Source organism: Sorex araneus, chromosome 4 (assembly GCF_027595985.1).
Source record: "Sorex araneus isolate mSorAra2 chromosome 4, mSorAra2.pri, whole genome shotgun sequence".
Lineage (NCBI taxonomy): Eukaryota > Metazoa > Chordata > Mammalia > Eulipotyphla > Soricidae > Sorex > Sorex araneus.
In genome coordinates this window covers 189,183,953-189,328,131 of record NC_073305.1, presented here as the reverse complement: position 1 = coordinate 189,328,131, position 144,179 = coordinate 189,183,953, and the positions used below count along the sequence as shown (strand labels likewise).

General features: G+C 41.9%; 1 protein-coding gene across 1 annotated transcript; it reads left to right on the top strand.

Annotated features, from left to right (window-relative positions):
• The first annotated feature begins 54,319 nt into the window (after window positions 1-54,319).
• On the top strand, window positions 54,320-100,238 carry LOC129404384 (uncharacterized). Its single transcript, XM_055136756.1, has 2 exons — window positions 54,320-54,792; window positions 99,791-100,238. Exons 1-2 carry the CDS (start codon window positions 54,611-54,613, stop codon window positions 100,236-100,238), a joined length of 630 nt encoding a protein of 209 aa, XP_054992731.1. The 5' UTR covers window positions 54,320-54,610.
• Window positions 100,239-144,179: the final 43,941 nt, after the last annotated feature.

Here is a 144,179-nt window from a genome sequence, read left to right as displayed (position 1 = left end):
ATTCCAGCATCTAATTTCTTCTTTATGTTTAGTTACGGCTGTAGCAACCAAAGCAGTTATAATAGTGTGTCTCAGGGTACAAATCAAATTCAATAACTTTTAAGTAAGACAAGGAGAAATGCTCTGTCCAACTTGACCACCGTGAACTTTCATAGACCCAACGTTAGCCGGGGAAAAAAGGCTGGTATTGATTATCCCTCCTTACTTGGGAGGCAATTGGTCTTTGTGTGGAGTGTACAGGCAGGAGCTAGTGAAAATCTAGCTAAAGTTCCTGACCAGTATTGGATTCTCGGCAACTAATAGGTTCTTTGGGGAAATACCGAGCTTCCTCACACACAGAGTGTATCTGTCTCACTTCTGAATGTCGTGAGCGGTGAGGAATCTTAGAGTTCGGTTCAATATATATTAATGTAAATATTAAAACTTACTTAACAGAACACAGAAAGCACGCATATGAGTCGTGTGAACATTAATAGGCTGACGTTGTGGGAAACTCATAGACCACCTGCTTGTGGGCAGCAACAACCTTCCACCCACTCCATCAGTAACAGGATTGATTGCTTATCTGCCTGCACCCCAGGCTGGGGGGTGGTGTGGAGAAAGGAATGAAAAGTTAAGTAAGTTATGGCCTCTGGAGCTCTGACACACGTTACTGACCTAAGCTGAAGGCAGGGAGTTATTTCTGCAGGTTTTGGACAATCACACCATCATTCAGATTTCCCCCTTCATGGTGGACCCACCTGCACACCCACCCCCCAACGCAGATGTGAAGTGTTTTGCCGTCCATCGAGTCACAGTTGCTGCTGCTCTTCTGGGAACTTCTTTACGTTTTTATTTAACAGGTTTCATATTCCTGACACCCCCCTTCTCCCGGTGCCCCACATCAGCTCCTTGCAGGCTGTGCCACAGCACCCGAGCAGGCCCACCCCTGCAGTTCCTGCTTCACGCGGTCCCCCCACACATCTGTGCTGCTGTCAGTCCTTCCCACCACTCGGAGGACACAGCCAGATGCATACTGGACCCTGCTGACTCGTCTCGCTTAGGAGCTTCTGGTGAGACCTCACAGCAGAAGCACAATAAAACTGTCTCTGCATACACATGCTTACTTGTGCAAGTGCTGTGGGAACCGACTTTTACTCTCTGCATAAATATTTGGTTGTGGTTCAAATACTTTGAATGTGGGCTATGCAATTTAGTCATCTTCAAGTACATGGTACTTTTAAACCAGTGGGTTGTAATCCATCTATCGCTATGTTAAATGTATTTAGATTATCTGCCATCATAGACTGGAGCGATAGCACAGCAGGTAGGGCGTTTGTCTTACACGCGGCCAACCCAGGTTCGATTCCTCCATCCCTCTCGGAGAGCCCTGCAAGCTACCGAGAGTATCCCACCCTCACAACAGAGCCTGGCAAGCTCCCTGTGGCGTATTCGATATGCCAAAAACAGTAACAACAAGTCTCACAATGGAGACGTTACTGGTGCCTGCTCGAGCAAATACTGATACCATCATTGGATATTTAATTTAATAATGAAACTAATAAATAGTGACTAATAAATATCATGGTGTTGAAAAAGAAATTGCACACACATATTACTTTAAATCTGAGAATGTATTAGTGTACAATCACTGAAAAGATAATTTATTATAACTTACCAGTGCACATATTCCTTAAGTTAAACATTTGCTTAAATCCTGATGCAAAAGTGTTTTGCAGATTTCACCTACAGATGAGTACCCCGTGGAGGGGTGATTTGGCAGCGGGCTGTCTGCATATGTGAGGGTTTAGCCTGGGCTCTCAGTTATATTGCATTGTTCTGAGTCACTGTTTTTATTCTTGTATTGCACTTTTACTTACTGAGCCTTTTAGTATGCTTTTAATTCGGGAAATAAAATGCCTACCATTTCTATTTCCTCAGAATTGCTCTGATTATTCACTAAATTTTGTGGTTGCATACAAGCTGTAATCATGTTAACTCTATGTCCTTAAAAATTTCCATTGTTGTTTTGAGAGAACAGTCAATTTGAATCTGTAGAACGCTTTGGCAGAGTGATTAAGTTAGCGCTATTCTGTCTCTCAATCTATGAACATTTATCCATTTCCATTTATTTCGTTTTGTTTTCTTGTGTTTCTGTTTATTTTTTAAATTATGGTTTGGGCAACAGGGTTCCAATACTGTAATCTCAACCCTGACAGCAAAGTGTTCAAGAGCGACCCCCACCCGGCCTGTCACGTCTGGCCTAGTATTCATTCCTTCCCACCCTCTGTCAATCACTTGTTAGTAGACAGTTATGGCTTAGAGAATGATGCTATACTCTCAAAACCCGTACGTCACTGCTGAAAGAGAAAGACCCTGCCGTGATTCTTTTCAGAGCTGCAGTTTAATTTTTAATTTTTATGTCTTTCCTCTCCTTTGTAAAATTGACTTTTAAGTATGTTTTTCATATGCAATGGTACATGGCATTGTTTTTGTTGCTCTCTCTTTTTTTGTTATAACAATATTTTTGTATAGCAATTTGTATCCTGTTACTTTTCTATGTTGGCTTAAATTTTCAATAGTGTCATTATTTATTTACTTATTTATTTTGCAGGGGAGTCTTGATGGTTTCTATGTTCATTATCATATCTTCTGCAAATAATGACTGTTTTCTTTTCCAACTTGAGCCACTTTTCCTTCTCTTTCTTGATTACTTGCAGTTGGTAGCACTTTCAATAATGTATTGAATAACACTGCTGGGGAGTGAACATCCAGTTTTGTGTCTGTTCTTGAGGCTCTTCCTTGAAGCCCAGTCCAAATCCTAGAGGGGCAAATAAATATAATAAATCATATCATGAGGTGGAACTAGTGATAAAATTTATACTTTTTATCCTGTTTGCATAAATGTTTTTTTATTTTATGTAAAGTTAATAAAATCTGGAGCTAAGTGCAAGAATTAATGCAACCTAGTACAGGTAGACTAAGCAGAGAATGCTTACTAAAGTTTATTGTTTCTCATATATTAATTGCACACCTGCACCTGTTTGGGGACCATGTTCTCCACCAAATAAATCATATTGAGAGCAAGCACCACTTTGGCTAGCTGGGGTCATGGATGTAAGGCTTCTTGGAAAAGAAAAATTAGGAACTGCCTGTTTGTCTGGTTAATTCTAGTTTTATGACAAGTGGGAGGTGGCCATGGCGTGGCAGCCACGCCCCCATAAGGTGTAGAATATCTGCGTCTTTGGAAACCGAATGTACCTCAATAAAAGCCAATTTGAAAAATAGTTTCAAGCAGAAACTATTGTGCAGGGAAAATGATTGCATGTGGGTTTCCCGATAATTAGAACACTTAAACATGGCATTGAACTTATTTTAGTAAGAGTTTTTTTACATTTAATATTAGTTATAAAATAAGAAAATGATTGGGTTGTAGAGAGAAAACAGGAGGTAAACTGGAATTGCACGTGCCTGACCCTGGTTGGACCCTCAGCCGCACTCGTGCCCCAGGGCACCCCCAGGAATGATCCCAGAGCAGAGTGGGGTGTGACCCAGAACCAAACCCAAAATAAAGAAGCACCTAGAATAAGAAAGATATTTCAATTTAAGTTATGTACATTACTTTTGTTTGCTTGCTACTATTATTTTGCTTTTACACACTGCATCTTCCTGGTTGCTTTTAGGGTACATGCAAAAATGCTCAGGGCTTATCCTGGCTCTGTACTCAGAAGTGACTGCTGACAGGCTCTGAGGACATTTGGAGGTGGTGGACGTCTAACCTGAGTCTGCTCCAAACAAGGCAAGAGTGCTACCTGCCTGCCATGCTATTGCTCCAGCCCATACATAATTGTATTCTTTTTCTTTTTTATTGTGGTGGGTTCACACCCGGAGTTGCACAGGGATTACTTCTGGCCCATGCACTCAGGAATTACTCCTGACGGTGCTTGGGGGACCAACTGGGATGCTGGGAATTGAACCCGGGTCAGCTGCGTGAAAGGCAAATGTCCTACCCACTATGCTATTGCTCCAGCCCCCATAATTGTATTTTTAATGCATTAAAATATTGTTTATTCTACTGGAAGACATAAATAAAATAGTAAGGGCATAAATTGCATTGTTATTCCATTCATCCATGGAAACAGGCCCCGTCCACGAGATAACTTTAATAAGAACTTTCTTAGTCACATACTTGTTCTCCACAACGTAAGGACTCAAAGATATCCTTTAATACAGATACCATTTTTCCTTTAATAAGGATGTCATTTTCTAAGCATGTTGCCGTGTATACCCACGAGGGAAAACTTTACCTGGCATTTTCACTACATGCATGCACCTGCACAATAACATATGTGTGGTCTAGGTGTAGAGCCTGGCCATCAATGTAAAACCATTACCTGGGGCTGTGTTTACAACTCCTTTTTCAACTAAGCCATCTGTTCTAAATGGAGCTGCCTTTAAAATCCTCGTTACTGACTGTCAATGAGGATTCAGGTGCTTGAGTTGAATGAGGAAGTAAACTAGACTTAAGTAAACACCCCGGTATTGACAAAGCCCAGGAAATGCTTTTACAGAGACCAGGAAAGAGCTCCAGGTATGAACTGTGATCCTGGTCCGAGAGTCTGAGTGGGGCCTTGGGCAAACCTGTCCACTGGTTGTGGCCCCAAGTGCTGCCCAGGGGTCACTGTCTGAGTAGTGGGTAGGAGGTGGCTCAGCCGCTGTCCCTCGCAGGACTCAGCGCCTATAACATTTGGGATGTGGTGCTACGCTTTCTTCTCCTGGAACCTAGCGTGGAGAGACGGGCTCCCTCATCGGTTCTGCACAGAATCTAACTTTCCCATCTCCTTTCATTGAACTCAGCCGTGATGCTGCATTACTTCCCACGAAAGATGCACGTATCTGTGTTTTGGATATAAAAGGTGTAAAAAAAATAGTCTCCTCAGAGCCAGGTTTTCACAATATTAGCTTTAGTGAAAATGCTTGCTGGAGGCCCAGGAGAGTGGAAAAGAGAAGAGGGTGGAAAGGAGGAGGGGAGAAAAGACAAACCAAGAGAAGGAGGGAGGGAAGAGAGAATGAGACAGACAGACAGAGAGGCAAAGACAGAGACAGAGAGACATAGAGATTCTCCAAATATGACATTCGAGTTGGGATGATTGTTGAATCAATGCTTGGCTAAGAAAAGTGTCCAGTGAAAAGGGACGGATGTCTAGAAAGAACCAACCTGCAATTGGCCAGCAGCTTCTGTGTCCCCTTAACCAGGAGGTCAGTCGAGTTCCACCAAACTCCATTTTACACAGCAATGGCCCAGGAGAAATAGTGATTTTTCCACTATTCCATTCCATAGTGTTAGTTGTTCCTGGATTTTACTGCTGCATTAATTCCTGTGAAAATTCAAAGGTACTATCTCCCACTTTCAAAAATATCTTTCAAATCCATTTTTCTTCCCCTGCCACAGTCCTATACCCCTTTCAGAATATGAAAATTAAGTGAAAATATTGTCTCTGATCTGTGTCATAATTCCAATAATCCCTATTTTCTCAACAATTACTGCTAGTTTAATATTTGTTTAATTTCACGGTCTAAAGTTTCCTTTAATAAAATAATGTTGGTTAATGAGAAATAGAAAGTGAGAAAAAAAAGAGGGGATGAGTACAGGGAAAGAGACCTTGGTTCTTTTTGAAGAACACTATTTTACAGAATCAAATTTTTGCTTCACATCCTCAGCATCATTGAGATCACATCATCCATCTTTTATATTCCAAACACATTGTCTCTTATCACTATCATCCTTTTTCTTGCTTATACCCTATTTCAAGTCTACCATTTAACATCCCGTCAGTCATATCTAAGAGTTTTGCTTTGATTTCATAATTTTTGTAGTTTTGGGCCACACCTGCTCAGGGATCACCCCTGGTGGGGCTCAGATACTCTACTCGGGGACCAAGCCTGGATCAACCCAGACCTTGTTCTAGGCAAGAACCCTGCGGCTCTACTGTCTCTCTGGGATCCTTGATTTTATAGTAATTATTTCCTATCCCAATGGCTATGTGGTGTTTTATATTCTGATATTAATTTGAACATCCATAATAACTAAACGTGGGCATTGTGTATGTATTTATTCGCCATCTATTCCTCATCTTTGTTGATGTATATGTTCAAACAGTGTGTGGAATGTTTTGAGTGGTTTGTTTTCATATTATTAATCTTAAGAATTCTCTCTACAAAAGCCCAATGTGCTGAAAGTTCCCAGTGCACCGGCTCTGTGGCGAAGTGGCCAGGCCTTCTCGGAGTGGGGCTGAGCAACCTCCCCTCAGAAGCCCCAGCCGCCACGCACACGTCCTAGCACAGCCGTCCCTGTGCAAGCCCGTCGACCTGCTTGTTCCAGACACCCCAAAGATATCTCCAAAGACATCAAAGAACCACGAAAATTCCTGGACGCCTGTTTCCAGCTAAGACCTGTGGAGCGGCCTCAAGGCAGGCAGGCCACTGCCCCCAGACAAAGCCTCTACACGGCTCCCACACCCAAAGCCGCCAGCGTGCCTCCAGCTAACCTGCCCGGTTAATGTTCTGGAGGTTCTGGACTGACATCTCCAAACTCTAGAACCTGGACAACAGACTCAGTGGGATGAAACATAGAAGCAACCAATATCACGGTCAAAAACATTCTCACGTAAGACTTATAACAGCCTAGTAAACCCTCAGGCAAGGACCCAGTGTCCCCATGGCAAGATATAAGAACGTTCACAAATTCTCTTCTACGGAAATGTATTTTCCATTTGCCTTTTAGTAGTAACAGGAAATACAAAATAAATTATTATGGGCCTGCCATAGGGACAGGTTTGCGGACTGATGGGAAAATGCAGATATTGGTGACAGTGGCTGTGGGATTTGGGTCAGAATATTGAAAGCCTGTGACATATCATTATGAGCGACTTTGTAAACCATGCTGTTTAAATAAAGTGTGTGTGGGGGAAGGAATTCTCCCTACATTTGGGATACAAGATTTTTAGCTAACAGGTGATATGCAAACACACTCATGGACAAATTTCTACTATCCATAACCTAACGTTCATTTCATAAGGATGTGTTTCAACAATAGGAGATTTTTATTTTGATAAATTTTGATTTAACAATGTTTTATTGATCATAATTTTATATGTTGCTTAAAACTTTTTTCCTGAATAAAAATCACAAATAACTTTTTTCCCATTTTTTCTTTAAAAGTTTGATAATCTTATATTTTGAGTAATTTTTATAGGATGCATAGTTTTGTTATAGATGTACAACTATTCTAGAACAATTTGAACAAATATTTCTAGTTCTTCATTTAATTGCCTTCACACTTGGGTGATACCTTCTCTGCCAGCGCACACGCATTTCCCTTCCCGGGTCTCTGTCTGAGCTGCGTCTGGGCACTCAGCCCCTTCCCTGCGCCTCCTGCTCCCCGTCCTTCCCAGGCAGCTGGCAGAAGCCTCCTTCCTCATGTCTCCCTTAGACGGTGGCTTCACCCCTTCCCCTCCCACAGGAGGCAGCCGGAAACACTCAGTTCTGAACGGCTGTACCGGGGGCACCATCCATTCTGCTGGAACCGCGAGGGCAGGCACAGGCCAGGTTTGGGAACCTTCACTCTGAAAACGTGGACATTCCCAGCAACCCAAGAGAGCTGGTCACTCTCGAGCCAGCTTTGCGGTCATCACTTCCTGGGCCTTGTACAGCTTCTCCTCCAGTCCCGGTTCCCCTGGGAGCCCATTTCCTCTCCTCTCAGGGTAAAACTGATGACCTGTTCATTCTGGCCTTCCGGGGGCTGCACGGACCCCACAAGCCTTCTCCGTGGCTAACCACTGATTTATATTTAATAATGCTGTGATTAAACTTAAGATGTAGTGAGAGTTTTTATCAACAAGCCTCCGACGAGCGACATGTGCTGGTACCATAACCGGGTTACCAAAGAATGGAATTAACAGACCCTAAACTGATCTTCCCCTTAGTGGGTTGCTCTCTGCATTTAATGCTGACTACTTAGAAAACACCTGAAATTCAGTCCTGGAGCAGGAACGCCTGGGGCGTGAGTCTCTATGAAGCATCTACGCGTTGCAGTGAGTGCTGGCGGCTCCTCCTTTTGCCCCTTGCAGGCTAGTATTTCCTCTGGAGAGGTAGAGGAACTGCCCGATTCTTAGAATTGGCAACGTTTGGATTAAATTTACTTTGCTTGTTCACCTAAACCCGCCGCTTTATTTTGATGCCTCAGTAAAATCAGAAAACATAGTACTCAGAAGTCCATTGTGACTGTCTCTACTGTGTCTCCTGACCCCACCTTAGTGGCATGTGGGTTGCTTTCCCAGACGACACGGCGGGGGGGGGGGTGCTACATCACTCGATGTGCTCACACTCTCTCATCTGAGCACTGTGGCGGTGTTTATGACAGCAGCAGGTCACAGGGAGGTGCCCGGTACTCACTCCGCAGGGTAAGTAAGGACTTAGCTGAATGCAGACGATTGGGAGTAATGGCAGAGGATGCACCTGGACTTATCAGCAACGTCCTTCGGTCACCGGGATAGAAGAGAATGTTCAGAAGGCGCATCAGTCCCTGCGTCCCCAGGCTGGAAACAATGCAGGTCACATCTGCTGAGTACCGGCCCCCTAGTCACAGTGGGCCTCGGGGGGAGCAGGGGGTGGTCCTCAAGGGGAAGCCTCCACGGACCGAGCAGCAGTTTTCGCACCTGGACCACAGCCAGAATCCACTGCGGGACGGTACCCCCGAGTCCATCCACCATCTCTGGCTACTGACCACTGCGAGGAGCAATCTCAGGGCCAGGGCGGGAACTCAGCAGCCCAGCCTCGCCTGGCTCGTGTGATGCCCCAGGTCACGGCCACCGGGATCCCCAGCAGCCGTCAACCCCACTCTGCTCGCCCTCTGGGCCTCACCAGCCCAGGCTCGGGGCTCTGGCCTTCTGTCTGGACTCCCGGTCTGAGACTGCTCACTGTTTCCTGGAGGATCCCTCTGCTTCCCTACCGAGAGGGACGCTTCTAAGCAGAGGCACTCGCGCTTATTCACTCACTACATAAAGAGCTCTGGAGGTTCCCGCTGCCCGTAGAGTCCCCTGAAGGTTTAGAGACCTACCCTGACACTCGCCGTCCCTGCCCCCTCCCTGGCCACAGACACAGACACACAGACACAGACACAGACACACAGACACAGACACACAGACACACACACAGACACACACACAGACACAGACACACACACAGCCACACACACACACACAGACACAGACACACACAGACACAGACACAGACACACAGACACACAGACACAAGACATAGACACACAGACACAGACACAGACACAGACACAGAGACACACAGCCACAGACACAGACACAGACACACACAGGCACACAGACACAGGCACACAGACACAGACACAGACACACAGACACACAGCCACAGACACACACAGAGACACAGACACAGACACAGACACACAGACACAGACACAGACACACACACACACACACACACACACACACACACACACTCCACTGCAGCCCTGAGCTTTGGCTCTGGGATTTGAGCGTTGAGCCCTGGGATTCCCCCTCCTGTGGAGTCTCCCCGCCTCCCCCTTTCTCCAGGTCTTACTCTTTTAAAAGTATTTCTGGGAAGGGGTTGCCAGGGGATGAGAGGAGGAGGGAAAGGGGAGTCTGTGTGTTGTTCCTGTTTCCTTTCCTTGTTTCTTGGTGCTCAGGATTCAGCCCGATGCCTCGTGCACGCAACACGTCTCTGTGCACCCGTCACCAAACTCAGTCCTGGCTGGTTCTCACGCACAGTCACCTCCTCGAGCACACGCTATCCTGATCCAATTTCCAGTTGAAAACGCTCTTATATGTATGCACAGTAGCTTCCCCTGCCTCACATCAGCCCTTCAAAACACGATTTATAATTTCTTGATCACCCTTCAGTATAGATTCTCCCCCAAACTGGGCATTTTTGTCTTTTGCTGATATTTTTGTCTCTAGCACCCTGTACCCTTTTGTACGTAATAGGAATGCTCAGGAGGTGTTTTCTGCATAGACTTAACTCATGTGACAGAGTGTGGGCACAGTAACAACTTATTTGCCAGTTATGAAGTGAATAAAATGGTAAAAGAAGGCTGTGTTGTGTGCATGCTTAAATTGAAGTTGCTAGGCTGAATTCCATATGAGAAATTTTTCAGTGACCCTATCAAAACAAATCAAACACTTTTACAAGAAAATGTAAACTGAAGAAAACCAGATAAATATATTTTGAGAGACATACATGCTTTACCATGGCGTCAGGAAATCTATCTGGTATAAATTGATAAGTCTATTGTCAAATATTTGGCTAATCACAATGATAACGTTTTAGATAAAAATTGGCATAGAGGTAAAGGGATTAGTATAAAAAGATCTCTCTTAAATATGGGACTTAGAGGCACGGTAGCAACAAAGACTCGAAGGGAACACAATGGGACAACTGATCCACAGCTGAGGTGGGGAGGGGTGAGAGGGAGGCTGCACTGGTGATGGCTGTGGTGTTGGGATCATGTCCAGAAGAAACCATCATAAACACCAGAAACCACAGAATCTCAATTAAAGATGAAATTTAAATTACAAATGCGGAAAAACCCTAATTGTTTTACCTTTTTTTAAACTTGAATCACCCTGATATAGACAGTTACAAAGTTGTTCATGATTGGGTTTCTGCTGGATAACATTGGGTGGTCCTTGCTCCTCCCGCAGGGAGCTTAGGTTTATTGAGTTGCTCCCACAACAGTGCCCCTGAGGCACACCCAATTCCATCAGGCACTAATAATCCTTTTCTCTCTCCTTCATGTCATTTGTATGGTTTATTTAGCAAGGTCCTTATTGTATAGACACAGGAAGACAGTTCATGCTATGCGTTGGAACATGGGAGTTAATTGAGTCCAAAATAATATTTACTCCTCCTGGGCATACTTGACTTAAGCCTCAGTTGCCCTTAACTCCTAGCACTCCAAAATCAGAGTCCCAGTGAAGGGACTGGATGGTCCCAGGGCAAGCTGTGACTACCTTGGCATCAAACGGAGACAAGCTAAGCTCCATAAGTATAATAAATGAAGAGCATGGTCATGGGACAAACTCTGTCATGGCCCCAAAACAAGTAACTGAATAAGGACCCTGTTGGGGTTAGGAAAGACTAACCTGGCCTGAGCACTGTGGTCTGGGAGCTATAGCAAGATGTCCCCAGGAAGAGCCAACCTTTAAGCTTAATATATCTCTTACTGTGTCCATGCAAAATGACTAGACATATCATAAGAGTAAACTTAATGTGATTATTTAAATGGATGACTAGCTGAGGAAAGGAGACAGCAATACACCCTGGATGGAATTCCACCTTTGAGCGGATCTCCTAGTAATCTGGAGTGCTGACCCCTCGGATGAGATTTTGTCCTTGAGTTAACCCCCTGAAGGGTGGCTTTGCATCTCTGTTGTTAGGATAATGTTCAACCCCACCTATGTGTACCCACCCTTCATGGTTTCCGTGAGGGCAAAGAGAGAACTGCAACTCTGAGAAAGAAACGGACTATGAGGACGGGGACTATGAGGAGGTTGATGAAGGTGAGGACAAGATGGGGACTTTAGGGTCTACGAGGAGTCTAGGATAATGGAACCACGATGGCTGGGACTAGGACCCAAACTATGACTACGGTTGTGCTGTGAGGGGAGAGATCAGACTGTGTTGGGAGGAGAGAGAAATAAACCAGCTACCGACAAGCCTGGGGCCCTGTTTCTCTGGTCCCCGTCCTTCGTCCGTCTGTCACTGTCGTCCAGCCTGGGGAGGCAGCTCTCGGCCACCGAATGCTCGAGTCCCTCGAGTGTCACCACGCTTTTCTTTGAATCTCACAGGTTTCAGTCATAAATGTGTCAACACCCATCCCTTCACCAGTGTACATTTCCCACCGCAATTGTTCCCAGTTTCCCTGACACCTGTCCCCCCACCCGGCCCCGTCCCTACAGCCTGTCTCCATGGCACACAGTCTTCTCTCCTTCACTCTCTCTCTCTCTCTCTCTCTCTCTCTCTCTCTCTCTCTATCTCTCCCTCTCTCTCTCCCTCCGTCCCTTTCCCTCTCTCCCTCTGTTCTAGGCACTGTGGTTTGCAATACTGTTACTGAAAGGGCATCATACAGAGTTTGATGATACCTTTCAGCACTTAGTTTTTGTCCAAAATGATCACTTTCAACTACCATGGTCATAGTGCTACCTTCTCTGCCCTTTCTTATTTGATATTTACCAAATCTACCCTCAATAAGTGGAAGTAAATCTAATAGACCTTGTTTAAAAAGACTAAAGAATGAGGTGAATTATACTTATTAACTAGAATTAGAATTTGGCTTGTATTAGATATTATCTTATTAGAAAATATTAATGGTTTATTACTTCCAGATGCTACATACATCTTCACAGTTTGAAAGATGACAAACTATTTTAAGAACAGACACTATGCCATTATATTGGTTTTATTCTACCTAGAGACTCTTTTTAGAGTAACACACACGTCAAACAATTAAAATCAATTAATTTTTTTATAAACAACTATTTAAAATTAAGAACATGAATTAATTCTAATTAAACAAAGATTTTTAGCTTCTAACATGCATTCAACAAGGTGATTGGGGAATATACGCTCCAAAGAGACACGTCTTTGCTGTCGGAGTTGATCAGAAAAGCAAAACGAAAACATTCACAGACAATCTACTTATAAGGTGGAAACCACAGCTTGAAGCGTTTTTGTGAATACAGTATGCAGTGTTAAGTTATCTGCTCCTGGCTGGCAAACACAAAATATCCTGCGTTTTGGGGAGGAGATTCTTAGCAGAGCTCAAGTGCTACTCCTGGCTCAGTGCTCCGGGGTGGAATGTAGGCCTCTGGCATGCAGACCATGCACTCAGCTTCTTCTGCAGTCCCATATGCATCAGTCATATATATTTAGGTTTGGGGGGGCATACCCATAGCCAAGGCTCAAGGACCAACCCTGGCGGTGCTCAGGGACCATTCCTTACTGGGGATCAAAGCCTGGGTAAGTTACTTTAGGGTAAGCGCCTTCCCACTAATTCTTTGGTCAAAGTCCCATTTTTTCTTTAACTGAATCACCACTAGATACGCAGTTGTAAGGTTGTTCACGGTTGGGTTTCAGCCACACAATGTTCCAACACCCATCCCTTCACTGGTGCATATTTCCCACCACCAATGTCCCCGGCGTCCCTCCCGCCACCCCTCCCCCGCCACTGCAGCCTCTCTCTCCTTCTGGATGTTGTGGTTTGCAATACTGATACTGAAAGGTGACCAAGAGCATCCCTTTCAGCACTCGGTTCTTGTCCAGAGTGATCATTTCTAACTCTCACGGTCACAGTGTCCCCTTCTCTGTCCTAATGGCATCCGCCCACCCCACCCACATTGTACCACGCTTCTGCCATGGACACGTTCTCCTGAGCATCCTTTCTATTGCTCCTGGGTATTATTTTCATACCATGTTGCTTTTTATATCCTGCAAATGGATGTTATTATTGTATGTCTGTCCCTCTCCCGCTGACCCAGTTCACTCAGCGTGTACTCTCCATGTCCATCCACGTGTAAGCAAATTTCATGATGTCATTTTCCCCAGTGGCTGCATAGTATTCCATTGTGTACATCTACCATAGTTTCTTTATTCACTCATCTCTTCTCCGGCAACTGGTTCCACATTCCGGCAATTGTGAACAGTGTTGCAATGAATGTAGGAGTGTGGATGGCTTTTCTGCATTACGTGTTTTGGGGCCCCTAGGGTATATTCCTAGGAACGATATTGCTGGACACTATGGAAGTTTAATTTCTAACTTTTCAAGGAATATCCATACCATTTCCCAGAAAAGCCTGGACCAGTCGGCATTCCCAACAATGAGTGTCCTTTTCCCTGCACGTGTGCCAGGACTGGTTGTTCTTGTTCATTTTGATGTGTATCATCCTTGTGCCACGCCCATGCTGTAATAGCTGTCTCACAGCTTAAGGATCTGGCCCAGGCAAGGAAGGATTCTGCCCAAGTCTCTTGTCAGAATTTGGCCCAAACGTCTGGTTCCCTGGTTTCGCCTTACCCAGAAAACAGGCAATAAAATGTTAACCGACTCCTATCCTGGTGTCACACTGAGACTCCGGAGGTGCCACCAAGGCCCTCGGCATCCTCACACAATGCTCATGACCGTCTTCTCCCCTCCTCTCCTGGGGTCTCTCTTTGCCCTCATCCCCGTCCAGTGTGTTACTTATCTGGTGATCCCTGTGGAAGAGTCACCTGCAGCCTCCAGAAGCCACACAGAGGGCCCTGGGCAAACACTGTCCCTCAGGGGATGCCCCAGCCCTGCAGGCAGCCTCCTGGTAGGACAGATGTGGAGACACAGGTGTCAGCACGGCTGTGGCGGCCCTGCCTGGCCTTAGCTGCACCAAGCAGACCTGCACGGGCACCCGTGCATCCTTTCCAGACTGAGACAGAGCAGACCTGCATGGGCGCCCATGCGTCCTTCCCTGACCCCCTGCCTGGTCTTAGGCAGAGCAGAACTCCCAGAGCCTCGGCCATGCCCTCCATGTCTGCCAGCAGGAGAAGAGGGCACTGAGGCCTCACCCTGCCCCTGAGGCCTTTGCGCTGAGTCCTGGCCAGCCCGGCTGCCTCAGCTTCCAGACCCCTCCCCTGGCGTCTGTTTGGGGCTGGCCAAGGAACAGAAGGTAAAAGGCAACGGAGCCTCACACGGTCCTCCTGAGACTCCTCCCTTCTCTCTCCGAGTGCTCCCCTGTGTGCCGCTGCCCAGTGCAGTGGCCTGAGGTCAGCCTCCAGTGCAGCCTGGGGATGCCGGGCAGGTGGCCACCCTGAGGCCACGTCTGGGTCAGGCCTCTCAGCCTCTCGCTCCTCGGCCTGGGCCAGCAGAACAGCCGCTTCACCTGGTCGGCCCCAGGTCACACTGGGTGGACACGGCCTTTTCGCCAGAGCCACCGTCATCTGGAGACAAGCCCCCTGCAATAGCCTCACTGGACGGTGGTTTCCTCCTTCAAGTTCCTCTGCTCGAGTCAGGCGGCTCCCAAGTCATCAGGGGTTAGGGCTGCAATATCGGAATCCTTGTGGATGCAATTCTGTCCTCAGTATGGGGTCTAAGGACAAATGTCCAGAATTAGGTTGATTTGAAGAATTTGTTTCAAATTCTCCACTAACCTACAGCCGCAAGAAATGATGGTGCGCCAGTTGGGAGCTAATCATTTTCTCTCTGCTTTTCCCTTTCTGCATAGAATCACTACTGTATGAGAGTGTTTTGGAATGATATACTGATTTAAGAAACATTTAAGAAGCATTTCAATAATGTAAATAAATTGTTGATACTAGAGGAAAGCCCTGTAGAGCCACTTCTCTCCGTCTCTCTGTTCCAGCACTATTCTCTGTTGGAGAAGAGATCTCAGAGGCAGAGAGACAGAATTCTGGAGCTATTTGCTCTGTCTCTGTTTATCTCTAGCTCTTCAGCTTCCTCGTCTTTGCATTTCATGGACTACTTGGAAAAGCATCATTGTCTGGTAATGGAGAAGGTGGAATCTAGTGTCATGTCACTATTCAAAAACTTGGCTTCAAGTGGAAGGAAGTGATTTGAGCATCTGCTTCAGAATTGTTCTTCGCAGAAGGTCACGGGAGAGCTTATCAGTGAAGTGGGAAACAACGTTATTTTTAACCGACCACCTCTGGAAAATCAGGTACATATACAAAATAATATACAATGGGTGATGTGAAAAATAGAAGTCAAGTGCCATGCTTAAAAAAGTGAAAGACAAACACAGATGAGTGAAGATGTCCATATGTGCATGTAACACGTGCACTAACACATGTGACTTTTTCCTTCTTTCTTTTCTTGGTGTGTTTTTGCTCAGTTCATGGGCTACAGGCACAGTGCTCAGGGATTCTCACCGCCAACACAGCTGGCTCCAAGCAGGCCACTTTGCGGGACACCTGCCTCGTCCCATCCAGGTGGGGTGGCTGAGCAGCACTGGCCGTAGCCCTGGGGCCTCCTGAGCACTGCTCTGGGAGCCCCTCACATTGAAAACGTGTCTATCTAAAACAGATCAAACACAGAATTACTTTCTATTGATCTTTCAAAATGTGCAAGACTAAGCCCTGAGCACCAGCAGGTGAGACCCGGAAAACCCCAAGCCCCAAAGCAGCAAGCATGAATTCCTGGGCCTTTCGTCATGCTCACTCCATCCCGGAAGTCTTTCCAAAGGTGCTGAGTCCATCCTGGTGTCTATCTAGACTTTATCCCCACCACCACTTCCTACAATGCAGGAATAGAAGTTAGGAAATAAGCTTGCTTTAGGACTGATGCTGCTTCCGTCACAGTCGGAGTAGGCTGGAGGGGTCAGCCGCGGGAGAGTCGCCACAGAGAGACAGCAGGCGTGGTTTGGCTTCTGTTTCGTTGCAAATGTTCACTCAATAACTGTGGCAGTGGGTTGGGAGGAGACAGGAGGAGCTGCAGGGTGAACTCACTCAAAACACAAAAGGCGCAGGGTCACAAGTAGTGTACAAAAAATATCTTGTTGGGGTTAGGGGATGTCTTGGAACTAAATTACATTGTTGAGTCTTTTAAAAAAATCTTTTCATTTAAGTAAGGATGAATAAATTCCTGTTGACAAGAGGTATTCCACACTTTTTAAAAATGAGAATTTACCACGCCAAGGTACAGCTATCTGCACGATGACCTTCCTGCATGAAGCTAGTGTGAGCTGAGAAACTGCTCTGAACAATTGCGCCTCAGAAAAAAAAAATAGCTCATTAGACAAGTTACGGATGTTGAGTGCAGCTATCTTTAAATAAATTGATGAAATGATTTGGGGTATTGGCTTAAGCTGTATTGAAGTCCCCCTAATGAGGTACACAACCAGGGGATACAAAGAGCTGGAGGATTTCAGGTGACTTCAGAATGCTGGTGTACGTCCCAGCAGTGACAGTGAATCCATCTGTTAAGGGCTCCCAGGACTCCATTGACTAGATCCATCAGTCTTCTCCAATGTTGAGAGGCCTTGAGGTTCACTAAGGTAAATGTGTGGCTGGCAGTCACCGGGGGAATAGCATTATGTTCTTATTAAGTGAATCATCTCTTGTGGACTCGGTGGAACCGAGAGGAATATAGCATAAGCCTCATTAAGCATAAAAGGTGAACAATCTTGTTAGCGTGGGCTTCATTACCCTTCATAGTTTGCCTCCACTTTCACAAGAGGGTGTATGTTATTAGGCACCTGTCAAGGAATACAGGACTTTCTAGGAAGAAGAATTGATTTGATCATGTCACTCCTAAGATCTGACTTTTATTAACTCAACTCACAACTATGCAAAGTGAAGCAGAAGAAAATTGAGCGGAGTACATAATTTGACACCATGGACAATACACTGACAAATTTCTTCTCAACTCTTCAAAAAAAATATTTTTGAAATATTTCTCCCTTCAAGCTAAAGCAAAAAAAATATATTTTTCTGTTGTTGTGCTGCTCAGAAGAATACCTGTAGAGCAAGGCAGTTTGATTGCCATGGCCACAGGATTTCTAAAAACACCAAATCCTGAAATATATTATTGATTGTACTTTTTGGTTTCTGGACCACTCCTAGCTGTGCTCTGGCTTACTCCTGGCTTGTGCTGGAGGGCCTTCACATAGTTCGAGGACTCAACCACGGCGGCCACGTGAAAGGCCCGTGCTGTGACCTCTGTGCCCTCTCTCCGGCCCCCAACTTCTCAGTCCATCCTCACTCACATCCACACAGCAGGCACTGGCCCTGCCGCCTGAGGCTGGATGCAGGATCTCCTCAAGGCAGTCACAGACATCGAGGGAGCATTGCACGATGCCTCTCCTCAAAGATTCACCTCTCTAAGGCCAGTAGAATCCACTACCCTCAAGAGAGGGACAAATTGTGTGCCACTTTTTCTTTGATCTAACATTACAAAATGAATTTTCAGCAGGTGTATTGTCTCGTTCACTTTAGTGGGCTTTAGTTTACATGTCTGTAGCACTGTAGTCCCGTTGTTCATCGATTTGCTCGAGCGGGCACCAGTAACGTCTCTACTGTGAGACTTGTTACTGTTTTTGGCATATTGAATGTGCCACAGGTAGCTTGCCGGACTCTGCAGTGTGGGTGGGATACTCTTGGTAGCTTGCCAGGCTCTCTGAGAGGGACGGAGGAATCGAATGCGGGTCAGCCGCATGCAAGGTAAATATCCTACCGGCTGTGCTATCGCTCCACAAGCCCACAGCAAACATAATATTCAATAAAACACATGTATGTGTGTCTTATTTCAAATTCTTAGACGACTTCTGAGGTGACAATAGCATCATTGACATCTGTGACAGAGAGAGATACCAGAGCACATCTGAGCATCCTGAAGAGGAGCGACAAGAACAAGAAGAAACACCCCATAATCTCTGGGGCAGAGACTTGTCCAGACCCACATGTGACGAGGCCATGAGTGTAAACTACTCCCCTCACTTACCAACAGGTGTGGATGAGAGCCAGTTCCCAGCCTGCACTCGCAGGGAATAGACTACAAGAAAACAAGGAGGAACGTTTGAAAGTGAAAGCCCCAGTGCAGAGATGACAGATAACTTAGATGGATTCAACAGTAGACTGGACCAAATGGGTAAAGAATCATAAAAGTGAAGAGTGGTTCAAGGAAATAATTCACAAAAGAGCACTGGGTAAGTAATCCAACAGAATGAAAACAAAACAATGAACTAAAACTATTTTGAGTTGCCTCATATTTGTGCAATTGAAATCCCCAAAGGTGAAGGCACTATTTGAACAGGTAAATTGGAATTTTTCAAAAATAATAAAAGATAAAAAACACAGATACAATAAATTTACTAATCCAAGGGAAACACAAGTAAAATATGCACATTAGATTTATACCACTAAAACTATAATAAAGAAGAAACCTTGAATGTAGCCAACAGAAAAATATGAAAGGTAATTTTTCACATACTAAAATGAACAAAGATAGGACATAATTTTATGCACTCCAAAACATAAAAATTTATTACCCTTAAGTTGTAGGTTAAAAAAATGCATTATTCTTAATTTTTATGCAACAAAATTTTCTTTCAAAGTAAATATGATCTATAGAAATTTTCAAATAAAAATTAAACTAATGACCCACTGCTAACAACATACTTTCACTAAACCAATGAAGATGAAAAGTTCTGATAGGATAAGTAATGACAACTTAGAAGGAATTTATAAAAATTTGTGATGAAAATATGAAATACAAATGTAAAAGCTGGGTCCAGAGAGGTAGAACACCAGGTTCAGGGCTTGCCTTCCCCACAGCCTACCAGATTTGTTTGCCAGCTCCCCATGTGGTCCTCGTCTTCTGAGAACTTACTTATTCCCAAGCACAGACAGATTACACCCTGAGTACAGTCAGATGTGGCCTCAAAACCAGTATAAATACACATTGGATATAATTATGTCCCAGGTGCTGCCCAGAGATGCAGGCAGGTGTGTGTTTGTCAGTGTGCAGATCGTTACAATATGTCAGTCAACCAAAAGCTTACATTCGGTAGACTGGGAACACCTGTAAAGGCGATTAGAGGCCTCCCCCAAATCCTCCGTCCCTTTTGAAGAGCCCGGCAAGCTCCCGAGAGTATCCTGCCCGCATGGCAGAGCCTGGCAAGCTAGCCATGGTGTACTCAATATGCCAAAAACACTAACAACAATGGTCCTCATTCCTCTGACCCTGAAAGAGCCCCCAATACGCCGTTGGGCTACACTAGCACTCGACAGGGACAAATGGAGATGTTACTGGTGCCCCCTCTAGCAAATCTTTGAACAATGGGATGACAGTGATACAGTGATATAATTATATATATATACATATATATATATAAATTCACTTCTTTGTCAAAATAATGAACGAACGATTTGAGACTCCTCATGTTCCTGGAGCAAGCAGATATCATTGGGCTACACTAGCATGTGACAGGGACGAATGGAGATGTTACTGGCACTTGCTCAAGCAAATTGAAGATCAATGGGATGACAAGTGATACAAGTGATATATAATTATATATAATGTAATATTGAGAGTAAAATCATCATTTGCAGAGATGAGAGAAAGATGACTTATATGGATTCAACAGTAGACTGTATATGAGTATATATATAATGTAGTATATATTTACATTATGTATCATATATGGAAATATAATATATTATATAATATACAATATGCAATTTATAATATATTACAATAATGCATAAACTATGGCTATCGCTGTATCACTGTATCATTGTCATCCTGTTGCTCATTGATTTCCTTGAACGGGCACCAGTAAATGTCTACATTGTGAGACTTGTTGTTGGTTTTGGCATATTGAATACACCACGGGTAGCTTGCCAGGCTCTGCTGTGCAGGTGAGATACTCTTGGTAGCTTGCCGGGCTCTCCGAGAGGGATGGAGGAATCGAACCCAGGTTGGCCATGTGGAAGGCAAATGCCCTACAAATAATAAACTCATTGTAGAGACAATGGAAATCAAAATTGCTCATCTATACAAATGCAAAAAATTCACCAAAATTTGTACATTATTTATTACTGTCTAAATAAAATAAGGGAACAGAAGGTCATAGGTTTAGATGAAACTATATTCATAATTGCACTCAAGCAGTCAAACCAAAACTGACCAGAAGGAACACGGGGCTGCTGTCACCCGCGGTAGGCCTGTCTGTGCTCACATCTCCTGCGCCTCACCCGAGGGGGCGGGCCAGGCCCCACAAGTGCCATCTCCTCGTGGTTTGGGTTGACATTTCTTTGAGGTTCTTTTTGACGTGCCTCAATATTTTCAGAGCTCTTCTCTTAGATGAGGCAGGTTGCTGGGAAATTCTGTTTGCAGTTCCAATTGCAGTTGCAGAGTTCAGTGAACACGGTTGGAATTCACTTTGAATTCACGCTTACCTTTCTCAGCTTTGACTCTTCTGCAGCTTAGAGACCTGACTTTGTTTGACTCTCTGTCAGGAGGAAACTTCCAAATATTTCAGTGGCCCAGCAGCATCGTTCATAAAAGCTTTGTTACTATACAATATCTTTGTCTCACAAATGCTATTGTACTTAAATTCTTTTCATCTTAATTAGCAAAACAACCTTAGAATCTTTTGGTTAGTTTTGACATGGAATTTCTTTATCATTTTGCTTCCAATTTAGTTTTATCTTTGCATTTATTGCAACATACTTTTGTTATTATAATATCATTCAATGAATACCTTCATTCCATTGGAGAACTTAAAGCAGTTATATTTAAACTCATTATTAGCAACCATGATTTAATTTCTATAAACTTGCTATTTGTGTTGTGCAAAATGTATGCATTTCTGCTCTCTTCTTTTGTATTTAGTTAGTATTTTTTTAAAAGACTTAAATTGCATCCTAATTCCTTCTGTATGTCTTCTGTAGTTATATTATCTGTAGCTACACTAGGGATTATATTTAAAATCTAATCTTATAAAAGTAAAATTTGAATACATACTAGTTTAACTTCAACAGCAAATAGAATATCCATTCCTTTAGGAACTCAGCTTCAATCCTTTTCACTTGCTAAAATTGCAGAATTGCATTTTTATATACTATACAATATATAAATCACGTACAGGCCAATAATTTCTTAAATCATGTAAAAGTGAAATTGAGTTGCAAAGAAAAGTTGCAATCATGTCAGTTTTTATAGTTGACCAGGCATTTGCCTTAAATACACTGTTCATTTCTACATGTGACTTAAGTTACTGCCCAGGTCTTTTCATTTCAATCAGTAGGATCTCTTCAGCATAATGAACACTAAATTTTGTTTATCTGTTTTCATTTCTCTCAATTTTGAAGGAAAAAATGCTGTTTATAGGATTCTAGTTGACAGATTTTCTCTTTTGCTCACTAGAGATATTAGGTCCCTGCCTTCTGGCCTCCAGCTTTTCTGTGAGGTAGCTACTGAGGATACTGATAATCTTACTGAGAATACTGGGTATGTTATAATAGTCACTTATTTTGTACTTTTATAATACCTTGGTCTTTGATTACAATGTGTTTGGTTAAGTCTCTTTAAATTCTCCCTACTGTGTGTGAGAGACATTGTGCAGGGCTTAATTAAATCACTTGTCTTACACATGGCTGGCCCTAGTTCGATTCCCAGCAGTGCAGGTGCCCATAGGTTGCCAGGTGCCATCCTGAAGACCTCCAAGAGCTGCCTGGTATCATCCTGGAGATACTCACACATCACAGACCAATCTTGGAATCCTGTTTCTCAAGACCCAAACAGCACTGCAGCCCTCTGCCTCGCACCAGTCTCCAGCTGGACTGGTGAAGAATCATCAGAGGACCCTGGGCCTATGACCATTGGGGGAAAGAGTCCCCCATAGCCCCCAAATACATAAATTCTTTATGCTTGAAACTTATTGTGTTTATTCAACTTTAATTTTATGTCTTTCATCAAATTAGAGTAGTATGTGGCCACTGCTCCCTCAAATAAACTTACATTCCTTCTCTATTTTCTGGGACACCCAGAATGCCATTATGTGGTTTCATAATGCCACAAGTGTGAGGCTCAGTCTTATCAATGCTTAGAAGCTCCTTACATAAACATTTTATTTCAGTGATCGCAATTTTCAGTTCCAGAATATCATTCCTGGATTCATTCCTATTGCTATCTCCCTCTTTTGATACCCTACTTTCTTTACCTTATCCATCTTTTCGTTAGGTGCTTGAGCATATTTTAAGGCTGTTCCTTGGCATGACTACCATCTGCTCTTTCAAGGGAGACTTCTTATACTTCCTATTTTTTTCATTGGGGAAAAAAAACCTACTAGCCCGTTTATTGTTTTTCCTTATAGTTTTTTTAAATATATTTTATTTAATTTATTTATTGATTTATTTTTGGTGATGCCAGAAGTGTTTATTAGGAAGATGTGAGGGAGGAGAGAGGGGGAAGGATCTGTTTGAGAGAGAACAAGGTTTCTCTGTCATGGAAACAGGCAATCAAAGAGGCACTGAGGCCAGCCAGTGAGACACGTGTCCCAGGGAGAACAGACTCAAGACTGAGCCTCTTGGGATGTTCTTAAAGTTGCATATTTGAATCATCTGTTGGGACATCTCTGGAAATGATATTATCTCCCTACAACAGAGTTTAGTTTCTGTCATCGTTTTTTATTTATTTTTTCCTTTCTGATATTTTTAAATTTTCTCTGCACCCAGGATCACCCTGATACATAAATAGAAGGTCTGCTCAGACCTTATCCAGGTCTATATCTTTTCTAGGCATGAGTGGTGATTCCTAATTTTCCTTATTGGCTTTAAGTATGAAAATCTTTATAATGCTGGTGTCCTATACAGGAAACAATATAAGAAGTATATAAGGACTGAATATATAAGGAATTCCCCCCTATAGTTACCTAAGTCTGGAAATAAAGTAATCTAATACCGACTAATGGTTAAAAAAATGTGCTTCATTCAGCAACACAATTAATGGTAAATGATGACCACAAAAGATGGCCTTTACCCTCCCCTACCTCTACATTCAGTTACTATGCAAGGTACCAAATAGAAGACAGAAGCAAATGAGAGCGCTGAAATGTAATGTGAAGAGTGTCTTTGTTTCAAGATTCAAAATGGGAGAAAATTGCTGTGGACAGCTTGTCCTACTTGACTCAACAGAAGAATGTATATCAGGCTTGAGTTAGAAAAAGCAAAATCATACTGAAGTTACTCGCAGAACATAGTTCATGCAGTCTACTCACCACACGGAGAATGATGAGATGGGAGAGCACGGCAGGACCCACAGCGGTTTCAGTGAGAAGTTTTGCTGGTGGAGAAGGGAATCGCAAAGGAAATGCTCTTCAGCTTTGCTGGCCGGGGAGGAGCCCTTTCCTACGTGGAGAGAACTTTCCAGCTTGCAGAATTTATAACAGGGAGATAAACCACTATAAGACCCCAGCCAGGGTTGCATTCACTGTATCACTTTCATCCCATTGCTCATTGATTTGCTTGAGCGGGCACCAGTAATGTCTCCATTCGTCCCTGTCACGTTCAAGGTCGGGGGAATGAGGCCCATTATTGTTACTGTTTTTGGCATATCAAATACGCCACAGGTAGCTTGTCAGGCTCTGCAGTTCGAGATTATGCATCGATCTCTTCCAGGAGCTTTGTTTTAGAGTCTCTGGATCTTGGCCATTGATGAGATTATATGGCACTGGGGGAAGTTTGTGGGTGTGACTGCCAAGCTATTGGAAAACTGGGGATTTGGGTGGAGGAGGCCCAGTCCCGATCCGAGCAGGCTTGGAGGTCTCAGTCACGGGTCCCACACACCTGGGTTTCTCTGCCGGCTCCTTCATGCATGAGGCTTGTATGAGCATGTGGAGACTGTCCTTGAGCATGGCTGTGGTTGGGTTCTGGAGATTTTTTGCCACCGGGGCTCTGCTTTGGGTGGGGAGGGAAACTCAACCCGCCCCCTTCAAGGGACCCTTGTGAAGATAGCCTGGTGTGGGGTCAGAAGATAAACCACTGTAAGAACCCAGCCTGGGTTGCATTGAGGACAAGAAATATAATAATGGAAAAAATATCAAATGGAGCCTATGGCACTAATAGTGTAATTCTAAGAGACCCAATCATCTTATCCAGTCCACGAGGGAGAGAGAACATGGCAGAAAGGGAACTTGAGAAAAAAGCTTACTAGACACTAAATTCTATGAACATTAAACCTGTGTAATGGAGTTGGAAGAGTTCTAAATGGAGTAAAATAGAGAAGAGGCATGTGAATACTGAAAACTATAGATGAGAACCTATTTTTTTAAGTTTAGAGATAAAAGACGTATTACCTATAGGAGAACACCAATTTAAGTGACAGTGGATTTCCTGTTTGAAATCATGGTTGTCAGAAAGAAGTGGCACAGTATTTTATCAAATGATGAAATAAATGTCAACAGCAAATTCTATATCAGGTGAAACTGTCCTTCAGGAATGGAAGGGAAATAAAGACATTTTCGAATGAAGTAATTCTGAAATAAGTTGTCACTCACAAACTTACTCATAATAAATGGCCAGCAGAAATTCCTTAAAGAGAAGATAAATATCAAATAAATCTTAGTAAATTGGAGGAGAAGGAAGAACAGGACTATTGGAAAATGGAGTAGACATATCTCATGAATTTCCTAAATAATATATGATGGCAATGCTAAGATTAAATATCATTTGAAATTTAATTCAATGATATTTAATAGTGGGAAAGGTAAAGAGAGTTAAATAGAAATAATTTTCATCACGATCTCAATCATGATCATGAAATCCCGTTGTTTTGTTGAGTTGCTAGAGTGGTCTCAGTAACCTCTACGTTCATCCTATCTCTTCTCGGCCTTCCCAACGATGCCGCATTGGAGGCTCTTCAGGGTTAGGGGAATGAGATTCAGCTGGTTACTGGCTTTGGCATACAGATACACCATGGGAAGCTTGCGAGGCTGTCCCATGTGGGCAGGAAGCTCTCAGTAGCTTGCGAGTTTCCCCCAGAAGTAAAAGTAGGTTATAAGATATTGCTTCTGGGAGCTTGCTTTTAAGTCTCTGGATGGCGGCCGTTGTTGGGATTACACACACCTGGGTTCCTCTGCCGGTACCTTCATGCGTGAGGCCTGTCTGAATGTGTGGAGAGGGGCCTTGAGCATGGCTGTGGCTAGGTTCCGGTGGTCTTCGGCTGCCCGGAGCTCTGCTTGGGGCGGGGAGGGAAGCTGAAGCCCATCCCCTCCGAGGGGCCTTGGGGAAGACAGCAAGGCGTGCGGGCAAGAGTTCATACTAATTCAAAATAGTGAGACACTAGTATCATTACACACATCAATATTTTCAAATGTTTAGTATAAAATAGGGCAGGAGTGGATTACCATTGCACGGAACAACAGTGATGACTCAAATGCATGAAACAAATGAAGAAGCTGAGGAAAAGAACACATCTTCCCTGGATGAAATATAGAATATGCAGAACCTAACAGAAAGCCTGCCAGTGGTCTCGGGGCCTTGGAAGGGAAGACGATGACTGGCCTGGGCAGAGGGGGGAGTTAGTTATATGAGGTATAGGATGTAAATTCTGTCAGGGAGGTGTTCGGATTGTGGTTACCTGAAGCCTGAAGCTGTTGATCCCCATACATGCCCTATGAGAAAAAGTCAGACCCACCTGCTGCAAGTTAAGCCTCAAAGGCTGCATTTTAGAATAAGTCCTTATCTCTGGTATATCTGAAGCCTGGTAGCTGGACATCCTAGTCACGTCCTGGTCTCTGCGAAGCCCCAGAGTATCTGCTCGCGGAAAGGGCACCGAGTGTCTCTGGCCACGTGGTCTGAATCTCATGCTCTGCCCCTTTACCTCACGGCCCCACCCCTCTGGTTCCCAGTGCTGGTCTAGGCTTACTTTCAGGTGTCCTGTCTCCCTGGTTACCGGCTACTCTTTCCGCACTTTGCGGCACGACATACCACTGGGCATACGTTTGCAGGACCACCGCTGGCCCTTCCCTGCACCTATAGACCATCCCTGGTCTAGATGGTGACCTTCATTTTACCCTTTCCTCCCCATCCCTCCCCTCCCCATCCCTCCCCTCTCATCCCATCCCCTTCCCTCCTCTCCCCTTCCTTCCACTCTTTCCCACCCTTTCCCTCCCCTCCCTCCCCTCCATCCCTTCCTTCCCTCCCCTTCTCTCCCTTCATCTCCCCTCCCCTCCCCTCCACTCTATACCTCCCCTCCCCTCCTTCCTTTCCTTCCCTCTCCTTTCCTCTCCTTCCCTCCCCTCCCCTCCTCTCCACTCTTTACCTCCCCCTTCCCTCCCCTCCTTCCTTTCCTTCCTTCCCCTCTCCTCCCCTCCCTTCCCTCCCCCCTCCCTCCCTTCCTTCGCTCCCCTTCCCTCCCCTCCACTCTTTACCTCCCCTTCCCTCCCCTCCTTCCTTTCCTTCCCTTCCCTCCCCTCCACTCTTTACCCCTCCCCTCCCTCCCTCCCTCCCCTCCTTTTCCCTCTCCTCCCTCCTCTCCCTCCCTTCCCCTTCCCTCCCTTCCTTTCCCTCCCTCCCCTCCACTCTTTACCTCCCCTCCCCTCATCTCTCCTCCCCTCCACTCTTTACCTACCTCACCCCTTCCCTCTTTTCCCTTCCCCTCCCCTCCCTCCCATCCCTCCCTTCCTTCCCTCCCCTTCCCTCCATTCCTTCCCTTCCCTTCCTTCCCTTCCCTCCCTTCCCTCCGCTCCACTCTTTACCCCCTTTCCTCATCTCCCCTCCCCTCGACTCTATACCTCCTCTCCCCTCCTTCCTTTCCTTTCATTCCCTTCCCTCCACTCTTTACCTCCCCCCTTCCCTTCCCTCCCTTCCCCTCCATTCCTTTTCCCTTCCTTTCCCTCGCCCTCCCTTCCCTTCTCCCTTTCCTTTCTTTTCCTGTCTCCTTTCCTTCTTTTCTCCCTTCCCTTCTCTTCCCACCCTCTCACCTCCTCCCCTCTACCCTCCCTCCCATCCCCTTCCCTTACCTCGTCTGTGCTCAGAGCTCACCCCCTGTTCTGTGCTCCTGGAGGGGCTTGTGGGTGCCGCTAGAGACAGAACGCCAGGTCAGCTGTGTGCAAGGCAAGCGTCTTACCACCTGGACTGTTTCTTCAGCCCTCACCTTCATTTATTTCCTTATTAAATCTAACTGATCACCAGTCCACTGTTCCGTCTTTGGACAAGCTTTCTTGCCTGCTCCTATCTGCTCCCATAGCTCTTGCCTTTCGTGAGGTCATCATCGCTTGGTATTAGCTGTTGCCACAGCAGTGCAAGGGTTCTAACTTCATCTTCTCAGCTGTCTACTGACAAATGGCCGGATGCCCTAGTCTTTGCCAAACATCTCCTTGCCTCATTGTGAGCCAAGGCCATCAAGACACAGCCCCTGCTCTAAAGAGCAACAGATCATAATCAGGCACATGATTTACTGATGGGAGAAGTGCTAACAGTGAGCTACAAATACTGCAAATGAAAAAAATCTCCTAAACAGAATCTGGAAGCTACCCCAGCCGAGGAAAAGGAAAGAAGAAGAACTGAACATGAGAATTTCTGTGATGCTAATTCTCCAACCAAGGAATTTCTAATCACCAGGTCCAGTCGCCATAGTCTACGTTTCTGTGAGTTCATATCTTATCCCTTCTTATAGGAATCTTCCTAATTTTACTATTTTTCCCAGAATTAGCATGCTTTAATATTTATTCACTGGGATTATATCAATGATTCAGTTCTGCTTACTTGGCTTTGCGGGGCTTCACTCGTGCGTGAGGTTCAGCCCAAGTGTCCAGAGAGCAACCTGGAGGGTGGCGGTGGCTGGGCAAATGCTGGCCGGCTTCGACCACGAGTGTGGAAAGGTCGGATTGCAGCTGAATCTCAACAAGACAATGTTCATGAAAAATGAACTGGTCCCTGAAGCTCCATTTGCTCTCAATGGAACGAACATCTCCGAATGCAGCATCTATGTTTTCCTGGGTCGAGAAATCAACGTGAGGAATGACTTGGCTCCAGAACTGCGCAGGAGGAAGAGAGCAGCGTGGAATGCCTTCAAGAGCATCAAAGAAGTGGTTAAGAGGACAAAGAACCCCCAGCTCCAGGCACAACTTTTCGAATCCACCGTTCTTCCTGCACTAACATATGCCTCAGAGACCTGGGCCCTACACAAGCAGGATGAGAATGTTATTAGGGTATCCCAAAGAGGAATCAAAAGAGCTATGCTGGGAATATCATGTCTCACTCAAGTGAGAGAAGGAATCTGGAGTTCTGACCTCCGTTGACAGTCAAAAATCAGGGATGCTTTCTCGTTTGCCAACGCATCAAAAATCAGATGGGCCAGTCATGTAATGTGATTCAGAGATGACCGTTGGACTAGAGCTCTTACCTACTGGATTCCACGGGACGTCAGAAGACTTCGTGGCCGCCCATCAACTAGATGGTCAGATTTCTTCGTCAAATCTCTGAATAAATTATTTGAGGCTCTTCTTGTTCCTGGAGGGAGCAGATATCATTGGGCTGTACTAGCTAACGACAGGGACAAACGACAGGACTGGCACCCACTCGAGCAAATGGAAGATCAATGGAACTACAAGTGATACAAGTGAAGTGATGAATTTCAGGAGTGCTTTCTCCATTTCTTTGAATAATGTCAAGGGTATCTTTATAGGGATCGCATTGAATTTGTACAATGCTTCGGAGAGTATTGCCATTTTGATAATATCAGTTCTTCCAATCCATGAGCAGGGGATATCTTTCCATTTCCTGGTGTCCTCTTTTATTTCCTGAAGTAGAGTTTTGTAGATTTCATTATACAGGTCCTTTACCTCCTTATTTCAGTTGATTCCAAGGTATTTGATTGTTTGAGACACAATTGTGAATGGGATTGCTATTATCATGTTGCTTTCTTCTCTCTCATTATTCGCAAATAGGAAAGCCATGGACTTTTGGGTGTTGATTTTATAGCCTGCAACTTTACTACACAAGTCTATTGTTTCTAAGAGTTTCTTGGTAGAGGTTTTAGGGTTCTCTAAGTATAGTATCATATTGTCTGCAAATAGTGAGAGTTTGATTTCTTCCTTTCCAACCTGAATGCCCTTAATACCTTTTTTCTTGCCTAAACACTATTGCAAGTACTTCCAGTACTATATTGAACAGGAGTGGAGAGAATGGGCATCCTTGTCTTGTCCCTGATCTCAGAGGGAAGGCTCTTAGTTTTTCCCCATTGAGGATGATGCTTGCTGTAGGTTTGTAGTAGGTGGCTTTAACAATATTGAGGAAAGCCCCTTATATACCCATTTTGGTGAGTTTTCATCATAAATTGGTGCTGGATCTTATCAAATGCTTTCTCTGCATCTATTGCTATGATCATATGGTTCTCATCTTTTCTTTTATTGATATGATGGATTATGTTGATTGATTTCTGAATGTTAAACCATCCTTGCATCCCTGGGATGAATCCCACTTGGTCGTGGTATATGATCTTTTTGATGAGTTGTTGAATTCTGTTTGATAATATTTTGTTGAGAATCTTTGCATCCGTGTTCATCAGAGATATTGGCCTGTAATTTTATTTTTTTTGTGGTGTCTTTGTTTGCTTTTGGTATTAGGGAGATATGAGCCTCGTAGAAACTGTTTGGGAGGGTTTCTGTTTTTTCAATTACCTGGAAAAGCTTGAGAAGAACTGGCAACAGGTCCTCCTTAAATGTTTGAAAGAATTCGCTAGTGAATCCATCTGGACCTGGGCTTTTGTTTTTGGGAAGACCTTAGATTACAGTTACAATTTCCTTGATATTAATAGGACTGTTCAAGTATTCCTGATCTTCTTGGTTCAGTCTTGGGAGATTGTAGGAATCCAGGAATTTATCCATTTCTTCTAGGTTCTCTTGTTTCGTGGCATACAGCTTTTCAAAGTAGTCTCTGATAATCTTTTGAATTTCTTGGGTTTCTGTTGTGATGTCCCCCTTTTCATTTCTGATTCTGTTTATAGGGGTTCTCTCTCTCTCTTTCTTTGTGAGTCTTGCTAATGATTTATCAATCTTGTTTACTTTCTAGAAGAAGCAGCTCTTGGTTTCATTGATCTTTCGGATTGTCTTTTGGTTTTCCATGTCGTTGATTTCTGCCCCAAGTTTTATTATCTCTTTTCTGCTGCCTGGTTTGGGCTCCTTTTGTTGGTCCTTTTCTAAGATCTTACCACCCCAAATATATGATCATCTAATCTTTGATAAGGGAGCAAGAAATGTGAAGTGGAGCAAGGAAAGCATGGTTAACAAATTGTGCTGGCAAAACTGGACAGCTTTATGCAAAAAGTGGACTCATATCTCCACTTATCATCATGTACAAAAGTCAGATCAAAATGGATTAAAGATCTCAAAATCAGACCAGAATCCTTAAGGTACATTGAAGACAAGGTCGGCAAAACCCTCCAGGACATTGTAGCCAATGGTATCTTCAGAGCTGACATGCCACAGGCCAAGCAAGTGAAAAGATAAATAAATGGGACTACCTTAAACTAAGAAGCTTCTTTACCTCAAAAGATACAGTGACCAAAGTACAACGACAGACTACAGAATGGGAAAGGATATTTACCCAATACCCATACGATAAGGAGTTGATATCAAGGATAAACAAGGCACTGGTTGAACTCCACAAAAAGAAAACTGCCAACCCAATCAAAAAATGGGGTGAGGAAATGAACAGAAACTTCCCCAAAGAAGAAATCAGAATGGCTGGGAGAGGCACACGAGAAAATGCTCAACATCACTAATCATCAGGGAGATGCAGATCAAAACAACAATGAGATACCATCTCACACCACAGAGACTGGCTCACATCCAAAAAAACAAAAGCAACCAGTGTTGGCTCGGATGTGGGGAGAAAGGGACTCTCCTTCACTGCTGGTGGGAATGCCAACTGGTTCAGCCCTTTTGGAAAACAATATGGATGATTCTAAAAAAATTAGAAATTGAGCTCCCATTTGACCCAGCAATACCACTCCTGGAAATATATCCCGGAGAGACAAAAAGGTATAGTAGAAATAACATTTGCATTTCTATGTTCATTGTAGCACTGTTTATAATAGTCACAATCTGGAATAAACTGGATTGCCCAAAAATAGATCACTGGTTAAAGAAACTTTGGTACATCTACACAATGGAATACTATGCATCTGTTAGAAAACATGAAGTCTTGAAATTTGTATATAAGTGGATCAACATGGAAAGTATCATGTTGAGTGAAATGAGTCAGAAATAAAGAGAGACATAGAAAGATTGCACTCATATGTGGAATATAAAGTATCAGAGAGTTATGAGCTAGCAACAATGCAACTTCTGGCAGAAATTTCTCTGGACTTAGTTACTAAAATACTAAAATACAGAAATCCAAAACCTCGTGGCTGCTATTGTGGCCACACAACCTCACATCTCTTCATTCTCAGCAATGGAAAACAAATTATCAAATGCTTCCTCTCCAGCAGGTCTGACTTTGGGCGAGGGGGAACTCCAAAAATAATAGTGAGTTTTTTGTTGAAATATTGAATGTAATCAAAGTAAAAAGAAAGTAAAGTGAAACTTATCAGCTACACAGGTGGGGTAGGGGGCTGGGAGGCAGGGTGGGGAGGTTTACTGTGGTTCTTGGTGGTGGAATATGTGCACTGGTGAAGGGGTGGGTGTTTGAGCATTGTGTAACTGAGACTTAAGCCTGAAAGCTTTGTAACTTTCCACATGGTGATTCAATAAAAAATAAAAATAAATAAATAAATAAACAAAACAACAAGCCAACCCTGCAAGCCTCGGGGTTTTGTGGTGCTCAGTCTCTAGCATGCCTCTGCTGTCTGCAGCTGGCCTGCCTGAGCTCACCCCCGAGCCATCCCCAGGACACTGCATTGGACAGTACTACCTGCCCTCATGCACATTGCTGGACACCCTGTTCCTGCGCTCCCCTGTCCAAGTCTATTTCTGTGTGTGGGTCCCCAGGGCTGGCTTTCTGTCAGGCTAATGCCTGAGTGGCCCAGTCTAGCTGTCAGGGAGAGTCTCAGCAGACGCTGAGGCTGTTTCTGGACAGGGTCTTCCTGCGGTTCCTGCGCTTCCTCACTTGCTCACACTTGCTGGGACGCTCCCAGTGATGCACGGGCCAGGGTATTGGGTGTCACCGTGACAGGTCACCGAAACTGGCCAGCACTGCCCAGAGCAGCCTTGCCTTCCCATGACATTTGTCCCTGCCTAACTGAGGGCTGTGCAGACAGAGGCTGGCATAGCAATGAGGCGTGAGTCACTGCCGCGCTCGGCAGCTCAGAGACGTTGGCAGCCCTGCTCGGTCTTTATTGCTTTTTATATCCGAGTGCCAGGTGGGTTTTAAATTTCTTTAAAACACTTTCACTAATCAAGGTTCCTTTCCATCCTCCTCCTTCTTCCTTGAAACCTGTGCTCCCTTTTCCTTCTCCTTCACTTCTAAGAAGCAATCATTTTGAAAAGTATTTGCACTGAATTTTCTGTTTTTCTTTCCCAGGGAATCATAAAAACGTGTCATTGTAGATTGGATATATTCTAGTCCAAGATGATACAATTATGAGGCAAAAAATTAATCTCTGTTTTTTAGGTAAAATAAGGAATTAGCATAGAGAACACTAAAGCACATTAAATAGTAAGAACTTACATATTTTAGATGTGTGCTTATTGACACAGGTGTTCTTTTAAAGAATTTCCTCTTTAAAAAACAGTTTCTATGGCAACCACATTGCATTGAAGACCAAAAAAGAATTAACTCCAACTTGAATTGGTTAGCTTCAACTTGTATTTAGATAATTCAACAAATATAATGTGTGCTAAAACTAATAATATTCAGTTCTTATCTTTGCTCTTCTTGTACCACAGTTTAGAATGCCTGTCTGACTTAATGATGGCTTGCAGTGTAGAATCTAGATTAGCAGCTGCTTTTTCTTCTCCTTTCAAGGATTATATGAAATACAGTCAACCACAGTGCACAGATTTGCCAACTATAATATCAAGCTCTACATTTTACCAGTTTAATGAGTAGAAATATTAACTCTAGCATACTGTACATATTTTGTAGTAACGGTGAAGTGTGAGCCACACTTGTTATTATCAACTATTTTATTTCATTTATCGCTACTTTCTGTTTTCTTATTTGGAGGCACTTAAAGATCAATTTGCATAACTTTTTGCCATATTCTCCCTTTGTTATCTTTGCAGACCTTGTCTTCTGTAAGTTCTTATTCTTTAATTTTGCTTCAAAAGCACAAGTAGCACTTACGTTTCTTTAACTTAACACAGTGCTGTAGTTTCCAAGATTGCCTGTTTCAGGAATGTCTGTTTTGGGGTGCATTTTCCTCTGTCTTCTGCACTGGGTGCTGGATGTGAACTCAGGTATCAGAGCAGAGGGAGAGCATACGGGGTTTTGTCTGGTGTCCCCAGGGAGGCCTCGCCTTCCTCTCAGCATGTGTGAGCTGCAATAAAGACAGCAGGTGGCCGGTGAACGCACTATGAAAGTAACCGTCTTAATGTCATCACACTGGGTATCAGAACATCACCGAGCTTAAGGGGACACTTCAGACCACTCTAAACTCATTTTCCAGCTATGGGAAGTAACACATATTTTCACTTACTCTCAGTTATCTTTCATTCGAGTAATTGAAAATATCCTACACTGTTTTAGCAAATTGGCATGTAAACTATGTTGTAATATGATGAACTTTAAAAACTACTGTTTAACATAATTAGTAATGTATTTTTTAAGCTTCTAAATAGACTTAGACATCTTCATTCATATATTACATTGGCGTTATGAGAACAATACTTTCCACGAGTGTGGAAAGGTCGGATTGCAGCTGAATCTCAACAAGACGATGCTCATAAAAAAATGAACTGGTCCCTGAAGCTCCATTTGCTCTCAATGGAAGGAACGTCTCTGAGTGCAGCAGCTATGTGTACCTGGGTCAAGAAATCAACATGAGGAATGACTTGGTTCCAGAACTGTGCAGGAGGAAGAGCAGCGTGGAATGCCTTCAAGAGTGTCGAAGAAGTGGTTAAGAGAATGAAGAACCCCCGGCTCCAGGCACATCTTTTCGATTCCACCATTCTTCCTGCACTAACATACGCCTCAGAGACCTGGGCCCTACGCAAACAGGATGAGAACGCTATTCGAGTATGCTGGGACTATCACATCTCATGCAAGTGAGAGAAGGAATCCGGAGTTCTGACCTTTGTCGACGGTCAAGAATCAGGGACGCTGTCACATTTGCCAAGGCATCAAATATCAGATGGGCCGGTCATGTAATGCAATTCAGAGACGACTGCTGGACTAGAGCCGTTACAGACTGGATTCCACGGGATGTCAGAAGACCACGTGGCCACCCACCAACTAGATGGTCAGATTTCTTTGTCAATTCCCTGATTGAATGATTTGAGGATCTTCCTATTCCTGGAACGAGCAGATATCATTGGGCTGCACTAGCACGCGACAGGGACAAATGGCGACGCTACTGGCGCCCGCTCGAGCAAATCTAAGATCAACGGGATGACAAGTGGTGCTAGTGATACAAGTGATATTACATTGATACATTCTAATTTTTTTTGGATTGTTGGGGGCCATACCTGGAGTGGTTAGAGCTTACTCCTGGTTCTGTACTCAGGGATCACTCCTGAGAGTGCTCAGAGGACCACAGGGGGTGCCAGGGATTGAATCCAGGTCAGCCACGTGCAAGAAAAAGTGCCTCACTCACAGTACTTGTTCACGTAAACAGAAGTCTCTGAAAACTCAGGTTCCTTTCACTCATTAAAGATTGTTCGTTAGGCAGCATGATTTAGAATGTTTTCAGTGATGGGTCAGACCATCCGTGTCGCTGCACAGAGTGTCAGCTTCCCCCAAATCTGCCCCTAGCACCTGTCTTCCCCCCCTCCCCCCCAAACCTCACCTGGCCAACTCTGCTCTCTACCCAGGCTCTCAGAGTCTGTTATCATTGGCCACTTTTTATTCCTTTACTAGTTCTCTACATACACATGAGAGAGATCATTCATATCTGTCCCTGTGACTTTTAATCATGTGGCTAGTTTCTTCCACAGGGTAGTGACTGTAAGATTTCATCTGTTATTATAGCTGGTTAATATTTCATTGCATAAATACACCATGAAGTTTTTATTCAGTCATCTGCCCTGGGATACTTGGGTTGTTTCCAGATTTGGGCTATTGTGAATACATTGAAATAAACATAAGAGTGCAAATATCTTTTAGAATTTCTTTTTCTGGGTTCTTGATAGAGAAGGAGAGAAGTGGGATTGCTGGGCCATATGGGAACAGAGCTCTTAACTTCATTTTTAATAAGACTCTCTACTGTTCTCCACAGTGGCTCAAACAGTTGACATCCTCTAAAAGGGGATAAATGTGTTTTTTCCCCGTATCCCCACAGCACTGCTTGTTTCCACTGTTCTTGTTGTGTACCATTCTCACAGGTGTGAGATCCTCCCTCCTTGCTGTTCTGACTTGCATTTCCTTGATGATAAGTGATGAAAAGCACTTTTTCTTAAACCCCTTGGCCATCCCTATGCTTTCTTGGAGGGGGTGTTTGCCTAACTCCTCTCCCTATTGTTTGATGGGTTTTATGTTGTAACTGTTAAATTCTGTGTGTGTTTTATGTCTTTATGTAGGTTCTTTTCCAGATGTCTGGTGAGTGGATATTTTTGCCTGATCACTGGACATCTATTCTGGTTATCATTTATCTCACCATGGAGAGACTTTTTACATTGATGCAGTCCATTTCTTTATTTTTTTTTTCTGTTTTTTACTCCAATGGCCTCAAGTCACTGCAGATTCCTTGGAGATCACGGAGAGTTCAATGCTTTATCCAGTCCATGGTTTCTGTGTATTTGGATCTAATATTGAGCTGTTCAATCCATTTAAATTAACTTTTACATATGGCAAATATAGAGGTCTTGATTTTTTTATTTTGCCTAATATTGAGCTGCTCAATCCATTTTAATTAACTTTATTATATACAACATACGATAGAGGTCTAAATTTACTTATTTACTTTTTTGCATGTTAGTTAACCACTCTTACCAGCATCATTTATTGGAGGTGCTTTCCTTCATGTAACCAGTTTCCTTGTTGTTGTTGAAGATTAGCTGTCTGTATAGTTGAAGGTCTGTCTCTGGCTTCTCAACTCTATTCTATCGGTATTAGTATCTGCCTTTAGTCTAGTACCACAGTTTTGATTACTTAGCTTTACAGTGTAATTGAAAGTTGGGGGGAGAAAAATCTTCCATCTTCTCCCCCATTTCTGGATGCCTGAGATTTAAGAGAATCTTTTTTATTTCTTCCACGTTTTCACAGTCTGTGGTCCATGTCCTTAAAGTACGGGAGGGAAGTGTCTTGGAGACTGAGCTGAGTCTGTGCAGTGCCTCAGGTGAGACGCTCACGTTTAATCTTCCCAACTCACAACAATGAGCGTGTTTCTATTCCCTGTGCTTCCTTCTATTGCTCTTTTCAGTAATTTTAAGTTTTTCTTGTGTAAATCTTTCATCTTTCAACTTAATACAAATCTTTTATTAAGTTGACTTCCAGGTAGTTGATGATTGGGACATGATTGTCAATGGGATTTTTGGTTTATATATATATATATATATATATATATAGGTATATATATACCTATATATATATATATATCTTTTTTTTCTTTTTGGGTCACAACCCAGCGATGCTCAGGGGTTACTCCTGCCTTTACACTCAGGAATTACTCCTGGCGGTGCTTGGGGGACCATATGGGATGCCGGGAATCGAACCCGGGTCGACCGCGTGCAAGGCAAATGCCCTACTCGCTGTGCTATCGCTCCGGCCCCAGTTTTTTATATTTCTCTCTGCTACCTCGTTGCCGAACACCAAAATTCTCTGGATTATTGCATGTTGATTGTGTAGTCTGCCACTTTGCTGTATAAGTTTACTGTTTCTAGGAGGTGTGTGTGTTTGTGTATGTGTGTGTGTGTGTGTGTGAATTCTTTTATTTTTAGTCTGATTTTCCTTCTTCTTTTCTTTATTGATAATTACCTGTATCTTTATTCTATCTTATAGATTCATTCATTGACTTATGTCATTCTTTTTTAAAAAATAGTTTGTTATTAATTTTTAGGTAATCTATTATGTTATTTGACCTGGTAGCATTTGACTGCCATTTTCTCATACACTCTTTCATTTATTTTCCCCTTGAAGTCTAATCACCAGATGACAGTAAATATTTTAGGAAGCTTGATTTAAAATATTATTATTATTATTATTATTATTATTTGCATGTGGGTCTATTCTCAGGGGTTAGGAATCAAACCTAGGTGGACTACATGCAAGTCAAGCTCTTTGCCTGCTGTATGCACTCTGTCTTCCTGTGTCTGTTTCTTTGACTCTCTTAGCTTCTCTCTGTCTCTGCCTCTCTGCCTCTCTGTCTCTCTCTCTCTCCCTGCCCCCACGGAAGAGTTTTAAGCAGATTATTTTCTCTCCATTTTGCCAACATATTGCTCTTGCACCAAAACTGAGCCTTCTTTGTTGATTCCTAAGTCCCTTTCATCTCAAAAAATAAGTTTATTCAAAATAATTGCTCAAGCCAAACCCAGAAACTGTCCGCAATCTCCAATTGTGTTTTTCTGCTGAATCCCTATAAATACGACTCACTGATCATCCCGAGGCATCGTCTCCCCCCATCTCTGTTGCCAATATTCTGGGTATAGTCATCCTGGTGACTCAGCCGGCTGCAGTCTGCCTGATGATCCCTCTCGACGCCGGCCTCCTCCCCCACAGCCCTGTGGAGCACCACTGTAATTCTCTGCCATGTAAATTGATTTATGGAAGTTCTTGACCTTAAATATGATAGGTAGATATATGGCATTTTATTTAAAATATAAAATCATGTATTTGCTTAAAAATTATAAACATATAGAGTTATATAGCTGGCAAAATCATCTACCACTGCTCCTGGGCTATTTTATATCATTTCTTGTTTCTTATCTAGTAAGTTAACTGAATTCCCTTGAGGTTCCAACCAGGGTTAACATATTGTTAATGCAGCTCTTGGAACCTTCCAGTCCTTTTACTTGGGCAATGTTATCTGCCCAAATCTACTGGTGGGTTTCTTATCCACTGGGACTGAGTTCACATTTTAACACTTTTGGGATGGGCAGTCTGGAAAGAGCCCTGAACTCATTGCACAGATTCTGGGATATATTTTATAGAAACCATGAACTCTGTGATGATACTTTCATAGCTAGGAGTCACTGGTATGAAATCCTTACCACTTGCAGAGTGTGAAATGCAGCTGTGTTGTGACTGTCTGCTTCTTCAATGATGTAGTAAGATTGTTGTCCACCTACCAGGGAATAACTTGACTAGATCTAGGTCAAAAAAGGCACACATAGAAAGTTCTTATTTTCCAAGGTTCTCTGTATGGTGTCCCAAGACATTCGATGTATTTGATTTCAAATGATATATTTTTGTGACTGAATGAAGAGAATCCTTTTTTAAAATTATATCTAAAATGTCTTCTATTTGAGGAAGTTTGGATGCTTTTCTTTAAAATGTTTTTAATTTAATCACCATGAGATACATAATTACAAAGTTGTTCATGATTGGGATTCAGTATACAACGAACGTCCCAACACCAGTTACTTCGTAAGTATACAATTCCCACCAGCAATATCCCAGTTTCCTTCTCCCAACCCCCAGGCTCCAGCATACCTCTATGGCAGGTGCGCTCTCTCTCTCGCTCTCTCTTTCTCTCTCTTTCTCTGTGTCATGTTCTTTCTCTCTCTATCTTTCCTTTTGGTCATTATGGTTTTCAACTTAGGTATGGTAAGGTTATCTTGAATATCCCTTTACCTACTTTCAGCACTCAGGTCCTGTCCAGAGTGATCATTTTCAATTATTATTGTCACAGTGGTCCCTTTTCTATCCAAAATGTCCATGGCCCCTACCTGCCCACACACACTTGTGGCATTCTTCCAACCATGAAATAATCCCCCTGGCCCCTGTTTCTACTGTCCTTGGCTATTAGTCTCATGCTATGTTTTTTATATCTCACAAGTGAGTGCAGTCATTCTGTGTCTGTCCCTCTCTTTCTGGGTCACTGCACTCAGCATGATACTCTCCATGTCCATCCATTTATAAGAAATTACATGACTTCTTTTTCCTGGTGGCTGCATAGTACTCCACTGTGTAGATGTACCGTAGTTTTGAAAGAAACTTTAAATGAAACATTATCTGACTGAAACCCAATCACAAAAACTTTGTATCTGTGTATCTCACGGTGATTCAACTAAAGAAATTAAATCAAAAATAACTAAAGCATTCTCTGCTCTCTCCAGGCTGTGCCCTCCTTAGTTTTACCCATCAGGGAATTTACTGAAAACTGTCATGATATTTTTCTCCAGCATCAATTACTTTAAAAAATTGAATTGACAATCTCATTTTCCAGTCTTATTTAGCAAAGATTTGCCACACTCTTCATAGTAGCCCAAATCCGGAAACAACCTGACTGTCCAAGGAAAGATGACCGGGTAAAGAAGCTATGGCACATACACACTGTGGAATATAACTTGGGATATAATAAAAGATGAAATTACCTAATTTTCTGCTGTCTGGATGGGTCTGGAGCGTATCATGCTGAGTGAAGTTAGTCAGAAGGAGAAAAAGAGACACAGAATGATCTTTCTCATATGTAGGATATAGAGAAACACTGCAGGGGACTAACAACAGCCCAAAGGCAACAATCAGAACTGTCTTCAGTAGGACGCTGATGACGGGGTGCGGGAAGGGACAAGGTTGAGGGAAGCGGATGCTTCATTAGAGATGTGGCATTAGACTAGTTTATTATTGAGATCCTACATTAACCATTTTGTAGAACATGGTGCCCAAGGTCTTAAAGAAAAAATACTCTGGCTTGTGGATTCTGTTTGTCATGTTTTCTTTGCTGAACGGATTGTCTCTGTGCATGATTTAGTCGTCTCAATTTCAGCTGGTTTCTGGGAAGCAGCAGGAGTGAACGGGTTATAGCCAGCCAGAGGTTTGCTGGGCTGGAAGACTGTTCATTCTAATGTCTGTACTCCCAACTTTCCCACAAATTCCTTCAGTGTACTTGGCTGTTTCCTCTTTTATGGGGCTTCAGCTTCATGGAAGAACGAGAACAGAGGACCACAAACTGGGTTGCTATGGCAACAGAAATTTCTGCCCTTGGTTTTTCTGGGAGTCTGGGAATCCAAACTCAACGTGTTCCAGCAAAGTCTACGGGAAGACCTCTTTTCCCAGCCAGCTCCCAAGTGCTTGTCTCCTCAGCCTTTGGGTGAACTGGAGATGATCTCTCCTGTCTGACATGAACAGACGGTCTCTGCTGCTCCTCTATGCCTCTTCTTGTAAGAACCCTTCCCAGGATAAAGTATACCCCTTCTGGTAGCATCATCATGCATTCATTGCTAAGAACCCCTTTCTTAGCAAGTTAAAGTCACAAGTCAGGACTTGTCTCTGGTATATTTTGAGAGTTAAATGAGACCATAGCAAGTATATCTATGGTTTTGAAAATATTCATCACTGTATCACTGTCATCCCGTTGCTCATCGATTTGCTCGAGTGGGCACCAGTAACATCTCCATTGTGAGACTTGTCGTTACTGGTTTTGGCATATCAAATATACCTCGGGTAGCTTGCCAGGCTCTGCCATGTAGGCAGGATACTCTCGGTAGCTTGCCGGGTTCTCCGAGAAGGATGGAGGTTTCGAACCCGGGTTGGCATTGTGCAAGGCAAAAGTCCTACCCACTAAAAGTTAAGTAATGAGACATATATAGGGTTAAAATGTGCATGTATTTTACCTTCAAAATATGGTACCATCACAGGGTAATAAGACTTATTATCTAATTTCTCTGAATTGACTCAAAAGAAAAATTAAAAACATGCTTAATAGCAACAAATATATAATCTTTATCATATGACCTACTACATTTACAATTTCCATCAGATTTAAAACTCTGTCAGAACATATCCTAAATATGCTTTGTGAGTTTTTATTTATGAATCAGATCTAAGTCAAATCAGAACTTCTCATAATTGCAAATTTAATTCATATTAAAACAACAAATTCAAATACTAAGTTTTCAACTACTCATGCCAGTAGCACTGTTTATATTTTATATTTAATTTGGCTTAAAAATGGGAAGTTTGCAACTCAAGCTCAGATTGACAGCATTGAAAGCATTGGATCCTTAGGTGTGGCACTACACAAACACCAGGTGATTCGACACCAGTCTGTGTTTATCTTTGCCTACTCTCTCTCCTTATGAACCCTTCACTTTATCCTCTCAGGCACAGTTGGAAGCACTTGATGAACTAAAGAACTAAACCAGTCATGGAATCCAAGAGTAATTAAAACAAACAGAATAATAATTGTTCTAGTTGCATCTTCCTAAGTGTTAGAACTTTTTTGAACACTTGTTGAAGCTTTAGAAGTTACTAAAGATGCATGGGACTCCTCGCCAGGCTGTTTTCACTGGGGGCGCCCCAGAGCGGGGCGGGTGAGAATCCTCCCTGCCCCAAGGGACCCAGCCCTGACAGCCAACCTCCACTAACCACACTCCGGGCCTCATTATAAGACACATCCTACCCATTTTCCACAATTATCACGCCATATTTGATGGAGTTCAGACAGTAGGCAACAAATCATATAGCGTTTTATATATATATATATATATATATATAGAGAGAGAGAGAGAGAGAGAGAGAGAGAGAGTTTTATATATATCTCGCCCACAGGGGCAGAGTCTGGCAAGCTCCCCATGGCATATTTGATATGCCAAAAACAGTAACGATAGGTCTCATTCCCTTGACCCTGAAAGAACCTCCAATCATTGGGAAAAATGAGTAAAGAAAGGCTGCTAAAATCTCAGGGCTGGGAGGAATAGAGACATTACTGTCTCCCATTCAAATAAATGGATGAACAACAAGATGACAATAATACAGTGAAAGATGCATACTCTTCCTATGTAGCATTTATGTCTCCTAATTATAGAAAAATCTTGTGTGATATTAAATACATGTGGCTGAATAAATACAGTAAATAAAATAGTATAATACCTGGGCAGTATATTTTCTATATTCACTTGGTAAACTAGGCTTATATAGCCAATCAGATACAGATAAAGAAATTCAACTGCAAAATTTAAAAGACCATCTGTGATTTGTTTAGAAAATATTTTTGTACCTCAAAATTGTGAGTATTTGACAGCAAGCGCAGATTTTAAATCATTGCCCCTTTTTTCCCAAGATGGTTCATACTTAAGTCTGTCACCCTTTCACCTAATGGTTAAACTTTGATGAACTGTGACTATCTTTTGAAAATAGTCACTCTGATTTATTTTTTACTTTTATTTGAGGGGATACAAACCTGGTTTATTGATTACTTAATTCTTCCAATAAGACAAAGACAATACATTTTGTTCTACAATACTAATTTTGACTAAGAAATAGAAACCAAGTTTTCCAACTCATTTGAAAGAAAGGAATCTGTGAAAGATAGCAAATCAAGCCTTGGATAACAATGTGGAATATTCTCTCCATGTTCTAAATTCCTTTTGACCTTTAAGATTCACTGTATTATATACCTTCCATTGTTAACTTATTTATGCAAATAAAATAGAGACCAATGTTTGTTCATCTAATGAAGGAATGGAATGAAGTTCTTTCTTTTTGATTCAGTAGCTATAGCACATGTAAGGAAAATAAATAGGTCAAAATCAAGAGTCTGACAGGGTGTTCCTATGTAGCATAGCTTTTTTGATCTTCGCTTTCATTACTGTGGAGAAACAGGACTAGCAGCAGAAGTTGATGATGGATCTAATTGAAAGAGAATATAAATAACAAACCATACTTGTTTGATTCTAGGACACGGAATCAAAATCAAAACTACTTGTGTAGTTGTGCTGACTGAGTTGGCACCAATCGGGTTTGGTTTGGAATGGAAGTTAGGAATGTAGCAGGGAGATGTCAGTGGAGCCATTTACAGTTAAATGATGAGAATTTGGTACTTGCTTCTAACTCAAAGGCATAGGATTGGTTTACAAAACATGATAAGTCTTCGTACGGCTGCTTACAACTCATTTTCCCTCATGGAAAGCAATTTACAGAAACTTAAAACAAATTCTTAAGTATTAAAGAGTAATTTGTGTTTCGGAAGAAAGCCCATTCGTGAGACAAACCTGACATGACATTTGGCTTTCATGAATCTTCCATCAGCTTCATCCACACTGCTGAAATATCAAGTTTATATTTGCCTGCCAATCTTTTTATTTTTCAAAATTTTCCACTGTGTGTTGTATCTCTCTTGGCCCCACCTCATTTTTAAAATGTTCTTCGTGGTCTGACTTCCAGACTATATTCTGGAGCTCCTTTGTTTATGCTCCAGTTGTGCACTGCATGCGTCTAACTTTTAAAGAGGGTGATAATCCACAGAGCTTGTCCCCAAAGCCTCGCTGTTGTCCAGAATGACTTGCACATTCTGTTTCTAAGAACAGCTGTCGCCACCTATCCACGATGGTCCTGTTGAGTCCATTTGCCAAAGAGCACAAAGGATTTTCTCATTTATGCTTCCCATCTTGTTTACTTTTCTTTTGCATAAAATTTTATAACCTCCTTCAATAAATCTCAACTCAGAAGCCGATAATGGTAGCCACTAACGTGCCTTCGGGGTTTTCAATACTATTTGTAATCTGTGTTTCGTGGATACAAATCTCCCAGACTGAATAGTAGCTCCTGCCATCAGATCACCAGTGAAGTAACTAATATGTTTCCCCTTACCGGGATCAAGTTCCAGGGCCCTACCATGGCGGATCATCCCCTAGGCCGAGGGTGTTCAGCCAATAAACTCACTGCATCCTCCTGCCCACGTGCGTGCTGTTATCTCCTCTGATCAAGCACTGGGCTTTTTTATTAATTCTCCTACAGCACAACTTCTAAGTGTCCATCAAGCCAGCGCTCGTCTGCAGTGCTCTAAATCTGGGAGCCTTTGAACGTCACGTGGTGCTGCCTCCTCGGTGATCGTTCATTCCACTTATGCCATATTAATTCTGCAGAACTAAAATGAATTTGTGCTGCGCCAGCATCGTGCCTCCAAGGGCAGGGAGGTCTATCTTAATAGTGTCTGGTACACGGCTCCACATGTCAAAACTCCGGTAAGTGCAGGGCGGCAGGTATGCCGGGACTTCCACTCCCAACAGGGGAACCCGCCCTTCCACTCTGCAGTTGATACACCTGAGACATTTGATGACCCTTGGCCACAGAGGACATGACACAGACATGGAAAGCGATGATAAGGAAGGCTGAGGGGGACATTGCGGATATTGCACTCTACGAAGTAGTTTAGAACCTTTTCTGCACCTCCATAAATACCTGCTGAAGGTAATGTTGAGAGTATGTTGACAGAACTATCAGTTTTTATATTTCCTCTGAAATCAAAGCTATAAATGTGTGACTCATAGAAGTCTTTTTATTGAGTTAAATGAAAGTAGCCACGGGGGGCTCTAAAGATTATGTATAATTTGTCCATATAAATGGATAAGTCCACCTCATGTTCCAAAGCTGCCAGGAGCAGATACTTTGCAGTTGATCACCCAAACCAGGAGGGGAAACAAGAATACCGCGTGAAACACAAACAGAAAAACACCTGCTTGGAACCATCCGAAAGATCTGAAGGCGTCCAGGACCCGCGATGGCAAACCCGAGAGAGAAGCAGAGCTCACTAAAGTAAGCCTGAGTTTATGTACTGCAGTATGTTTGCCAGTTCACAGCTGCCTACACAGGAAAGCAGAACAATATCCAAAGAAAATCCTCCCCCGTGACGAGGGAGCACAGAGAGCTGAGAGTGTGTCTGCACTAACTCTTGGCATCAGTCATTGGCTTGATCTGATGCGTTGCCAACTCTGAGTGGAAGTGCTCCCCAGAGAATAAGGAGCAGGTTGTCAGCTTTTTCGGGGGTTGCCTATGAGAAAGGATCTTAGCAAATACTGTGAGCTACAAGCTGGAAGCCCTAAAAGCTGAGATCTTGCAGCACCTGTGAACAGGAAAAGGCCAGAATTCACCATGAACACCCACAAAATCAGGAATCGGGACAGACCTGGAGGCTGTAAAGATGTTTCCACTGTATTCAGTACCAGGAATAAATGTGAACAAAATCCCTTGTGAGTATCATCCAGAAACTAGATTTTAGTTATCTACCTGCATAATTTCCAGTTTCGGATAAAATGAGCAACATAGCAAAAGTCAAAACACAGGATGGGGTGGGGGTGAGGGGAGGGATGCTGGGACCATTGGTGGTGGAGAATGGGCACTGGTGGGGGGATGGGCACTCGACTGTTGCATGACTGAAATGCAAGCATGAAATTCTGTATGTCTGTAACTGTACCTCGTGGTGATTCACTAATAATTTTTTTTTTAAAGAGAGACCCTTTGAATGGTGATGGAGAGCCATGGGCACATGGTGGCGGGCATGGTAGGTCTACATTCTATGGGAGAGGCAGAGAGAAAATGAGGACAGAGATGAACTGGTCGTCAAACTATCCATCATCATCATCATCATCATCATCATCATCATCATCCTGTTGATCGTCGATTTTCTTGAGCAGTCTCAGTAACATCTCCATTTGTCCTAACCCTGAGATTTTAGAAGCCTTTCTTTACTCGTCCTTCCCAAAGGTGCCACATTGAAGGCTCTTTCAGGGTCAGGGGAATGAAACCCTGCATTGTTACTGGTCTTGGCATACAAATATGCCGAAGGGAGCTTGCCAGGCTCTCCCATCAGGCAGGAAACTCTCAGTAGCTTTCTAAGTTCTCCCAGAGGGAGAACTAGGTTATCCAGGAGCTTGGTTTTATAGTCTGGATGTTGGCTGTTGGTGGGATTACACGGCACCAGGGATAGTCCCTTAGTGTGACCGCCTAGCTACTGGAAGATGGGAAATCTGGGCGGAGGAGGCCCAGTCCCGATTCGAGCAGGCTTGAAGGTCTCAGCCCCAGGTCCCACACACCTGGGTTCCTCTGCCAGTTCCTTCATGCGTGAGGCTCCTCCGAATGTGTGGAGAGGGGCCTTGAGCATGTCTATAGCTAGGTTCCAGTGGTCTTTGGCCGCCGGGAGCTCTGCTCGGGGTGGGAAGTGAAGCTGGAGCTCATCTCCTCTGAGGAGACCCCGGGAAAGACAGCCAGGCGCGCGGGCAAGAGACTCTCTGCATTGCTCTCTTCCGGTAGCTGGCTTTTAAGTTTCTGGATGCTGGCCATTGACAGGATTACAGGGCACCAGGGGCAGTCCCTGGGTGATTCAGGTGATTCAATAAAAAAAATTAAAAACAAAAAAATTAATTCACTCATGCCTTACTGTGTCATCAAAATATCCAACTTATCAAATATTACTTTAAAATAACTGAGACAGGTTGGAACGATAGCATAGCAGGTAGGGCGTTTGCCTTACACACAGCCAACTTGGGTTTGAATCCCAGCATCCCATATGGTCCCCTGAGCATTGCCAGGAGTAATTCCTGAGTGCAAAGCCAGGAGTAACCCCTGTGCATCACTGGGTGTGACCCAAAAAGCAAAAAAAAAAAAAAATAACTGAGACAAATATAATTATTTTCTTAGTAAACACATGGGAACATGGATAATTTAACCTGTATTCTCAATTCAATGTTAGAAAGACTGAAAGACAAAGAGAAATAAAATAAAACTAAAATATATGATAGACATCTGATAAGGAGAATATTTTAAATATGAAAACCACAATTATCCAGAATTTACGAAAGATAAGAGACAGAATCAGGGAATGTTATAAAAATAGTATGGTGAAAATATATGTGTGTGCACACATATTTTATGAATATACACATATATTTTATGAATCAGGTAATTGTCATATATGCATATACATACATATATCTATGTTATCATTAAACTACTAACCAAAAATTAGTGGAAAAACGTAGCAGCCATAACAGGGAGGGGGTCACATGATCTTCAAGGGCAAAATATGATTAACAGTTGCCTTTTTTTTTTTAGTAGAAATAATGGAAGAGAAAAGATAAGAGTCTTTTACATGCAAGATCCTAAAAGGAAAATAACTATGTTAGCAATGTCTGGCACTGAAAATCCCTTCAGCTCACATTCTTAATGATGTAAACTTAGTTTCTAAACAAATAAGCAACTCTGAGAAGCAAACAAAAGAGTTGGAAAATCACACACAGAGCTATGTTTCCAAACCCTTGACTTCTTTGACACCCCCCTAAAATGGGCCCTTGTCAAATAGCAGAGCTCCACAAAATTCTCATTATCTTTCTGGCCCAATTAATTCCAGAGAGAGGATATTTACTTTGACTGAAGTTTAGGTTGAGCAATTGAATAAGGGTGAGAGCTGTATAGCAGGACCCCCAATTATCTCCTCGATGTGTGGGAGCTTAAACAGAGGCCTGAACCTAATTTGGGTGGCACAAACCTAGTCTTGCACACAATCAAATTGAGTTTAATCCACAACCCGTGGTCCGCACAGAGAGAATTTAGGGTATAATATTAACCAATTTGATTGCCTATTAAATGATAAATATCTTGTTCCTAGGAAGCCAAGTGTCAGTTGAACACAGTATAAGATTTATAATGTCCAGAATCCAATTAAAATATCTCAATATTAAAAAATGTAATCAATTTACGACTTAAAAATATTAATGAATCGGTGTCAAGTGTGATGTCTGAGACCATGGAGTTATTAACAATAACAAAGCCCAGCAGCAGATTGATTTGTGCTCCCCAGTGCCCACGAATAAAAACATTTTAAAGACATATATATCCATGTTAAAGAAACTAGTCAAACCTCAAATGGATTCAATTAAAACAAGCCACTTCTATATATACATCACAAACGTATGAATAAGAAAGCAAAATAAATAAAAAGTGTCTTATAGCAGTACAAGAAAACAGTATGTTTCCCACAGAAGGACAATGATTTCTATAGTGAAGATTTCTCAACAGAAAATTTGGAGACCAGAAGGTAGTGAGAAAAAAATAAAAGTGAAATTGTCAATCAGTATTTCATTTCAGATAAAAGGAAACTAATAGACCATTACCAACAGACTGTTCTACAGTAAATGCTAAGGGAAGTTCCCTCGGGAATTAGTACAGACAGAAAGTCTCATGTTCAAGAATGAGGAAGGAGCCTCAGAAATGAAGATAACTTATTCTTACTCACATGCAAACATATATATGAACATGTATATGCATATGTATGTATACATACATGTACAATCTCTAAGCACAAAAATTAATTATGTGAATATTCAGACTCCTGGATACAAATCTACATGCTCAAAAATCTTAGCATTTTCCTGAGAGCATCTTCTGAAATTCCAGCATCTGTCACAAACATTTCTCAGGTTCTGGGCTTTTGCCATAAGCATGTTATTTGCCTGCAGGATGCACAGGTTTTCTCCTTGGCATCACATGGTCCCCCAGTCACTGTCAGGAATTACACCTGAATAACAAGCTGGGAGTAGCCAGTGTGTGTGTAACACCCAAAGAAAGTTGCAAGATCCACACAAGTTGTGTATTTACAATTTATGAACATTTTTACTTCATTACAGAGCTTCCTTCCAGTCAAGGTCATGGTAGAGGAGAGAAGATGTTGTTTTTCTGGCCCAAGTTGCAAATGACCATGCCTCAGACAAGGTGGTAGGAATGGAGGTGGTAAGCTGAAGATGAGATTTGAATATATCTCTCTAAACCAAAAGAACTAATAAACACAAAAAGAGTTCTATAAGATGGCTATGTAAATTAAAAATGTATGCAGAGGAGAATATCCATAGTTTGGCCTGGCTCTAGATTATCACTTGTATCACTTGTCATCCCGTTGATCTTTGTAGAATCGAAGGCCTTCTTTAAATTGATGAATGTTAGAAAGAGCAGCATCTTGTGTAATGCAAATTGTGTAATGTAAGGGAATATTTTAAACAGTAATGTTCAGTTACAACATTTGATAAAAATAATGCATGTTGTGAAATTGTTTATCCATTTAAAATTATTTAATATTTCATTATACTGAATTTGTAATATCTTTAAGAAATCAGTAAATGTTTCTAGTTTTACTAGAGCATATTGTTGACATTATTATTTTATAAATTACAACTGGTGGAAGTGATCAGTGAGTCTAACTGTTTAATCTCTGTGTTGTCTGATTGAGATGGCTCTACTAACAATATAACATGCTTTAACTTAGATATAGAAAATGCGCAGTAGAATTAAGTGAATCATTTCAGATAATTCCAAAGGTTTGTTTTCATTTTGTTACTTCTGTTTCTTAATATGATGAGTAACATGTTCCTTGAGTTGTTGAAAAGAAATTCTTTGAGGTCACAAAATAATTTTTTGATAAAGAATTTAAGATCCTAAAATCTTCTTAAGTATTTCATAAATTTAAGTAACTGGATAGCTTTTAATCAAAGTGTTGATAATCAAAGTGTTGTTAATTTAAATCTAGCATCTATATTGTAATAATTGCATTTGTTATGAAAATGTTGAAGACATTCTTGAGTTTGTTTCATTCACATCTTTTTTTTTTTCTTTTTGGGTCACACCCGGCGATGCACAGGGGTTGCTCCTGGCGCTGCACTCAGGAATTACCCCTGGCGGTGCTCAGGGGACCATATGGGATGCTGGGAATCGAACCCGGGTCGGCCGCGTGCAAGGCAAACGCCCTACCCGCTGTGCTATTGCTCCAGCCCCTCATTCACATCTTTTTTTAAACCTGATTTATAGCAATTTTTGGTGAATGTTGGTTCCATGAATCTAAGTGCTTATATTTTCAGGGATATAATGTTACTCACATCAGGACCACAACCAGTGACCATATACCACTTTGTTAATACTGCTCTCAGCGTCTCTCGTCCACATCTATCCGAGTTATCCTCAGTTGTCTGCTAGAGTCTTGGCTTGTTTTCACTGGAGACTTCTGTTCCACTTGGTATTTGTCTTTCTCCTAACTTATTTCACATTTTATGGCAACTTGCAGTTCTACATGTTGTAGCACAATATAAGGTTTCGTTTTTCTTATAGATGAGTAGTACTCTGTTTTCTGTATCACAGCAACTTCTTTATCCGCTCCCCAGTTCTTGGGCATTTGGGATGTTTCCATAGCTTGGCTATTACGAGTAGGCTGCATCTCTAGGTGTGCATCTGTCTCTTCAGGTTATAGTTTCTCTGCTCTTCGAATAGATGCCAAGGAATGAACTTGCTGGACCACACGGTGGCTCTGTTCTTACTGTTCGTGTGGTTTGGGGCACAGGTGCTCAGAGGCTACTGCCAGCTCTGTGCCTGGGCGCTGTTGCTCAATTATGAAAGCCAGAGAAGGAACCGGTAAGTCCAGACCCTGTGTCCACGCACAGTGAACGAAGCTCCCTTTGGTCCTCGTGTGACCAGTACTGCTGCCTGCAGTTTGGGGACAGGCATCTCGCTGGTGTGAGGTTTGTTGTTTAGATTTTTACGCCCCTGATCATAAGCAATGATAAGCACTTTTGTGTCTTAATTGTGTTTTTGTTTTGTCTGGGAATCACATCCAGCTCTGCTCAGACCGTATTTCTGGCTCTGGGCTCAGGGGTCACTTCTTGTAGTACTCAGGGGACCATGTGAAGTACCATGGATCAAACCATGTTCGGCTGCATACAAGGCAAGTGCCAGACCCCACTGTTCTGTGTCTGACCATGAAATTTGGCTGTGTACATTGGCCATGAAATGTTTCTGTGTATGCTTCTATATTTTTCATAGAATTGTTTGGTTTGTGTTGTCTTTGAGACTTTTTCTGGAGGGGAGGCACACCCAGCAATGCTCAGGCTTTCTCCTGGCTTGTCACTCGGGGATCACTCCTGGCAGTGCTCAGGGGACCATATGAAGTGTTGGGGACTGAACCCGGGTTTCTCTGGGCCTTTTGAGTGCATTATATACTTCAGGTAGTAGCCTGTTACATGGAGTGCACATATTTTCTTCCACTGAGTAGGACACTGCTTCCTCCTAAGTAAAATTTCTTTCACAGCTCAGAGGCTTTTTATTTTATGGTGTCTCAGCTTATTAAGAGTTAGAGTAACTAGTGTGTCCCTTTCATCCTATAGGCATCATCTCATATTCAAACATATAGAAAACTCAAGGACCAACAAAAGAAAATGTCCTGGAAGAAGACATTTTATAGGAACAAGAAGCATCCTTTCACAAAGTAACATAGCTGGAAAGCTGTACTGTCTGTTAAAGGTGGTACAGGTGTAGTAATCAAGCACCTGACCAGCTCAAACAAAAGGCCCAGAAAAATAGTTATGTCCCTATAAAAAAATATCAAATTGCCATTTCATGTCTAGGGAAAATAATTTATGTATAGTAAAAGAAGTGCAATTGGTTCTCCAATTCAGAAATAGATTTATTTGAACAAATAAATAAAAGCTTTATTTTACTATTTATGATGTTGGCACACAATGTTTATTATTAACTGTGACATCAGTTTTTTTATTTTTATAATTATACTGTGATATCTAAGGTGTTAACATTACAGGAGTCTGCAAGAAAATACTTCACATTCTGTAAATTCTGTAACGTTTGTGCACTGTACATTTACAATTCTTTCAAAAGAAGATTGAAAAATGGCATATGAATAATATATGGCTACTAATGAAATGAATTCCATATGAGTTATGGATTTAAATGTGACTAGAAAGGCAATGGTTTTCAAAATATTACTAAAGAATAACCAGCTCTTTGAAGTGAGAAATGCTTCATAAATAAGATTTAATAGATACAAACTGTAAATGAAAATACTGATGAGACAATCTATATTAAAGCAAATATTTTATAATATAATTTTCACATAATTGCCATAATTGTCACAATAATTTTAAGTAGTGAAAGTTGAAGAGGTATATTCCAGCCAAAATTGCGTAGTTGCTAAGATTTAGAAATTAGATTTAATCGTTAAGTCTACCTACTTGCACTGTTCTTGGTTCATTGTTTTAATTTGTTCCTTCTTTAAATTTGCATGTTAAACAATAATATAATCAACTTGAAATCTTGAGTAAAGCAAATGAATTAATATAATCTACATTCACATACAAGTAAGCAAAGAGCCAAATATTCTATATTTAAAATCAGTTTAAAGGAAAAAATTTATATTTTCAAACCATACACATTTTATTGTGATCATAGATAAAACAATGGATTTAATTGTGGAATCATAAAAGAGGGGACAATGCAGTATGACCTCAGCAGCTATTCTGATCTATGTTCTAAAGAAAATAGTGCTTTAGCATATTTTTTTTTATTTTTGCATGTTGACATTAGTCATAAGTATTATTCCTATATAAAATTAATCATGCACATTTCAGTTACAAATCTAGATTAATTTAGTTATGTTGGATTATTGTTGTAAGTCAGCAGACACTGGCCTCTGGTAGTTTTATTTCATGTAACTATGAACAGCTTTTGTTAAAAGCCTGAACAGAACAAAATAATGCTTTCTCAACTTAGAACATAATTGTGTTTCTAGATAATTCCATGGATATAAAAATATTATTCTTTCCTGAGAGTAGACTTAAATGTTCTTAGTCTCTACATTCAAAAACTATTTCAGGTGTCTAATTTTTTTTAAGGGACCCTAAAAGCCAAAGGTAGAGAGATTTGAGGTTATTGACTTTCTTTTTTAGTTTTTTTTTTTTTTTGCTTTTTGGGTCACATCCATCGATGCTCAGGAGTTACCCCTGGATGAGCACTCAGGAATAACTCCTGGCGCTGCTTGGAGGACCAGATGGGATGCTGGGATTTGAACCTGGGTCAGCCATGTGCAAGGCAATCGCCCAACCCTCTGTGCTATTGCTCCAGCCCAGTTACTGACTTTCTTAATAAAGATTCTGGAAAACTCTTTCCAGCCTGTCTCTAGAGCATACTTGGAGAATAGAACTCTGGCCTCATTCATTTTCTCCAAGTACACATTAACTTACAAGTCCTTAATCCAATGCTAATGACACATGTGATGTATGAGCAAGCACGACTTTCATATGTGTGTGCAACTTAAGCACCACCCAATCATACTACTCATGCTAGTGCCTGTCCAAGTCTTTCTCCCGTAGGATGAGATAACGGTTAGTGACACCTGTGCCCCCAGGCCTGTGGGACTCTCCCCTTGAATCCTGCACCCACACCTGGGGTGCATCCCTTTCCCTCAAACTCTGTCTTGCCCATTAGTTCTTTTTCTAAAAAAGACAAACATCTGTTTTCTCATTGGCAGCCATTCTCCAATCTCCTTCTGAGTCTCCCAAAGATCAGTCTCATGCCAGCCTGTGCTCTGAGGGTCCCCAGGTTCAGGGCAGCAGGGGGTCGTTTCTGCTGGGCCGACCGGGTGGGCCTAGGCGAGGCTGGCTGGGCAGTCTCCTCTCAGAGCAGGGGGACTCTGCCTTCCCCTCCCTCCCTCATCAGTCCAGCTTCCCTGATTCTGTTCTCAAGCTACTCTCGGAACTTGCTTTCTTGTGCAGGAGGTCTCACGAATTTCAAAATCCCCACCTCCCTCGGGCCCAGCCCACCCAGCTCAGCCCGGCTACTCAGTGACGACATGGAATAATTCACGCACTTCCGAGGAATTTGGCGGGGGAGTCTATTGAGAACCACTGATTAATTTATATTAGGCTTGTGTTAATTTTATTAAGAAATGATGTATTTAATTGATACACTAATTTAATTATGTCATGCTGCCAGATCGTTGATAAGGAGTGAGCCTTATCCCAGTGCCGCCCCATCGTGACCTTCGTGTCTTGGCGGAGTCCAGCCGAAGGAAGCATCACTTGCTCTGGTTGGCCCCTCCTCGTCCTCGGCTTCCTTCCCCAGAGTCCCAGGAGCCACTGTTCTCCCTCGCCTGAACCTCCCAGTGCAGCCAGCCTGTCTGTGAGCTGTGTGCCCGGCGTTTCCTGAAGCCTGTGTGATATATTAAGAGGCTGTGCTCACTGTCGAAGGCAACCATCTGTTACAAAGTGCTGACACATTTGTTCTGATGGCAGCGCTGGGAAGGAATCTAACAGAGCTGCAATGGGGTGGTGAGGACAGAGAGCAGCTGACAGCTTTGAAACCCCACAGGGGGGCGGAGGAAGTCTCTATGGGAACCAGGAAGAGCCAAAACACTCTATGCAAGCAACCCCGTTGGCAGTGCGGGAGGTATCAGTCAAAGAATAACGGGTAAGCAACTTCCTCTGAATCTCTCTTAAGGAGTGTGGAGGGATGTGAGCTTGTCCTGGGAGCATAAACATGCGTTTTCTAAGTCACTCCTCTCTTTCAGAATACAAAATTTCACTTGAAAGAACTACAGTGATGGAGGAATATTGGCATTTTGGTGGTGGGTGTGGTGTGGTGTGGTGTGGTAACGGTGCTTACATAAAGCATCAAATTAACAACATTGTAAACCATATTAACTCAGTGAGTGTAAAATATTCTAAAGGACCACAACAAATCCCAGTGTTAAAGAATCCCCTGGTTTCAGGCATAAGGTAAAAACTCCTTCGTTCCCTGGTTCCTACTGGCATGGTTCTGCAGTCGGCGGAAGTTCCTTACTGGAAGGCTTGTCCAGGCAAGGTTCCAGGCAGGTGGATACCTCAGCAGGAAAGGGAATGGGAGGAACAATACAAACTCGTAGGAATACTCACCTCCAAGTTCCTGGCATCTGTGAACACATTACGCTCTTGACAAAGGGTAGTTAAGATTGTAGATTGGATTAAATTGGCTAATTGGCAAATTTTGACATAGAGCGATTGTCTTGAATTATTTGGATGTAAGCAGTGAAGTCGTGTAGGTCCTTAGAAATGAAGGGAGAGGCAGAACTTTCTGAGTGGCATAGCATGAGAATTCAGCTGCCACACGGGGCTTGGAGGATGGAAAGGAACCGTGCTCCACCGAGCACAGCCGACATCCAGATGCTGGGAAACATAACAAAGAGGATCTTCGAGTGAGTCCAGGGAGGCATGCCACTGGGCTGAGGCCATAATCTTAGTCCAGTGAGACCCATATCAACCTCTCAGCTACTCGCGCTATGAAAACGACATCGGGCTGACATAAATCACTGCATTTGCAAAACCAAAAAATGCAGCAGTAGCAAGAAGAACCGGCTGTAGAGCAGTGGTTGTGCTGGGACCTTCTACCTCTGCAGAATGAGTCAGCAGAGGAAGGCAGCTTTGGTGGCAGGAGTTCCTGCTGGGAGGGAGGGATGCTAAGGGGCTGCACTTTTTGTTTCGCATGCTGGATCCTATGATAGTTTAAGCTGTCTGCAACAAGACGGGACTTGGGTATACAATAAAAACGAGCTCCTGTTTGGAAATAATTCCAGTGACTGGTGAGAGGAAATTATGAAAGAAATTCAGGAAATTTAATTTTGGCTAGTATGTGTAGTATAGAAAAGAAGACTTTATTTTTTTAAATCACACATTACAGTTTCCATTTGTCAAGGTTTCAGTAATTTGGAGAACAGAATAATTGAGTAGTGCTTTAAGGAGGCTTTTGACTTAACTGAAGGCAGCTGAGGCCAGCTAGTGCCCTTTGCTGTATCCATTCATTTACTAAATATACTTTAGGAGCTGAGCTCGGAGTGCAGACAATAAAAAAGGGAACTGAGCTTAGTTTGTGTTCTCAAGAAGTTAATTGTCCAGTGAAGGAGCCAATCTTATGGATGATAAAATACAATATAGTGAATATTTCCCTGGAGGAACAAATAGGGGCATAGAAACAAGGAGAAGTCATTTGAGAATAACTGGAAAGGATCATCAGCAATATTTCACAGTATGATCATTGTGTTGTGTGCATCTATGCATCCATGAACTCTCTTCTTGCAAAAATAAAGTCATAATGCTACACATTGCTGTTTTAATTATGCGCTTGTCTGTCTTTGGTTGTTTAGTCAGTACCTCAGGAAAGATACGTACTATTTTGTTTTTTGTTATCATTATGACTTTCTAGTTTATTTTTATTTATCACTGGTTGACAGTATTATGACATCCCAAAGTATAGTTCCTGCTTCTATATGTGTGTGGTTTTCACCATTTGTAGAACCAAAGTCCATCTCAGTATCCCCCAAGTTCCTACCTTCCAACCTTCCCTTTCCCTCAGTTGTCACTGAGTATAAGGCTTAGCTTTGTTGATTTTAACCTTTCCATTTGCCTTAGTTTTCCATTCTGCTGTGGATGAAGGCAATTTAGTTTCACTTCCTTACTTAACATAACTTTTTCGAATGTGAGTCCTTTTTTCCCCCAAAGGCACAATTTTATTTTTAATGGCAGAGCAGTATCCCAACAGTAGATATATACCCCCATTCCCCTATCCAGTCATTTGATGATGGGAATTTCAATTTATTCCATGCTTTAGTTATTGTAAATAATGACTCTGTAAACATAGAGCTACAAATATCATTTTTGTAGGTTTTTAAATCCTTTAGTTAAACCCATGGATTACATGGCATTTTTGTTCTCATTTTTTCTTAAAACATTGCCATGCCATTCCTTAGAATGGCAGAAGTAATTTACATTTCCATCAACAGTATATCAGGTTCCTTTCTTTCCACTGCCTCACCAGCATTCGTTGTTTCAAAATTTTAATACATGCCATTCTCGCCAGCATTATGTGACATCTCACTGTGGTTTTGATTTTTATTTCCCTAATCATAAGTGATGCTGAGCATTGCATATGTATCTTTAGACATTGTGCATATCTTCATTGGAGAAGTGTTATGTCATGTATTTTGTCCATTTTTTGATGGGGCTGAATAATTATTTTGTGGTAGTTGTGAAAGTATCTCAGTTCTCTCCACATATTCTGGGTATTAATGTCTTCCCAGGCATGTGACGTGCGAATATCTTCTCCCACTCGCTGGGTTGTCTTTTTTGCCTTTCTGGCGTTGTTTTTGTTGTGTAAATTGATTTTCCTTGCTATGTTTTGATGCAATGCTTAAGGCCGACTCCTGGCTTTGTGCTCAGAGGTTACTACTGGTGGGCCTTGGGGGACCTTGGGCTGTGCCAAGGATGGGGCCTGGGATAGAGATCAAGCCTGGATCAGTCTCCAGCAATGCAAGCACAGCGTTTTACCTGCTGCCCTATCTCTCTGGCCCCACAAACACTTTTCAGTTTGATGTTGTTCCATTTATTTAATCCTACTTTAGTTTGCTTTGTGGTTAGAACTGAGACTCAAAACTCATCTTAGATCTTGAGGTTCTAGAGTATATCACACAGGTTTTTAATCTATATATTTAAAATCTGGAGTATGATACCTGTCATTAATTTTGAGTTAATGCTTATACATGGTGTTAATTAGTAGCCAAGTTTCACTTTTTGCATGTGAAAATCTAGTTTATCCAATAACACTTGTTGAAAAGTGAAGAGTTTTCCTCCATTTTATGAACTCATCTCTTTTATCATACAAAAGGCTTCCAGCTATTGTGCTTGTCAGCTCTTACTTACATTCCATATAATTCCTTATTTTCTGCTCTTATTTCCTTATGCTCTCCCACTTAAGTCATTGGTTTGATTCTATTTGCATTTTCTGATGGTCTTTTCACTATGGAATTGCATCTATTCTTGTTTTCCTCATTAAGTTGAATTTCTTTCAGTGCATTCTTTATCCATTCCATCTCTGGGATTTTAAAAATATTTTATATCTCTTTAGTGAAACTACCTTGGACTCTTGTGGATTTTTTTTTATCTTAGACTTCTCTGTGTTTAGTAGAGTTTCTTTAAATTTGTTCAATGCTTTTGTGACTGTTCATCTTTCTTAGCTACCTTCTTTAAGGCTGTTTTATGGTTGTCCCCTGGAGCCATTCTTTTATTTGAAGAGTTATATTGCATTTTTGTATTTAAGCTTTTATTTTGTTCCCTTTTCATGGGGGCACCATGATTTATAATATCATTGATGATGGAGTTTCATGCACACAGTGCTCCAGTGACGCAGCCACCATCAGTGGCAGTGACTCCCCACCAGTGTCCCAAGGTCCCCTCCCATTGCCCCTGCACCCTTAACAACAGCTCTGTGGGCCAGCCGTCTTGCCACCCTCGCCACTGGTACTCGTTATTCCCTTACTGGGTTTCTTTATGTCCCATACATGAAAGGAACCACTTTGTATTTGTTCTTCTCCTCTGGCTGATTCACACAGCATGATACCCTTCGATTAATTTCATGTCTCAGCAAATTGCATGATCTCATCTTTTTTAATACGTGAGTAATACATTGTCATCATGTGTACAAAGACCACAGATTTTCCTTAATTCTATTTCTTTGTCTTTTTTTTTTTTTTTGAGATGGAGAGAGTTGAGTTATACACAGCAGTGCTCGTGGCTTTCTCCCGGTTCAGTAATTAGGAATGACTCCTGGAAATGTTTGGGGAACCATCTGTGGTGCTGGGATCAAACTGGAATCAGCAGCTCACGAGAAAAAAGCCTAAAGCACTGCACTGTCTCCATTTCAAGACACAGTTTCTTTATCTACTCATTGATTCTTGGTTCTTAGGTTATTTTTGGATCCTGGCTATTGCAAATAGTGTTGTAATAGGAGTGCAAATGTCTTTTGAAAATAGTATTTTGGTCCATTGGGATAGATGCCAAGAAATAGAAATGTTGGGTTGTGGAGGGGCTCAGTTCTTAGCGCTGGAGAAATGCCTGGCTCTATTTATTGCCTTTTTGTCCTCCTTGGTCTTCACACTGACTCTATTTTTCCTTATTTTTTATCTCCAGTTACATTAGCTCTGACTTCATAAAAACACCATTCTAAGGTCCAGAATTAAACAACTAAGTTCAAGTATTTTCCTGCTTCTAAGTTACTAAGCACTTCCAAAACAACTGGAATCATTGGAAAAATGAATATTAATACTTCTGAAATTCACATCCAAAGTAGAATATTTGCCTCATTTGTTTCAGTTCATTTGTTTGTTGACATTATTTTCAAGATACAATGCTTCCATGTTTCTTCCCCAAGATAAAATTTGTTAATGGAAGCTCATGAGATCAAGGATCAGATGGGCATAGGAGTGAGACATTTATTTTCGGGTTGATATCATTAGGGTCATCAGAGAAGAAAATTCTGAACCCACAGATTCTAGAAAATAAAATCATGACCAAGCAGATTTGGTCAATTTTTCCTGCCAACAATTGGAAACTTAGTAGTTTTGTTTAAATATTCATTAACGTATTTAAAAAATTTTATTTTAAGGTAATGTACTATGGACATCAGCAAGCTTTTATAAAGGCAGTTAATTATAAGACATGGTTTATCAAGGCAATTTTTGAAATCTTAGCAATTTGTTTCATTATTATTCTTAAATTCTGATTTTTGCATATACTTTATGAGAAAATTTAAAAAATCATTTTTGAGTTTTGTTAAGACCTTGAATTTTATACTTGCTAAATTTGCACATATTCAAACAACATATGGCAATATTCTCTCTTAGATTTCTTGTTCATAATATTAATCACTGGTTTAGAAATTTGTGAGATCCTCATCCTTAGAGTTTCAATAATGCAATCTTTTGCCCACTAGTCACTTTAATATAAACAATTGGGCACATTTAGAGGTTATATTGGAGTCAATATTCTATTCTAGCACAATGTAATTTGTGTGGATCAGCATCAAATCATAAATTTCTGTGGAAAATTGTCCTCTTAATAAAAACCCCAAGGTCAAGACAGTCCCCTGGGTGAAATGAAAGTTTAGCTTCATTTAGACAATGAGGGCTGCAAGAGTGAGCCCAAGGAGGGGCCAGTCCTGCTACAAGAGAATAGAATATCCTGACCCACAGTTAGACCTTAGAGGTGTTTACTGCTTGTTACCCTCTGGCTACAGTCCTGCAAATATCCCAGTCTTGGCTCTTAATGTACCTGCTATTCTCAACGTAGCTGTAACGTAAACAATCGCTCCTGTGTCTGCAGAAAGGGAGCCTGGGTGGGAGCAGAAACTGTGTTTGCTCCCTTGCCGAGGGGCTGTCTAGTCTAGCTTGCAACCCAGAGAAGCCACAGTATAGCCTCTGTCTCATTCTTTGAAACTGACCCTGCCGGCCAAAGGAGGTGCCAATGCGACCAGCTTTACCACAGAAAATCCCCACAAATTTCTAGAGTTTATGTCATTTAGATAGGTACCTTTTGAGTCAAATGTTAAATGTTCTCATACACCCATATGTATTTCTGTAGCTAGTGTTGATATGCTAAATTTACTATGTTTATTATTATTTTTATATCAGTATACATTGAAAATAGTTAAGCATAAAGTTACCAACAAAATTGAAGTCAACACAACAGATTAAGTACAGGAAAAATCCAGAATTTAATTTTATACTAATTTTTAGAGTATTATAAATACTATTGGAGGAAACATAAATGTACCCACAAAACATAAGTGACACAATTTTTAATGCATTCTCATCAGATTATATTAGTTACATTTTTGAACACTGAAAAATTAAAAATGCTTAACTGATTTGCACATCATAAATCAAATTATATTACTAAGATTATTATAGCTATTAAGTTTGTCTTTTTCATACTATCTGTATTTTTCAATCTCTTAAAGTGTTTGTGTATAATATTAAGGTTACTAACATATTTCTCCTAGAACTTGTGTTTTTAATATGTAGATTTAAATCAGTGAAAATATCTGCTCTCTTATTTTTGCCTTTCAGATCAATATGATAAATAGAAATTTTATGCTGAGGATAGTTTAGCATCAAATGTGCTTAAGAAATTAGGTTTAGAGGATGTATTGAATTAAAGTCTCCAAAGACAACTAGCCTTATAACCGTCTACAAAACTTGAATCCATCTGGATGTGACCTTTTGTCTCTTAAGAAGTTCAGAGTCACTTACACAAGACGCTAAATAGCAAACAGAAACAGAGGATCGATAATGAGGAGGCTCTGAAACAGTGGCTCCCAGCATCTCGATAGAGGCTTGTCTACAGCATGATTGACAGCCTGACACATGAACAACTCCCGGCTGTCCCAGATGAAGCAGGGTCACCTCGGGAGCCTGAGCGGAGGCCGGCACAGTGACACCAGGAATCCTCCTCAGCAGGTTGTGACAATCAAGTGGGATGGGTGATTCATTAGAGTAATAAATATACCAGTGGCAGAGACGCCTCCCGAAATGACAGGTCTGAAAGCTGAGCCTCGCACTGAGATGCACAGAACCCAAGTCAGCTGGGCTGGAGGTACCGTGGCACAGGCTGTCAGCCTCGGAATGTCGGAGCAGCTCAGAGAAGGGAGATTTCGCACAATGGTAGCTCCTGACCAGCTGACAATGTAGCAGCACGTAAATAATGCCGTTGCGTCATGTATGCTAAGGGTAATTAGAGAATTAAAACCCTCTAACTTCTTAGAAAATTATAATTCTTAGAGAATTAAATTCCCTTTCATTGTCCAAGTTCCTCATGATCTGCGATGAGTCGATACATTAAGATAACAAAAGGAACCCGTGAAAAGGATAAGTAAAGGTTGAAATGGTTAAGTTTCCACAACTTGCCATCAGAGTGGGCTTAAAGACTGGATTGACCAATAATTCTCTATCAATACAGGCAAAGTTAAGATTTCGCCTTCTTTCAAATATTAGAGAATATCGGTAACATTTCACTGAGTGCAAGGTTTTAAGAAACGGGTCTTTCTGCTATATCTTTGCCATCATAATTTGCATAGGGCATCTATCCTGATAAAACCGTAGTCCCTGGGAATGAGAACTCTGATGAGAGATCAATATTGTGAGAGTATAATATACTCATCAGCATTCAGCCTATTTGGAAATTTCACTAAAATCAGATTCATCTTTTTTTATGGAATATTTCAAAGCAGCGATGCTAAGTAAGGAGGGAGCTAATATTACTTGTATTTACCTTGCCCAGTGAAATAAAGAAGCCTGAAACCTAAATTCTTTATATCCTATGCCCCCCAAAATATGTTAATGGCCTATTCCTTATCTTGTATGTGATTGTGGTTAACTATTAGCAGCTTTGAGTAGAGCCCAAAGTTAAAACACAGGTTGTCATTATGTTGTTCACAAGACTTATTTTTGCATTGTCATCAGTTTTGTTTTGGCTTTTTGAATATTTGAATAAATTTATACCAAACATTCACAAAGCCAAAACAAAACTGATGACAATAGAAATTGGGTGGAGCGAAAGCACAGCAGGTAGGGTATTTGCCTTGCATGAGTCAACCCGGGTTCGATTCCTCTGCCCCTCTTGGAGAGCCCGGCAAGCTACTGAAAATATCCTGCTGGCACAGCAGAGCCTGGAAAGCTACCCGTGGCATATTTGGTATTCCAAAAACAGTAACAACAAGTTCCCACAATGGGGATGTTACTGTTGCCCACTGAGCAAATCAATGAACAACAGGACAACAGTGCTACAGACAGTGGCGACAGTATGTGTATAATTACTTTCTCAAGGAAAACAAGGGAGTGCTCATCATCTTTGCATCCTGTGGACTAAATATCCAGATTCAGTTTTGAAAAAAATAGATTTTTTACCAACTTAATGATTTACAATTCTGTGTAATACCAGTAGTTTAGTTCTATTCTGTTATATGCATGTAGGAGTCCCCACCTCCATTAGAAATGTATTTTTTTAAAAAATCTCTTGTCTGTGTAGGATATGAAGAAAGATATGGGACAGCAGATGGCTGAAGCCTTTGGAACTGAAGGTTTTGTCTACAGAGCAGGCAGGGGCCCTGGGGACACTGGTGGGGGGAGTGGTGCTGGAGGGAGTGCAGGAAAGATGCACAAAGAGCATCATAATGCGGGAAGGCCAGTGCCTCAGCGAAAATGGTGAAGAATTGAGCTACGGAGTGAGTGCCTGGCATGAACCTTAGCCAGCTGGATTCCTGGCATTGCGTGGCTCCCCTGAGCACTGCTGCGGGGTAGCCTCTGTTGGCATAATGCCACAGCCTCTGGGCAGCACAGGCACCTGTGTCCTACCGTGAAGCTGTTAGTCCTGACTGACCAAGTAGAACGGGAAACGTCCCCAGCTCGCTGAACTCTTAAACAACATTGGAAGTGCCCTCCCCTAAAAAAAAAAATCAAGGAAATGAAAGTTATTAATTTTGTAGTCTATAAATAGACACAGAGAAAATGCCTTAGGGTGTTTTAAAGAAAAATATTTGAGGAGGCTTAAATTGCATTAAAAATATAGTTTTTTGTTTTTTTTTAAATTTTTTTTTAATATGTCTTTTTTTAATTTATTTTTTATTTTTTATTTTTTTTTTTATGGAAAAGCACTCATATACATTTGCTTCTATTACAATGATGTGAAAAACAGGATTGATACCTAGACCAAAGTTAGTATGGCACATAATTACAATAATTACATTTTTATAAATATATACAATTCTAATTCCTTACACAATTGTGCCTGGTCTATAGTAATAACAAACACATGCACAAACAATTCAACAATTTTCCAGTAACTTAAATGGCATTATTGCCTCTGTGAAAAACGAATTAGTGTAGTTTTTATTTATTTATTTATTTATTGTTGTTTTTTAAATTAATTTATTTTTTGTTTTTTTTTAAATTTTTTTTTTCATTTTACAAAGTTTATTTTCATGCTTTTCTATATATTTTTTTTAAATTTTATTTATTTTTAATTAGAGAATCACCGTGAGGGTACAGTTACAGATTCATACACTTTTGTGCTTATACTTCCCTCATACAAAGTTCGGGAACCCATCCCTTCACCAGTGCCCATTCTCCACCACCCGTAAACCCAGCGTCCCTCCCACCCTCCCCAATCCCATCTCCCCCCCACCCCACCCTGCCACTGTGGCAAGGCATTCCCTTCTGTTCTCTCTCTCTAATTAGCTGTTGTGGTTTGCAATAAAGGTGTTGAGTGGCCACTGTGCTCAGTCTCTAGCCCTCATTCAGCCCGCAACTCCCTTCCCCCACATGGCCTTCGACTACAATGTAGTTGGTGATCGCTTCTCTGAGTTGACCTTTCCCCGGAACGTGAGGCCAGCCTCGAAGCCATGGAGTCAACCTCCTGGTACTTATTTCTACAGTTCTTGGGTGATAGTCTCCCACTCTGTTATTCTATATACCATAGATGAGTGCAATCTTTCTATGTCTGTCTCTCTCTTCCTGACTCATTTCACTCAGCATGAAACTTTTCATGCCCATCCACTTAACTACAAAATACTTGACCTCCTTTTTTCTAACAGCTGCATAGTATTCCATTGTATAGATGTACCAAAGTTTCCTCAACCAGTCATCCGTTCTGGGGCATTCGGGTTTTTTCCAGATTCTGGCTATTGTAAACAGTGCTGCGATAAACATACATGTGCAGATGTTGTTTCGATTGTACTTTTTTGCCTCTCTGGGATATATTCCCAGCAGTGGTATTGCTGGGTCAAATGGGAATTCAATATCTAATTTTTTGAGAATCGTCCAAATTGTTTTCCAGAAGGGCTGAACCAGTCGGCATTCCCACCAGCAGTGAAGAAGGGTCCCTTTCTCCCCACATCCTCTCCAACAGCGGTTGCTTTTGTTCTTTTGGATGTGTGCTAGTCTCTGTGGTGTGAGGTGGTATCTCATGGTTGTTTTGATCTGCATCTCTCTGATGATTAGTGATGCAGAGCACTTTTTCATGTGCCTTTTGGCCATTCGTATTTCTTCCTTGGTAAAGTTTCTGTTCATTTCTTCGCCCCATTTTTTGATGGGGTTGGATGTTTTCTTCTTGTAGGGTTCAACCAGTGCTTTATATACCATTGATATCAACCCCTTATCTGATGGGTATTGTGTAAATATCCTTTCCCATTCTGTGGATAGTCTTTGGATTCTGGTCAATGTATCTCTTGCGGTGCAGAAGCTTTTTAGTTTAATGTAGTCCCATTTGTTGATCTCTGTTTTTACTAGATTGCTTAGTTCCGTGCCACCTTTGAAGATACCTTTATCTTCAATATCGTGGAGGGTTTCGCCGACCTTGTCTTCAATGTACCTTATGGTTTGTGGTCTAATGTTGAGGTCTTTAATCCATTTTGATCTGACTTTTGTGCATGGTGTCAGGTCAAGGTCTAAACCCATTTTTTTGCATGTGGTTGTCCAGTTGTGCCAGCACCATTTGTTAAAGAGCCTTTTTTTAAATTTTTAAAAAAAATTTTTTTTGAGTGAATCACCATGAGGTATAATTACAAACTTATGGACTTCCGTGTTTGCATTTCAGTCATACAGTGATTGTTTACATCCCTCCACCTGTGACCTTTCTCCTCCACCAATGTTCCCAGTATCCCTCCTACCACCCCCACCCAAACCCCCACCACCCCACCCTGCCTCTGCGGCAGGGCATTCCTTTTGTTCTCTCTCCTTTTGGGTGTTGTAGTTTGCAATAGAGGTGTTGAGTGGCCTTCATAAGAACATGAGGTTAGTAACACTCCACTACTGGGCCAGAGATAGTGCAGGGGTTGTGGTCCTTGCTTGGTAAGTGCTTGCTGACCCCAGTTTGATTCCCAGCACAGCATCTGTTACTCCTGAACCATCAAGCGTGACCCGAGCACAGAACTGTAGTAGACCATGAGTACCACTGACGAGGCCCAAGCTACCACGCATTCACACCAAAAAAATGTATTTACTAAAAATGCAGTTTTATTAGTATTAGTTTTGTTTGTTTTGTACTCAGGGTCTTCTTCCTGGCTGTGTGCTCTGGGGTCACGGGGTCACTCCAGAGCCCGACGGAGGATGTTTGGGATCAAACTCAGGTTGACTCAAACAAAGCAGGAAGTTACCTGCTGTAGAATGTCTCCAGCTCCTAGTCTTCCTTTTCAATTTTATTTAAAATATATTTTTATACTTTACATAACATGTTTCCAATAGTATTATTAACCATACCTGTACATAGTTCTCGGAGAGCCCAAAAAGCTACCGAGAGTATCCGGCCCACACGGCAGAGCTCCCCGTGGCGTATTTGATATTCCAAAAATAGTAACAACATGTCTCACGTTGGAGACATTACTGATGCCTGCTCGAGCAAATTGATGGAAAACGGGATGACAGTGCTGCAGTGCTACCTATACATATTTATCAGAAATTTGATTTGTAGTTCAGGATTTCTTTGTTCTCTAAAAAGTCATTGGCATGTACCGTAGTTTCTTTATCCAGTTATCTATTCTCAGGCACTCAGGTTGTTTCCAGATTCTGGCTACTGTGGCTAGTGTGACAATGAACACATAAGCACAGATAGCATCTCTGCTATATGTTTCTGGACCTCAGGTATACTCCTAGTGGTATTTTGAATGCCATGGTATATCTACACAACAGAATACACAGCCACAAGGAAAAAGGAAGTCATGAAATTTGCTTCTAAGTGAATGAACATGGAGAGCATCATGCTGAATGAAATCAGTCAGAAGAAAAGGGACAGACATAGAATGATTGCACTCTCTGGGGTATTAAAAAAACCAAACAAACATAGTATGAGACTAACATCTAAGAACAGAAAAAACAGGGATTCGGTTAGACTGGTCCATGGTTGGAGCTTACCACAAGTGTGGGGGAGTTAGGATAGAGAAGGGGCCTGTCAATCACAGTTGGGAATGATCCATAGGACAAGAACTGAGTGCTGAAAATAGGTAAAGGGATATACACGATAGCCTTTCAGTATCTATATTGCAAACCACAATGCCCCAAAGGCAAGAGGAAAGTGAGTGAGAGAAAGAGAGAGAGAGAGAGAGAGAGAGAGAGAGAGAGAGAGAGAGAGAGAGAGAGAGAGAGAGAGAGAGAGAGAGAGAGAGAGAAGTGGCTGCCACAGAGGCAGAAGGAGCAAGGTAGGGGCCAGAGGACGGCAGGAGAGAGACTGGGAACATTACTGGTGAGAAACACTGTAATGTACACTGGTGGAGGGTGGGTGTTGGAACATTGTATGACTGAAACCCAACCATGAGCAGTTTTGTAATTGTGTGTCTCATGGTGATTCAATTTTAAAAAATAAATTTTTAAAAAGTCATTGAGAACAAAAACTTGTTTATATAATCTATGTTAACCAATGTTTATTTTAAAGACAAAATTAAAATATATTTACTAATATGCTTAAAGTAAAATAATGTATTGTTTGTTAGCATAAAATAATTACAGAAATTTGCTTTTTTTTAACAAAAAACAGATAAATGGCATTGTTTTATCTCTGCAGACTATTAATACCTAACATGGTAAAGTACAGATGTAATCCCATCTGCTTCTATATTCCCTACAATATGCTGTTTTAGTTGAAGTTTATAAGGAAAATATGATCTCGGGAGTAGCTGAATAAGAAAGAGATATTTCAGAAATATTTCTGAACAGTTATTATTCCTTAATATTCTATCAAAATTCAATACTTTCTCAAAGTTTAATTGCAGTGTAGTTTTGTTTATTGTTTCTCGTAGTCTTATAACAGTTTTTATATATTTTCATTCAGTGGATCCTGTAGATCAACATGACTTCTGTCATTGAGAAAACTGTTTGATGGACTAATGCATATTTTGAAATATTGACACCATAATTGTACAATGTATCACTGTATCACTGTCATCCCGTTGCTCATCGATTGCTCCAGTGGGCACCAGTAATGTCTCCATTGTGAGACTTGTTACTGTTTTTGGCATATTGAATACATCACAGGTAGCTTGCCAGATTCTGCCTTTTGGTCAGGATACTCTTGGTAGCTTGTTGGGCTCTCTGAGAGGGATGGAGGAATTGAACCTGGGTCGGCCACGTGTGTTGGGGCTGGACTGAACTACCAGGGCGAGCCCATGTATACTGTACTGTACTACGGACAGGAACATAGGGACCCATGAAAATGGGCGAGACTTCTCGTGTGTCCTGACTGGTTTGGATGAAGCTGAACATTTTCCCCCTTTTCAAGCTGTCTTTAGAAAAATAATTTCAGTATATTGAAAGGAGCAGTTTTCCTTCTCTCACAGAAGCCTGGCTGGTCTTTGACATGCCGATGGTGTTAGCAAGGCCTGACCTCTGAGACTGTAAATGCAGGCTTGGGCTCAGCATAGTCTTTGGGATGCAGATTCCAGGTGCCTGAAGAAGGTTTCAGTTTTGGTTTTGTATCCAGGTGCCTGTAGAAGGTTTCAGTTTCGGTTTTGTATCTTTCCTTCTCAGTTCTGTATTCTTTTCCTGAGGCTATAGGCCTACCCATACAAGGAAACAATATGTTTCCATTGTCTCAATGTTCTCCCTGCAACATCTTTTGATGCCTTTGGTGACGTCACTATATTGCGTCCTTTAGAGCTACCATGATCAATAAAAGGAGGTCCATGAGGCCCTCTGCCTTTGCTAAGAGCCAGAGCGAGCCTTAGTCCTCCAATCAAGGCATTTCTTCCGCGTTCCTATCTCAGCGCCTCCGATTGCACGAACGTTCACGCAACACGCGTGCAAGCCAAACACCCTACCCGCTATCTCTCCAGCCCTAGTAGAACTACTCATATTATCAGAATTATTAATGAAAATATAAATTTAGGGTTTTGCAGTGGGTTGTGACTCTGTATTTAGGGATCAATCCTTGTTGCGCCTGGGGCCATATATGGTACTTGGGATTTAACTGAAGTTCCACATGCAGGCAAACATATTAACCCCTAACCTATCTCTCTGGCCCCCAACAGAAAGTTTGGATTTGTTTTTCCACACCACATGTTTTTGGGGACACAGTGGTCCTGGGAGACAAATTTATGTCCTCATACATGTAGCATAAATGTGACCCAATAATCTTGGCCCAATAATGAAAAATTATTAGTTCATGTTACTGGATTCTTGTTATTCAAAATCTAAATTTCACATGAAAGCTGAGTTTATCTAATTTTTTATATAAGAATAGAAACTTTTAATATAACATTTACTTTCACTGTCACTGTCATCCCATTGCTCATCGATTTGTTTGAGCGGGCACCAGTAACGTCTCTCATTGAGAGACATATTGTTACTGTTTTTGGCATATCCAATATGCACGGGTAGCTTGCCAGGCTCTGCCCCACGGGCTCAATACTCTTAGTAGCTTGCTGGGCTCTCAGAGAGGGGCGGAGGAATCGAACTCGGTTTGATATTTGGCACCATACGTGGTCCCCTTAAGTACCACAAGGAGCAACCCCTGAGCACCATGCCAGGAGCAAGCCCTCAGCACCATTCAGTATGGTTCAAATATTATCACTTGTATCACTTGTCGTCTCATTGATCTTCGATTTGCTCGAGTGGGCGCCAGTAACGTCTCCATTTGCCCCTGTCGCGTGCTAGTGCAGCCCGATGATATCTGCTTGCTCCAGGGACAGGAAGAGCCTCAAACCATTCATTCAGGGATTTGACAAAGAAGTCTGACCATCTCATTGGTGGGTGGCCACATGGTCTTTTGATGTCCCATGGAGTCCAGTCAGTAACAGCTCTAGTCCAGCAGTCATCTCTGAATCGCATTATGTGTCTGGCCCATCTGATCTGGTTCAAACATTACAAATAATATATTTGACAGAAGATTCAGACATTGTACTCCAATGCATCATGGTTTGGGGTGAGAAGTTTTCATTATATTTTCATTCTATTTTTCATTCCATTTTTCATTACTTAATTTTTAATGTTTCCGATATTTATGTTTCTATACAGCAGTGTTTAAATGTGCAAGCATTGTTTCTAAGTAATCTTTGTATTCCAGCATGCGCCAAGAGGATTCAATGAACATACACATACTGAAATGATAACAATGATAACTAAACTGTAACCTACTAACATTTATTTAAATGGCTACCACTGAGGGTTGTTTGGTTCTTTTCCAGTTCCTGGTGTACCGAATTCTGACTCTTGGAGTCACAGAGATAGTCACGGTAGGGTAGTGCATTTGTTAGCCAGGCTTTCATCCCGTGTACCCTCTATGCTCACCTGAGCCCCACCAGGAGTAATTCCTGAGTGTAGAGCCAGGAATAAGCCCTGAGCACTGCAGAGCCTGGCCAGCTCCCCACTCCACAATTAGAATCTATTTTTTAGCATGCTTTCCTTGCTCAGTGCGGGTAGTTTATTAACTGTAGCCATCACTCTGTGCATTATGTCTCTACATATTTGTCTTCCAAAACCACAATTTTGCAAACTTTGTATCCACCATCTCCTAACCTCACACTTCCACAGTGCCAGAGACTGCTAGAGACTTTAGTTAAACTTAAAATCAAATTTATATCAGTGAGATCATGCAGTACTTGTATTTCTATTATTTCACTTTGCACAACATCCCCCACGCTCATTTATATTATTGCAAATGGTAAGAGTTTCTTGTTTCTCATGGATTTATAATATTATTTTTCTATTTATATAAATATATCTATATCTTTGTATATATTCTTTATCTGGACTGGAGCGATAGCACAGCGGGTAGGGTGTTTGCCTTGCATGCAGTCGACCTGGGTTCGATTCCTTCATCCCTCTCGGAAAGCCTAGCTAGCTACTGAGAGTATCCCCCCGCATGGCAGAACCTGGCAAGCTACCCGTGGCATATTCGATATGCCAGAAACAGAAACAACAAGTCTTACAATGGATACATTACTGGTGTCCACTCAATCAACTCGACGAGCAACGGGATGACAGTGACAATGACTATATTTTCCATTGTGTGTATTTGGTAATTAGTTGAAGATCTACTAACCATAAATCATTGAATCTATTGTCTCAGTTATGTTCCATGGTTACATATGTCTTTGGGGGGCTTTTGTGTTTGGTTTGGGGATTACATCCAATTTTCTGCTGGTGCTAAACTCAGGGCTCACTCCTGGTGGTGTTTGGGGGACCAGGTGTTGTTTGAGGTGCTGGGGATTGAACCCAAATTGGCTGTCTGCAAAGCAAGTGCCCTAGCTGCTTTGCTATCTCTCTGTCTTCCATATCTGTTCTCCCCCTAGTATCAGCGCTGTTTTGATCACCATAACTTTGGGGGGCATGTTTCAAAATAAGATTAAGTAATTCCTCCAACTTTATTTGTTTTATTTAAAATTTCTTTGGCTATCATAGTCATTGGTGCTTACATAGATTTATAAGTTTTTTTCTATTATGATGAAACTAAAAATGGTAATTTCATAGGAATTACATTCATTTTGGTGATCACCTTAACATGATGGTCCTTTTAATACCATTAGTTAATCCAGTCCATTGGGAGAACTTTATATTTTTGGTATCTTCTATTTATTTCATAAATGCCTTGTAGTCATTTCTAAGTATGTTATTTCTAAGTATGTTATTTCTGATCAACACTAAAAGATTTAAAAAAGTTTAATTCAGTTAACTCTTTCAGCTAATTTTCTATACTAAAAGGCACTGTTTCAGTAAATTAAAAAAAAAGCAATTTGGTGGTGGAAAATGTCCACTGGTGGAGGGATGGTTGCTTGATCGTTGCATGAAGAGATGTAATCATGAAAGTTTGTAACTGTATTTCATGGAGATCCAATAAAATTTATTAAAAATATTTTACCATAATGTATGTGTTTAGCCTTGAGCTTATCATTCATGGACTTTGTTATTCAGAGGTATATTCACCTTATTTCCAGTCAGGGCCTGATTCATGTAAACCACACATTCTACCACTAAGCTATGTCTTTGAGCCTTGTAATTCTTTAATACACATATCATTTCATGCATATGTCATTTGTTGAATACTTTTTTATCATGAAAAGGTGTGTGCCATTTTCATTTTCCTGCATTTTCCAAGATGTCCCTATACTTAGGGGACCACTCCAGGGGGTCATAAGGGTCAGGGTTCCTATGAAGTTGAGTCTAGTGGTGTGGGCCGAAAGGGTTGATGCTGTGACCAGTGACGCACTGTTGTACTGTGCTCACATAGGTATGGATTAGGAGATGTCCTTTTAATGTTTGTATTGAGAAAATGTCACACTGCTTCCTATGTGTGATACACACTAGCTCAGGGTTCCGAACCTCTCCAACCTGTCCAATCAACCCCCTTACTCTTTATCATACCTTCCCAGAGCCTTCCACTTTGGTAACCACTGTTCTGTTGACATAGTCAAAGTGTTTTTTGTCTTCTTAATTTTAATTGGTTGCTTTGCTATATTCCAGTCCAGGTGAAAGTTATATTATACATTATTTGTCTCCTTCTTTATGACTTATTTATATCCATGCTGCGACAAAGAAAAGTTAATCTCTTTCATTTGGAGTTCCTTGGCTTCATAGATCAAGATGATTATTTTTCTGTCCTCTCTAACAAATGTTTCTGTCATTGTTCCTTTCTATGTCTATTATTACTGAGGGAACAATGACTCACAAGGCTTTATATTTTTATAAACTCTAGGGGTACTATACCGTATCATCACCAAACTACCAAGATTCAATTAGATTACATTAAATTGGACCATTTTAATGTAATTAAAGCACATTAGATTGGACCATTTTAACCTGATAACTCCAATTTGGCACAGACAGTCTGATGGTTAATTTTTACTGGACATTGTAGCTTCTCAGATTTTGTTACTTTATATGTCGTAGTTGATTAAAATTATTTTGCATTTCCTTATCATGACTTATTTTTTTAGCATGACACCCCCAACTAGCTCCATTCACATAACTAAGTTGATTTCTAGATGCTTCATTCTTTCTTATGCAATTTTAAGTGAGATTGTTTTCTTGATTTCTAATATCTTCTAGTTCACTGACTTGATAAAGAAACATAGCATAATTTTGTATATTGATTTTGTAGTCTGTCACTTTACAAAATTGGTTTATTGTTTCAAAATGTTTTTGTGAAGTCTTTTGAGTGTTTTATATGTGTATTGTCATATCATATGAAAATAGTGATATTTCTACTTTTTCTTTCATTATTTTTTTCTATTTCATTTCCCTAGCCCAACTATTATGACTTAAATTCCAATTATTCATTGAGTAATAGAGGTAAGATTAGGCATCCTGTTTTTGTATCTGTACTTAGAGAAAAAATTAAGTTTTTAATTATTGTGTTTGATGGTCAGTGTGGGATTCTTGTTTGTGGGCTTTATTGCATTTGGGGTATGTTCATTTGATGTGCATTTTATTGAATTCTGATTATAAATTCGTGTCAAAATATATTAACATTTTCTCTGCATCAGTTTGTCATTTGGTTTTTTTACCTTTGCTTTATTTTATGTGACATACTCATTACTTGTTTTCATATATTAGACCATCCCTACATCCCTGGACACAATCCCACTTAGTTATGGAATATGAACCTTTCAAAGCACTGCTGAATTTTATGTTATGATTGTTTTGAGGTTGTTTCCATCCATGCTTAACAGGGATACTGGTCTTCATCCAGTCTCATTTTTGCCTATCTCCCCTCTTTCTGTGATGGTGTCTCCCTGTGAGTAGGGGAGAAGCAGGTGCCAGGGATATCTCTCCAGCATCTCTCCCTCTTGCGGCCCCCTCTTAGCCCTTCTGTCATGCTTCTTGCATACTCTTCTCCATCAGGTTGAAACATTGCTTTGCTGACTGAGACAGACCTGTGATGAACAAGATAGCCACAAATTGCCCTAGATTCTCCAACAGCTGTTATTACTATTGTAGGTATGGTTTCAGGGGCATCATTGTCACTGTCATTCTGTTGTTCATCCATTTACTCGAGCGGGCACCAGTGACATCTCTATTACACTCAGCCCTGAGATTTTAGCAGCCTCTCCTTACTCGTCTTTCCCAATGATTGGAGGCTCTTTCAGGGTCAGGGGAATGAGACCTATCGTTACTGTTTTTGGTATAGCAAATATGACACAGGTAGCTTGCCAGGTTCTGCCATGCGGGCAGGATACTCTTGGTAGCTTGCCAGGTTCTCTGAGAGGTATGTATATATCTTTTACATACCTCATGTATTTGGTATATGAATACGCCATGGGGATCTTGCAAGGCTCTCCCGTGCGGGCAATAGACTCTTGGTAGCTTATCAGGTTCTCCAAGAGGGAGAACAAGGCTATTAGATGCTTCATAGCAGTTAGACAAGAGAAATAAACAGCTACAAAAGAGTAAGATGGGAAAATAGTTATGAAGTTTCTCATTAGAAAGCTTTAAGTGCTTCTTTGCTTCCAGTAGCTGTCCCGAGTAGCTGGAAGCTGCTGTGCACTTCTGGGAGCTTGGTCTTATAGTCTCTGGATGTTGGCTGTTGGTGGGATTACATGGTGCTGGGGGCAGTTTGTGGGTGTGGCTGCCACGCTACTGGAAGCAGAGAAGCACTTAAAGTTTTCTCTTCTTTTTTCCCCTTTTTTTGGATTGTTTATATTTTTTATTGAATCACCATGAAAAAAGTTACAAAGCTTTTAGGTTTAAGTCTCAGTCATACAATGATCAAACACCCATTCCTTCACCAGTGCACATGTTCCTCCACCAAGAACCCCAATATACTTCCCCCACCCCCCCACCTGTGTGGCTAATGTTCTTCACTTTATTCTCTCTATACTTTGATTACATTCAATATTTCAACAGAAAACTCACTATTATTATTTGAATTTTCCCCCAACAGTCAAACCTGCTGAAAAGGTATCATTTAATAATTTGTTTTACATTTCTGAGAATGAAGAGTATATTGTGACCGCGCAGTTTTGGATTTCTAGTATTTTAGTAATTAAGTCCAGAGAAATTTCTGCCAGAAGTTGCATCACTGCAAGCTTGTGCCTCCGGTTAGTGGGCTCTATAAGATGGCGGTCGCCACGCGGCCACCACCGCAGCCACCGCCACTGAGGAAAAGAAAAGCTGAAAGAGAAAAACCTTTCCCCTCCTGGGGCGGCATGGGGTCGCAGCTCCGTTCACAGTCTAGAGGCATTTCTGCAAGAAGCCGCTGGATGCTGAAATTAGTTAGTAGGCCTCCGGGATCATGGTCTTTTAGGAGCAGAGGAGCTGTTCGTGTGAGGCCACTTTGGGTATCGTCTGGTCGGAAAGTGCCAGCACTTAAAGTTTTCTAATGAGAAACTTCATAACCATTTTCCCCTCCTACTCTTTTGTAGCTAGTTTATTTAACTTGTCTAACTGCTAGGAAACATCCTATCAATTTATAGATCTATTGTAAAACTTTGGAGCTAGTGTATGCATTAGGAACATAATGACCATAGACAGAGTTTTCGCTGTTCCCGGTCTGCTGTTCCAGGAAGAACAGAGCTGCAGGCATTCACTAAGCACAATTTGTTCTCAGTTCAAATGCCACTGTCCGTTCAATGAAGAAATTCTAAACATCATTTTCTAATGAACTTGTGAAACCATAACTTTTGAAACAGGGTTTTCTATTAAAATGTGTCAGATAATCCAAAGGAAAACAAATTGTAATCGCTCAACATGATGGTCACTTCTGAATGAACACTTCCATGAAACCAAATCAAGCTTCGTATTTTTACCTAATTAAATGTCTACTCTTCTGACATATATTCCTGTGGATTTGAGACTGTATTTGTAGTTCTCTGCATTATGTTGAAGAATTGGATTTCTAGGAGAGTAAAAAAACAATACTTTATTTCTCTTCACTGAATATTCAAACTTCCTCTGCAGGACAAGATTTAGACCTACAGTGGAATGAAATTTGGGCAGATGCAACAAGTTTTCTGTTCCCTTTTTAGTGCAATAAAGTTCCCAGTAATTGTTATCTTTCCACTATTCGTCTTGGTTTCATGATCTTTTGTAACTTAACTAATTCTGGTAAGAAAAGAAAACACTCCAAATTAATTGGAAATTAAGTCATTTGTTTTAGGTTTGCTTGAAGGTATGGATTCTACTATTAAATGGGGTTTGTATGACATGCTTTCTCATCTACTTACGGCTCTTTTCTAATTCATATAAGGTTAAATTAGGAGTGGAGAATAAAATGATAAAATGAAAGGAAACATATTGTTTTGATGGACAGTGTCCTGAAATTTCCCAGGACTTGGTTAGTATTCAAAGATACTTTCAAAGAGACTGAATTATGGTATATTACTTGATTTTTCAGTGTATATTTAACTTTTGATGGATTCTCCCTGTTGGATAACATTGGTCAGTCCTTTCTCCTCCACTGCTAGGGGTTTAGGTTTACTGAGTAGCACCATTCATCGTTAACTTCTCCTTTGTGCTCTGCTTCCCCTGCCTGCTAATCACTCATTTCCCCCTAATTGGAACCTGTGACTTGTAAAGCCAGATTCTTCAGAGATCTCTAGATTTTGAATTTGTAAGTGAAATATTGCTTCTCTCTTGCCTTTATGTCTTTTGCAGTTCACTGTAGAGCAAGGGCTGGAGCGATAGCACAGCGGTTGGGCGTTCACCTTTCACATGGCCCGACCCGAGTTCGATTCCTCCGCCCCTCTCAGAGAGCACGGCAAGCTACGGAGAGTATCGAGCCTGCACGGCAGAGCCTAGCAAGCTACCCGTGCATATTGGATATGCCAAAAAGAGTAACAATAAAGTCTCTCAATGAGAGATGTTACTGGTGCCTGCTCAAACAAATAATGAGCAACAGGACGACAGTGACAGTGACTGTAGAGCAATATCCTTTTTGTATAGATACCTGAAGAGAGTTAATATTATAGTTTTGTAACTTGGGAGCTAATTTATTCTGAATAATATTTACTCCTGGGCTTCTATCATATTTACTTGGCTTAAGTCTCAGTTGCCATTATCTCTTCCACCTCAAAAGCAGTCCCAATGAAGGGATTGGATGGATCCAGGGCAAGCTGTAAGCTACCCTGGCTTCAAAAAGAAGCAGGCTAAGCACCATAACACTTATAATAAATTAAGGCACGGTTATGGACAAATTCTGTCATAACCCAAAGAGACGTGGCTGGATAAGAACACTGCTGGGGCTATGAAGGACTAATCTGACCTGAGGACTATAGTCTGGGATCTATAGCAAAATATTCCCAGGAGAGCCACCCCACAAGCTTAATATAGCTCTTACTATGTCCATACAGAATGACCAGAAAGATTATTAAGAAGCAATTTTAAGAAGATTGTTTAAATGGATATGGACTAAGAAAAGGAGAAATATACACTTAGATGAAATTCCATCCTTGAGCCTATCTCCCAGCAGGGTGAGATTCTTAGTAGAAGCTTCCCTGGAAGAAAGGGCTTTACACATGTTGATTGTCTCACCTACCTGTAATTCTTACCCACGCCCTTTGATGTTTGGATCTCGGCTTAGGCTACAAGATGGGAAGGGGCAGAGTAAGACTGGAATGGGGCAAGAGTGAAATGGGACTACTAGAGTGAAACTGGACTGAGAGCGGGACTCTGGAATGAGGGCATGTGTGGCTAGGATAGGGGTGGAGATGGGAATAAATGGCCCTTCTGGGAATATATCCCAAAGATGCAAGAAAGTATAGTAGAAATGACATTTGCATTTGTATGTTCATTGCAGCACTGTTTTTTTTTAAATTTTTATTTATTTATTTATTTATTTAAATTTTATTGAATCACCGTGAGATGGTTACAAGCTTTCATGTTTTGGTTACAATCTCACAATGATCAAACATCCATCCCTCTACCAGTGCACATTCCCCACCACCAATATCCCGGGTATACCCCCCCTTTCCCACCCTCCCCCTGCCTCCTTGGCAGACAATATTCCCCATACTCTCTCTCTACTTTGGGGCATTATGGCTTGCAACACAGACACTTAGAGGTCATCATGCTTGGTCCATTATCTACTGATCTCCCATCCCAACCGGTTCCTCCAACCATCATTTTCTTAGTGATCCCTTCCTCTATTCCATCTGATTTCTCCCCTCAACTCATGAAGCAGACTTCCAGCTATGGGGCAATCCCACTGGCCCTTGTATCTACTGTCCTTGGGTGTCAGCCTCATGTAATGTTATTTTATATTCCACAAATGAGTGCAGTCCCTCTATGTCTGTCCCTCTCTTTCTGACTCATTTCACTTAGTATGATACTCTCCATGTATAATTATTTATAAGCAAATTTCATGACTTCATCTCTCCTAACAGCTGCACAGTATTCCATTGTGTAGATGTACCAAAGTTTCTTTAACCAGTCATCTGTTTTAGGGCACCCGGGTTGTTTCCAGACTTTGGCATTGCAGCAATGTTTACAATAGCCAGAATCTGGAAAAGACCCAAGTGCCTGAAAACAGATGACTGGTTAAAGAAACTTTGATACATCTACACAATGGAATACTATGCAGCTGTTAGAAAGGATTAAGCCATGAAATTTGCATACAAGTAAATCAACATGGAGAGTATCATGTTAAGTGAAATGAGTCAGAAAGAGAGGGACAGATGTAGAAAGATTGCACTCATTTGTGGAATATAAAGTAAACAAATGCAAGACTTACACCTAAGAATAGCAGAGATGTATACCAGGATGATTGCTCCATGGCTTGGAAGCCGGCCTCATATACTGGGGGAAAAGGCAGCTCAGATAGAGAAGGGACTACCAAGTAAAGAGTGCTAGAAGGGTCCACTCGGGATCAAAGATGCCAGCTAAAAGTAGACTATAGACCCAACGTGATGGCCACTCAATACCTATATTGCAAACCACAGTACCCAAAAGGTGAGAGAGAGCAAAAAGGAATTCCCTGCCTCAGAGGCGGGGTGGGGTAGGGGTGAAGGGGTGGGGGTGGTGGGAGGGATACTGGGGTCATTGGTGGTGGAGAATGGGCACTGGTGGAGGGATGGGTACTCGATCATTGTATGACTGAAACATAAACACAAAAGTTTATATGTCTGTAACTATACCTCACGGTAATTCATGTAAACATTTAAAAAGATTTTAAAAGCAAACAAATAAACGAATAAATGGTGACTGATCACCAAGCAGCTTGGCAGTCCTGTTCCCTCCTTCACGCATCCATTGACGGCTGCCAGTGCTTGGGCTGGGGAAGCAGCTCATGGCCACAGGGTGTGGCACAGGCCCATATTTTTGGGGGCCACATATCTCCCCATAACTCTGCAGTGCTGATCTTCAGGGTCTGTCTAACCTTCTCAGCGTTGTGTGACCTGCCAATGGTCTGCGGCAGCTTCCTATCCCAGCACTGTACTTGCGAGGAAACCAAGGCTAATCCAAGTGAGGGGTGGCTCTCATTTTGCTCGAGAGTGGGGAGTAGGAGACTCACACACCTCCTGCCTTCTGTGCCTCTCTGTGTGTATTTTACTCCATCTTCAGAGAGCGGAAGCACCAGAACCCCGTCCACACATCCACATGTCCACATCACATAACGGGACTTGTGTGGATGCCTTCCCGAGGGTCTCGGGGCAGTGCTGTGCTCTGCACCTTGCCAGGAGGCATAATGGTGGTGGGAGCAGGAGGGCAACGTGCCCTTTTGCTGAAATCGAATCAAAGGTGTTGACTACTATTTTGTTACAAGGTCTCTGGAAATTTTATCATCTGTCAAAATAAATTCACTGTTTCCTTCAACTTGGTTCCACCTAGAGTTTTCATAAGCGCATCTTTTGTACCATTAATACACAAATGCACAGCTGGAAGCAAAGAGAGTCAGGAATCTGTCTACACGGTGTTTCAATACATATGGTTTATGAGTAAAACTTACTATGTAAATCTGCACTGCTCAGGAATGAGTTAATCTCAGAAGTGTGTTCAAAGTGCTGCATAACAATTCAGTCAGCATCTTTATGATGTGTTCTTAATTATGTGTCATGTGTGAATTTTTCTCAAATTCTTTGGTAAATCTGCAGATACTAAATGCTTTTTTATAAGTCAATTAAAAATAATTTACAGGAAACACAAACAAAACTAGATAGTAAAACAAAGCTTAAAAACAACTTACTTGTGTTTTCTTGGCAAAACCTGCAGGCGGGAATGCTAGATATTGAGAAAGAAAAAGACTTAGACTGTATATCATAAGAAAATTATCAGTGTGTATAAATGGCAAATTACAAACTATGAAATTTATAAAACATGGCAAGCTGATGATTAAAGCTTTTATTGTTTGAGAACTCCCAAGAAATTAGTAAGAAGGAGACAATGTCTCCATTAAAACTGAAAAAGATACAGCACATAATTTATAAATTATTGTGATCAAGTTAAAACATAAGAAATTCAAATATAAACAAAATGAAAAGCTATTCTTCATCTTTCAAAATAGCAATACTAAATGGCAATGCATAAAGCTGGCAAATTTTCAGAGTTATATCCAGCAAAGCTAGTAGGAAAAGGCAAAGGATTATATATCTTAATTTAACAAAGTATATGAAATACTTAAAATACGTGCATCCTTTAGCCCAACAATCAATATGTTTAGAAATTAAGGAAACACAAAATTGCAAGCCTGGTGAATTCTATAAAATTCTAATAGTGAAACATTTGAAAACAAAGTTAATGCTAAACAACAACCAGGTGAATTCTTAAAATGGGCACCTTTCTCCACTATAAAACTTGTAGTGAACAGTATGAGCAACAGACTCCTCTTTGCGGACGTGAACTCATGAGACATCTCCTTTGTGTGAGACTCTTCTAGATGCTCAAGACGCTGCAGTGAAGAAGGCACAGGAGGCCCATGGCCTCACAGACCTGAAGGTGGAGTTGATGCCAACTTGGTCACATAACAAATGCTTTGATGTAAATAAAGCTGGTAAATGGAGCAGAGTGAAAAAGAGATGGTATATATTGGGAGATAGTTAATATAGCATGAGATCATTTTAAGAAAACATTATGTGACATAGGATAATTTATGCACATGGATAATAGATTTCTTTTGCCAATAGTATTTTGTTTCCTATATTTTCAGAAATGCATATATTACTTTCACTATAACTTAAGCAATTTTAATTAAAATTTAATCTAAGCAGCAGAAATATTTTTAGTTCCTTCCACTCTTAATATATATTTAATATCCTGTAATTAACCATTATAATTTGCATGTCTATTAATTATAAATTAAAACGTGTATCTTATACAGTGATGTGAATAATGATTTCTAATCTTGTATCTTTATCCTCTCATATATTTTATGAAATATTTATTAGCATAAGTTGTTTTATTTTCTTTTACTCCCTTTATCTAAACACTGTGGTTTATAAAGTTGTTTGTATTATAAAGTTCTCATGGGCATTCAATGTTCCAACAACAATCCCACCTCCAGAGTGACCGTCCTTTCACTCTGCCCCCATTCTCCCAACCGCCCCACATGCTGCCTCCTTAGCAGGCACAAAATAATTCATTTCATATTTGCTACAACTAATTGGACAATAGAATTTATAAAAAAATTACTATAGTAAAAGAAAATTTGTGAAAATAGTTGTATCTCATCAAGGGGTCTTTCAGTCCTTCCCTGAGGTTTACTAAGCTGTTTGTTGTTAGAGGAGCCTTTTGTGTTGTTGTTTTGGTTAAACTGAGCTACGTTGGCATCTCTGCCTCTTTCCCACCCAATGTGCTGTGCTCTACTGGGGTGCCAGTGTTGTGGAACTTGGAGTTGTTGCAGCCACATGTGGCTACACCCCCAAAACTCCACGATCTGTGGGCCTGGGCTGATGACAGCATGGCAGCTGCTGTGCGCTGTGGAAGTGTCTTTCGGGGCTTCTGAAAGTATGGGGCCTGGGGGGAGGCTTCCCAGCCCAACTCCAAGAAGACCCCAGAGTTCTCAGCCTGAGAACGGAGTGTCTGGAACTTTTGTCAGTCTGGTGCCTCTGCAGAGACTAGTTGAGAATCTGCGGCATTGGCCATTGGCAGGGAGGCAGCGGTGGGATGTGGGTGAGGCAGCTGGAGCTTCTTGTCAGGGCGGGGGCTGGGCCCAGCCCCTCCCCAGGGCTCCCGGGAGGTTTCAGCTGGGAGACCTAAAACACCGTGTTTGGATTCTGGTCACTGTATCTTTTGCAGTGCAGAAGCTTTTTAGTTTAATGTAGTCCCATTTGTTGATCTCTGTTTTTACTAGATTGCTTAGTTCTGTGTCACCTTTGAAGATACCTTTATCTTCAATATCGTGGAGGGTTTTGCCAACCTTGTCTTCAATGTACCGTATGGTTTGTGGTTGAATGTTGAGGTCTTTAATCCATTTTGATCTGACTTTTGTGCATGGTGTCAGGTCAAGGTCTAAGCCCAAAGACTATCCACAGAATGGGAAAGGATATTTACACAATACCCATCAGATAAGGGGTTGATATCAATGGTATATAAAGCATTGGTTGAACTCTACAAGAAGAAAACATCCAACCCCATCAAAAAATGGGGCAAAGAAATGAACAGAAACTTTACCAAGGAAGAAATACGAATGGCCAAAAGGCACATGAAAAAGTGCTCTACATCACTAATCATCAGAGAGATGCAGATCAAAACAACCACGAGATACCACCTCACACCACAGAGACTAGCGCACATCCAAAAGAACAAAAGCAACCGCTGTTGGAGAGGATGTGGGGAGAAAGGGACCCTTCTACACTGCTGGTGGGAATGCCGACTGGTTCAGCCCTTCTGGAAAACAATATGGACGACTCTCAAAAAATTAGAGGTTGAGCTCCCATTTGACCCAGCAATACCACTGCTGGGAATATATCCCAGAGAGGCAAAAAAGTATAATCGAAACAACATCTGCACATGTATGTTCATCGCAGCACTATTTACAATAGCCAGAATCTGGAAAAAACCCGAATGCCCTAGAACAGATGACTGGTTGAGGAAACTTTGGTACATCTATACAATGGAATACTATGCAGCTGTCAGAAAAAAGGAGGTCATGAATTTTGTATTTAAGTGGATGGGCATGAAAAGTTTCATGCTGAGTGAAATGAGTCAGAAAGAGAGAGACAGACATACAAAGATTGCACTCATCTAGGGTATATAGAATAACAGAGTGGGAGACTAACACCCAAGAATTGTAGAAATAAGTACTAGGAGGTTGACTCCATGGCTTGGAGGCTGGCTTCACATTCTGGGGAAAGGGCAACTCAGAGAAGGGATCACCAACTATAATGTAGTCGAAGGCCATGTGGGGGAAGGGAGTTGCGGGCTGAATGAGGGCTAGAGACTGAGCACAGTGGCCACTCAACACCTTTATTGCAAACCACAACAGCTAATTAGAGAGAGAGAACAGAAGGGAATGCCCTGCCACAGTGGCAGGGTGGGGTGGGGGGAGATGGGATCGGGGAGGGTGGGAGGGATGCTGGGTTTACTGGTGGTGGAGAATGGGCACTGGTGAAGGGATGGGTTCCCGAACTTTGTATGAGGGAAGCATAAGCACAAAAGTGTATAAATCTGTAAATGTGCCCTCATGGTGATTCACGAATTAAAAATAAATAAATTAATTTAAAAAAAATAAAACACCGTGTTTGTGCTGCACACATTTCCCACATTTCCATACCTGCACACATAAATCACTTTTCAGAAATCCTTAATATGGTTACATGTATCACTTGTATCACTTGTCATCCCGTTGATGGTCGATTTGTTCGAGTGGGCTCCAGTAACGTCTCCATTTGTCCCTTATGCTAGTGTAGCCCAATGGCATCTGCTCACTCCAGGAACAGAAAGAGCCTCAAACCATTTGTTCAGGGTCTTGAGGAAGAAGACTGACCATCTCGTAGGTGGACAGCCACGCAGTATTTTGATGTCCCGTGGAATCCAGTTGGTAACAGCTCTAGTCCAGCGGTCATCTCTAAATCGCTTTACGTATCCAGCCCATCTGATTTTCAACACCTTGGCAAACAAGACAGCATCCCTGATTCTTGATTATCCATGGAGGTCAGAACTCCGGATTCCTTCTCTCACTTGAATAAAACGTGATACTCCTAGCATAGCTCTTTTGATTCCTCTTTGGGGTACCTGAATAGCGTTCTCATCCTGTTTTCATAGGGCCAAGGTCTCTGAGGCATATGTTAGTGCAGAAAGAATGGTGGAGTCGAAAAGATGTGCCCGGAGCCAGAGTTCTTCTTCCCCTTAACCACTTCTTCAACGCTCTTTAAGGCATTCCACGCTGCTCTCTTCCTTCTGTTCAGTTCAGGTGCCAGGTCATTTGTCATGTTGAGTTATCAAACTAGGTACACATAGCTGCTGCATTTGGGGATGTTCATTCCATTAGGAGCAAATGGAACGTCAGGGACTAGTCTGTTTTTCATAAACATTGTCTTAGTGAAATTCAGCTTCAGTCCAACCTTTCAACACTCATGGTTGAAGTTGGCTAGCATTTGTGCCGCTTGGTTAATGATTGGCGTTATGAAAACAATGTCCTCAATGAAGCGGAGTTGGTGTAGTTGCTGGTCGTCTATTATCACTCCCATTCCTTCCCATTCCATTCATCACATGACATTCTTGAGGGTGGCACTAAAGAGTTTTGGTGAAATGATATCACCCTGCCGAACCTCTCTCTTTAGGTCAGTGATTACTTCCTTGTAGAATGGTGAGATACTGGTGGTGAATCTGTAATACAGCTCATGGAGGACCCTGATGTACTGAGTTTGAATGCCCTGTTTGGCTAGGGCTTCGATGACTGCTTCAGTCTCAACACAATAGAAGGCCTTCTTTTAATCAATGAACATTATTGACAGTTGAGTTTCAGGCATGCAGCATTCCATCTAGTACCAATGCCTTCACCAGTATCAACTTTTCTCCACCCAAATCACCAGGTTCCTCCAACTCTCAACTGCCGCTTTGGTGGCAGAGTCTGACGTTCAGTTGCTGTGTAGGTAGTCTGCAGCTTGTGCTCTCAGAGCTGCTGGCGCCGTGGTTCCACACCACTGACGTCTACCAGGCAGGCCCAGGCCACTGCCTCTGTGACCACCATTTGCTTCTTCCTTCCTGTTTCTCTCCTTTCCTGACCTCATTTTGATCATCTAGAGTGGAAAGTACAGTAGATATAAGTACTCCTCATTATCTTGACCTCACATTCTATATAACACAGGTAAGTGAAAGCTCCCAAAATTTGTCCGCCGTCTTTTGACTTATTTCACCTAAGTTGGTATTCTCCAGTTTCAACAAAGTCTCAGAAAATAGTGTGACTTTATCAATACTATTCATCTTGGAATAACGTTCCATCTCACATATAAATATACACATATATACATTCATATATATGTATAAACACTCCACATCTCTATTACCCACTCATATGTCATTGGAAACCTGCTTGCTCTCATGTCTTTGCTGTTTTACTAAGTGCTGGAATGAATAATGGTGTGCGTATGTTATTTGAATGATTGTTTTTGTGTCCTATGATAGGTCGATAACAACAATAGGCATCTTATGGGTCATATGTTAAGCTTGGTTCTTACTTTCCTGAGAAGTCTCCATACTTTTTACATAGGAGTTGAACCAACGAACCGGACAACACACCCACCAGGGTGGGGGAAGCTCCTTGCCCACTACATTGATGCCAACGCAGATGTTCTTAAGTGGTTTTTGTTTCATATATTTTTTTTTGATATGTGCCATTCTCATGGGTGTGCAATGATATCTCATTGTCTTGATTTGGATTTCCCTGAAAATTGGAAAACAAGATGCATGCCTGCAGATTTCTGGGCACAGATTCCCAAGTAGAAGTCCTGTGTACATGACTGGTTTCTTAGCAGTCACCTCTGTGACGACTAGGGTGAAGATTTGAGTCTAATTGGGCCTTAGCTTTATCAAGCCCCATCTTTGTTAAGGCATCATCTGCTTTTTATAAATATTATTATATTTTAGGCAGTAAGGTTATAAAAGTATTCAATTTTTTTGGCATTGTCACTGTCACTGTCCCGTTGCTCATCGATTTGCTCGAGCGGGCACCAGTAACGTCTCCTTGTGAGACTTGTGACTGATTTTGGCATATTGAATACGCGACAGGGAGCTTGCCAGGCTCTGCCGTGCAGGTGGGATACTCCCAGTGGCTTGTCAGGTTCTCCGAGAGGGGTGGAGGAATTGAACCCAGGTCAGCTGCGTGCAAGGCAAATGCCCTACTGCTGTGCCATCGCTGGGCAGATAGCTCCAAGACTGGTGCACAGGATTTACATGCAGGAGGCTGCATTTTATAAGAGGTCTTGGCAGAACGAAAGAGCCTATGTGGCTGGTCAGCAGGAGGGCCTGTGATCAAACCTTCAGCCTCCTGCACCCCTCTCGGAGAGCCACGGCTGGGAGGATAGAGGCAAATGCACATCTCTGTGGACTACATTTTTTGGCATTGGTGTACAAAATTACAATGCAAAATAACCACCATTTAAAAAAATCAGTTTGCATTGCACTGTCCTGGGTTACAGTTTGACCAGTAAGGTTGTCTTACTCTTGCAGTGCTGCTGTGCCGTTTACCCAAGAGTGCCACAATCCCTCCATCATTATCCCTAGGTCCTCACTTCACTCTCCACACTCCACTCTGCATCCTAAATTTAAAGGTTCATTGACCATATCTCGAGGTTTGTTTCCATTGGGGATTATCAAATTTCTGCTATATTTCATTAGATTCTGAATATGAGAGAGGTTATTTTCTCTCCTTTTTTTTCTTTCTGACTCACTTCATTAAGCGCGACATCCTCCAGATCCATCCAACCTGCAAGATTTTATATTTTTCAGAGTTGAGTAGTATTCCACTGGGTATACATCAGAAATTGTTTATTTATTTATTTTTAGTCATCCTTTGTTGAGCACTTGGGTTGCTTTCCATTTCGGTGGGCCCTTGGCATTATCTCCTACCCTTATGGTGAATGATGCCAATCAAAGATAAGGTTGAAGGGCTTCTGATAAAGGGAAAGATTATCAAAATAATTTCACAGCTAACATATTGTTGGTTCTGTTTCTGTAGGTAACTGTGATCTCTGCCTATCTCTGTTTCTGTCTCTGTCTCTGACTCTCCCTTCCCCTCTTTGAAAGAACTGACACATAAAAAAGAAATGGGGAGGAATTATAGAAGTGCTTACTTCTGAAATTTGTACCAGGAATTAGTAACAATTACAATTTTTTTCATTTTTTTTCTCTAAGGAAACTCCCACAATACCATGGCTTCTGAGGTGAAATTTATTACCCATATAAGTTTGAGGTAGAGTTCAGGATTTAAGGAATAGTTAGAAACCAGGACTGGAGCGATAATACAGCAGATAGACCTATCAGGAATAGGTCTGATTCCTGACGCCTTCTATGGTACCCGAGCCCACTAAGAGCAATTCCTGATATTAGAGGCAGGTGTAAGCCCTGAGTGTATGACAGCAATGCCAGGCATGTTAAACAAAATAAGTGGAAAAAGAAAGAATAGTTATAAACTTTAGGATAAAATTGCGTATACAGAAAGATGGTGGAACTAATGAGATTCAAAAGTTTAGTATCAGATTTTACAAAATAGTTGCTCAATGACAGAACTACATACATCCAGGCAGAATGCCACTGTAGAGATATCTCATTATAAACTCTTGTTAATTATATTTTTCAGTTTTCATCCAGGCAAGGGAACTGAATAATAAAATGAAAATTATCCTCAGAACACATATAAAAATCAGAAATTACTCAATCTTGTAGTTTAGTGTTCAGCTATAAATAAAATTTTGCTTATTGTGTTTTTTTGTGATCATGGTTACAAGGGATGCTTGAGCAGTTTGTGAAATGAAATTCATGGTTTACACACTGGTTGGGGTGCTATTTTGAGATTTCCTTGCCTATATTAGCAATTCAAACAAAAGGGCATCACATTTTGTGAAGTTTTGGACAGAGAAGAATAGCAGGGCCCATGCAGTCCTCATGAAAGCCATGAAAGCAAAAAATACCCTCATATCGATAACTTTGCTATATTTTATCCCTCTCCTGAAGTAAATGATCCATAGTGGCATTTGGAGTACCATGAGTCTTCTTTTTTAAGTTTTTTTTTTCCCTTTTTGTCCATACCTGGTGGTGTACAGGGCTCATTCTTGGCTAGGTGCTCAGGGATCACTCCTAGGGTTCAATGTCAGTCCCAGGGTGGGGATGGAACCCTGTTAAGCCACATGCAAGATAAGTGTCCTACCCGCTGTATTCTTGATCCAGCCTACCCCACGGGATCTCGTAAATAAGCAAAGCCAGATGCTTTGGCTGGTAATGCTAGTGCTAAAACCATCTCACTAAGTAATTTGCGGGGTTATGAGTTAGTGCATTCAGTCAGGAGAGCCAAACATGTAGTTCTCAAACTTAAAATCATGGAAATATGCAATTATCTCACTTATGCCCCACGTCTTCTCCAAATAAAAAGACATTCATTCTAAAACACATAGCAGCCTTATACTAACTGTTGCATTACTTACAACAGCCCCAAAGTGAAAAGGGTATAAGTATATACTGAGCAATAAAGTGAGAAAGATCAGTAGTTTATATATACAATGAAATACTACTCAGCAATGAAAAAATGAATATGAAAGATAACTTTTATATTGAAGAACAGAATTGAGCTTTAGCGATGAACCTAATGTTCAAATGTTGATTTTCAATGATGTGCACCTGGAACTTAGACAATGTTATAATACAGTGATAATTCAAGGGGAAAAATTGTCTCATGGGTGGAGAGACTGTACAGGGGGTAAGCTCAGCTTGCCTTGAATGAAGCCAAGTCAGATCTGATCCCCAGGAGTAAGCCCTGAGCATACCCAGGTATAGAACAAAACTTTAAAAAATGGTGTCTCAATTAAAAATAAGTGCATTTTTTCAATTAAAAATGCTTATATAATAAATATAGCAATAAGTGTTAAGGTATGTCTCTATTCACACAGAGTATATTCCAGTCAGTACTTTACTATTTTATCTGAAGTAATTCAAATAGTACTGTAATAAATTAAAGGAACATATTGATATCCTTAGAGAAATTACTAGAAAAGAAAGTCAAATAAATGTAGCTAAAATGTCAATAAAGGAAACAAAATGAATATGCAAAAATATGTATTTTGTAACAAAAAGGGAGAATAAAAATTGGAACAAAATATGTAGACAAATATTAAACAACTAGTTAAAAACATCTTTAAATACAATTGTTTTGGCAATGGTGTAACTGAACTCAACAAGTCCATGAAGACAAAGATGTTCACACTGGATCTAGTATGAGTCCATTGCATTTTGTCTATATGAGAAACTCTTAAAACACAGAATATGAAGAGATGGACTGAAATTCTTTTTCTTCTAGTCATTTTTGGACACTACTCAATCTTGAAACCTGTTAAATATATTTTTGCAAAATTCAGACTAATTAGAGATAACCCTTCATGAGACTCATATGCTATATTGGATCCTTTAAAGTTTTGTGGGATATCTCCAAACACATGTGGGAAAGATAAAACTTTTGTTTTTCTTGACCATAAGTGGGTAGATAGTAAATAAAAAGAGCAAGCTCTTTATAGAGCAACAAAACATAGCTTCACATTATGGCCAGAGTGTGAAGCAAGGCAGTGATCGTAGAAGAAACTCATGGGATATATTCACAATGCAGCTGCGGTATTTAAGTTATACCTAGAAGAAATGGATTAGTTTTCAGACTCTTACAACCATCCAAAGATGATGAGAAAGGAAATAGAGCATCTGATTAGATAAACAAATACTCAAGAAATGGAAGTGTTAATCAAAAGTCTCCATATGGCTCATCCCCTCCAGAAAAGTCTGAGTCCAGATATTTACTAGAAAGTTATTTCAAACCTTTAAAGAATATCTACTACCAATCCTTTACAGGCTCTTCCAGAAAGTCAAAGAAGCAGAAACTCTTCTAGTTACTATCAGTCAAACATTGCCCTGATAACAAAAGAAAATAGAGACACCCCTAAATCAGGAAACTATTGACCCATATCCCTGACAAATACAGACACAATAATTCTTAAAAAAATATTAGCAAACTGAATCCAACAACACATCAAAAGATCACATAGTATGGCCAAGTAGGATGTACGGGTGGTTCACTATACACAAGTCAATAAAAGTAATACACTATATATAATTCATATAAAGAGAATTATAATTTGTATATAATTTATTATAAATTATAATTAAAGCACTTTACACTTCATATAAAGAGAAATTAAAATCATATAATTATAACAGCAGTTGCAGATATAGCATTTGACAAGATCCAACACCCACTGATGATAAAAACTCTCAATAAACTGAGGGTAGAAGAAACTTCCCTAAATATAATTAAAACCATTTGCTATAAACCCACAAGTAGCATCATACCAAACAGAAAAATAAAGTGAGATCCTTCCCTCTATAATCAGGTTTTAAGTCGAGTTTGTCTACTACTCTGACCTCTATTACTCAATGTAGTACTCTTTTTCTTTTGAAAGAGACTGAGTTTATTTTAAGGCACTACCACTCAAGAAACGCTTGCTAAGCGAAGATCTTGCTCCCTGAGATTATCTGGCCTTGGGGAGAGCCCGCTGTCGCTGTGACCCCCAGCTTTCTCCTAGAAAGGCTGTTGCTGGCCGGAGGCTGCTTCTGTACTCGGCATTTCTATTTCCTTTTTTTAAAAATAGTTTATTTATTTATTAATTTTTTAATTGAGTCATCATGAGAACAGTTACAGGGCTTTTAGGATCAAGTCTCAGTCATACTATGCTCAAACACCCATCCCTTCACCAGTGCACATGTTCCACCACCAAGAACCCCAGCATACCCCCCCTCCCACTCCCCCTCTGCCTGTGTGGCAGATGATTTTCACTTTACTCTCTCCTACTTTGATTACATTCAATTTTTGACAGAAAACTCACTATCATTATTTGGAGTTTTTCCCCCAACAGTCGGACCTGTTGGAATGGCATCATTAGATCATATGTTTTGTATTGTCGATAACAAAGAGCATATGATGTTGCATGGACGCGAAAGCAGTTGCCCAGTTTTCGGATTCTGGTATTAAGTCCAGAGGTATTTCTGCCAGCAGCCGCTGCATTCCAAGATTGGTTTGTGTGCCTCAGGGATCATGGCTGTTCAGGACCAGGGGAGGTGTTTGTGAGTGACCACTCAGGGTCTCATTTGGGCAGGAGGCAGGGCCAGTTCTGCTCCCCCCATCTCGAGATAAATCTTTGACATAGCAATTTGGCAGGAAAATGCTGTTAAAGGCATCCAGATTGGAAAAGACGTCAAATGATCACCATTGGGTATAGCATTACACAACAGTTAGAGGACTTGAGACTCTGCTAAAAAAATGTCCTGGAAACAAACTTATACATTAATATGGAAGGTTAAAAATTCAACAGGCAGAAATTTCTAGAATTTCAATATGCAAACAATGAAATAGAGGACAGATAAAAATCAATTTCAGTCACAATTTCATCTGAAAAGTACCAAGAACCTGGGAGTCAGCTTGGCAAAGTTCTATTGACTTAACCATAGATCCATTCATGACATTGAACCTATAGGCATCTTCAACAATTCACTGCCATTGACCAAGCAAATGAATTAAAGTTAAATAATTAGGAGTAATGAAATTACAAAATACTGCCCTGCAAAAGAAGTCATGATTAGAATAAGAATATCACAAAGACTGAGAGAATATATTACCCCCTCACTCATCTGACAAAAAGTTCCTATCAGCACAAGCCACCTCTGGCTGGCGCCAGATGATCTCATCCATGGCCATGACTCAGAGACTCATTGTCCTTCTCTCTCGAAGGAGAGCATAACACCAGACTTCCATAGGCATGCTGCCGGCCCCTGCGCAGGGCTGTTTCATTCTGGGCACCCCGGAAGGGGGCGGGTGAGACCCCTCCCCGCCCCAATGAACCCAGTTCTGGCAGCCAAAACCCTCCAGGACCACCTGCTGCCATGCTCAGGGCCACTCTCCACGATCAGGCACAACCTCACACATGAGTGAATCTACTTCTGGACATCTCATACCTCACGCCTCTCGTACTCCAAGAGTTGTACGCCATGTTTGGTGGGGTTTAAAGTAGAAGGCAACCAATCTTAAAAGAAAAAATATTTTTACAGACATACATATGTCTGTATATATATATATATATATATATATATCACTGTAGCACTGTTGTCCCATTGTTCATCAATTAGCTTGAGCATATATATATATGTGTGTGTGTACATATGTATATATATATGTACACAAGACTCAACCCTTAACAACATATTAGTAATCTCTTATAGAAGGGCTTAATGGCCCCTGCATAAAATGCAGCAATCTTACATACTCTCCTCTAAGGAAAGTTTTTTTGGAGCATTTTCAGCCACTTATTCATAACAAACAACACAAAATAAATAATTTTGGTTCTGCTTTGTGGCAAGAGTTGTGGTTCTGGATGGAAATATGCAAATATGGTGGTGGAAATGTGTAATGGTGGTGGGATTAATGTTCAAATATTAAATGTAATCAAATATTGTAAACTACTTTATAAAATCATAACAAAACTAAAATTTAAAAATCTATAAAGCATTTGTAAAACTTATAGGAAAAAAATCAACTCCATCAAAAATGAGAATAAATGATGAATACGAACTTTCTCAAAGAAGGCACCCAGACGGCCAATGGAGAAATTCTCTGTGTGCCTTACAGTCAGGAAATACAAATAAAAACAATGGAAACTGCCTCACACCAGTTGGACATAAATATGGCAGGGATGTGAGCAAAAAGTAACACTCATTTACAGCTCATGGCAATGTTGACTGGTTCAAACTTTCAGGGAAACAATTTAGACACTTTTTAAAAAAAAAAACCTAAGAAGTGAGCTTCCATATGACTCAATAATTAGACTTTTTGAAAACTACCCCAAAAGAACTTTTTTTAAATCTTTTTTTTATTAGTGAATCACCATGAGTTACAGTTACAAACTTATGAACTTTCATGTTTGTATTTTGTTGATATCCCTCCACCAGTGCCCTGTCCCCTCCACCAATGTTCCCAGTATCCCTCCAAAAGAACTTCTTTCTTCAGAATTTTTTTTATTCTATGTTCATTGCAGCACCATTCTCAATAGCCAGTATATGGAAACAACCTCAATGTCCAAGAACAGATGACTGGTTAAGAAACCCTGTGGCATATACATACAAACAAAAGAATATTACATGGCAATAAAAAAGATAAAATCATGTATTTTGCTGTTATGTGGATTATCTGGGCATTTTCATGCTGAATGAAATTGACCAAAAGGAGATGGACAAAAGCACAATAACCTCTTCCATATGTCATATATAAAGAACATATTAACAAAATAACAAACGTTTAGGAACAGCAGAAAGTGAGACTGGTCTACCGAACTAAGATTATATCTGAAAGGAAACAGCCAATCAAATTCCTTATCCAGAACAACAGTAGCATTCAATTAATCAAATATAACTTACTCTATTGTTTGCATTTTAATTTGTATCACTGGCTAAGTTATTTTTATGGATATACAATACACATAGGAAGAAAGAAAAATAAAAATATTTGTTGTTCATTTTCTCATAGAAAAATATTGGGGGAATTCCAAGTTGACATGATTGTATGAGACATGCCTGTAGTATGTGTAACACATGGTCACTTAAAAAATGCTATTGATCTCTTTTTTATATACTGAAAAGCCAAGAATCATTGACATTTTTTTCTATTGGATTTTTTTTTTGGCTTAAAATCTGTTCACGAAGATAGTAATTTGTTATGACAACCTGTTCTATTCATCGGGACTAGAAAGAATCAGGCATCTGTCAATACGCATTCCAAACCCAGTGCAAGCTGCATGCTGTGGCTGAAAATTAGTCTGAAAAATTGCCTGCCTGCTACACTAAGTATAATACAGCACTTACAACTGTTTTCATGGAAGCTGCATAATACAAGAAGAAAATTTTGCTTTTCTTGCCAAATGCATATAAATCCATTTTTATTCAATACATTTTAGGGTGGGCTGTGCTTTGGGAAGCATGTAAAGTTAAAGATGAATGGAGATAAAACACAGGCACATAAATTAAAATAACCCGACATTAATTGCAACCAGTTGCTGAATTACATCTAGTTGCAAGTTGTGTGAGTCCAAACAGTCTGTGATTCTGGGATAACGAACAAACTCAGCAAATTCACTGTAACTGGGAGCTGTTCCTTCCACAGAGAAGGGGGTCTGGGTGTACACCCCCACAGTGCCCTGCGCTGTTTCCCCAGCTCTTGCTGAGATGCTCTTCCGGGAAAGTGCTCCCATCAGTGCTGTGTGGGACGAGCAGGCAAGAAAGAGCACTGTCAGCAGGAGCAGCTGGCAGGGGTGCTCCCATCACTTCCAAGCTGCCCAGGCAAGTCACTATTGCCCGAGTACCCCGAGCCCACTTGCCGACCTGGTTTCTCTGCTGTTCTGGACCCCTCCCTCTGTCACCTCCCCCAGACCCCGAGCTAGCCCTGGTGCCTCCAGCACTCCCCGCGTCACCTGCTTTGGCTCTGGCTCCTGGCTCAGCGGGAGCCTGACTCTGCACCTCTGGGTAGAATAGCATCCTTGGCTCCTCTGGCCAGCTCTGGGGCTGTGCTCTGAGCCTGACAGAGGTGCAGCTCGTATTACTCGGGGGTCCTACAGTCAGGACCCAAATCTACAACCCTGAGGTCCGAGTCTATTTCCCACATGGCCACCTGCTTCCAGGGCCAATTCTGGCCGAGGTCTTCGTTTTTCAAGTTCCGGAACCTACCACAATTGAGCACTTATGAATGCTACTTGCAACAGAAGGAGGGGAAGAGAGTTGCTCTCTGGAGGGGCTGCACACAGAGGAAGAAAAGCTCTTCTGGAAACCTCCCAGGAACATGCGGATCTGAGGCAGGGCAGGGTAGAGGGGTGAGGAGCTTGCCTTGCACGCCGGCTTTCGGACATACACGCACTGTGGAATTACTGATGTGGGGCTTTGGTTGACGTAACTGCCGTGTGAATGGGTATTTCTGAGGACATGAAATGGAGACGATCAAGAGGCTCCTCCTGTGAGGGGACACTCCTGCCCCGCTGGCCCTGGCTCTAACCCCTCAGAGGGGAGCGCACATTGTCTAGGCCTCTCCCCTGTCCCCCATCCTGGCCTCCTGTCTTCACTCGCAGTGAGTGCACGGGACCAGGATCACAAGCACTGAGGTTGGAACTGATGGTTTCCAGGCACTTTCTGTAGCGCCTGCTCTGGTACCTCCTCAGGCCCCTGAAACATGAGCATCCTCGAGTCCTGAGGTCTAATCTGTCAGCCTCATTTCTAGCACTGACCCTGAGGAGGCAGGGTCACTCCCGCTGTCTGGACCACCAGAGGTGGGAACCTTCCTCTGCATGCTCCGAGCCCGGAGTCTGCAGTCTGAGCTGGAACGCAACACACACTGAGTGAGGAGACGGGTGCAGAGGCCAATTGCTGAATGCTTGGAGCCAGAACGTGTCTGTGTTCTGGGGCAGAAGGGGTCTTCCACCGCCCTTTTGCTGGGGGTGGGGAGAGATTGCTATGAGCAGGATGCTTGTCTGCTTATGGCTGACCTGGGCTTGAGTTCCGGTACCCCCTACAGGATGTCCTCCAAGCCCTACCATGAGTGACGCCTGAGTACAGAGCCAGGAGTGAGCCCTGAGTACCACTGATGTGGCCCTAAAACACACAGACACACACAGACACACCACACACAGACACACATACAGACACACACACAGCACAGAGACACACAGACACACACATATAGACATACCACACACAGAAACACACACGCAGAGACACACAGACACACACAGAGACATGCACACAGACACACACAGACACACACAGACAGGCACACAGACACACACACAAACACCACACACACACACACACACACACACACTAGTCTAAAGAGGTTGAATGCTTTGAGCTGGAACATGTGTTTGTATTCAAATTCAGAAAATAGCTCCCGTAAACCTTACTTTAATACTTTATCTACGTGAATGTCTGTCTGTCTCTGTCTCTGTCTCTCTCACACACACACAAACTATGTCTCTCTCTCTCACCTCTTCTGTCACAGTTATGTACTCTCCTCTAAAATTTCTGCCATGCAAAATTAGCTAATAAATGTAGGTTTTACCCTTTATGAAGTCCGTTTACGTTTACTGTGTGGACACAGGCAGATCTAAGCAACAGCGGCCACATTTCTCCCGTCAGAAGGCACTGCTGCTTTTCTCGCCTCTCCTCCATCCTGAAGATGATGGGGCTGAAAACCCAAAATTTCCTGTCTACTACTAGTGGCTAAGTCTTTGAGAGAGCACCAGTCCGCATGTATGCAAACACAGATCATTCTCTCCTCGTCCTCCCAATAATCGGAGGCTGCGAGAGACACAGGCAGGACACTGCCCACGGTGAAGAGCTGAGCCAGGCCTTCGCCCTGCCTGGTAAACAATCTCCACTGAGTCTTAGCAGACTCGAGAGAGAGCTTACCCAGTTGAGTGAGTGAGATATTAACTACAACTTACAGTAAATACTTATTTGTGAATAACAACCTGGAATACATAAAAATTTATTCCAAAAAATAATTATTCCATGATCTGATCATTTGGAGATACTACCTACCCACAGTTAAAGTTGTAGCATAGGGGCTGGAGCAATAGCACAGCGGGTAGGACATTTGCCTTGCACGCGGCCGACCCGGTTCGATTCCCAGCATTCCGTATGGTCCCCGAGCACCGCCGGGAGTAATTCCTGAGTGCATGAGCCAGGAGTAACCCCTGTGCATTGCCGGGTGTGACCCAAAAAGCAAAAAAAAAAAAAAAGTTGTAGCATAAGTACCCTGTAATACTAATAGTACATTAGCATATTGATAAAGATTTTATTAAACAAAACTTAATTTTTACTTTATTTTTCCATAGTTACTTGAATTGGGCCACCTTTTGTTTAGTTCCTGGGGAGTGATTTTTTAAAGTCCTAGGTAATAAATGTTTTTGACTTTTCCAGGCAGGGGAAAAGTTATTGTGTATGTTCTGATAAAACCACTTTAAATAAACAACTGTCAAAATACATAGCTATACACCTGAAACTTGACTAAAAGGAAAAAAATGAGCAGAACAAAGTAAAAATCATCAGAGGACAGGATGGATGGACGGAGCAAATCCTGTCAAGGAATTATTTGGTGGTAGATTGGAAGCAGTTTTTATTGAATCGTAATTTGGCATATGTATATCTTGAGTGTTAATGCCAGACATCTAACACCTGTGTAATGGCATAACCAATGTTACTTTATTTTTTAAAATTTATTCTTTTATTGAATCACCATGTGGAAAGTTACACAGCTTTCAGGTTTAAGTCCCAGTTATACAATGCTCAAGCACCCATCCCTTCACCAGTGCCCATATTCCACCACCAAGAATCACAGTATACCTCCCCCCTCCCCCCACCTCCCCAGCCCCCCACCCTGCCTGTGTAACTGATAAATTTCACTTTACTTTCACTTTACTTTGATTACATTCAATATTTCAACAAAAAAACCTCACTATTATTATTTGGAGTTTCTCCCATCTAAAGTCGGACCTGCTGGAAAGGAAGCATTTGATAATTTGTTTTCCATTGCCGAGAATGAAGGGATATGAGGTGAACAATGTTACTTTAATAAGTGTTAATCACATCCTTGTGCTATTGATTTGAGATACAGGAGACTCTGATATAGCTGATATGGATCCATAAATGGGCCTTGAAGGGTGTGTGCCACTGCGATGGCACAGCCCAGCCTTGGGGTAAGCCCTGCCCGTGGCCCGTGGCCCGTGGCCCGTGGCAGAACTCTGGGGACACGGCCAGTGTGTAACGACTGACTCAAGAATTGTCCCATTGCCAGTCAACGCTTGCACACATGTTGATTTTAATTTTCGTGACTTATGCAACTGATACCTGAGAGAAGAGACAAACATTGCCTTCTTAAACGTACAGCCCGCTCTGCATTAACGTACACCCTGCTATGTGCTCAGGGATCATTCCTGCAGTGCTTGGGAGTGGTGAGGGGACGGGTGCTCCAGCGGAAGCCTGGTGGTCACTGTTCCGTCTCTTCAGGCCTCCCCAACTCAGCTTTTAAAGTCTGATGTGGATTCCTTGGGGGACATGTTGGTGTCCTGGAGGGTCCCCGCACGGGGGCCACGTCCAGCCGCACAGTCTATGTCTGAGAGGAGGATCCTGTATGCGAGGCTGAGGCAGGGACAGACGGCAGTAAACGCTTTCCCTGATGGACTTTCCATTGTAACGGGTTTGGCCAAACCTCTGTTTCTTTCTTGAATGTTCTGTTCATCCAGAGGAATGTGTGCTGTAGGAATAGAGGGTGGGCATTTGTGTTCGGGATGAAACCCCTTCTATGCCACAGAACAGTCGTGGTTAAGCTAAATCCCCGGCTTGTATGCAGTCACAGCCTGGGTTCTGTGGGAACTGCACCGGACAGTGGGCTCCGAGCTGCGGGCAGAGCAGCTGCTGCCCACAGCCCGCCCGGGACACTGGCCACTTTGATTGCCGGGAGCCGCTTCTTCCAGTTTATTCGTCACATACTTTCATTTCCATGAGCTAAAATGGAATTAAGCAAATAATTGAGTTTGCTCTCTGAGCTTCTGTGTGGCCGAGCCCGTCTGCATTTTGATGCGGTTTGCATTTTGCTAAGCGGATTTCGCTTCCTCAGAGCCTCTCGCCAACTATTTCGCTGTGACATTCTCCGCGCTCACACAAGTGCCTTTGGAAGGCTTAATCGTTTCTTGAGAAATATTATCAAAGTTGCAAGTCTACTCTGTTGTGCAGATTCCCATCTATTTGCATTTCATTGACTATTGACGATGACGGAGACCTTGCTTCTTGGCTGCCTGAGGCAGCGGGGTCAGCTGGTGAGTCTTACATCTGTTGGTCTAAAAATGGACTATTTCAAAGCTCTCTACATAAATTTCCCCGAGTGTTTAAAAATGAGGGAAGTGTGCCAGGGGAAGAGAGACCAAATCCTGCCAAGAACCTGAACCAGACAGGGCTGCCAACAATATATTAAGCACAAATAACAAAGAAATATGGTCTGCATTGCTTTGTCCTGCCAGCTTCGAGCCAGCTCCCAAATTTCTGTCAAATTCTAATATTGGCAGAGAGGAGGGAGCACAGAGAGCAGATTGAAAAGGCCCTATTCATCAGGCCCGCTCCCGTGAGACAGAGTAAGGTCAGCAGCTCCAGCCCAGAGGACTCCGGAGTCCCGGGAGGGGAAAGCAGGGTGGAGAGGAAAGAGGCAACTGGAGAGAGGAGCAGAGATGGCCTGGGGCGGCGGGGGTCCTGCTGCCCGTTTCCTGATGCCTGGTCCCCTTCTCTCCTGGGGGAGAGGAAGCATCCATCCCCCCTGCTGGGGAGCCCAGGGCCTCTGGGCAGGGCTGAGTTGGGAGACGGGGAGGAGGGCGGCCAGCACTGGGCCTTCTCAGCCAGAGGGCCCATTAGCAGTCCAATCAGACTCCGCTCCAGTGCTCCCCCAGGGACGGACCTTAACAAAGTCGCATGTTCCAGGCTCCAGTTCCTCTTGGGCTTTGGGCGGCATTTACCGCGGAGGAAAATGACGCTGTGTTTTGCGCAAAGAGGCCAAGGAGCAGCTGGAAGGGGAGGAAGCGACGTTGTGCACTCTCAAAGCCCGGCTAGCGACTGGGACCCCCGCCCCCTCTGGCTGTCCCTCCTGCGAGGACAGTGGCCCACCTGCTTCATCAGCTTCCATCCGACGGCTACTGCTGGGGGCACACACACAGCAGAGGGGGCCTGGTGCCGTCCCCGTGGGCTCCCGGGAGGAGGGGGCCCCGGCCGGGCTCTGAGCCCTGGCACTGCCTGCCCGGTGTGTGGAGCGCTGGGCACGGTGGCCTCAGAAAGCTGGCCTGGCCCGGGGGGCCTGGTCCCGTGCCCTGTCCTTATTGCCCCCTTGTGTGCTGTGGCTCCCTCTGAGTCGTCTTTCCTCCAGTGCCCTTGACCTGGCTTTCTCCCAACGTTCCCGTCAGAGCGTAGTGCTGTGCGTGCCCTCCACGCGGGTCCGACTCCTGACCCAAGCCCCAGCCACACAGTGCGAGAGAAGATCGGTCCATACGGCATGTTCGCTGCTGCGGATTTACTCACAAGGCCACATCACTCAATAAAAGTGTTTGCTTAAACAAATGAGTCAATGATAACTTAATGTGTCCTTATTTGGCTTATTTTGATTGTTGAAGTCTGGATTTTCCATGACTCTTGAAAGCTCCAAGGAACAAAAGTGTTAATGTCTTATAAGACTGAATGCTGTATACTTAATTTTTCATCTCTCCATCTGGTTCCCAGTATCTAAAACATTAATTTTAAATGTCTCTGATTTATATATTTTGGATTCCTACGGGTAGAATAATCTGTTTTCTTGGTGAATCATTATTTGTACCTCCAAAATAATTTAAATATGGTAATTTCTTCTATAGGTACATATTTAACTAAAGCAACCTCAAGATTTTGTCAATATAATAAGTAGTTGAATTGCATTAAAAAGTAATTAACAAATTACCAGCACTTTCATCCCTAATTTTCAGGGAAAATATATCAACACTTCAAAGTTGAGGAACTCAGTGGATATTGATAAAGCTCAATTTAACTTCAAAAGTTAACTTGGAAGAAATATACTATAGGAATGTAAGATAAACATCTAGACACTCCAGACTCTTAATAATGCTCTTGCTTCCTACCTGACCCAGCATCTAAAGCGTTGACTAAGTTAACAGTTTGATTTAGAAAGAACATTAGTTCTGGAAATTGTTGCTTCACAAACACATGACCAAGTATCTACAGTGTGCACATGATTTCTTGTTTTAAGGCGTCCACATCAAATATTGAATTGAAGCATACTAGTCTATAATAGATTAAGTTGATTGGTTTTGCTGGCAGATGTGAAAGAACATCATTGCTCATTATATGGCTCACTTAATTGGTTTTCTCCTGGAATACATAGACAATATTCTCTTAATTTGCTTTACACGGGGTATTCAAAATCAAAATCTCTGAATTATTGTCTAATTGTTTGTGCTTTTGAGATAGTGGTTATGCTCTGGGATTGGTGTGGGATTTAGCACGTTTGTCCTTTGGAGATGGATGGAAGGCAGAAAAGGTCATTCCTGCAGCTATTATTTTCAAACATTAACCACTTGTTGAAGTAAAGGCTCACTGATATTAAAAAACCAAATACTGTTATAGTATACAGCGCTTAAAGAGGATGTTCTTCTATTTGTTGAATCATCTTTGTTGTCAAGTTGCATATAACTGAAAGGTCAAGTGATGGCTTTGAGAACTGCAAATCTTAGTGATTCATGAAGGTGCTCCCTGAGAAACACAGTCAGGCAGCTCTCTGTGAAATTTGTTTTGGTTGCTCTGAGAAAACAATGACAAAAATTCTGTCTATAAGTGCTTTCGTGTTTCCATTCTGTAACAAGAAAATTAATGATCAATGTGTGCAAAAGGACTTTGAGCTGTGATTTTGGTGAGTATAGTTTAAATAGTAACAAGAATATAGCTTGACAGAAGAGCCAGCTAATATTGTGCTTTAGAATGGTATTTGGGAAACGTCAATTCCTGAAAGAGCCTCTCAGAGTTCTCATTAAAAGATGGATGAAATCATAAAACAAATACAATTTCAGAAGAATACTATAAACATAAACTAACTATAAACTAAATTCAGAATATGGATTCTGGGCTTCCCGTAACCTGCCTTACGCTGGGATACCGTTTGTCTTAAACACTTTCACTTTCTAGATTGCCATACAGAATAAAAGGATTCAATACCAAGGTAAATGTCTACTGTTTGGCGAAGAAATAGCAACAAATTGTAATTCATGACTCAGAGCAAAATAACGTAAACGCATCTTTATTGCCACAAAACTCGAAACCCTCATAGAGGAAAATGTTCATGAATCTCTGCTATATTTCTTTCATCCCCCGAAGACTTCTGTCCACCCTCTCAACTCAGGGAAACAGATTCATCCTTGCATTCGGGTGCTGATGTCTGCCCATTCTCCTGTGAACCAACCAAGCTCTCCATGTACCTGAATTTTGGCCCCTCCCCTTTATTCACATGGAATTAAAGACTAGGAAATAAAAAAAAATCAGCTTTGACAGAGTTTCTAGAAAGGCAGATTCTATTTGTGTTCCTGTATTCATGGAAAAGATAAAATGCACTCATCTGCTAAACAGTCAAGCAAAAGGTACAATAATTTTAAAACTAAACCATGGAAGTCTTCTAAGAATTATCGTTTAGCATATTTAAAAATCTATTCAAGCACGTAGTTTACACCTAGTTGAGGTGTAGGATGTGATGACCCAGCCCAGTGCCAGCACCCGTGCCAAGTCCCTCCTCAGTGTCCCATGTTCCACACCCACACTGCCTCCCTGGCAGGCACAGCTTTTGTTTTTTGTGGGAGGCCACACCCAGAAGTGCTCAGGGCTTAGTCCTGGCTTTGCACTCAGTGCTCCCCCGGGAGGACTTAGGGAACCCGCTGTGGTGCCAGGGTTGGACCTGGGTCAGCCACGTGCCAGGCTCGGCCCTCCTCTGCTTCCTGTCTCTCCAGCAGCGCCAGGCGGGCTGCTAGGTTTGGCTGCTCCAGTTTGGATGCCAAGCTGTCAGCGTCTTCTTGCCATCCTCCTCCTCTTACTGCCCCCTCAGTTTTTCCCTCTCTGTACTTTTAGATTTATTACTCACGTAAAATAATGAAACGTCTCTTAGACAAAGCTTTCAATATCTCATTTAATCATGCCATTAAATGTTACAAGACAGCCCAAACGTGCCCATTGGTTGTACCTTCGTCCCAAGCAGTCCCACGCGGATGCTTACTTTGCTCATACTACTAGAACAATCAACAGCATTTAATTTTCTTGAGCACAGTTACTTTGGGACATTTTTATACTTTAGATCTTGATTGATGATCCAAAAAGGCACTGAAGGATTTTGCTAAAAATAACCATTAAGATGTGCACATTTCCCAGTCAACACGTAGTATGAACTTAATAGATTGCTACTATGTAATATCAAGTGGATTCTGCTTAAAGCATTATGTTGCAAGTTTTCTTCCATATTTTTATTTTGAATTTTCCATTGGGTCATATGTATAGAAGCAGGAATGCATGTTACAGTATTTTTGCTGTCCTTTAAATTTAGAGGTTGTTAAGCAGATACACAAGTACAGGGTGCCTAGTTAGCCAATACTTGTTTAATTTTTGTTGTTGCTGTTGGATAATTGGTTGTTCTGTGCCAGAACACTACTCTTGATGGGGGTAGGGGTACTATAAGGGGTGCCGAGGGTCAAACCTGGGTTGGTTGTTTGCAAGGCAAGCACCCTACTGGCTGTACTATATCGCTAGAATCCTGTACCCAATATTTCATTTTATAATTATTATTATTTTTTGCTTTTTGGGTCAGCGATGCACAGGGATTACTCCTGGCTCTGCACTCAGGAATCACTCCTGGCTGTGCTCAGGGGACCATATGGGATGCTGGGATTCTAACCCGGGTCAGCCGTGTGCAAGGCAAACGCCCTACCAGCTGTGCTATCACTCTAGCCTCTGTACCCAATATTTTAATTCAATAACTATCATCATGTACTGTCCTTACTCTTCACTATCCCTAAGGTCATACAAAATTGGAACACTTTAAGAACATGCACACATATAATTTCACCATTAAATACCTTAGTATGCATTTTTGCTACATAGGACTATTTAAAGATCTCAAAATTTCATTTCTAGGAAGTATAAATTTTACTATATTGAATCCCACTATATTAAATAATCTATTTTTATATGTTTTTCCATTTCATTTGAATGCTAGCTCTTTTAAATCTCCTTGTTCTGTGTAAATTCACTCTACCTTTATTTTACTAGGTCTTCTATTTACTAAAGGAAACAGCGATTTGAACACATGAGTTTCCTACTTTTTGTAGAATCTGATAATTATAAGTGAACCAACATAATCAGTGAAGATAATATTCTATTGTAGGTGATACCCATATTTCTTTTGCATAAAAATTGAATTACCAGGTTTTGTGATGTTAAATTCTCATGTGACATATCAATCATGTTTTCTGATATAACAAAATCAGTATGACATTCTTCTTGATAAAAATACGTAGACCCAAGTAGGCTGAAAGTTATAGTATTCATGCAATGGAATGCTACTCAGGTATAAGAAAGATGAGATCGGGCCCTTTGCTGTTGGTGGATGAGACTAGAGGGTCATAGTGAATGACGTCATCCAAGAAGAGAAGATAGACACAGAATGATCTCACTCATATGTGGAATATTAGAAATAGTTGAAAATAGCAAAAGATCAAAGACAGCAGACCCTGAGAGTTGGTCTGAAGCTGAGGAGATCAAGGCGTGGTGGCGATGGCTGGCAGGAGTGGACTTTGGGACACTGGTTGCATTTGAGATGGTGGAGGTGGCAGAGGTGGTGCTGGAACACTGTACTCTGGAATTAACGGTATGCAGATAATGGCGTCTCAATAAAAATGGAATGATGTTCTTGGGGGTACTCAGGTTGCTTCCACATTCTGGCTATAATGAATAGTGCTGCAAAGAACACTGGAGTGGAGATGGTGTTTCTGCTTGTGTGTTTTGGGCCCCAGGGTATATTCCCAGAAGTGGTATATGTGTGTCACATGGGAGCTCAACTTTTAGGTTTTTGAGGAATGTCCATAAAGGCTGAATGGCTGGATAAAGAAACTATGGTACATCTACTACAATGGAATGCTACACAGCTGTCAGGAAAATAAAGTCATGGAGTTTACCTGTAAGTTGATGGACTTGGAGCGTATCATGCTGAGTGAAATGAGGCAGAAGGAGAGAGACAGGTGTGTCATGACTGCATTCATTTGTGGGACGTAAAAAATATAGCATGAGACTAAGACAAAAGTCCAGGGAAAATAGGGGCCAGGAGGACTGGAATGGTTGGAATCTACCTCAGTGTGTGTGTAGGGGATGGGGGGTCAGAGAGTAAGTTAGATAGAGAAGGGACCAGTATGACAATAATAGTTGGAAATGATCACAGTGGACAAGAACTGAGCGCTGAGTAGGTAAAGGGATATACATGATAACCTTTCAGTATCAGTACTGCAGGCCACAATGCCCAAAAGAGGAGGGGAGGAGAAAGAGAGGGGAGAGAGGGAGAAAGGGAGAGAGCGGGAGAGGGAGAAAGAGGGAGAGGGGGAGAGGGAGAGACGGGGAGAGAGTGAGAAAGTGAGAGAGAGGGAGAGAAAGGGGGAGAGAGGGAGGGAGAGAAGGAGAGAGAGAGGAAGAGGGAGAGAGTGAAAGAGAGAGAGTGAGGGAGGGAGAGAGAGTGAGAGAGGGAGAGATAGGGAGAGAGGGGGAGAGAGAGGGAGAGAAAGAGGGAGGGAGAGAGAGGAAGAGAGGGGGAGAGAGAGGAAGGGAGAGAGGGAAAGAGAGGGAGGGAGGGAGAGAGAGAGGGAGAGAGAGGAAAGGAGGGAGAGAGAGATAAGAAAAGTGCCTGCCATCAAACCATGGGAGCAGGCTGTGGTACGACAAAGATCGGGGCGATGGGGGGAACTGGGGACGAGGTGGTGGGTAATTCACTGGTGGAGAGATGGTGTTGAATCACTGTATGACTGAAACCTAATTGTGAACAGCTTTGTCTAAGGTCTATCTCTCAGTGATTCAATTAAATATTTTTTTTTAAATTTAAAGATAGAATATAGAAATAGCTTTCTTCCTGCTGATTTTTTGTTTGAGAAATCAGAGTTAAATGTCAGAAAATATATTGATTTTTTTCACATTCAAGTAATTTATTATTCTTTCAAATGACTGCATACATATTTGGAAGTTTTCTCGGTTTAAAATTCTGACGGAAGCCAATCGGGAGCTTGCACACCAGAACTCTTGGGAGGCTGACACATATTAAGACCATTGCTCCCGAGAGTGCTCCCGAGAGTGCTCCCGAGGACGCTCCAGACAGAGAACAGATGACCTGTGTAGCAGTGAATGAGAGTCTAAGGAGAAACACTAACAATTTATTTCTACCCTTTCTGCTTCTGAGTAGCAAGTCAGAAAACTAAACTGCCCCATAACTTTTTCACATTCTGGAATGAGTGAAAAAATATCTATTTAGATTTATTGTGATGATGAAATGAATAACATTTTTGATACTGACATATATGAAAGTCCTTATTTTGTCTCAATAAGAATTCGAAAATATTTAAAATTCATTTTGTCTATGCATGAAAATATATAAAATTAACAGTTAAAATAAAGAGGAAACAAAAGAAAGAGAGAAATTGTGTTTGTCACAATTTAGAAGTTAAATTCCTGATGGTCTCCAGGAATATTTTAAGTTATTTTATTTAGAGATTATTGCTTTGACTGGACTTCTCTGTTTTCTTAAAAAAAAAAAATCTTGATACTGTTATTCTGTTGGAATATATTCTGACATGGGCTTTCTTTAGCCCGAAGTACAGGTCAAATGATTGCATTCAACCTCCAATACTACAATTTTAATATAAATATTATACTGGACTTGCTACAGTCATTATGAAAAAAGTTGCTGCTCACATAAAATTCCATAAAACAAACTTAAATAAGAAGAAATAAAGGCAAATAATATTACAGCTCAATAGCCATCATTCTTCTTTGATTTAAATAGAGATTTTCACTGCTAATTAATATTCTAACTGAATAGCGTGTCATTTTCAAGTACAAGTACAAAATTAATCAGGCGTCTGATTTTCATTCTACTTTTGCTAATTTTTAAAAATCTGAAACCAGTAGATTCCTTTCTTAAATTAGATTTTTTCTATAGAAGAGTTGCATAGAAAATTCCTTGTTTCTCATTGCTATTTTTCTCCTGCCCTTGTTCACTGATATGAAAGTAGATCACATTTTTGAAACAAAACTCGCTGCCATTTTAGCTTTAATAACTTAATCCACTCAGCTAATGTCCCTTTTCAATTATCCACTGACTGCTTATATGTCATCAACAATTTTTCATTTAATTTTGAAACTGCCATTGAACATATTTTATAATTATAATAAAGCAAAAATGTTATTAAAATTGATCTAAATTATGTTTCCTTTGCTATTTTCTGTGTAACAGTCTTTGAAACACCCTATTTTGGTAGTGTGTTCAAAGAGTTTGTCATGTTAGCTTCCTGGAAAAATAAAGGTTTCAAAGTATCCATGGTAAAAAGAAAGCTGGGGGTGGTTGGGGGTTGGAGATCTGCTGAGAAAACGGGCTCCTAGATAATCATTCAAAAATATTTACCCAAATAGAGTTTTGTGTGTGTAAAATTGTGGTGAGTATACATGTTATATTTATATATTTTTTGGTAAGGAAAATGATGAGATTATATTATTTTTGTAGTCTATGTTAGTATAATACTTAGAGTTTATGACCGATTGCTTTCTTGCTTTAGACTCCATTGAAACTTTGAGAGATATCTAAACATCAACGATTTACACACAAAGGAAAAAAAGAAACTTCAGCTTAATTGTTCCACTACTTTCAAAAGGGAATGAAGCTTTTTCTCTGAGTTTTGTCTCCTTACTTGTCACCACAATTTCTTTGATAGATCTCTATAGAGAGAACATTCAAGAAAAAAAAAGCCATTCTCTCCAGACAACCTGGACCTCAGAAAAAATACTCTGGTTATGACTTAACAGCCATATATTCAAATTTACACCCAAACACATTGTGCCAATGTTGCATTAAAACAAAGATGAGGGGCTGGAGCGATAGCACAGTGGGTAGGGTGTTTGCCTTGCACGCGGCCGACCCAGGTTTGATTCCCAGCATCCATATGGTCCCCTGAGCACCGCCGGGGTAATTCCTGAGTGCAGAGCCAGGAGTGACCCCTGTGCATCGCCGGGTGTGACCCAAAAAGCAAAAAAACAAAAACAAAAACAAAAAAACAAAACAAAGATGAATTCATATCTAGGGTTCTTGGAGAAGATACTATGATGTAACGTGAAAGTTTATTTAAAAATAGTGTTTCTGGGATGGAGAGAGAACGGAAGTTAAGTAGCACTTGCCTTGCATGTGACTTGCCCTACTTCCATCTTTTGTGCGGTGTGATTTCCCAAACACCACCAGCAGTGATTCCTGAGCACAGGGCATGGAGTGGGCTCTGAGCACCACAAAATGTGGTCAGAAATGACCCCCAATACTTCTGGTCCTAAGGCCAGAGTGATAGTATAAGAGGTAGGGCACTTGCCTTGCCAATGCCCAGGCTCGATCCCCAACACCCAATATGGTACCCAGGACTACCAGGAGTGATCTCTGAGCACAGAGCCAAGAGGAAGCCTTGAGCACTGCTGGATGTGCCCCCAAATAAGCCTGCCAGTACTTATGTGCCAATGCCCAATGGTAAAAATTTACATACTGGTAGCTTTAAGCTTAGTGATAATTTGTAAATCCACAAATCATATATATTTTACTTAGATAACCTATAGATGCATAGATAGGTAATAAATCAGTGGGTGACAGACACATGAATATGTAGATTATAGAGACATAATTATGGAGTTGAGTCACACCCTGTTGAATTCAGGGCTTAATTTTGCCTCTATGCTTAGAGATTCTTCTGGAAGGGCACAGGGGACCACCTGTGGAGTTGGGGGTCCAGCCCAGGCTGGCCGTCTGCAAGGGAAGCCCCTTGTCTGCTGTTCAATCTCTCCAGTCTGACAGGTGGCTATCGATCACGGGCAAAGAGATGGAGAGATAATATTGAAAGTCTAAGTCACCTAATTGCAGGCATTTGTGGTTCATTTTACTCCTGTTCTATCATTACAACAATATCTCGCAATTTCTGTCATTGTCATTAATTCTTACTCCAACCTGCTAATTTATAAGGCCTGTGCTACAGCTAATATAATTGCTTATGTCACAACACGATGTTATAAAATTGATATCAAAGGAAGAGAGCAACAAAATTGAATAAAGGAACAGTGGGAGAAAAAAGGAGCTGAAAGAAGTACAACAAGCACCGGCATTGCCCACGGCCGTGTCTGGAGAGCGTCCACCGCACCGAAGGCTGCCAGGGCAAGGGCCAGGAATGTTATCTCAGATATATTTTTTAAAAATTCTGCTTTAAATTATATTATTTCCTCCTCCTTATTTCCCATTGTCTCAGTGGTCATTCTGAGGTGTCTGTGGCTTGCACACGGGGCCTTGAAGCTTTGCATGCTCACTGGCGGTGCTCACTGGGGTGATTTTAGATCTTTATAGACTGTGGCCTGGTAAGAGTTTGAAGTGCCTGATCCAGGCCATTGAAAGAAAATTTTTGTGCATGGGGCTGGAGTGATAGCACAGTGGGGAGGGCGTTTGCCTTGCACTCGGCCGACCCGGGTTCGAATCCCAGCATCCCATATGGTCCCCTGAGCACCGCCAGGGGTGATTCCTGAGTGCATGAGCCAGGAGTGACCCCTGTGCATCACCGGGTGTGACCCAAAAAGCAAAAAAAAAAAAAAGAAAGAAAACTTTTGTGCTGATTGGTAAAGTGCAGTGGACGCCCCTTTGGGTGTTCTGCCTCTGCCGGCCCTGGCCAGGCTGTGACTGTGGCCCCCTCTGAGCTGATTCCCTTCCTGTATCCCTCATCCCCCGAATGCTGATTTATTACATAACTTCTGTCATCGGTCAACTGGAGTATCCCGAATGAAAAATCCTGGTGTACAGGACAGTCCCCCAGCAGCGTCAGCACCCGCAGGATCCCTGCTGACGTGGGTCCCCGACAACGTGCCCGCTCTTCAGCGTCCTGAGCCTGTGTCTGCGAGAGCAGAAAGCAACAACTCCACTATAACCACAGCAACAACAGCACGGGCCTCTGCTGAGCCCGGGCCCGGGGTCTGTAGCCAGTCACTGTTGCTTCTGTTGCTCTTTATATCCCAAGTGGAGGGGACACCACGGTGGAGAGCTCATCACCTCTGCTGCTCTCTCTTTACCTTGCGGTCAGGATAAGGTCAAGGTGAGCAGAGGATGTGACAGTGACATGGCAGTCCCTGTGTTCCCTCCAGCGACCTACCGTCAGTGAAGGACTCCCATTCCCAAGGATGGTTCTACTCAACGGGATCAATTTAATTCAGTCACTACCCCCCAAAAATCATTTTTATTTTCAAAGCATTATTAGCCTAGAACTGTCTGCAATAACCATGGTAACATGTTCTACAGTAATAGGCGTTGCTTATAGAACCATAGAAACATTACTAAAAAGATGGGAAGCACTTGCAATTTATCTCAATGCTTTACCATGCCAATAATGCAGCTTATATTTTTCATAAAACACATATTTTGGCTATTAGGGCAATCACGTAGGTTATTTAAACATTATCTAAAGCTTTTCAAAAGGTTTCAGTTTGGTTTCTAAGGTTGTTTCTTATTACCAATTTTCTGCACGTGGAGTAACACAAAATAAATGAACATGTAAGATATGATAGCAACTACACACAGAATTTTAGAACTGGAATAAGGTTTAAAAGAAAGAAAACCAGATACTTCCCAAAGTTACTGGTACAAGAAGCACTCTGATCAACCAAAAGTCAGAATGATTGCTTTTAACTCTAACTATATGGTTTTAATTTACTTACTTTTGGAGAATATTTAACATCTCTATTTCTACAAAGATAAACATTAATCTGCAACAAGGCACAGTGCCCTGTGCTCTCTTGTTCACCTGGAACTGACCCATTGGGTCCCTGGAGGATTAGTGTTATCTGGGCATAGTGCTCATGGATAGACTTCTGTCCCCAGCACCCTGATGAACTCTGAATTCTCCTCTTCCCCCAAGTCTGAACATCTGGGGCCCATGAAAACCCTGAGATGACCGGAACCAAAGGTCAGCTTCAAACAAAAGGACTTACTTGATGGAGTATGTCAGTATATTCAGAATCAAAGTACAACTTCCACTCTTGCATCAAGGAGTAATTCACAAACCTCTCCCCATTCTTTTGCCTGTATAGATTCCTTGCTCAATAGCAGAGAAATCTCTAACAAAATCCTCAAAATAACAAATTTCTATGACCTTCTATTTAACGTGACTGTCAATGAAATTCATTCACCGAATCCTTATGGATTGCACTGTGGTGACTTAATTGAGATATGAGGCACATGCCATAAAGTTTAATCATTAAAAGTATAGAATTCAGCATTTCCTGTGTCCATTTACTGCTGTGTAATTATGACATTATTCTAGTTCTATAGCATATTTTTATCCCTCCAAGTAACCCCTGGGTCATTAGCAGTCACTCTCCTTTCTGTTCCCACACACAGCCTACAAACAGCTAAAATAATTTGATTTATATATTATCTCTCAATCCTAATGCTGAAGAAACTATGAAAAATATATTGGAAACTGGGCAATTTGAGAAGTTGATACACAAAACCCTTTTGAACCACACTTGAACCTTTTCTATAAGTTGTAAATTATTTTAGCATAATGAAAGTCATTTTCTACACTCTTTTCTCCCTTCTTTTGTGTATTTTAATTATAACTTTTCAGTAACCCCCTAATGCACCATTATTATTTTGAAAACACAATATAATATTTAGTTCAAATGTTATAGAGGGTAGAGTACTTAGTAGTTCAGGAGAGGGTTATAGTATTGAATAGATGCTGTGGATTAAGTATGGCCACACTGATTTGCACAATTCCCCTTGAGGTAGAATATCTGTCACTGTGCACTTGGCTCGCCGGACCTCCTGATCTGTTTAGGCCAAGAGAATGTCACAGAAGTTAAATTCTAAATTTCAAGAGTTCTTGTAGTTTCTCTCTTCAATCTCTTAACCTCATCCGATACCATGCAAAGAAGCCTGTGGTCAGAGACTAGGAGAGAAGGCCCAGAGGATTGACTCAGCCAGTAGGGGCCTTGCTGGCACCACTCGGGGTCCCCTGAGCCTCACCAGGAGTGATCCTGCAGCTCAAAGGCAGGAGCAAGCTTGGAGCACCACTGGGTGTGAGTCAAACACCCTCCCACTATCAAATAGGAAAGGCAGAATAGGGAGGGAAGGGAAAAGATGGAAAGAAGGCACGGACAATGAGAAGAGAGGAGAGAGGAGACAGATGGGGTGGGGATGGTCACAGGGAGAAAAGGCAAAATATTCAGGCCACCTTAGCTCCAAAGTGATGCCTGCGGTTTCTGAGAATCTCTCCACAGCCCCCGTGGGAGCCCAGCAGGAGACACCAGGTGTGTTGAATCTGGAAGTGGGGGTGGTCTTCCACGGGGTGGCAGGAACAGCCACACTTTGGCTACAGAAACCTGTTGCTGCCTGACACATCTCTCTGTTCTTGCTTTCTGCATCTCTCTCAAACTTCCAAACCACATTTATGAGAAAACAAAGAAGACTTGGGAATTTAGAAATATCATAGCTCAGCTACTTAACCACTTCTTGAGCTCATGTCTTTAGCAACATACACCGTGTTTAACTAGAACTGTAAACGGGCAACGTACCTGATTACCCAAAAACCTTTATTTTATTTTTTAAATTTTTTATTAAAGAATCACTATGATGTACAGTTACAAACTAATGAACTTTTGTGTTTACATTTCAATCATAGAGTGATTCCTCCACCAGTGCCCATTCACCTCCACCCATGATCCCAGTATCCCTCTCACCACCCCCACCCCATCCCCCACTACCCCACCCTGCCTTTGTGGCAGGGCATTCCCTTTTGTTCTCTCTCCTTTTGGGTGTTGTAGTTTGCAACAGAGGTATTGAGTGGCCTTCATGTTTGATCTATAGTCTACTTTCAGCTTGCATCTTTTAACCCGAATGGGTCCTCCCAACATCCTCTACTTGTTGTTCCCTTCTCCATCTGAGCTGCCTTTTCCCCCAGCATGTGAGGCCAGTTTCCAAGCTGTGGGGCAGACCTCCTAGTCCTTATCTCTACAACTCTTGGGTGTTAGTCTCCCACTGTTATTTTATATTCCACAGATAAGTGCGATCTTTCTATGTCTCTCTCTCTCTCTTTCTGACTCATTTCACTTAACATGATACTTTCCATGTTGATCCACTTATATGCAAATTTCAAGACTTCATCTTTTCTAAAAGCTGCATAGTATTCCATTGTGTAGATGTACCAAGGTTTCTTTAACCAATCATCTGTTCTCGGGCACTCAGGTTTTTTTCCAGATTTTGGCTATTGTAAATAGTGCTGCAATGAACATACAAATGCAGATATCATTTCTACTATACCTTTTGCCTTTCCAGGATATATTCCCAGGAGTGGTATTGCTGGGTCAAATGGGAGCTCAATTTCTAATTTTCTGAGAAATATCCATATTGTTTTCCAAAAGGGCTGAAACAGTTGGCATTCCCACCAGAAGTGAAGGAGAGTTCTTTTCTCTCCACATCCATGCCAACACTGGTTGCTTTTGTTCTTTTGGATATGGGCCAGTCTTTGTGGTGTGAAATGATATCTCACTGTTGTTTTAATCTGCATCTCCCTGATGATCAGTGATGTTGGCAAAACCCTACGCGACATTAAACCCAAAACCTTTAAACTTGGTTCGACCTACTTGCCAAGAGCAAAGTAGCAACAGAGGTCACGAAGATTGGTGATGTGTTTGTATTTTGTATTTTTAATGCCTTTGTCCTTTTTTTTTTATGTGTTTGTACTTTGTGTCTTTCCTGGGCAGGGAAACCAATCCTAGGGAAGGCTGTGCTCTGCTCTGCCGGGAACTGAGTGTTCCTCAGGGACATTAAACTGAACTGGCTGGGGTCTGAGTGTTTGAAGCAATAATTCAATTTCCTATTTCCGTTTTCCCGCGTATGGGGCAAAATTATATCATGCAGGATTTTTGCAAGTTGATTTAAGGTAAAAATCAGAAACTAAATCCTTCTAAGAGAATCTTTCTAGTGGTTTTTCTACTGCCCCATAGCAACTTGCTGGACTTACCAACTGCCACCATGGAGTGTCAGACCAGCCAGGCGGCTGGGAACCTCCCCAGGCTCTGCTCGTGTGTGGAGGGGCTAGGATACTTTCTCTGCATAGATAGATGCAAGGAGAAATTTCGTGCTGCCTGTATTTACTTTCCTCTCCCATGACTAAGAGCAAGAAACAGAATCTACTATAATGGAAGAATATTCAAATGAAAGTATCAGACTGGCAACTAATACCAGTTGTGTGCACCCCCCCAATACAGAAGAATTTCTTTCCAGGCAATAATGCAAAAAATCACCATTATGAAGCTATTAAAAGGTGAAACAGTCAAGTAGGGAATGAGTATATATATTTCTTTCCTAAAACCCTGCTCATCAAGGTGCTAGAGAAGAAATCATCGCTATGACAGTGATAGACAGAAATCATCACTCTGGACAAGAACTGAGTGTTGAAAGATAAAGGGCTCTACATGCTTCCCTTTCATGATGTCACCAAAGGAAAGAGGGGGTGGAGATAGAGAGGGAGAGAGAGAGAGAGAGAGAGAGAGAGAGAGAGGGGGGGGGGAGAGGGAGAGAGGGAGGGAGAGAGGGAGAGAGAAGTAGGGAGGGAGGGAGGGAGAGAGAAGTAGGGAGGGATGGAGAGGGGGAGAGAGAGAAAGAAGACAAGTGCCTGTCATAGAGGTAGTCTGGGGTGGGGGAGGGTGGTGGGAGGGAAACTGCAAACACTGAGGGTAGGAAAGGGTAAAGAGAGCCTGGTACTGAAACATTGTATAACTGAAACCCAGTTATGAGCAACTTTGTAACTGTGTCTCACAGTGATTCAGTAAAAACTGTTTTTTTAAAAAAATCATGATGCCAGATGAATAATGAAACTTTGATACAAATCACTTATTGAATGCATTCACGTATTTTAAAAATGCATTTAAAAATGGGAATTTAAGGTAGATGAGTTAATAAGTATAATGACCCTTAAAATGATTGGCCAACCGCGTTTTCAGCTGTAGAATGTTTTTAACTAACAAATTACCAGAGACTCCCCAACTTCAGTATCTTCTACCCAGGACTCCATTCTTGTTGCTGGGGGCACGTCTGAACGCAGACGCACACCTCGGTGAGTGCCGACTTTGCTTGAGGTACCCACGCTGTCCATGTCTGCTGTGGCTGACTGACATAGCTGCTCTGTGAGGAGAGGCTTCGTCTACTTGGGTTTCAGTAACAAAACACCAGAGCCTAGGGCTTAACTACAACAACGTGTTTATTTTCTATTTAAATTTTTAGTTATTTTTTAAATGGAATCACAGTAAATTACACAATTACAAAGTTGGTCATGATTGGGTTTCAGTCATATAATGTTCCCAAACCGTCCCTCCACCAGTGCACAGTGCTCTGCATCAATGACCCGGGTTTCCTCCACACACATCCTACCTCCCCCTCTACGCCAGACACTTCAGACACTTTCATTCTCTCTCTCTCTCTCTCTCTCTCTCTCTCTCTCTCTCTCAAGAACAGAGCACCATATGACCACAATATGCATATGCATTCATGGCATCAAAGTCAGAGTGAATTGTACACGATGGAAGAGAACTTTGAGAAATAATAATTAGGCATCTCCCAAGTTTTATTAAAATGTCTAAAATGGTAGATTAAAGAATCTGAAGGAGACCCAAGAAGCATAAACTTAAAGAAACCTACGCGAGACAATCACAGTCAAACTACACAGAAAAATATTTAATTTGGTGGACAAGAAATAATACCTTTTCTACTAGGGTGAAACAAGCCAACTAGTAGCATGTTTCTCGACATATACCAAAAGACAGAATGACACCACAAAAAGATTTTCAAATGCTAAAAAGAAAAGAACTGTTGATTCTAAATTATCTGGTGAACATATTCTAAATTAAAGAATGGGAAATCAAGACAATCTCAGATAAAATAAAAAAGGACACTTTTTTGGTCAAAAAAAATCACCGAAATTCAGGGGTAAAGGAAATTATCTTAAAATTTGATTATTTAAAATTTTATACTTAGACTATCAGGAATACACCCATCAAAATATGAAATATGTGTTATAAGACTTGAGATTGATCCTAGGAATATAGCTAATGGTAAACATAGATACAGATGTACCAGTAAAGCACAAACTGATTTAAAAAATGACAATCCACAATTAAACTCTCATTTATAACAAAAACTTAGCATACATAAGAGAAAATATCTCAATTTGATATAAATATTTACAAAACACAGATAGCTATAATTTTAATTTATTGTGAAATGCTTTTCTCCTGTTATCTGGAATAAGACACAGATGTCCACTATTACTGCTCTCATCCAATCTGGTAATCAAACCAGTGCAATAAAGTAAGAAAAAGAAATGAAAAGCAATTATCTAAAGGGAAAAATTATAATCATAAAACATAATTGTCTATATGGAGCAATTCCAATAAGTGTCTTAAAAATAGTATGGAAATGAATATGAAGTTCAATAAGTTTGTAAGGTTAAAGAAAAACATTCAAAAATTCAACTATATGTAGTAGTAATAAGAACAATGGCAACTAAATTAGTGATGTAATTTATGATTATTTACAAAACAAGTTACATATGTCTGAATTTTAAAATGTACAGTACTGTATGCTGAAAACCATATATGCATGTATATTGTACAATTATATCAAAATGATAGTAAAACTAGCAAGAAATTTAGAATTACAGATGAGATTGAAGAAAATTCATAATATCAAACTCATATATACATTGGGAAATAAGAAAGCTCTCAAGTTAAAATTAACTTTTAAAAACTGAAGAGAAATAATTGATTCACACTATTTGAAAGTTAATAAAGTTGTTACAATAAAGATTATGTGGTGTTGATGAAGACAGAGACACTTATGTCAATGGAACAGAATAAAGATTCAGAAATAGAACCACATAAATAGGCTTCGCTGATTTTTGACAAAGGTGTAAAGAAATTCAGTGGAAGAAGGATAAATGTTCAGTAAGTGATGCAGATATCTGCAGGCAGAGAAACAATAAGCAAAATCTCGACCTAAATTTTCCACTGCATACAAAATCACTGTCACTGTCATTGTCATCCAGTTGGTCATCGATTTGCTCGAACGGGCACCAGTAATGTCTCCATTGTGAGACGTGTTGTTATTGTTTTTGTCATATCGAATGCGCCACAGGGATCTTGCCAGGCTCTGCCGAGCAGGCAGGATGTTCTTGGTAGCTTGGCAATCTCTCCAAGAGGGATGGAGGAGTTGAACTCAGGTCGGCCACATGCAAGGCAGACGCCTTACCTGCTGTGCTATCGCTCCAGCCCTATACAAAATATAAATTCAAAAATAGATTATGAATTTTAATGTGGCAGTATAATTAAAAAGCAGATAAAGGACATAATCACATGTTTTATCTAAGAGGACATAAAGAAAGCAAATAAACATAAGAGTGGAGATGGATATCTTTATACTATTGTATATCCTAGACTGAGTTTTATTTGTCATTGTTGTTGTTGTTTAGATTGATTTTCTTAAATGTGAATTAAAACCACAATGAGGTATAATTTCAGACTTAGCCAAGAGACTAAAATAGAGCATTATGGCAATACCAAATGCTGACGGAACGGGAGGAGGCAAATTCCACTCAATTGCAGGCACAAATGCAAAATGGCAATTCCTTTGTGAGCACTGGGTACCGTGCGTACCAGCTATTATACTCTTTGAGTAGTCTGAAAGCGTTCTCATGCTAAACTAGTACACTAATATTTGTAACAGCTTTATCCATAGTAATCCCAACTGAACCACGGGACGTCAAAAGACTGCATGGCCTCCCACCTACGATATGGTCAGACTTCTTCCTCAAAACCCTGAACCCGGGTTTCAAAACCCGGTTTGAGGCTCTTCGTGTTCCTGGAGCGAGCAGATACCATTGGGCTACACTAGCACACGACAGGGATGAATAGAGACGTTACTGGCACCTGCTTGAGGTTAATCAAAGATCAACGGGGTGACAAGTGACAAGTGACAACCCCAACTAAAATAATGTGGTGTTTCAATTGGTGAGCAGACTGTGATGTATCTGTGCTGTAGGTTCCACCCAGAGCAGAAACTCAGCAACAAACCCTCAGCAAACCACCGGAATATACAACAGCATGAATACATCTCCTAAGAATTACACGAGTCAAAAGGAAATCAAGCAAAAGGTCACCTATTGCATCATCCCACCCATATAACATTTCTAACATGGCAAAATCATGCAAACAAGGATTCATGGCTCTCTGGGTCACAGTGGGGCCAAAGCCAGGGAAGAAGGAGGATGCAGTTTTGGAAGGTGCCTTGAGGGCCGCTTGAGTGAAGGGAAAGCCCCGTCAGCTTCAGCTCATTGGTGAGGTTCTAGTAAAGATACGATCCAGCCTTGACCTTGGAGGAAAATGACTAAAGGGCATTTGAAGTCTCTCTGCACTATTTCTTACAGCTTAATATAAACCTACGATATCTAAAATAAAATCTTACTTAGAAATAAACATGAGTATATAATATACTTGTGCTTCTGTTCGAGATGGAATAACAGGGCCCACTTTAACCTACAACCCAGGGCAACCTCTAACAGACAATTTTCAAATAATACTTAGAAGAGAAGGGCTAGCAGAGGGAGGGGATAGGAGTCTCCAGAGAAAGAAACGCAAGGGGTGTGAGCGTTCTGGTTGCCCCAGGCCCCTGACTCAGGAGAGTTCCCAAGTCACAGTGCAGAGTACTCCATGGGACGCTACTGGGAACCCAAGCAGCTTGAGCTCACAGCCAGAGACCCTGAGGAGTGGAAGCTGGTGGTTTTCTTCCCAGGGATGCACAGTATTCACACGCAGGCTCTGCTGGCACATTCTTCACCTGGGTTCAAGAGAACTCCCTGAGGTAAGTGCCAGAACCACCCAGAAGGATCAGTGACAACTGAACTGAGAGTATGACCTTCTTTCAAAAGGTTGACAGCAATACTACAAGGTCACGGCTGACCTGCAAAGTACACAGAAGCATCTGGCCAAGGGCAGTGGAATTAGAGGGTCAGGATTGAGCACTGCTACAGTTGTGCCCCCCAAACGTCTTGAACCCCAAAGGAATCAAACAACTTCCAAGAAATTGGACTGCATAAAATAATCATATATCACTGTGTCACTGTCGTCCTGTTGCTTACCAATTTGCTCGAGCGGGCACCAATAACCTCTCCATTGTGAGACTTGTTGTTACTGTTTTTGGCATAGCGAATATGCCATGCGTAACTTGTCAGGCTCTGCTGTGCAGGTGGGATACTCTTGGTAGCTTGCTGGGCTCTCCGTGAGTGGTGGAGGAGTTAAACCCGGGTCGGCCATGTGCAAGGCAAATGCCCTACCCACTGTGCTATCACTCCAGCCTGCATAAAATAATAAAATTTAAAAATGTTTAAGAATTATAAGAAGCTAAACACACACGTTAAAATTCATAAACCCTGGTATTTAAAAATTATGTGGCATAAAAAGAAATAGGAAAATGATTCATACCAAGGAGTTAAATCAATCAATCAAATCTGACCCAGCCCTGATAAAGAACTGTGAGAATTAGCAGAGAATTACATTAAACCAGTTATAATAAGTGCATTCCCATATGTTCAAATAGATATGGAAGATACGAAATGATACCACAATCAATCTTCTAGAGGTAAAAACTATAATATGTGATGCAAAATCTTCTGCATAGAATTGGAGAGTAGAAACATGATTATTAATGTGAAAATAAACTAGAATCTCCAAAATGAAGCAGAGAGAAAACAACAACGCATTCATGAGTTGTAGGATCTCTTGCCAAAGCAGAATGTCTCTGTGGCATCTTCCTAAGGCCTCTGAGCTGGACAGGAGAGGTACAGCCTGTCTGCCATCTGACAGTCTGCTGGTTACAGAAGAGTCCAGCGAAGGAGCAAGAGATCACAAAACACAAGAGCAGTCGAGAGCAGCCATCACTGGTTTAATTTTAGTGGTTTCTAGCCACTGCAATTCCATGGGACTATTCCTTGGTTCTGTTTAGTGCTCAATCGCTAATTTTTATCTGGTGGCAGGCACACAATAGACCCCTCGGTTCATGAGATTAGGCAACATTTAAGTGTATGGTCTGATAGACTAGAAAATCTACAATAAATTGATGTGTATTAGAGCAACATTGACACTGATCCAATGTCATTTTCAAGGATTACCAATAACTTGGGACAGTAAATGATGCATGTTTCTATGGTAGCTTTTAGTATCCAGAAACCAAACATGTAACCCCAGCTGCATTGACGTGTGGTTATACCAATTCTACACTCTGCAGTGCTCAGGGATTACTCCTGGCTCTGCACTCAGGGGTCACCCTGGTGGTGCTCAGTGGACAGAGTGACGAGTATGTGGGGGTGCCAAGGACTGAACCCAGGCTGGCCTCACACGGGGCAAGTGCCCTGCCTGTTGGATTATTGTTCCAGCTCTAGTTATTGCATATTTTCATAGATTTATTTTTCACCGCGCTGGCACTGTGGCTTGTGAAGAAAAAACAGGAAATTCCTTTTATAGTCTTAAAATGGGAAATTTAACTTTGATAATTCCTCTGACATTTTATAAACTGCTTGTGTTTATGTAGTAATAAAATATATAAATCCACGCATATTTCACTGCAGGGGAAATAAATGAAACTGAGTTTGGGGAGGCTTGTCTTTAATCACGGAGTGTTCAGCATTCAGCTGTGGTGAATTTGCTATTTGTCTCACTAATGTACAGCCAACAGAGCACCGGAGCCCAGCAGAAAAATCCCACTGATTTGCGATGCGCCCTTGGGGAGAGGGGCTGGCCCTGAGTGACCAGGAGAGGCAAGATAATTCTTGCCTGCTGGTACCATGCTGCACTGTCAGGGGTCACCCAACCTAACAGGACTCTTTATCACGAAGCTCCCATGAATATATTCCACTGAAGCACTGCACACTTTTAGCCCTAGACAGGCAGCAATCATGATCCCAGGGGCGGTCATAGTCTGATGAATAAGCTTCAGGGCCCATCCAAGGCCCTGTCAACGGAGACACTTTCCCTGGTTTCCAGAGCCACGTGGTTCCTCAGCTGTTCCATCTGTCTCAGGGTTGCTGTATGAGACCCCAGAACAGTCTCTATCAGGAAACACATGGGTCGCGACATTAGACACCCCCCAAGGTCTGTTGGTCTTGCCTGGGGTCATTTGGTGACAGTGCAGAGCAGCTCCGTCCCACGGAAATGCTACGGTCAGCGGCAAGCCCAGCTGGAGGGCAGCGGGCAGTGGGTTTCCCTGCTGCGTTTTTCATCTTCTGCTCACACAGGTCCTTAAAAGCCTCTCATTGCTGTTTTAACTGTTACTGCTTTGTAGTAGAGTTTGAAGTTGGGGAGGGTGATGCCTCCCATCTTCTTTTTCCCGAGAATTGCTTTAGTTATTCGTGAGGGCTTGTAACCGTTCCTTATGAATTTCAGGAGTGTTTGATCTATTTCTTTGAAGAATGTCATGGGTATCCTTATAGGGATCACATTGAATCTGTATAATGCTTTGGGGAGTATTGCCATTTTGACAATGTCAATTCTCCCAATCCATGAGCAGGGGATACGTTTGCATTTCCTCGTGACCTCTTTTATTTCTTGGAGTAGCGTTTTGTAGTTTTCTTTGTACAGGTCTTTTACTTCCTTAGTTAAGCTGATTCTGAAGTACTTGATTTTCTGTGGCATGGTACTGGAACAAAGGCAGAGGCACAGACCAATGGAACAGGGTTGAATATCCCTACACACAACCCCAAATGTATGAACATCTAATCTTTGATAAGGGAGCAAGAGATGTGAAGTGGAGCAAGAAAAGTCTCTTTATCAAATGGTGCTGAAATAACTGCACAACCACATGCAAAAAAAATGGGCTTAGACCTCGACCTAACACCATGCACAAAAGTTAGATCAAAAGGGAATAAAGAGCTCAACATCAGACCAGAATCCATTAGGTACATTGAAGATAAGGTCGGCAAAACTCTCCAAGATATTGAAACTAAAGGTATCTTCAAAGATGACATGCCACTGACCAACCAAGTGGAAACAGATAAACAAATGAGAACATATTAAACTAAGTAGCTTCTGCACCACAAAAGATACAGTGACCAGAATACAAATACAATCTACAGAGTGGAAAAGGATAGTCGCCCAATACCTATCTGATAAGGGATTGATATCAAGGGTATAAAAGGCACTGGTTGAATTCTACACCAAGAAAACATCCAACCCCATCAGAAAATGGGGCGATTAAATGAACAGAAACTTTCTCAAGGAAGAAATATGGATGACCAAAAGGCACATGAAAAAACGCTCTTCATCACTAATCTCCAGAGAGTTGCAGATCAAAACAACTATGAAATATCACCTCACACCACAGAGACTGGCACACATCCAAAAGAAGAAAAGCAACCGGTGTTGGCGTGGATGTGGGGAGAAAGGGACCCTCCTTCACTGCTGGTGGGAATGCCAACTGGTTAAGCCCTTTTGGAAAAAAAGTATGGACGCTTCTCAAAAGATTAGAAATTGAGCTCCCATTTGGCCCAGCAATACCACTTTTGGGAATATATCCCAGAGAGGCAAAAAGGTATAGTCTAAATGACATCTGTACTTGTATGTTCATTGCAGCACTGTTTACAAAAGCAATAACCTGGAAAAAAACCTGAGTGCCAGAGAACAGATGACTGGTTAAAAAAACTTTTGTACATCTATACAATGGAATACTATGCAGCAGTTAGAAAAGATGAAGTTATGAAATTTGCATAAAAGTGGATCAACATGGAAATTATCATGCTAAGTGAAATGAGTCAGAAAGAGAGGGACAGACATAGAAAGATTATACTCATCTGTGGTATATAAAGCAACAGAATGGGAGACTAACACCCAAGAATAGTCGAGATAAGTACCAGGAGGCTTGTTCCATGGCATGGAAGCTGCCTTCACATGCTGGGGAAAAAGGCAGCCCAAATACAGAAGGGAACACCAAGTAAAGGGGTCTGGAGGATCTGCTCAGGATAGGAGATGTGGGCTGAAAGTAGACTATAGACTGAACACGATGGGCACTCAATACCTCTATTGCAAACCACAACACCCAAAAGGAGAGAGAGAGAGCAAAAGGGAATGCCCTGCCACAGAGGTGGGGTTTCGGGGGTGGATCAGGTGGGGGTAGTGGGAGGGATACTGGGATTATTGGTAGTGGAGAATGGACACTGGTGGAGGGATGGGTACTCGATCATTGTACAACTGAAACGCAGGCATGAAAGTTTGTTAAGTCTACAACTGTACCTCTTGGTGATTCACTAATAAAAGATTTTAAAAAATTTAAAAAGGTAAAAATTAAAAAAGCATCCAATTGCCGCCAGGTCCCTAGTCTTGGGATCAAGTGAGCCAGACTGTCCGTCCTGTGTTAGCACCCAGCGATGCAGACGTCTCTACCCCAGTGCTAAGTCCCGCTCTCTCCTCAGTCTTATTACTGGAAAAAAAAATTTGTGGTCATTCACTTACCTTTTGAAATACTATTATTCAATATCACTTAACTTAAAAATTGATAAGATTAGAGCCATGTTTAGGAAGACACTTAGGATTTTAAGTGCAATTACAAAGAGAGGACAGTGGCGTTAGTTTTATTTTTGGTAAATTTTGATATTATGGGCATAAAATTAATCTTTAGAGATTCACTTTATGATAAACACTAACACTTGAAGATACTAAATATTTATGCTAAACAAAATAAAAGCAAATTATAGGGGAACATATAACTTGTTTTGAAATCATTTTTCAAATCTGAATCAATAAATCAACAAGGGAAGAAAATTAATAGCAACTATGAATATAATTTTGTTGATGAGAAAAGGCCACAAGTTTATTTTTAAATAAAAATTAGAAAAATATATGCAATAAATATAACTGATAATGAATTAAATGGAAGGAAAATTAATTACATTTACAAGTAAAAAATTAGAATCGAATAGAGAAGCAGTTATGGGTCAGAGTGATAGTACAGGGGGTGAGGCTCCTGCCGTACACTTGGGTCACTGGTTAAATCTCTGGTACCTAGTATGGTCCTCTGCCCCCCCCGCCAGGAATAATCTCTGATCTCTGAGTTAGTACTAAGTCCTGAACAATACTGGATGCGGGCCAACACTTTAAAAGAAGAAGAAAGACTAAACAAGTATTTAGAAAACAATAGAATGATTATTAAAACTATTGAAATTATTTGATTTATGAAAAAATAAATAAAAATTAATGTATTTGAAGTGATTAATAATTTGTTAATGATAATATCTGTAATGTCTTTGGATAGTTCATTCGATATATGCTCTCACATATAGTTTTGGAAGAATTGATATTTGGGGGCTTAAAATGAGGGGTCTCTTAAAAGTTTACTAGTAAGGAAAACTTATGGTAGGCAAAGATTTTGAAGAAGACTATAAACCAACATTCCATACTATACAAAAAGTAAAATATGCCTGATTTGTACAATAGTCATATTTTCAATGTTTACTCTAGAGCAAAAGTATATCACTTGTATCACTTGTGTGATTTCTTCCTGTTGTATATCAATTGTATCACCTGTCGTCCTGTTGATCTTCGATTTGCTCGAGTGGGTGCCAGTAACACTGCCATTTGTCCCTGTCGCGTGCAAGTGCAGCCCAATGATATCTGCTTGCTCCAGGAACAGGAAGAGCCTCAAATCGTTCATTCAGGGATTTGACGAAGAAATCTGCCATCTAGTTGGTGGGCGGCCACATGGTCTTTTGACGTCCTGTGGAATCCAGTCAGTAACAGCTCTAGTCCAGGGGTCATCTCTGAATAGCATTACATGACCGGCCCATCTGATTTTTGATGTCTTGATAAATGAGACAACATCCCTGATTCTTGAATGTCGACGGAGGTCGGAAGTCCAGATTCCTTCTCTCATTTGAGTGGGACGTGATACTCCTAGCATAGCTCTTTCGATTCCTCTTTGGGATACCCGAATAGCGTTCTCATCCTGTTTGCGTAGGGCCCAGGTCTCTGAGACATATGGTAGTGCAGAAAGAAAGGTGGAATCGAAAAGTTGTGCCTGGAGCCGGGGGTTCTTTGTCCTCTTAACCACTTCTTTGATGCTCTTGAAGGCATTCCACACTGCTCTCTTCCTTCTGTGCAGTTCTGGTGCCAAGTCATTCCTCATGTTGATTTCTCGACCCAGGTACACATAGCTGCTGCATTTGGAGATGTTCCTTCCATTGAGAGCAAATGGAATGTCAGGGACTAATTCATTTTTCATGAGCATCATCTTGTTGATATTCAGCTGCAATCCAAGCTTTCCACACTCGTGGTCGAAGTCGGCCAGCATTTGTGCCGCCTGGCTAATGTTTGGTGTTATGAGAACGATGTCATCAGCAAAGTAGAGGTGGTGTAATTGCCGACTGTCTATTTTCACTCCCATTCCTTCCCATTCCAGTCGTCGCATGATGTTTTCAAGGGTGGCACTGAAGAGTTTCGGTGAAATGGTATCACCCTGCCGAACTCCTCTCTTTATGTCAATGATCACTTCCTTGTAGAATGGTGAGATCTTGGTGGCGAATCCACAATATAGCTCATGGAGAATCCTGATGTACTGAGTTTGAATGCCCTGTTTGGCTAAGGTTTTGATGACCACTTAAGTCTCAACAGAATCAAAGCCCTTATTTAAATCAATGAACGTTAGACAGAGCAGCATCTTGAACTCTTGTGAAACTTCAATGAGTTTGGTCACTGTGTGGATATGGTCTATCATGCTGAATCCCCTTCTGAACTCGGCTTGCTTGCATGGTTGTCCTTCGTCTAGTGTTCTGCCTATTCTATTCAGGATGACACAAGTGAACAACTTGTAGACGACAGACAGCAGGCAGGGTGGGTGATAGTTGCCGATGTCGTGGATGTCTCCCTTCTTGTACAACAGAACGGTCCTACTAGTTTTCCACTGAGACGGAACTTTGCATTCAGACAGAGCAAAAGTATATAATTATTATATATTACAAATACCAATCATATTTTTAAATATTATTGAATCAAATATGCACCAATTATGATATTATATGAGAAATAATGATATGATTAGCCATTGAATGTATTGATCAATCAACATGGATCGTATGCATGTATATGTGCCTAAAATTTTGCATACATGCATAATAAAATTACAATATACTTATATAGTATACTAATATCAAGTAATAATTAGTGTATGTACATATTTTCAGTAGAAGGAAATGAATAAAACAATCTTAATCATTAACAAATCTGAGATGTATTTTTCATCTCATTTGCTTTTTTAGTTGTCTTGCAATCAACATTGTTTTGTAAAATAATTAGTGTATATTGAAAGCAAGTTTTTTGTTACAAATATTGTTTTTCTATGTTTCCTTTGCTTTCATTTCTACTGCATATTTTATTTTTTCTTTCATGTTTTCAGTATATTGTAATTTTGCATTTCCAGTACTACAGATGTATTCTCATGGCCATGTGGCATGACAAGAGGTAAAGATGCATTGTCAGCACAGTCGGGAGCCTGAGCCCGGGCTTGGTAGAGAGGCCCTGGGAAGTTACCAGCGGGCCCTTTAACTCATGCTCGCCGACATGGCACCTGCCAAAGGATTCTCAAGCGCACACACATTCATAGATGCAAGCATTTTTTCGGTGGCAGAAAACCAGTTTATTATTTCAAATTGTTTACAGCTATCAATATTCTTCAGCAGTGCCTGTGGGATGTGCCACTGGGCCCCCTGTGCTCAGCGTTTCTTAGGAGAAGCTCTTCCCAAGGAGCGACTGAGGCAGAGGAGTGATCATTGTTGTGAGTGAATTCTGGTCTCCCAGGAAGTGCTGCTCGGGCATGTGTAAATTGGTCCCTGGGCAGAAAGGAATCTTTTCAAAGGTCTCCATGAGACTGGTGGATGCTGAGAGCTATTTGTTAAAGCATTTTGTTCCCCCACCCCTTGAATGAGTGACAGGGGACACTCAGTGCTTTTCAAAGAGTAGGAAACACAGGTGGATATTGAAACACTCAAACTCTAGAAAGCTTGACAAGTTTGAAGCATACCTAATTTAAGATTTTTCTTCAAGCTATGCATCCTTATCCTTATGATAGAGATGAACTAAATTAACAGGTTGGTCTGCAGTTATTCAAGATCTATGCAAGATGCTTGGCGATTGGCAGGGTTTTCCCTTCTAAATTTAAACGCTCTGCTCTGACAAGTCTTCTGTGCTGTACAACATTCCCAGGAAAATAGCAACACTTAGCCAGCATTAACTAAAAAAAAGTTTCAGAGTCCACAGAGAGATAAAAATATACTTTTGATCTTTCTTCCAACTAAATTTTTCATGGCAATATATTATTTGATATGGGATTGTTTAGTATTGCACCTGGAAGTGGGTAATTGCTAGTAATATTCTTATTTTATGACATGTTTATTAATCTTAAATTGATAATGTAAATACTTTGAAACATTTAGCACTTATTTATCTACACAATTGTACTAATACTAAATACTATTCATACAACTAAGAACTCAAAACTAATAAGTTAGCCAAGGAAATTTTTCTGAGTGTGGAAACACTTAGTGGAAATGTAAATGTTGACAGATATTTCATTTTGATGTAAAAAAAATAAACTAATCCTTTCAATATTTTAACTATTGCAAAATTACCTTAAATGTACAAAAAGCTGAAATATATACAAAATATTCATAAGCAAAGATTAAGTATATCTACAAACATGTTACAGAGAAAATTAATATTTGAGAGTATATTGTCACTGATTGTTATTTACCAAGAGAATTTCTGCATCTTCCTGGATTTTAACAAATCTATATGCTATAAAAAAATATCAAAATGTGCTGACTATCATTGCAAGATCTCATCTCTGAATTACTTTGTTGGGAGATTGAACTCAATTCTGCACCCAAACACCTAGAATTAAGAATTAATAAGGAAGTTCACCTTTAATACTGATGCAGCAGGAGTGGAAGGGTGATGTGGAAGGTGAATTTGTTCACTTAGTTGGTCAGTTTAAATCTCACCCATCAAAAATTTTTTTGCTCGAGCAGGCCCAGTAATGTATCCATTCGTCCTGGCCCTGAGATTTTAGCAGCCTCTCTTTACTCATCCTTCCCAACGGTGCCGCATTAGAGGCTCTTTCAGGGTCAGGAGAATGAGACCCATTATTGTTACTGTTTTTGGCATATCGAATACGCCACGGAGAGCTTGCCAGGCTCTCCCATGCGGGCAGGAAACTCTCAGTAGTTTGCCAGGTTCTCCGAGAGGGAGAACCAAGCTATAAGCTTCCGGGAGCTTGGTTTTATAGTCTCTGGATGTTGGCCACTGATAATAAAGGTATCCAATCAAAATAGATAATGGGTAGCCTGGAGGTGGGACATGGCTGCAGATAAAAGGGGGCCCCAGCTGTTTCCCTCCCTTTGTCTCTGTTCTCCTATGCCCAGGCCGACTGCAGAATCAGGCAGGGCCTGTAAGCTCAGACAGATGACACCAAGACTTAAGGACAGCCGGGACAACAGGGGTCTACTGGGGAGTAGAGGTGCAGAGACATTACTTCAGACTCAGCGTACCCTCAGTAAAGAACAGGGTAGGGGCAAGACCAGACTAGTGTGCACTGCAGGTGTGCAGACCGTGAGGGCCAGCACTTAGGAGGTTGTACAGTGCACCGAGCATTGTGGGAATGGATGGAGACTTCCCGATAGGCAAAGGGAGAGGCTTTGGATGCTGGGGAAGGATCCGGAACCATCGACTTAAACTGGTCACTAAGCTCTAATGTTCCAGCCTTCCAAGCTGTGTATGCAAATCTTTCACACGTTTCTCGAGAATCCACCCGTGCAGGAAAGCACACTTTCCTGCTAACAGCTTCAGAGACTCTTTCATGGCCTTGCACCTTTTTGCCCTGTGTGTGAGTTTTAGAGTTGGTATCTTTCTCCAATCAAAGTGCTCTAAAAATGTTGTATAAACTCATTTTGAACAGGCTTTATGAAAGAAGACCTAGCTTTTTCAAGCAACCCAACCTATGTACACTTTCACCATCCAGTATAGCTTTATCATTTTGAATATTTTAAAATATAATTATATTTTGTTACTAATATATGGTTATTGTTTCTCGTTAGTTTTTATGTCCCTTTCCTGAACATTTTGCGATGCTGCTCTATTGATTTACATACTTGGTTGCACAGAAACTACCTTTCTTATGAGAAATATATATTTATATATGATTACTAAAAGAAGGTACAGAGTCACACATTTGTTCTTTCAAAATTCAGTAATAATTTAAGTGTAATCTGTAATAATTAATTAAAATACTTTGATATGATTTTACTACCTTGTTATTTTATTTTTGAAATTTAATTGAGATCATGTTTTGATGAAATCTTAGTTCTCAATTCCTTGTAACATAATCATAGGAATTGAAGATTAAAATATGACAGTCATAATTCAGAAAATAAAATTAATTTCACTTGACTTTTTGATGTTTTGTTTTATTTGGGACATTATACTTAACATTTTAGAAATCAGTATTGATTTCTAAATACTGATTTAGATTGAGCTGAAATGTTTTACAGTAGTTATATGCTTCCCCTGAAAGACAATCCAATATATGAAAGACCCGTAACAGGGATGGCGAGATGGTAAAGCCAGTAGGGCACTGGTCTGGCATGTGTCTGATCCCCGGCAAACTAAATGTTTCCCTAAGCCTGCTAGGAGTGACCCCTGAGCACAGAGCCAGGAGTAAACCCTGAGCAAAACTGGGTGTGGTCCAAATACCAAATCAAAACTAAAATAAAATACTAAAATAAAAGAAATAAAATATTATCTTTGAAAAATGATGGAGGCAAAAGTAAGCTGCTATTGATTTTGTGTTGTTATGAAATGTCAAAAATTAGAGCAAACTTTTATTTGGCATTTTGGGGCAAAGCATTCAAACTGTTTAAAATTTTATTTTTGGGTCATTCTTGGTTGTGGACAGGGGATCAGGCAGTGTCAGGGATCAAAACCAGGCCGCTGGCATGCCCAGTTGTCCTCCGGCCCATCAGTTCTTCTTTCCAGCCCTTGATTACCTTAAAAAGGAAAGAACGAGCAGAAGTCCTTACTTTGACTTTATCCCTGCCTTGAGGGACCTAGATTCCCAGATTCATAAAATCTACATTATGCACGTCACTGCCTAAGTTATTGCTCCACCTGAATCCTGGGAATAACCTACGATACCTTTCCAATACCTCAGCTCCAGCAGTAAGTGCGGTGAAGCTGTTGCTAATGCAGACTGGGCACCCCTCCCCAGCCACAGAGGTGGTGGGATCACCAGTGACTTCCCTCACTTACCCACGTACTGTCTGGTCCTAACACCTCTCCAACCTGAGCACACACAGACCTTGACACAGTTATTCCTCAATCTACCCAGTTTGCACTGCAGTTGTTGATTAGTGGACCAGAAGGCAACAAAAGGATAAACTTCCGTCTGCTATTCTGACAAACATCACATCTCCACGAGATCTTCTTACAACTGAGGCTCTGTTGTTATGACACGTGAAGCACTGAAAACAGTACCAAAAGACCCAAGGAAACCAATTTACAGGACACAAGGCACCAGAAATCCAGGGGAGTGCTCAAGCTCATCAAAATTCTTGAGACTTTTGGGTTCCTTGGGAGAGGGAGGCGGGTTCACTTCTGATGGACATGGTATTGGAATTATTTCTACTAGAAACCATCATTAACAATAAAAATGAATAGGTTTTGAAAGCACTGAAGAAAATGTTAATTTTGTAGTCACACTTTCATTGATTTACTCTGTGCCTTACCATAAGGCCTTATTATATTTTATATTATATTTATTTATTATAAATAAAGACTGTTTATTAAAAAACAAAACTTGAATTGAGGCCCTAAAGACCTCCATAAACGTCTCAAAAATGGGAAGTGGAAATAAACATACATATCTCTAAGGAAGAAAGTTGGCCACTTGGTATATTACAAAGTGTTCTTCACCACTTATCAGAAAAATCCAAAACAGGACAATGAGATATCATCTCACACAAGTAATAATGTCAGAATAATGCAGCAATTCCACATCTTGGAAACTACCCTTAAGAAATAGAATATCCCACCCAGTATTTTATTGGGGTTGATTGTTTCTTATAAATTTATGCCAGTTCTTTTTATATCTCGGTCATCAACCTTTTATCAGATGAATAGTGGGCAAATATTCTCTCCCAGTATTTGGGAGTTGTTTTATTTCTTGGCTTTAATAAAATATGGAATCATGCAATTAATACTGCTACATGTTTGTATCTGTAGACTACCATGCTGAGTGTAGTCAGAAAGAAAGGGACACAGAATAATCTCTCTAATATGTGGATTATAAAGAAACAATAGGGTAATAGCAAGTGCCCAAAGACAATGGAAACTGAGATATGGTCCTAAATGGGATGTTTGGTACCTTGGAGATTTGGTGGGACACTGAGATAATAGTGGAGGGATGGGGTAACACTTTTGTGGAAAGGAGTTTGGAAAGGAAATGGAATGATTCATGAGTGAAATCCTGCCATTAACAGTATGCAAAACACTATGCCTAAAATAAATAAATATAAAAAATGTAAAAAAAAGAAATAGAATATTCATTAGAAAGGACCTCTGCACACCATGTTCACTGTAGCTCTGAACACAATACACTAGGATTTGGACTCAACCCAGGTTTGGACAGAGGAGGGCATTATAAAAGCATGATATATAAACATAATGGGATTTTATGTAGCTGCAAGGAATGATGAAATCATGCAGTTCACTGCACCTTGGACGGAACTGGAACTGCCATGTGAATGAAGTGAGTCAGAAGGACAGATGTATGATCCCACTTATCTGTGGTGTATAGAATAACATGACAAGAGAACACCAGGTGTTGAGGGAGGACAAATCTTTTGCTCCAGAAAATGGATATGAAGTCCAGGGAGGCGTGAAATGTGGGTGGATGGGGTTGTGTAACAAGAGGCTGACAGGAAGGAAAGGAGGCGAGGCTAAAGGGCCTGGAGCATCAGTGTTGTAACAGTGTCATATATGTTTAGATCTTAGCATGAAGTCAAGAGTACAGTAACTTTGGGAGCTGAACTAGAGTAATTCATCTTTAAAATGTGTCTTTCAAGGAGAAGGGGGAAGGGAGCATGGGATGTTGGTGAAGGGAAGATGACTGGTGCTGAATTTGGTGATGGAACATTGTACGCCTACAAGTCTGTTTTGGACACGTTTATAAATCGTGAAACCTGACACAAACCAGAAGCTTTTAAAGAAGGAATGACTTGCGGAGCAGAGTGGAACTAGACTACAAGATGATGTGAAAGTCTAGGGGACGATGTGGTGGGAAGGTGGGATGCGGTTTCTATTTCCTTCTCTTCCCAATATGTGCTCCTCAGCACGTGCTCCCTCCGAAAGATCTGCATACAGGCATTAATAAACAGGCTTGTTTCTATTCCACCTCTCTTCACCAGGGGAACCAAAAGTGAGAAGCAGCTCTTTGCAGCCTGAGCAATGGTTTAATCCGGCAACCTGCAATATCCATCAAGAGAAGCGAGGGGCTCTGTGACCACCGTGGCTAGCCCTGAGGCATGTGGACTGGTGTTTCCAGACACTGCTTCTCTTAATTACCATAAAATTCTGGGCTGGACAGAGAGTTCGGCAGATTAAGCTGTTTACTTTGCATGTGACCCAGCTGGGTTCAATTGCTGGCATCCTTTATGGTCTCCTGAACCAGGAGTGATTCCGAGCACAGGACCAGGAGTAAGCCCTGACCGAGTACCACCAGCTGTGGACCCATCCACTCCCCAAATAATCATCAAGTTTTTAGATGTGTATCCCCCTTCTCCTTTCACCAACGCAATGTAAATGTAAATAAATTCCGGATATCCCAGAGCTAGACATTGGATCAATTACAGAACTTCAGAGCAGAATTTCCCTGAGTTCTCACGGGACACCAGAGGCATGGTTTTGTGAGGAAACTTTGATTTTTAAATTATGTCTGTCATGCACTAAGTGCAAGACCAGAAAAAAAGTCACAACTTCTTGGAAACCTTTCTTCTTGGTATGAATTAAACATGGTGTCACCTGCATGTCTAAGGGAGATCACTGGGAAGCAAATGAAAGGGAGGCATGCGAGCCGCCACCTCAAAGGCATTCGTAGAGCAAACTGGTGGCGACTCTCTCCGACAGAACCCATGGAATGCAGAGTACTTGGGGAAAGGCAGAATGCTTGGGAATTTTCCCATTTCTTTGAACCATGTAAATTTCATGTATATATGCTATGGGTTAATGTGGGGCTAACTAGTGGATACAAATGCAGTCACTATTATGAGAAATTAATTCAATAACCCACCATTAATATTAAAATTTCAGCAACATGCCTTTTAAAAACATTGTTTTTCACGTCGTCTCAGGCACAGGAATCTGAAATTCTGAAATGGGTTGAAAGTTCATAGAATGTTAGAACCATTCTCAGAGCCCCGAACCTACACACCGGTCACAGTCCCTCTCCACGAAGTACAAGAGGATTCAGAAGCAAAGAAGAAAATGTCCCCTCTTTTCTGTCCCTGTGTGTGTTTTTCTCACTCACCGACGGTGCCTTCCCTCTTCTGGCTGACCAGGAGTTCTCCGGAGCCGTCCGCGCGGGAGCAGAGTGGGGGGCCGGCCACGTGACCCCTCAGCCCCTCCTTGATATGTTGGCGCAGCCAGGGTCACCCTGAGGCCTTGAGGTCAGGCCATGGGGGCCTCCTGCGCCTGCCCCCAGGTCCCCACTCCCCTGCCCCTCGAGAGCCAGAGGGGGTCCCGAGAATGGCGCGGCTGGGCTGGCCGCAGAGGGTCACCTCCCGCTTCTGGAGGAAGCAGCAAGCAACGGGCAAGGGTGTGAGTTGCCCCAGTGCGTCTCTGCGCGTAGGGGGTCTTGGGCGCAATGAGCCGGAGTCATAGTCAAAGGCAAGAATACTCTTGTCCAAGTGCTCAGCTTGCCACCAATGTTCAACTTTGACATTGGTCTCGCAAACGTCCTGGTCCTGCAGGCGGATCTTGCTCGTGGAGACTTTTGGGAAAACCCCATTTGTCCAATCCAAAGAGAGCCCCGGGCTTCTTCCACGGGAGGCCAGGAGGAGACACTGCCGTGAGTTGACTCATGACGTGGAGGAGGGGCAATGGCTTTGACCCTGTCACCCACACCCCTGTTCTGTGAGCAAACTGGTTCCTGGTCTAGAAAACCAAGATTTTAATAAATTTGAAAACATGGCAAGCACCCAGGTGCTCAGAGAAGCACCATTTGCAGTAGCTGACTCACAGAACAACCAAAGGGCTGGAGCGAGAGCACAGCGGGGAGGGCGTTTGTCTTGCATGCAACCGACCTGGGTTGGATTCCTCCATCTCTCTTGGAGAGGCCAGCAAGCTACCCAAAGTATCCTGCCCGCACGGTAGAGCCTGACAAGCTCCCCATGGGGTATTCATATGCCAAAAACAGTCACAACAAGTCTCACAATGGAGACATTACTGATGCCCGCTTGAGCAAATCAATGAGTAATGGGACGACAGTGCTACAGTGCTACAGTGCTACGGAACAACCCAATGCCCAGTGACTGGGTGAGCCCCATCCTGTCGACGCTCACTAGAGTCCTACTCAGCTATTTAAAAGCTGGAATCTTGCTTTTTGTGACCACCTGGTTGGTACTTGAGGTGATTATGCTGCGTGACATAAGTCAGAGACTGGAAGACTTAGCAGATGGTTGCACTCATGTGTGGGTATAAATAACAAGAAAACCCAAACTAACAACTGAGCGCGAAATAACTTTTGGGTTCTGAACAATAGGGGGGTACCTAGGCTGGGGAAAGGGGCTGAGGAAACGTTAGTGTTTGGCAGAGACAACACGGGGACTGGGAGCGAGGGTGGGGACACTCCCACATCTGGGGCCTGATTCTCTTCTTCTGAAACCCTACACAGCACCCAGGGTCCGGCTCCCCTGTCCAGACCCCACGTAACCCCCCGTCCTCTTTGCTCCCCTTGCCTGCAGCAGTCTCCAGGAATCGCTGCAGCTGTTGCCACCAGAGCAGTTTCACGGCACAGAAACGGTTTCCAGCTCACCTCTGAGCTTAGGAAACGCCGCAGAAGAGGCCAAGCTGGCTCCTCTGTGGGTGTCCAGGTTCTGTCCATGGTTGTTGCCCTTCTCGGGTCGGCGGCCACGGCCGTCCCTCCTCAGTCTCAGCGGTCAACACGGGCCCATCCCCGCCTCTGTCTGTGGTCCCTCTCCTTCTTAGCACCCAGCCATGTTTCATTCAAACTTGACCTTGATTGAAGCTTCTCAAAACCCTGCTCTCTAAGTAAGGTCACCCTCACTGGTCCTGGGCTGGAAGGAATTGTTATGTATGTTTTTTTGTTAGTAGCGGATGAGTGGGAAGATGACACAATCTTAACTGTGTCTAATCTAGAGAAGTGGAGACAGAGTACTTTCGGGGTGTCGAGAATGAAGTTGAGTGGTAGCGGGCTCGACCTAGCATGTGTGAGCCTCTAGGTTTGATTTCCCAGCTCCCAAAATCAAAACAAACTGAACAAAAATTCAGTTCTGAATCATATCAAATCTGTTATATGTTTCTCTTCTCCTGATTTCCGTTCACTGAGTGCACAGAAGTAGATAGGCATACTAGTATTTCTTCCAGCCCATCCCCTCTCTTTGGTGCATGGTTCTAAACTTTCTGCCTATTATATTTAGAAATTTATTTCCCGCTGGGAGAATTACAGTGAGAATCACAGCGAGATGAAAGAGTCAGAGTCTGTACTCTCCATCCCCCCACCGTCAGGAAGAAACGAGAGACCTCTGATTTTGATGCAGTTTCTCCAACCAAAGAGAGAAACCGAGGAGGAAGCCCAGAGCTTAGGAAGAGCAATGCACAGAGCAGAGACCTACATGCAGCCTGCGCTGGGAGGAAGTCTCCTGGATTCCCAGATTCATTTATTTCTCTCAAACTCATTGAAATTCATCACTACCCAACTATGTGGTCGAGAGAAAGCATCTGGAGAGGAACTGAAGGGAGAGAGCTGATATGGAAGAGAGATGACACAGGTTAATTCTTCTGCTCAGGAATCTTTGTCGCAGGAGACAATCTCCCCTTTCAGCCGAGTTCTGACACACACTGCAGCAAGCACACCTGCCTCCGTGGCTACGGAGGGAGAGTGGGGTGATGTGCGTGTCCTTTGACGCTGAATTACAAGAAGAGTCTTTGTTCTGCTCTTGGCAGAGAGAGAGGAATCCACTAACTTTCAGAGAGAGAAAAATCAACCTCCTTTTCCTGTTTGTTCTTTTTATTCCCACATATCCAGAATCAGGAGAGTTATGGGGCGCCTCAGAAGGGGCAGTCGTCCAGGCGTGTCCCAGCTGCCCACAGGAGCGTAGGATGGGCCCAAGACCCAGCTGTACTGGTCTGGCATGAGTGAGGCAAGTGCTTTTCCTTCTTGTATCCATCACAGTGTGTGTGTGTGTGTGTGTGTGTGTGTGTGTGTGTGTGTGTGTGTGTGTTTGGTGGGGGTTGGGGTGGAGGGGGTGGGATTAGAGACATATCTGGGTAGAATCACACTGCATTTTCAGTATTTTTAAGGATTCTCCACAGATTGTGTTTCCTCAGCTCCCCGTGCTCCCAGAGATGGTGTCCCCACTTCTCCCCTGACACTAGGTCCACCTCCCTATGGCCTGTGCTGGTTTCTGCTTCCTGGATGGGTCATCTGCTCAGTCCAGCACACTCGTCTCTCCTCTCCACCGTTCATAGCTGCCAATGACACCTTTCCTGGCATACGCCCATTTGTAAATGTGGTGATAGATAGTTGCTTCGACAACTAATTACCTAGTCTCCGGAAGAGCCAGAAGATGACTTAGAGGGCTGGAGTCAACGCCAGGTCCAGGACCTACGCCACTCGGTGCTCAGACACGGCAGTGAGCAGCCTCTCAGCACGTGCCATGAGGAGCCTGGCTACTGCTAGATCTGGACCCCGAGATAAGTAACAACAGCAGCGACAACAGCGCTTTTGCAAACGTGTCGTAAGCCGAATCCCACAGCAAAATAATAAACAATGAAAAACAAAATAGTAGTATTATTATACTGTAGGCCACATGGCTTGCTCACATGTTTGTCCTTAGTCTAGTGTTCTGCCTATTCTATTCAGGATGACTCGAGTGAACAATTTGTAGATGACAGAAAATAGGCAGATTGGGTGATAGTTGCCGATGTCCTGGATATCTCCCTTCTTGTACAACAGGACGGTCCTGCTGGTTTTCCATTGGGATGGAATCTTGCATACGGACAGGTAACATGTGAACTGTATTGACGAGTACTGGTGGAAGATTCTTCAGGTGTTCAGGTCTGACCTTGTCTGGACCAGGTGCTCTATGCATCTTCACCAATGAAATGGCGTGTTGGATTTTGGAAGGGAGGACGTTGGAAACGACATATCCATCCTGTGGAATTTGGTATGTGGGCAGGTTGATGTGGCTGTCAAAGAAATCCAAGTAGAAGTTGTGCATAATCCTCTCCAATGCTCTTCTAGAGGAAGTGATAGACCCATCAGGACGTCGGAGGGCAGTCATCTTGGTCTTATAGTTGGTGAAGAACAGGCGAGTGTTGTGAATACCTTTCCCGGCTTCTGCCACATCGGCCAACACTGCTGCTCTTCTTTCTTTCAGGTCTTCTTTTATCACTTCTCTGCACAGCTTTGCAAGCTCAGACGTTAGCCTGTGATTGCCTAAGGTTCGTGCCAAACCATGTTGGTGAATGAGCTCGAGAGTTTCTGAAGACAGGCATCAGTTTGTGGCTTTCCCACTCCCGGCATTCTTCACACAGTCGTAGAGGTGCTGAACCAGATGATCATATTCCTTATCAATGTTGTCAATGATGGCATCTTTCCACGTTGCCACAATAGTGCCAAAGAACTCCCAATGGTAGTCATTCTGGGAGTTCTTTTCTTAAACCTAAGCATTGCAGACCTTTCTCCAAGCTCTGTGAAGTAGAATTTTGCATGAAGAAGACAGTGGTCTGATCCCATTTGGAATTTTGGGACAACAGCAACATCAGTCAGGCAAAACCTTCGATTGAATATGATGTGGTCAGTTTCATTGTGGAACTGTCCACCAGGAGACTCCCATGTTCAGCGTTTAGATTCGGCCTTCTGAAACTGTGAGTTACCATGGATGGTCTTAGTTGATATGATGAACTCAGACAGTCTCTCACCCTGTTTGTTTCATTCTACGCCACGGGTCCCAATGTGGAGTTCTTCAGGCGACCTTCTCGGTCCTATCTTGGCATTAAAATTACCGACAATGATCTTGTAGAAGGTGTGGTCTTCTTTATAGAACTTCTCCAGCTCCATGTAGAACTTCTCAATTTCTTCTTCATAGTAGTTGGATGTTGGTGCGTAGACAACGAAGATAGAAACTCCCAGCAGTTAGCCACATCTATTAAAGCATAATTGTCCAATTTGGTTGTTAGGTATTCGAATTAATTAATGCTCATGGCCAGGTTCATGTTGATAAGGACACCAATGCCACCAATGCCTCTGTTGTCGTATGTTCCAAGGAACAGTTCTTCTTCAGTGTCGAAACAGTGTGATGTGTTCAATGCCTTCTTATCTCGGTCAATCCAATGACGTTGTACTTGACCTTCCATGCTTTAAGGCAATCTCATCCAGAGTTGTTCTCAGCAATAGTTTTACCAAATCTAGAAAATGAATGTAAATCATTCGCATGTCACTGTCACTGTGATTGTCATCCCATTGCTCATCAATTTGCTTGAGCAAGCACTAGTAACTTCTCCATTTTGAGACTTGTTGTTACTATTTTTGGCATATCAAATACGCCACGGATAGCTTGCCAGGCTCTGCCATGCAGGCGAGATACTCTCGCTAGCTTTCCAGCCTCTCCGAGAGGGGCACAAGAATAGAACCTGGGTCAGCCGCGTGCAAGGCAAATGCCCTACCACTGTGCTATTGCTCCAGCCCCATTCATATAGTCATACAAATTCTCTGGCAATTGTTCTTTCGGGTAATTGCACTTGTGAGGTTCATAATGTATGGAAAGATTGGTTCATTAAAGTATAGAATCAAATAGAGTAGATGATAGAAAGTCTTTCCTTCCTTCCTTCCCTCCTTCCCTCCTTCCTTCCTTCCTTCCTTCCTTCCTTCCTTCCTTCCTTCCTTCCTTCCTTCCTTCCTTCCTTCCTTCCTTCCTTCCTTCCTTCCTTCCTTCCTTCCTTCCTTCCTTCCTTCCTCCCTCCCTCAATCCCTCCCTCCCTCAATCCCTCCCTCCCTCCTTCCCTCCCTCCCTCTATCCCTCCTTCCTTCCTTCCTTCCTTCCTCCCTTCCTCCCTCCCTTCTTTCCTTCCTTCCTCCCTCCCTCCCTCCCTCCCTCCCTCCCTCCCTCCCTCCTTCCTTCCTTCCTTCCTTCCTTCCTTCCTTCCTTCCTCCCTTCCTTCCTCCCTCCCTCCCTCCCTCCCTCCTTCCTACCTTCCTTCCTTCCTTCCTCCCTCCCTCCCTCCCTCCCTCCCTCCCTCCCTCCCTCCCTCCCTCCCTCCCTCCCTCCTTCCTTCCTTCCTTCCTTCCTTCCTTCCTTCCTTCCTTCCTTCCTTCCTTCCTTCCTTCCTTCCTTCCTTCCTTCCTTCCTCCCTCCCTCCCTCAATCCCTCCCTCCCTCCTTCCCTCCCTCTCTCCCTCCCTCTATCCCTCCTTCCTTCCTTCCTTCCTTCCTTCCTCCCTCCCTCCCTCCCTCTATCCCTCCTTCCTTCCTTCCTTCCTCCCTTCCTCCCTCCCTTCCTTCCTTCCTTCCTTCCTTCCTTCCTTCCTTCCTTCCTTCCTTCCTTCCTTCCGTCCTCCCTCCCTTCCTTCCTTCTTTCCTTCCTTCCTTCCTTCCTTCCTTCCTTCCTTCCTTCCTTCCTTCCTTCCTTCCTTCCTTCCTTCCTCCCTTCCTCCCTCCCTCTTTCCTTCCTTCCTTCCTTCCTTCCTTCCTTCCTTCCTTCCTTCCTTCCTTCCTTCCTTCCTTCCTTCCTTCCTTCCTCCCTCCCTCCCTCCCTCCCTCCCTCCCTCCCTTCCTTCCTTCCTTCCTTCCTTCCTTCCTTCCTTCCTTCCTTCCTTCCTTCCTTCCTTCCTTCCTTCCTTCCTTCCTTCCTCCCTCCCTCCCTTCTTTCCTTTCTTCCTTCATTCCTTCCTTCCTCCCTCCCTCCCTTCCTCCCTCCCTCCCTCCCTCTTTCCCTGCCTCTTTCCCTCCCTCTTTCCCTGCCTCCCTCCCTCCCTCCCTCCCTCCCTCCCTCCCTCCCTCCCTCCCTCCCTTCCTTCCTTCCTTCCTTCCTTCCTTCCTTCCTTCCTTCCTTCCTTCCTTTCTTCCTCCCTCCCTCCCTCCCTCAATCCCTCCCTCCCTCCCTCCCTCCCTCCCTCCCTCCCTCCCTTCCTTCCTTCCTTCCTTCCTTCCTTCCTTCCTTCCTTCCTTCCTTCCTTCCTTCCTTCCTTCCTTCCTTCCTTCCTTCCTTCCTTCCTTCCTTCCTTTTTCTTCTTAAGCAAAATGTTCTTCTGAATAACCTTAGGGTTAAATAAGCAAAGCTATGGAATGAAAAAGCAGAATACAAGTAAAATTGTGGCTCCCAGTTAATAGGAAACTCAAATTAAAAAACCAAAGTCTGGTATGCAGTAAAATAATCAAAATGGCAAAAAAATTGTAAATGACTGTTTCACCTGAAAAGTCACCTGGAACTGAATTTGCAAGTGTAAAGCAAATGTTTGGAATAAACCACAGCAACATTTCTTTGTGACAGTAGGATATAAGAGCCGGTGCTGGGAAGTCTTCCTGTACTGTGCTTGGGAATCACTACTTGGAGGCTCAGGCTGTGCTAGGCATTGGACTGGGGCCAGTCACACGCAAGAAAATTTTAGAAATCATTTGAACTTGGAAAGATCATGCCTATAGTTTGCTATGGTAGCTGCTAATGGAAAAATGGAGAATAGGAAAATGCTATTTTATCTAAATGAAAAAATTGTTGATTTTATGTATAAATGACTTTCAGTTGACTTTTGATTTTCCTAAGAACAAAAATCAAAGTTCGAAGTGATGATTTTATCATCTAAATCAGGTCTTGGTCTAAAACATGTTTTTTTTTTTTTCTGAATGAAGGGCTGTTTTTTTTTTAATTTTATTGAATCACTGTGGGATAGTTACAAACTTTCATATGATCAAACACCCATCCCTCCACCAGTGCACATTCCCCACCACCAATATCCCCAGTATACCCCTCCTTTCCCACACTCCATCTGCCTCCATGGCAGACAATATAAGTTTTGTATGAGCTGAAGACCTTGTTTCTGTGTTAAAAATAAGAAGAAATGTTTAGCCAAAGGTATAAGTGTGGGTCTGTGCTGATAACCTCAGGATCGAAGAAGACAGGATGAAGGCTAAAATACAGCCTGCAGCGGGAAGCAGTTATTACGGGTCTAACCCCGTGCTTGGAAAGCTTGCCTGTTTTTATGTTTTCCAGCTTTTCTCTGCTGGCTCACCTTTGTTCTTGCTCTTGGAGTTGGTTAAAGATCTTTTGAAAAATCTGAACCTGTCTTAAAACTTTGAAAGGGAGCTGTTAAGGAGGGTGTCTGAGTCCATTGGGGGAAGGATTTTCTGTTCTCTTTCAAACAACTGACAGTACTATAGGAATTTTTATTGGAAAAAGTAACTCATTTTCCCTATTACAAGGTAATGCATGTTATATCTAGACAAAAATAAAAACAGTATTGAACTCCTTCCACTCTACATAAATTTTTGTTACTGCTGTGATATGTATTATTCCTGTGTACAGACTTGCATGTACGTAAGTCAAGGCAGGGTTATGTGGACTGCATAAGGCTCTTGAGATCGCGCAGTTTGGTCCTGTCACAGGGTGGGATAAAGCATGTATTATCAGCTGCTGGCCGTCTGCCTGCCTTTATCATGAAGCTTGAAATGATGCTGCACACACCCACTTGGTCCCGGGTGAATAAGAGAGTGCCACTCCCGGAAATACATGGGTAGACTGATAACCCTGCCGAGGCAAACTGCTTAGTTGCATCTGGAAAACAAAATGTGTGCAACCATATCTTCATAAACATATTTTGTGAACTACCTGTGAATGGCTGCTGAGAGGCTGGTCCTGGGAGCGTGCCCTATTTAACTGACCTGCCATTTACTCCAAATCAACTTTATGAGCCAAACAGTGAAAGGCAGATCTAATCCTGTGCATATTTCCTCTTAATTCTAAAATTATTAGTAAAGCTTTGTCTGAATAGCTCTGAGTTTCTATCAGTGTGATATTTAAGAAAATATCTCTTTGAGACGTGTGCTTTCGTGGCTGTTTTCAATATTCCCGTCTCTCCACATACAGTAGCAAATTAAGTTATCTCATTATATGCCTTGTTTGGTGCAGTGATTAACACATCTATTAACATGGTAAGAGTTGAAGGAAATTGTTAGAGACTGTTGAAAAGCGTAGTAACTGTTAATAGTTACCAACTGTTCATAATCCATTTAGCTTAATTTGCATGGGGAAACGGCACTTGTGACAGCACTTGCCAACGTGAACCTTTGCCAGTGGTGATGATCGTTTGCCTCGAGACCTGTGACTGAGCTGCACCTGGGGTCAGGAGGGCCTCTCCCTGCGCTTCCTTTCTTTATGGTTATCTCCATCGTGGGGCTCTTTGCTTTCCTCCAGAACATCTGTACCAGCTACTGTCACATGCACCACTCCCAACTCAATGGGCCATTAGGTTTTGTGCAGGAATTTGTGTGGATGTAGAAAAGGCACTCGTGAGCATCTCTAATGGAGACCATGTGTTATCAATCGGAGACAGGGGACAGATTGGGTTTGCTCACGTCATTATAATTCTCCAGGAAGAAGCCTTTGTCCTAAACGAAGCCGAGCACACCCTTGGTCTCTGTGGCCCAGCCGTCATCAGAGAGCGCCACCAGGGGTTGGCACACAGGCACCTTGTAGACAGTGGGTGAGAGTCCCCATATCTAAGGCAGAGCACAGGTCCTGAGGAATCTGATTTCCCCAGCAGCAGAGAAAGCAGCTCCTTCTTGGGATAATTATAGGCGAGCTGAAAAATATCCTCTGGCCACAATAATTCCTCCCTGCTACCCTTAGCAACTCATTCCCTGTGTTCAATTATTTTCTGACTTCAATAGTCCTTTGCTTATGTGTTAAAATAGTAATGCCCTAGAGACAAGTCACTTGTAACCTAATGATCATTATTTATACTAGATACAATTACCCGTGAGATTTCTTATGGAATGACAGCACAGTGTGTGTGTGTGTGTGTGTGTGTGTGTGTGTGTGTGTGTGTAAAAATGCACTTCATTGTGACAGGATGGAGGAAATGAGAGAGGAGTGGGGTCAGTGGGGTCTGGGCAGCTGGTTGTTCTCGTGACCATCCCTGTCCACTCTGTAATGGTTCTCTGTGGACCTGCTTCTGGCTCCTGAGCCTTTACTCACCTCCTGAGTATCACACTGTTTTAAAGGTATTTACTGCCATGATTAAATTTCCAGAATTCCACTAGTCTTAGAAAATGGATTGTGTGTTTTCTGCCTTTATATTCTTGGTGTCTCTGATAGCAAATAATACCTAAGAGGGACTCGGGCTTTTCTAAACAGTAAGTATGAGCTAATACTTTTTGGTTTTGTTTTGGGGTGCACTGACAGTGCTCAGGGCTTACTCTTTGCTCTGTTCTCAGGGATCATTCCTGATTGAGGTTCAGGGGACCATATGGAATTCCAGGAGTGAACCCTGGTCTGCTTCGTGCAAGGCAAACACCCTGTCTGCTGTATTATTTCTCCAGACCCGAGTTAATACTTTAATAAAAGAAAGATTATTTCATTTGTTTCATTCTTTTAATTCTAAACATCTTGATCTCTAGGACAGTGACTTTTAGAGTTTTATGGGTCCAGTGCTCCAGAACCAC

What these genes read in the sequence shown, in the direction of transcription:
- LOC129404384 (XM_055136756.1), top strand. Translation starts at nt 54,611, where the DNA reads ATGGCAGCGCTGGGAAGGAATCTAACAGAGCTGCAATGGGGTGGTGAG. An exon ending in TATCAGTCAAAGAATAACGG is followed by an intron (nt 54,793 to 99,790) that starts GTAAGCAACTTC and finishes CGCATGTTCCAG; the next exon opens with GCTCCAGTTCCTCTTGGGCT.